Source organism: Prionailurus viverrinus, unplaced genomic scaffold (genome assembly GCF_022837055.1).
Source record: "Prionailurus viverrinus isolate Anna unplaced genomic scaffold, UM_Priviv_1.0 scaffold_49, whole genome shotgun sequence".
In the NCBI taxonomy this organism is placed as follows: Eukaryota; Metazoa; Chordata; class Mammalia; order Carnivora; family Felidae; genus Prionailurus; species Prionailurus viverrinus.
The window spans coordinates 572,554-691,707 of record NW_025927612.1 but is presented as its reverse complement, the minus strand read 5'-3'; the positions used below and the strand labels follow the sequence as shown (position 1 = coordinate 691,707).

General features: G+C 57.8%; 4 protein-coding genes across 9 annotated transcripts in view; 1 reads left to right on the top strand and 3 right to left on the bottom strand.

Moving 5' to 3' along the window:
* Window positions 1-19,035: 19,035 nt before the first annotated feature.
* Window positions 19,036-22,933, bottom strand: LOC125159387 (uncharacterized). Its single transcript, XM_047847729.1, has 7 exons — window positions 22,845-22,933; window positions 22,642-22,780; window positions 22,120-22,234; window positions 21,855-21,944; window positions 20,312-20,618; window positions 19,728-20,012; window positions 19,036-19,216 (listed from the first exon to the last, which is right to left on the bottom strand). Exons 1-7 carry the CDS (start codon window positions 22,931-22,933, stop codon window positions 19,207-19,209), a joined length of 1,035 nt encoding a protein of 344 aa, XP_047703685.1. The 3' UTR covers window positions 19,036-19,206.
* A 189-nt stretch (window positions 22,934-23,122) lies between these two features.
* Window positions 23,123-34,578, top strand: CCNQ (cyclin Q). 2 transcript variants are annotated; one of them, XM_047847640.1, is made up of 5 exons: window positions 23,123-23,374; window positions 26,295-26,478; window positions 28,075-28,207; window positions 30,509-30,736; window positions 34,030-34,578. In XM_047847640.1, the coding sequence occupies exons 1-5, from the start codon at window positions 23,257-23,259 to the stop codon at window positions 34,117-34,119; spliced, it is 753 nt and encodes a 250-aa protein (XP_047703596.1). In that variant the 5' UTR covers window positions 23,123-23,256; the 3' UTR covers window positions 34,120-34,578. The 2 variants fall into 2 exon arrangements, with proteins under 2 accessions (XP_047703596.1, XP_047703597.1); XM_047847641.1 differs by having other exon boundaries at window positions 23,124-23,374; window positions 34,090-34,578.
* Window positions 34,579-41,032: 6,454 nt separating this feature from the next.
* On the bottom strand, window positions 41,033-82,846 carry ATP2B3 (ATPase plasma membrane Ca2+ transporting 3). Of its 5 annotated transcripts, XM_047847501.1 has the most exons (21): window positions 82,639-82,846; window positions 77,525-77,722; window positions 77,161-77,418; window positions 76,779-76,904; window positions 76,025-76,171; window positions 73,043-73,084; window positions 71,474-71,638; window positions 70,895-71,109; window positions 70,049-70,291; window positions 69,479-69,720; window positions 66,787-67,021; window positions 64,448-64,627; window positions 64,225-64,312; window positions 63,468-63,574; window positions 62,163-62,354; window positions 60,520-60,733; window positions 59,124-59,335; window positions 57,987-58,094; window positions 56,560-56,742; window positions 51,899-51,985; window positions 41,033-41,353 (listed from the first exon to the last, which is right to left on the bottom strand). In XM_047847501.1, the coding sequence occupies exons 1-21, from the start codon at window positions 82,844-82,846 to the stop codon at window positions 41,033-41,035; spliced, it is 3,771 nt and encodes a 1,256-aa protein (XP_047703457.1). The 5 variants fall into 5 exon arrangements, with proteins under 5 accessions (XP_047703457.1, XP_047703458.1, XP_047703460.1 ...); XM_047847502.1 differs by lacking the exon at window positions 51,899-51,985; XM_047847504.1 differs by lacking the exons at window positions 51,899-51,985; window positions 73,043-73,084 and adding an exon at window positions 72,440-72,464 and having other exon boundaries at window positions 76,035-76,171.
* Window positions 82,847-107,620: 24,774 nt separating this feature from the next.
* The window catches only part of BGN (biglycan), a 14,608-nt gene continuing 3,074 nt past the window's right edge, over window positions 107,621-119,154 (bottom strand). Inside the window, exons 2-8 of the mRNA XM_047847639.1 lie at window positions 112,443-112,694; window positions 111,996-112,108; window positions 111,440-111,653; window positions 110,785-110,895; window positions 110,473-110,566; window positions 110,249-110,387; window positions 107,621-108,855 (exon numbers count right to left, since the gene is read on the bottom strand). Of these exons, the coding sequence (XP_047703595.1) occupies window positions 108,658-108,855; window positions 110,249-110,387; window positions 110,473-110,566; window positions 110,785-110,895; window positions 111,440-111,653; window positions 111,996-112,108; window positions 112,443-112,692 (1,119 nt within the window). The 5' untranslated portion in view covers window positions 112,693-112,694 and the 3' untranslated portion in view covers window positions 107,621-108,657. The remainder of the gene's footprint in view (window positions 108,856-110,248; window positions 110,388-110,472; window positions 110,567-110,784; window positions 110,896-111,439; window positions 111,654-111,995; window positions 112,109-112,442; window positions 112,695-119,154) is intronic.

Genomic DNA, 119,154 nt, shown 5'->3' with positions numbered 1-119,154 from the left:
ACACCTAAGTGCTGCTGAGTACAAGTAAGATTGTCTTGTAGTTCTTTGTCTCCTTGAGATATATCCCATTAGGCATGTACAGTTAAAATTCTGTGTTAAAAAATTTTTTTTTTACATTTATTATTTTTGAGAGACAGAGTGAGCAGGGGAGGGGCAGAGAGAGAAAGAGACACAGAATCTGAGGCAGGCTCCAGGCTCTGAGCTGTCAGCACAGAGCCCGACGCGGGGCTCGAACCCACGAACCATGAGATCATGACCTGAGCCGAAGTCGGACACTTAACCGACTGAGCCACCCAGGCACCCCAAAATTCCACGTTTTTGAGACACTCACAATACTTCTTGTTTTGCACAGCTAATGCCAAAACGGTTACATGGTTATGTTCACTTGTTTCTGACTCTTAGGGGTTGCTTTGGTTTCCTTTTTGATTTTCTTTTTAAAAAAAATTTTTTTTCAACGTTTATTTATTTTTGAGACAGAGAGAGACGGAGCATGAACGGGGGGGGGGGGGCAGAGAGAGAGGGAGACACAGAATCGGAAGCAGGCATCCAGGCTCTGAGCCATTGCCCAGAGCCCGACGCAGGGCTCGAACCCACAGACCGTGAGATCGTGACCCGAGCTGAAGTCGGCCCCTTAACCGACTGAGCCACCCAGGCGCCCCGCCTTTTTGATTTTCTTAATTATAGAAATGTTTTTCATGAACCAATATTTGTATATTTATATCCCCTGATCTCTTACACAGATATTATTGTATACTGTACTGTGCCTTGCTTTCGGATATAGCATTATACCCTGCAGACCTTTCAGGGGGTATACGGAGCTCTTCTGTATCCCTTTATCCAGCCACACGCTGCTCTAAGGGGCAGGCCTGGCAGAGCTGACTCAACTAGGCTTGAGTGATGGACATGACTGGTTTCCAGTCGTTTGTCATTCCTGAGAAGTCCCTACTCTTGACAGGTCTGTAAGTATCCCTCCCTGTCTCTCCCCTTCATTAGTTCAACACATGCAGAGTACTGGCCATATGCCAGACATGGGCCAGGCTCCCCGGATATGGTGATCATGGTGAGGACCGCTGGTTGCTTCCCCCACGTCTGTTTGCCTATCCTTCTCAGGCAACGGATTCATAGCCAGGCCCATGACTGCCTGGATAAACGTTATACTTCTGAGCCTCCTTTACAGCTGCTTGTAGCCGCATGGCTGGCCAGCTCTGGCCAGCGAAATTTAACTGGAAGTCTTGTATAGCACCTCCTGGGAAAGTCCTGTCAGAGATGCTGGTATTCTCTTGTTCACTCCTTCCTCTGTTCTCATCTTTGTTCTGGTGTGATGGTTGGAGCTCTAGCGGCCATCTTGGATCAAGACAGGGAAAGCCACACCCTAGAGATTAGTGAGTTGGAATGACCTGGAAGGACCTTTGAACCCTAATGATTTTGTGGAATATCCATCCTAGACCTGAGTGTTTTACCTCGGGATGTCGTAAATACACACGGCAAATAAATGTCTTCTTTTTCCTTTTTGGCTTTTTTTTTCAGTTTATTTACTTATTTTGAGAGAGAGAGAGAGAGAGAGAGAGAGAGCATGGGACTGGGGCAGGAAGAGAGGGAGAGAGAGAATCCCAAGCAGACTCTGCCCTGTCAGCACACAACCTGACATGGGGCTCGAACTCACAAACCGTGAGATCATGACCTCAGCTGGAGTCAGACACTTAACCTATGGAGCCACCCAGGTGCCCCTAAATGTCTTCTTTTTAAAAAAAATTTATTTATTTATTTTTAAGTAATCTCTACACCTACATGTGGCTTGAAATCCCAACCTTGAGATCAAGAGTCACATGCTTTACCGACTGAGCCAGCCAGTTCCCCCCAAATAAATGTCTTCTTTGGCTAAGCCGCCATTATAATGAGTTTTTTCTCATGTGTGTAGCTAAACCTAATCCTAACAGACAGATGAAAAAACAAAACAGATGTGGTCTCTGATATTACCTAGCAGGGGGACAGCCATCTATGGACACATCTAATAGGTAAGTGTGTAATTATTATTGCAAAGTATCTATGAAAGAATGCTGTTACAAGGCCACCCCTCAACAAAAAACTAAGACTGAGAGACAGATTTGTCTTAGATGGATGTATCCAGAATTTTGCAATCAGAAAACCAAAAAGGAAGCTGTTCTTATGTTAGCATGGGTGTAAGTTTTGTGACATTTCAAAAGATATGAGTTAATTTGTTTCCTTCAGTATTATAAACTAGGTACTCTGAATGACCATTCTGAAGAAAATAACCGAAATTGCTGAATAAAAGATTTAAAAATCATCCTCTTAAATGCACCAGTGAGATGGTGAAAAAGTTAGGAATCCCAGAGTCCAAAAATTAAGTCAAGACAGGCACCTAGAGAGGTAAATAGAACACGGAGGCCAACTTTCATCCTGAGGGCATTTGTGGACCCCGGTGACCTTAAGCTTCAGTTTTCATGGCCTCATGGATTGTGGGGACAGAATACAAAGCCCAAGTCTTGCAAAATCGGAAGCCTTCATGCACCTCCCCCCACTGCATGAAGGAGGGACATAAAAGGTTATGTCCTCGCTGGAAGGGTGAACTCGAGATACTGACCACCACTGCTTTATCCACCAGACCTAAAGGAGAGTGGCTTATTTCCAAACCTGGCATGAGAGGGAAGAGAAGAGATCTGCTGGGCACATGTGGATTTGCAGCTAGAATTAGAACACCTGGGTAGTCTGTAAACTCCCCACACTGAGACTTCAGTTTAAAATGGTTCTGGGTTGGAGGGACTCCAAAATATCACCAGAAGCCCATACAAATGCTCTTTGAAGGAATCCCCCTTCAATCTAGGTTTCAAGGCGTTCTCACTATGAACCTCTAAGAAATGAAAATATCCAGTTAGAGAACCTAAACACATGAATAAAAAAGGGAACAGAGCCCCCTGAGGGAGTTATAAAACAATAAAACCCCTAAAGACTTCAGATGATGGGATTATCAGACACAGAGGATAAAATAAGTATGTTTAATATGTTCAGAGAAATACAAGAAGAGATTGAAAACATAATAAAGGGAAGAATTCTATAAGAAACAACCAAATATATGTGAAAAAAGCAAATGATACTGCTAAAGGTGAAAAATAAAATAATCGAGTGTAAAAATTCAGTGAAGGACTTCCATTCCTGGTAATGAGAAATTAGTTAATTCATGCCTACCTCCTGATGGGGACAATTAGAAAAGCTGGAAAAATATAAAAATCACCTCCTTGAAGGCATCACAGAGAAGAAAGAGGATGTAGAATTTCCAGTCCATGATACAGAGAACAGGAACTGAAGAAGGTGAAGCCAGTGGTTGGAGCTAATTATCCTCTGAGGGTGTCTGCAGAGTCTAGAATGGGTGGGTTAGAGACCGCAGAGGGCTATCGATAGCTACATGTGGCTAGAAGGAGAGGCACTGGAATCTAAGAGATGTCAAAGAAATACTCTGGTGCATCTTCTTCATTTTAATTGGGACTCTGAAGCTGCTCCCAAGGAGTAAGGTGATCCAGAAATAGAAAGAGTCTCCTAGGATTAACTAGCTTTTTATCCTCTTAATCCCTGAAGCTGGATTAGGATGATCCTAGATTGCTCGCAGAAGCCACATTGTGTCCAGAAGCTTACAAAGCCAAGTGGAATCTTCTCTGGAGGAAGATAACATCATTCTCACCCTCAAGTTATTGGTACAAACATATTTTCAATTACAATGTTCAGCAAACAATAAAAACAAGTAGACATATGAAGAGAGAAGGCAATAGGAGTGAAAAACAACAGAAATAACAGACAATAGAAAAAGACCCACGGTGGCTCCCGACATTCGAATGATCAAATATAAACTTTAAAATAACTAAGTACACATTATACAAAGATATAAATGAGAATATTGATAATTATGGCAGAAGACTAAATCTATAGAAAAGAGCCATTTGAAAATCTAGAACTAAAAATGACCATAACCAAAATTAAGAAATGAATGGATAGGCATAATAGCAGTGTATGTGCAGCTGAAGAGAGTATCAGTGGACTGGAAGATAAATCGGAAGAAACTATCCAGAATGAAGCAGGGAGAGATGAAGGGATGGGAATTTTTTTTTAAAAAGGGGAAAGAGACAGAGGATACAGTAAAATCTAACATATGCATAATTAGAGTCCCAGAAGACAAGGAAAGAAAAAAATGGGACCTAAGCAATATTAAAAAACATGATGGTTGAGAATTTTCCAAATCTCAGATTAATCTCAGATTAAAGATGGCTTAGAAACTCCATGCAGAATAAATGAAGAGAAATGCCCAGCTAGGGATATCAGGGTAAAATAACCAAAAACCAAATTATTTAATTGTGAGATGTTGAAAGCTTTACATTTGAGATCAGGTACAAGATAAGGCTACTGGCTAACACCAGTTCTATTTGGTATTGTACTTGAGTCCCTGGCCAGTGCAACAAGGCAAGGCAAGGCAAGGCAAGGCAAGTAAAAAAAAAAAAAAAGATTTAGAAATAATTTGCAGATGGCATAATAGTTTATGTAAAAAATCCCCAAAACCTAAAGGTAAATTATTCAAATTATTAAGAAAACTTAGCACAGCTTCTGAATATAAAATAAATATATATCATTAACAGAGACATACTTTATGTTATGAAAGACAGTGAAAGAAAAAAACAATAAAAATATATTCTATGTTTATGGGTTGCAACACATAATTTTTTTCCTTTTAACTTTTTTAAACATAATTTTAAATTTATAAACAGTTTACAAGAATAATAGAAATAAATATAAAGGAACGTTTCCAACTTGATAAAAGACATGTATGAAAAACTGATAGATAACATTATACTTAATAGTGAAAGACTGAAAACTTTCTCCCTAAGAACGGAACAAGACAAAAGTGTCTGCTCTTATCACTTCCAGTTATCACTGTCCTGGACATGGTAGTCAGGGAAATTATGCAAGAAAAAGAAATAAAAGCTATCCAGATTGGAAAGGAAGAAGGAAAACTCTGTGTTAAAAAGGATGACATGATCTCATATGCAGAAAGTCCTAAGAAATCTGCTAAAAAATGATTAGAACTAATAAATGAGTTCAACAAGGTTGCAGGATATAAGGTCAATGTCCAGAATGGGAAGGCTGGTACAACAGTATATTGTTTAAGGGCATTAAAGAGGATCTAAATAAGTAGAGAGACATTCCATGTTCATGGATCAGAGTATTAATATTAAGATGGCAACACTTTCCAAATTGATTTAGATTCAATGTGATGCCGATCAAAATTCCAGCTGGTACTTTTGCAGAAATTGATAAGTCAATCTTAAAATTCACATGGAAATGCGAGGGATCCAGAATAGCCAAGACAATCTTGAAAAAATACTGTAATAGAACTGAGAGTCCAGAAATAAAACTTGACATTTGTGGTCAATTAATTTTTCAACAAAGGTGCCAAGATGATTCAATGGGAGAAAGAATGGTCTTTTCAACAAATGGTGCTAGGACAACTGGGTATCCACACACAAAAGAGTGAAGTTGGACCCCTACCTTACACCACACACAAAAAGTAACTCTAAATGGATCAGAAACCTACATGTCAGAGCTAAGACTATAAAACTCTTAGAAGAAAGTTAAGTGTAAATCTTCCTGACCTTGGATCAGGCAATAGTTTCTTAGATATGACACCAAAAGCTCAAGTGATAAAAGATAAACTAGATAAATCGCTGCAAATGATACTATCAAGAAAGTGAAAGGGCAATCGGCAGCATGAGGGAAAATACTTGGAAATCATATATCAGCTATGGGACTTGTATTTAGAATATATGAAGAACGCTTGGCAACTGCACAATAAAAAGATAAATGACCCAATTCTGAAAATGGGCAAAGAATTTGAACAGATATTTCTCCAAAGATATGCAAGTGGCTAATGAGCACATGAGAAGATGCTCAACATCACTAGTCATTAGGGAAATGCAAACCCAAATCATCATGAGATCCCACTCCACACCCACTGGAATGGCTGGAATCAAAAAGACAGACAAAACATATTAGTGAAGATGTAGACAAATTGAGATGCTCATACGTTGCTGGTGGTGCAGCTGCTTTGGAAAAGCTTGGCAGTTTCTCAACATGTTAAACACAGAGTTTCCACATGACCCAGCAATTTCATTCATAGGGATAGTCCCAACAGTGAATTGCACGGCATGTGAATTATATCCCAATATAAACTGCTAAAAACAGAATAGTGGATAGATTCCTTCTATACCCTTCACACAGATTTCCCAAATGTTGACATTTTATTGTGTTTGTTTCATTCCTGTCTCGGTATATCTACACCCTCACCCCCCAGTGCTCCCCTACATCAACATATTTACTTTCTGGATCTTTCAAATCAATTGAGACATTATGCTCCTGTGTCTCTAAAAACTTCAGTGTGTATTTCTTGAACACAAGGAACGTTCTCTTATTGAACCGCAGTACAGTTACCAAAATCAGGAAATTAACGTTGATACAATACTATAGCATACAGACCTCATGCAGAGTTTGCCAATTGTCCCAATAATGTCCTTTTTAGAAAAGGAGCCCTCTTTTTTAAAATTTATTTTTCATTTTAAATTTACATCCAAGTGAATTAGTATATAGTGCAATAATGATTTCAGGAGTAGGATCCTCTAGTTCCATGGCAAGATTTCATCCTTTTTGATTACTGAGTAATATTCCATTATATATATATATATATATATATATATATATATATATATATCTCACATCTTGTGGTATATGTATGGATATATGGATATATATGGATATATGAATACCCATTCATCAGTCGATGGACACTTGGGCTCTTTCCATACTGTGGCTATTGTCGATAGTGCTGCTATAAACATGGGGGTGGATGTGTCCCTTCAAAACAGCACACCTGTATCCCTTGGATAAATACCTAGTAGTGCCATTGCTGGGTCATAGGGTAGTTCTATTTTTAAGTTTTTGAGGAACCTCCACACTGTTTTCCAGAGCGGCTGCACCAGTTTGCATTCCCACCAGCAGTGCAAGAGGGTTCCCCTTTCTCTGCATCCAGAAAAGGAGCACCTCTGATCACGCCTTACATTCAGTCGTCATATTTCTTTAGTATCTGCTTTCAGTCTGGAGCGGCTCTTTGATCCTTGCGTTTTATGACATTGACATTTTTCAAGGGCACAGGGCAGTTATCTTGTAGCGTGTCCCTCTGTTTGGGTTTGTCTGATGTTTTCTTACCATTAGATTCAGGTTTTGTACTTTTGGTAGGAATGTCAGATCTGGAGGCACACAATGGCGGTTTGTTCCATTATTGGCGATGGTGTCTTTGATCACATGGTTCAAGTGATGTCTGCCAGGTTTCCCCACTATCAAGTTGCTATTATTTTCCTTTTGTGGAGAGACATTTTGAGACTATTTAAACATCCTGTTTCTCATCATACTTTCACCTACTACTTTTTTAATCCATTGATCATTTTGGCTTGAATCAATCGTTACTATCATGGTTGCCAAATGGAGATTTTCCAGTTCCATCATTCCCTCTACACTTATTATTTGGCTTTCTACTGTGAGGAAGAGCCTCGTTTCTCCCCGTTGACTTACTTATTTATATCAATGGAGAGTCATAGATTTCTTACCTTCTGGAAGAACAAGATGTTCTAAGCTCCTCCAGACTTTTCCTGTCCCCCATTCCTAGAACCAGCCATTTATCCTAGCATCCTAGTTCAATCTGACTGAATGACTAATTGCACCTAGAGACCTATTGGCAAATCACACACACACACACACACACACACACACACACACACACTATATATATATATATACACACACACACATTTATTAAAAACTGTACAGGTGCTTCTACATATATGTATGTACACCTCCACACATTTCTTTTAAAAATTTTTAACGTTTATTTATTTTTGAGACAGAGAGAGACAGAGCATGAATGGGGGACGGGCAGAGAGAGAGGGAGACACAGAATCGGAAGCAGGCTCCAGGCTCCGAGGTGTCAGCCCAGAGCCCGATGCGGGGCTTGAACTCACGGACCGCGAGATCGTGACCTGAGTCGAAGTCGGACGCTTAACCAACTGAGCCACCCAGGCGCCCCTGCCACACATTTCTATCATCATCCATCCATCTGTCCATCCATCCATCCATTTATCTTCACGAGTTCGTACTGACACCTCTAATTCCATGTTCTTTCTAGCCCTCTTCCCACTTGCTTATTTCTAACTTCTTTCTCTGTCACTGAGAAAGCTGACTCCCATCATCCACACTATATGTATGTATTTGTTCAACCCTAGAAGGCTCAGAAAACAGTCTCAGAATTGTAACCTCATGTCTCCACAAGAAAGGAAACTATTCTCTAGAGTTCAATATTTGTTTCTTTCTCTTTTTGTCTTTAGCTTGAGGACATATTGTCCAAGGACACCATTCAAAATTACCTGGGTTAGTTCTTTTCTTCCCCTTCAGGGTGGTCATGGTATTGTTTGATGTATGACTTCGTCCATTTGTGTTTCCCTTTTAGAAAATTCCCTGCAAACTTGTGATTTCATTTATTAGAGGTAATTCGACGTTCAGATGCTCTCTGTCTTCTAGTGATGCTGAGGCCATGGGTTCTGTGTGGTTGTATTTGTTCTTTTTTTTTTTTCCCATTGATTTTTGTTTGGAAGCTATGTTGAGAGTTTTGCCATTATCTTGGTTACTCAGAATTCTCCAAAACAATCGATGTTTTGAACATGCCAATTCTCTTCCATTTGATTTATACATTGGATTATTCTAAAGCTACTGCATTTGAGATGATGTGGTGTTGGCAAAACGATGGGCAAATCGACCGAAGGGACAGAATAGAGAATGTGGACGTGGACAAAGCGTGTGTAGAAACTCCATTTATGCCAAAGCTGGTGCTGCAGTTCGAGGGTGGGGGGGAAGGGGACGTTTTTGAGTATATAAAGCTGGGGCAATTGGTTATCTGTATGGCAAATAGAGTCTGACGACACGAGGTGTTGGCAAGCCTGGGGAGCCGCAAGAAAACTCGGATACTGCAGGTGGGCCTGGGCACTGGCGCGATCACTTGTCATTCCTCGGAAAAGGGGGAGCACACGTTTCCTGTGGCGCAGGGACTTCCCCCTGGATGTAATTACGAGAGAAACTTGTGCTGTTTGTACCGTCACAGGAGGCGGAGACAACCCCACTGCCCATCAGGCTCATGGCAGCTAGCTCATGAAGCCGACTAGGGGACTGAACTGCTGGAGGTTAAGAGTTAGTCCCCCAAGGGAACAGAATAGAATGCTCAGAGGACGGACCGATTCCAGCTCTCATGGAGCAGCACGGATGAGTGTTGGGAATCTCGAGCTCAGTGGGAAAGCGGGCTGCAGAAAAATACAATGAGCATGATTCCATCTACATAAAGTTCAAATCAGGCAAAACGAATCAGTGTGTTGTTTGGGGTTTTGCACACAAACATGGTGAAACCGGGGGAAAAAAAAGTACGGGGGCCGGTAAAGGCACAATTCAAGAAAGAGGTCACCTCTGAAACGGGGCGAGAGCAGTGGGGAGATGAGGAGGGGCACTCAAGGTCCTTCACAGGTAACGTCACCTTTCTTTTTCCAAGCTGGGTGCAGCGTACACAGACGTGCATGGTATTGTTCTTCACACTCACGCCTGTTCTGAAAATATTCTTTGTGTCTTCTCGGTACCTAAAAGAAACAGTTTTAAACACGGAGAGTTCTGCTGAATGACCTGTGGAGAGGCGCTGCGATCCAGTTGTGGCCGGGAACCTCGGAAGCAGCCCTCAGGCTCTGGTGCCTCGCTTCGGAACAGGGCCCGCTGCTCTGACCCCCAGGTCTCGGTCACGTCAGCCAGCCGGAGGCACTGGTCGGGTGGCACCCTGTGCTTAGTGCGCTGAAGTACTTCCTGCCTCAAATGGTCCCCACCTACAGATCGCCCCAGCCTCCCCTCTTGGGGGGGCCTCCTGCCTCCATCCTGTTTCCATAACCAGCACTCCCTCTCCGGACCCCACGAGCAGCCACCCTACCTGGGCCGGCCGAGGGGTCAAGCGCAAGGAACATTCCTGCTGCCCCCGCTGTGCAACCAGGCCCAGCACCCCCACTCTTGGAGGAGAGAAGACTCAAGGTTACCTCCGCCCACCGGATCCATTAGCCAGTTTGCCTAATGACTGGTTGGTCTCATTACTGGGTCACCTCCAAGCCCGAATTTGGAATTCAAATGAAAGAGTTTATTTTCACCTTTTATTCTAACAGTGACTCTGGCGTAATCAGTTCTCTAATGATCAATTTGCCTAATTAAAAAAAAATTAAGCATTTTGAAATCAATTCACCGAAGGCCCTTCTGTGTGCGTGCTGTGTTTCCAAGGATTGCTTCACAGCTGGGTTACGGGTACTCCGTCTCCTGGGTGCTCTTTTCCCCTTTCCTTCAAAAGGAGCCATGTCTAGCTGCCCTGGGGTCTCCAGGGCGCGGCGTTTCCTAGAGCTGCCCATCAGTCCTTGCACTTGGCATTGCCTCGCCCTGGCTGCGCCCTGGGGCGCTGGGCGCACAGCGGACGTGGGCGCTCACTGCAGCCACGCCACGCCACCAGTTTTGTCCCAGGAAGGGGCAAGTGGGACGGCCAGTGACTGCCCTGGGCTGCATGCTACGTGGCACTACATCAAATTCACAAAGAAAATGGGACCGGGAAACACAAAGTGTGCAAAATATGTTAATAAAATGTACTTATGCTTCGAACGAAACAGCCTTAGAAAAAGATCTTTATACCAAAAGGCAAAAAAGTCCTTGAAGTATTCCAGAGAGGACAAAATAGAAAGGGACAAATATGCCGGGTGTCGTCCTGGCTTCTCATGGCCTCTGCACCCAATGGCTCTGCTGTCACTGGCCCTTGACCCCAGACAGGTCACACCAGCCTCCTCCCGCGTAAAATGGGGCAAGAACAGTGTGTCCTTCAGAGGAGGAGTAGGCGAGTTAATCCAGTAACTGTTTGCTGTGGAGGGGCCTGGGGATCCACGTTAACTACTATAGAAACACGGATTAAAGCAAGCTGCACTGAGAGGAATGCTTTGTTTTCCTCCTTTGTTGTTGGTTTTAATCCTTAAAATGCCGAAAAGTTGGGAGCAAATAAGGCCCAGATGCAGGTGCGGGGCCCAGTTTGATGGGGGCCCTGAGCCCTGAGGCTGGGGGCAGGGTAGGGGCCTCTCCAGCTCCCAGGTAGCTTCCAGGGCACCCTACTTCCTCCCTGTGAGTCCTTCTGGTCCCTTCCCTCGGCCTGGAGAACTCCACCCAGACTTCTAGATCCTTCTTCTCCTTTAGTACCTCCCCTGGAAGTTCCCTTGAGCCCTCACCCCCTGTGAGCCTCCACCACCTTTGGGGGGCAAGGCCTCCTCTGCTGCCCACACAGAAGCTCTTAATGGTTTAGTCTGGGGAGAAGGACCCCTTGCTCTCTTGGAAGACCCACTTCTGGGCTGCCTTCCAAGCAGGAAGTTAGGTATGGGGAGCGCGGTCTAGGCTGGGCTTGTGAGTGGGGTGCCTGCGTCTGCCCTCTTCCCCCGTCTGCCCGTGGGGCTTTCTGGAGAAAGGAGGCTTCTCCGAAGAGCTGCCCGGTCGGGCCGGGAGGGACTGAGTGTGTGTGCTGGGAAGGAAAGTCTGAGGCACCCGTACCCCGGTTCCCCTTTACCCTGGCAGCAGGCAGCCTGGGCCCAGAGTGCTGAGATCGGAGTGCGGCCCAGGCGGCTGTCCTTGCAGGGGGCAGTCACCTGGGCTGGGGCCCAAAGACGGAAGGGCTTGCTGGCCTTAAAGGATCCTTAGCAAAGAGGGGCCTGAGCCCACCCCGGGAAAGGAGCGACCCCCTTGGCAGAAGCCACGGACGAAGATGGAACACCCTTCCCGCTTCGACCTTGGGCCCGGGGCGCAAGACCAGGCCTGCCCGCCTCAGCAGAGGCGGGCGGTGTTGGGAAGGGAGGGGAAGTCAGAGCACCCTGTCTCTATTCCGCTCCATTCCAGTCGTGGGGATGGGGAGGAGGAGTTTCGAATGGGATGCGAATCTGGGCTGAATTTTAATCGCTCAAAAGAGCCAGCAAAGTTCATCGTCAGGGGTGAGGGAGTGGGGGTCGGGAAGTGCCAGAACACGCCTGACTAGCGTCAACGAACCGTATCCTCAGTTACACCAGCACGAAAGGTCTGAAATGGTAGCTGGAGCCCCAGGAAGTGCCAGAGGGGCTGCAGGCCCAGGTATGATGCCTGTTTCCGGGCTCCGTCCTCTCCAGATGGGGCCAGCGGTGGGCCTTGGCTGGGGGCAGCGGCCTCTCCCAGAAGGCAGCCAGGACGGGGGTCTGGGGGCAGAGGGCAGCCCCCCAAAGGACTCTCCTTTCCACAAGCCAAGCCAGGTTGACTGGCAGCCCCAGACACATTTCTCATGACTGAGGCTATGGGGGCAGGGTGGGGAGACACTCAGTGTAGACCCCAAATCACTGGGCTGTGGTTTCAGGACGAACAGCAGGGCAGAGGTGAGAGGGTCCCTGAGTCAGCATAGGGGCAGCCTGTAGGTTTGGGGACCACAGGGGCTCACCACCTGGGCTGTGCAGGCCTACAGGGCATCCTTGGACTCTTGGAGAACAGACGTGGCTCAACAGGAGAGCTGCGGCCTCGGGGCCCCTGGCTCCGACCTGCTAGCAATGTCCTAAGGCTCCAAATGTCAGGCACAAAAGAGCCGGAGCTCAGAGTCTGTAGCGCTGTGCCCGCTGGGGACCCCCAAGACCTTCTTGTGTGGGTAGCATGGCCTAAGGGCTCTCCCGTCTTGCTCCGTTTCTCTGGCCAGAAGAGAAGAGGGCTTCCCCTGTCCCGGGAACCCACGACCGGTGGCCCAACCACCCGCACGTTCTGCCAAAGCATGTTTTAGCTTTCACATTCTTTGATTTTGTTTTTTCCTGTGTAGTCTCTCTTCAAGGCCTCCCGACCCGTGTGCTCGAGGAGCGCGTAACGCCCTGACATTTACTCTCTGGCTGCAGGATCTGTGGGACCAGGGTTTCTTTTTTTCCACCCGGCTCTCCTTTGGCCCCCGTCAGCTGCGCATTCCGGCGGCACCAGCATCCCGTTGCAGGAAATGGCTTCCACCAAGCTGTCTGCCTGGTAGCGGAGTGGAAACCATGGCAACAGGAAGCTGGGAGGATCTTCCCCTCACCCCGAAGAAAGGGCAGCCTATTTCTGGGACCTGAGCCCAGTTATTCACTAGTTCTGGATTTTGCCGTGAATTTCAATTCTGGAGAGCTGGCACCGAGGGTGCCGGGCCTGAGTTTGACGGGGCTGGAGAGGGGACGCGCTCCCCTCCTTTCTCTGAAGGCCCCAACCTTCCAGGCCGTGGGCGCCGCCACAACCCTCAATCTCTACCCCGGATTAGATCCCTTCTTCGGGCGGAACAGCGCAACGTCGGTGCTTTGTGGGCGACTGGGGTGGGACGGAAACCCGCTGGGCTCCCCCTTCGCTGACCTCTCTCTATTCTCAGAGCCCGCTTTCCGGTTTCCGGCCAAGGGGACCCTGTGAGCCACCTGGCACGGGGGGAGGACGCTCTGACTGACAGGGGGAGTGAGCGGAGTTCCTTCGGCCCAGAGACGAGCGCGCCGTCCAGGAGCGAGCACAGGGGCGCGCGCGTGCGCGCACCCGCACCCACGCCAGCGGCGCGGCTTTCGGTGTAGACTACTCTGCCCCCTAGTGGCAAGCTGCAGCGGGCACGCCGGGCTCGGAGGGGCGGGCGGCCACCTGCGCTCCCTGGGATTCCTTCCGGCCTTGATTTAGGAGGGGGGTCTTCGCAGACGAAGGAGACAGGAGACTGGCCCTCCAAAGCCGGGTCCACGGAGGAAAACCGCAGGCTGAGCTTGGGGCGGGAGAGGGGGAGGAGAGCATCCCGGGAGGGGATCATAGCCGGACCCTCCCCGGGCATTCTCCCCGCGGCCCACTCTCCTCTTGGGTGACCTCGGTCCCTCTCACGTCTGCCCAGGCCTTTCCCCCTGGGTTGCCCCAAACTGGGAGCAAGTCCTTGATGCTCCCCTCCCTCCTCCCCGACACCCAACTCCTCACCCATTCTGGGGGGTTTGTATCCCAAATAGCATTCATTCATTCATTCATTCATTCACTTTTAAACCTTTTCATTCTTTAGTTTTCATTTCAATATAGTCGTCATGCAATGTGACATTGGTTTCAGGTGTGCAGTATAGTGAGTGATTCAACATCTCCATATGTTATACTCTGCTCACCACAAGTGTAGCAACCATCTGTCACCGTACAACGACATAGCTTTTAAATAATTCACTCCTGCTAAGCATAATTGCGGCCCTGGTGACCCTTGCCCTCTGGTGTCACGCCCATGAAGATGTTACATTGCATGGCCAAGGGGACTTTGGAGATGTAATTAAGGCTAGTAACCAACTGACCCGGATATAGGAATGTTAGGCTAGATTATAGGCTGGGTCCAAGGTTGTCACAGGAGTCCTGACAAGCAGAATTTTCCAGCTGAGACCAGACGGGAGTAAGAAAGATTCAAAGATAATGAGAAGAATTCCAGCCCGCAGCCATGTGTCAGGGAAATGGTGACCTCAGTCCTACGGCCTCAAGCAACTAGGTTCTGCCAATGACCTGAATATACTTAGAAGCAGAATCTTCCAGGGCCTCCAGATAAGAGGCCGGCGCATGTGACATCATTGTTTTGTTTTTGGTTTGAAATTACAGGAAATTCCAAGACAGTACAGGGACGCGTCCCCCCCATGCTGACACCTGGCCCCTGACGTTACTCCCCGGCAGCTTCACACAGGGCCTCTGAGACCCTGGAGGTGGCCTTCACTCAGGACCGCCTGCTTTATCTTCTAGCTAGACCTGCCCCAGGGCAGTAACAATTTAAACGTTTCCTTCTGGCTTTCATTTAAAAACAAATACAGCTTTCTGGAGACATAATTTACATACCAACTCACCCATTTAAAGTAGACAATTCAGGGCACCTGGCTAGCTCAGTTGGTTAGGTGTTGCACTCGATTTCAGCTCAGATCAAGATCTCATTTAACCGAACCCGTGAGATCGAGCCCTGTCTCGGAGCCTGCTTGGGATTCTCTCTCTCCCTCTCTCTCTCTCTACCCCTCCCCTGCTCGCACACATTGCCTCTCGCTCTCAAAATAAATAATATAAATGGAATCATACAGTATGCGATCTTTTGTGTTTGGCTTCTTGGACTTTGTATAACGTTTTGAAAGTTCGTCCACGTTGTAGTACCTATTAATAGTTCATTACTTTTTATGACCCAATAATATTCCATTGTATGGAGAGACCACACTTTACTTATCCATTCATCAGTTGATGGACGCTTGGGTTGTTTTCACTTTTTAAGCGATCATGAATAAATCTGCTATAAGCATTCACGTATAAGATTTTGTGTGGCCATATGCTTTCATTTCTCTTGGGTATATACTTAGGAGTGAAATTGTCGTGCCATATGATAACTCTATATTTAACTTTTTGAGGAAATGCCAAACTTTTCCATAGTGGCTGCACCATTTTACATTCCCACCAGCAATGTGTGAGGGTTCCAATTCCTTCACATCCTTGACAACATTTGTTATTATGTCTTTTTAGTGATAGCTACCTCAGCAGGCAGGAAGTACTGTTTCGTGGTTCTGATTTGCATTTCCCTAATGTCTAGTGGTGCTGAGCATCTTTTCACAAACTCACGGCACACTGTATACGGTCTTCAGAGAAATGTCCATTCAGATCTTTTGCCCCCTTTTAATTGGGTTATTTGTGTTCTTATTATTGAGTTGTAATGGTTCTTTATATATTCCAGGTACAAGTCACTTTCTCGGTGGTGTGCTATGGATCACAGAACCGTTTAATTTTTTTTTTCTGTGCCTTCCAACCCAGCCAGTCTCAGAACAGAACTGTTTAGGGGCACCCGGGTCATTCGGTTGGTTGGCTGTCCAACTTCGGCTCGGGTCGTGATCTCACAGCTTCATCCAAGGTCACAAAGATTTATGCTTATGGTTTTTATAGTTTTTAAACTATAAAAGAGTATTATAGTTTTTAAACTATACAAGACTTTTATAGTTTTATAGTTTTGACTCTTACATTTAGGTTTATGATGCATTTTCAGTTAATTTTTGTATATGGTGTGAGATAGGGGATCCAATGTCATTCTTGTGCAGGCAGCTGTCTAGTTGTCCCAGTGCCATTTGTAGAAGAGGCTATTCTTATTTATGGGCTCTCAGTTCTACACAGACTGTTCTACACAGTCTTGAGGCCTGTAGCTTATTTTTTTTTTAAGTAGACTTCATGCCCAACACGGAGCCCAATGAGGGGCTAGAACCCATGACCCTGAGATCATGACCTGAGCCAAAATCAAGAGCCGGATGCTTAACCGACTGAGTCACCCAGGTGCCCCGACACAGTTATTGATTTTAAAAGTTACCATCAAGCTACAGGAATCACGGGGCACACCGAGGTGGCTCAGTCAGTGAAGTGTCCAACTCTCGATCTTGGCTCAGGTCTTGATCTCAGGGTTTGTGAGATTGAGCCCCACGTCAGGCTCTGTGCTGACAGCACAGGGCCTGCTTGGGATTCTCTCCCTCCCTCTCTCTCTCTGCCCCCAACCCTTGTCAAAAATAAATAAATAAACACTTAAAATCAGAAAGTGTGAATCCTCCAGGTTTGTTCCTTTTGAAGATTGTTTTAGCTCTTCAGGGTCCCTTGCATTCCCATGTGAATTTTAGGATTGGCTCATCAATTTCTGCACACACACACACACACACACACACACAGCCAGCTGGAATTTTGATAGGGATAGCGCTGAATTTGTAGATCAATGTGGAAACTATTGTCATTTTCATAATAGGTCTTTTGACCCATGAACTTGAGATGTCTTTTTATTTATTCAGATCTTGTTTGATATTGTTGTACAAGTCTTGCCCTTCTTTTGTTACCTTTATTCCTAGGTATTTTATTCTTTTTGATACCATGGTAAATAGAACCGTTAACTTCATTCTGGATTGTTTCTCGATAGTGTACCGAAATGCAGTTGGTTGGTATATATTGATGTAGAATTCTGCTGAACTTTTTTATTCAGTCTAATAGGTTGTTGTTTGGTTGGTTGGTTGGTTTTTGTGGATTCCCTCAGATTTTCTGTATACAAGATTGTATCATTCGTGAAGAGAGAGTTTTGTCTTTCCCTTTCCAGTCCAGAAGCACTTTGTTATCATTTCACTTGCTTGATTTCTCCCTAACATTGTAACTCTTCTAATAGTTGCCTCTATTGACTGCCTGCCATGAGGGTTTGACTTCCCTGCCCATTAAACAAATAGCAGAGACAAGATCTCTGACTGGCTTCACTTGTCCTTTTCTGAGTCCCTTTCTAGGTGTAAGGGAGTGGCGCACAAAGTGTGGACCCAAGGCAGTGGACACAGGTGTGCTTGCAGTGGCCCTGTCAAATGGATGTCCCTGGGCTCCCGAACCGAGTTGGCCGGTCACTGCCTCCCTTCACACGTTCCCTTCCACAGGGACCAGAACAAACATTGGACTGCCCCTAGCTGACCAAAGGTGGCTTCCTGTTTCAGGGTGATGTGTTCATTAACTAGGCTCATCCAATCAGATTCTCCCTCTGGACTTTGAGCCTGGACACAGAGTTGGTCAAATGATGGTGGACACGTGAGTGAAAATCTGCATTGTGCTGGCCCCACGGCCAAAGATATGGGAGTGAGGAAGCCAGGGGGAGAGTGAGGAAGGCAGCGGTTCTGGCCCCAAGCCTCAGTGGTCCCAACCACAGGAAAGGCTTTGTGGACAGTAACCCAGAGAGGGTCTGGTGGAAACACTGGGAGGGCTACGGTTAGAGACGTACAGGGCACGATGACACAGCACACAGGACAGAGGCGCTGGCAAGGATGGCAACACTGGTCAGGACCTCACTTTCCAACCTCAATGGGGCCCATTCGGGATAACAAGGAAGTACTGCTCCAGGAGCTCAAAGCGCCACATCTGGTATGGCATCCATGTGCTGGGTGACCTTGAGAAGCCACCTGACCTTCTTGGATCTGATTTCTTCATCTGCACCCTCTTCATCTGTTTTATTTCTCAGCGCCCTTGGACAAATTATGCCTCCTCAGGCCTTCTTCCCTCCGAGAACAGGGCACAAGGCGAGGAGTCTCTCAGCCTCCGGTAGTTCCAGGCATCCCTTGGCTTGGGGCCACATCGCTCTGGTCCCTGTCTCTGTTTTCAAGTGGCCTATGGGTTAAGGAGATCACCCATCAGATGGACTCGGGTCAAGATGTCTGTATGCATCGACTTTCAGTCTGGGTGGTGGGCCTCGGGTAAGCAGAATGACAGGCAGGATGTTTCCACCAGACCCAAGCTTTCCTCGTCAAGGGGCCTCGCCTCTCAGAGTCTTGGGTTTCAGAATTGATACCGTTAGCCCCATTTCTGGACTTTGAGGGCATGTGTTACACCTCTGGGTCTTCCCTGAACTCTCTGTCTTCCCCAGGGTCCCCGGACCTTTCTGTAGCACAGTGTCACCACCCTCGCTGCACCTGTCCTACTGCCCTCCCCTCGGCTTGTCAGCTTCTGCTGCGTGGGTCCGTGTGCTTGTCCACGCAGAGCCTTAGCTCTTCGAAAAACACCTTGTGGTCGCTCCACCAGCACAGCTTTGCCCTCTGATCCCCTTTGCTGGCCAGTCTTCAGCTCTCCCTTCTGAAACGCCTTCTCCCCATGGGAGGATTTTGTCCTTGGCGGCACAGCTATCCATGGTAATGTTTTTACACAACAGCTTTATTGAGATATAATTCACATACCATAAAATGCACCCATTTAAACTATACAATGCAATGGTTTTTAGTATATCCAGACTTGTGCCACCATCACCACAATCTAATTCCGGAATGTGTTTATCACTTCCCCAAAGAAGCCCTGTCCCTGTTAACAGTTACTTCCGTTGCTCCCCGAACACCCCTCCCCTCCTCCCCCAGCCCCTGGCAACCACGAATCTACTTTTCGTCTCTGGAGCTGTAGCAGCTATTTGTACATGTCTATTGCTGGAGTGGGTTTTCTAACCCTCATGCTGACTCTCCACACTTCTGGGGTCCAACTTGGTCACACGAGATCTCATGGGTGTTCAGAGCTGTTCAATCTTTCTCTCTGTAGAGCTGGTTTTTACTCAAAACTGTGAAAAAGGAAATAATCTCAGGTAGTAGATTAACCAAGAGCCATTATCCCCACAGTTTCCCCACTTGTAAGGAAACTTCCACCTTCTTTAGTAAAACTGAACCCTGACCTGCCAGGTAAATAGAGCTGTGTCCAGGCAGCTAATATGGCTTTGCAGGCTCCGAGAAGGGAGGGCCCCCGACCAGATTTTGGTTTGACAAAGGTTGCTTTGTGTGCAGCATGCGAGGTGGGGGAGGAGGGCAAGGCAACTGAAGGGAGACCCTGTCTGCTTCGTCCCAGCAGCAGGCCTGAGCCTGGCTCATGCAGGCACTCAGTCCGTGGGGGAGGGAGGCAGGGAGCCAGGAGAGTGGGGGCGATGAGTCCACAAGAGGAGAGTGTTTGGGGCAGGAAGAAGTGTGTTGTGGTCCCCCTTTAGAAACGGGATTGACCTCCCACCCCAAATTTGCCTTGGGCATGGAGACCGATGGCACCACACCCCCCAAGAGGTTCTGAAAAGGTTCCTTACTCACACACTGAGGCTTCCTGGGATCGCATGGCAGGTCCCCAAGGTGGTCAGAAGACGACGTGAGAGGACATGGAAAGGAGACCGGGCAGGGGGTGCGGGGGTGTCTCTGTCGTGTTTGGAGCTAGAGCAGGGGCGGGGGTTCCTGTGGGTGGTGCAAACTCCCCTCTGATGCCGAGGAAGGGAGCCTGGAGGCTTTGACATCAGCTTGCCCATGTGTGGGGCACAAGGGACAGGGAGGATGAGGCTTCGAAGCTGTCGGCTGTCACACTTTAAAGTAAGGAGCCAGACCCTGCATTATAGGGAGGTCACCTGCCACAGGTGTCGCTGGGAGGAGACAGCTTGGAAGTGGCACATGACCTTGGTGGGCCTAGGGTCTGAATGTGTCCCTCCTCCCAAACCCGCATGGTGAAACCGAATGGCCGAGGTGATGGTATTCGGAGGGGGGCCGCTGAGTAGCTCCCGAGGGCAGAGCCTCATGAGTGGAATCAGTACTCTTATAAAAGAAACCCCAGACGGTGGTTTGCCCCTCCTACCACGTGAGAACACTGTGAGAACTTGGCTTTCTGCAACCCGGAACAGGGTCCTCACCAGAAGCCAACTGTCCCGGCGCACTGGTCTTGGACTTCCCGCCTCCGGACACCCATGGCTTCCGAGTTGCGGAGCTGAGAAGGGCAGTAGGGAAGAGGGCAGCGGAAACCCGGAGGCGGACCCAGAGGGAGGCAGTTGGGCTCGCTGACGGCGAGCGATCGGAGGCCCGGGAGGTGTTGGAGGAGAGGGGGTGAGGTGGGCAAGAAGGGGTTACAGCGGAGCAACGTTCTCAGGTTCCAAAGACAGGTGACGGGACTGGACTTGGATGACGCTGCTCTCCAACCGACCGCTCCCAGGGTGAAGGCCACTGGGGAGGAGGTGGGCAGGGTCAGCACTTTGGAAACCATCCCCTGTGTTTGATGAAGACCACCCAGGCTTCCGGTGGCCTGGCCTGGGCACGGCCTCTCCCCTGCGCCCCCAGTGCGTCTCTCCCTTCTCTGCCCCACCCTTTGAGCCTCAGCCAGAGCCCTCCCTCCCTCATTAGGAGACGGCGCCATTGCCAAGGCAATTGGAGGAAGTGTTGGCAAATGTCACAGAATCCTTCTCTGTACAGGGTCTGGAGATAATCCCCGGGGCAAGGTCAGAGGATGGGTGGGTGGTGAGAGGGGGGAAGCCACACGTTCGGGGAGTGGTGACAGGTGACCGGGAAGGGAGGGCCGGCACCGTGGGTGTGGCTTGGTGGTGGGAGAGCCGAGCAGCCTGGAGGTTTGCTGGCTCCGACTGGTGGCTAGTGAATTATTCATTTGTCAACCACTGTGTCCAGGCTGCCTGCCAGGAGGGTGCCCTGTGACCCAGGGTTTTAAAAATTAATGTGTTCATTGAGTCATTCCCTTGACTCACATTCACAGGCACCTATTACTTGCTGAGCTGAGACTTCACACCACAAAAGGCCGGGGGGGGGGGGCGGGGGGAGGGAGAAGGAGGAGTTCCAGCCGAGCTGTTTAACTGACAAACACGGGGGATGAGGAGGTCACCTGCAGGCCTCCGGGCCCGGGGGCCAGAGGGCAGAGTGATAGGATTTGGGTGTGTGACGTGTATGCACCGTGCAGCCCTCCGTGTGCGCGCGGGGAGCGGGGCGTGCCTGATGCGTGTGCACGTTTGTGGGTGAGTGTGGGGGGTGTGTGTGCATGGTATGCCGCTTTCGGCTGCCATCTGCGTGGTCTGGGTTTCGGCCTCGGGTAGGGGACAGTCAGCAGTGACACGGTGCTCCAGGCATGACGGGGGTTAGCTGCACAGGGGGCTTGGGGCCCTGAGTCCCTCCACCCGCATGCGCACCGGCACCCGCGCACAAACACGCAGCGCACACAGGTACTCCGCCCAGGGGGCCCGCGCCTTGCCGCAGACAGCGAGAGCTGGGGACAGGGTAGGCGACGCGAGTCCCTCCCCTTGGCCGAACATTTTGAAGACCCTCAGGTGGCAGACTACCACCTCCGGGGAGCCGCACCAGGCTGTTGGCACGGACGGCAAAGTGGTGGGAGCCGAGAGCGGTTAGCTGAAGGGGCCCTGGGAGGTGGTAGGCAGGGCAGAGCCCGTTCCCGCTTACGTTTCGGGAAGCTCCCTCTGGCTGGTGGTTGGTATTGTGGACCGAAGAGTAGCCCCCTAAAAGACGTGCCCGTGTCGTGACCTCTGGAACCTGTGCACATGACCTTATTTGGTAATAGAGAAACGGGAGACACACAGACACACAGAGGAGAAGGCCAGGTGAGAACAGAGGCAGAGACCGAAGGGATGTGGCCACGAGCCAAGGAACACCTGGGGCCACCAGCAGCTGGAAGAGGAAAGATTTAAGTCCCTCCCTTTGGGGTCACCTGTGACAGCAGCCACAGGAAACAACCCCAGCTGGTGTGGAGAGAAGACTCGGGCCAGCTGCGGAAGGAGACGAGGCTGTCCCCGGCGCGTGAGGATCGGTGGAGTCCGGTCACCCTGGCGGAAGAGCTTGGGAGCAGTGGCTTTTTCCTCTCAAGGTTCTCAACTCTCTCAAATCATGGCAACCATCGGGCTGTATCAGAACCACCCAGATGGACTGAGTCGTTGGCTGCGGAGTCCCTTTGGTGCTGTATATCTGAGGCCCGATGCATGATTTCCTGCTTGTGGAAGGCACACAAAGGAAGTGTGACATGGCATTGTGAGTTGGGTGGTTCACAACGTTCATTCATTTGGTGAGCTCCTAACGTGTGCCAGGCTGGGAAGGTGAGCGGAAGCCAGACCTCTCAGGGATGCAGAGGAAGACCCCAGAGACAAAACCCCGTGATACAGTCACTCTTGGCACATTCCCCTCGGGGCTCATCTGCCTGTCTGGGGACTTTGGTAACGCGGGATTCAGCGTTTACGCACGCTGACACTGACTCACACGCTTTCTTCTGCTGGGAGCCGCCGGCGTCCCAGCGAAAGCACCCGTAAGCGCCCCTCGCCCCGGGGTTGGCAGACGCCGCCAGCTCTCCCAGGCCTAAACCCCGCTGGGCCAGCAGGCTGGAAGGACACCTTAGAGGGACCGCGGGGGCTTGCGGCTAAGATGCCTGGGGGTGCCCGTGACCTCGCGAAGTGGCCCAGCGGGTCCCGGGCTGCACCGGCACTAGGCGTGCGGCTCCCGGGGGCGGGACTTGAGGCTCTCGGGGGCGGCATACTGGGCTCCCAGGGGCGGGGCGTCAGCACTCTAGGGCGAGGCACGTGGTGTTCGGGGACAGGGCGGGCGCCAGCCAGCCTCCCGGCCGGCCCGGCCTGTGCGCCTGCGCCCGCGCCTGCGCGCGGCCTGACGGTCATTTCCACCCCCTCCCCGGGGGAGGGGGGGTTGCTGCCGGGGGACGGGCCGGGGCGGGCCAGGGCGGGGTGGCCGGGACGGGACGGGGCGGCCGCGCGGGTCGCGAAGACCCCCCGGACCCGGCCGCCGCGCGCGCGGGCCCCTTCTCCTTACGGCGGGGGGGTCTGGGGCCGCGGGGCGGGGCCTCATGGAGGCCTTTGGCCCCGACAGTGGCGGAGCAGGGGACAAGGCGCGGGGTGCCGAGGGGCGGCCGGCGCCCGAGGCCAGGGTGCACTTCCGAGTGACGCGGTTCATCATGGAGGCAGGTAACCGCGGCGGGGAGGCGGGCTTGGCGCCCCGGGAGGCCGCCGCGCGCAGAGGGGACGCGCACGACGCGGGGCTGGCGCGGCCGGCCTGCCCCGGGGGGAGAGGCCCGGCTCGGGGGCACAGGCCCCGGTGCGTCCGCGCCCCGCGTGCTAGGCTTTGAGCCGCGAGGCGGCCACGGTCACGGCCGTGTCTCGCCCGGGCGCGGGGGCCCAAGGAGAGGACGTGGAAAGGGGCCGGCCCCAGCCAGGAGGTGGCCGAGTCGGGGTGCCCGCGGCCGGGTGGCCTACCGTGCCTTCGGGCACGCCTGCCTGCCCGCGCGCTGGGTCGCATGGAGGCTTTTGGCGCGGCCCTTGGTGACGCTCCTGACGACCCTTGTCGCCGAGGTCGCGTCACACCGCGGACCCAGGGTGCGGCTGGCGTGTTGAGCCCCGCCAGGGTGTCCACACGGGTGTGGGGCGCCACTACTCCTAAAGGCGACACAATGAAGGGAAGGAGGTTCCTGTGGAAACATTGTTTCCGTCTCTGGCAACAGTATCTTGCTCCGCTGGCACACACTTTATTTCCGATCTTTGTTACTTCGTGTGCACTGTGCCGGGAAAGGGGTTTGGGGGAGTCGGCCGTCAAGTCAAGGTCAGCAGAGCCAGGGAAATGATGCAAGACAGTTAAGCCCAGTGATCTGTACATTTCATTTCGAGGAAGACGGGCCATGGACACCAGGGAAGCGGGCGGTGCTTTGAGCATTTGCCACAGAAAACAAGACGAGGAGGGGGGCGCCTGGGTGACTTGGTCGGTTAAGCATCTGACTTCAGCTCAGGCCATGGTCTCACACTTCCAAAGTTCGAGCCCCGCGTCCGGCTCTGTGCCGACAGCTCGGAGCCTGGAGCCTGGAGCCTGCTTCGGATTCGGTGTCTCCCTCTCTCTCTGCCCCTCCCCTGTTCACGCTCTGTCTCTTAATAATAAATAAACGTTGAAAACATTTTAAAAAATGTAAAAATTAGAACAAGACTTGGAGGATCATGTGCAGTGATACCACCTTATCTGACACCTCTAGGAGCGAGGGGTCCCCTGCAGGAACTGTCTATGTAACTGAAATTCAAATCTTGAACTGCTAAGAGCTCTTCGAGGTACCACTCTTAAAGGACTTCTTTATACAATGTGTTGCACATGCCCTAGCCCTCTGTGTGATGCTAAATACTAGTCCTGCAAAGATGTCCCCATCCTAATCCACAGGACCTGTGACTGTTACCTCAGGTAGCAAAGGACATTTGGAGGTGGGATTAAGCATCTTGATATGGGGCAACAGAGAGACAGAGCATGAACAGGGGAGGGTCTGAGACAGAGGGAGACACAGAATGCGAAGCAGGCTCCAGGCTCTGAGCGGTCAGCACAGAGCCGGACGCCGGGCTCAAACTCACGGACCGCGAGATCATGACCTGAGCCGAAGTCGGCCGCTTAACCGACTGAGCCACCCAGGCGCCCCACACCTGTCACATCCTTAACGAGAGAGGCCAAAGTGACAGGCCGAGAAGTCCATGTAACGATGGGAGCGTAGAAGATTGCAGACAGGTCTAGAAGGTGGAAACGGCAAGGAAACATTGTCTCCTGCAGGCTGTAGAAGGAACCCGCCCTGCTGACACCTGCAATTTAGCCCTCTAAGACTCACTTCAGACTTCTCACCACACCCAGTGAGAGAGAAACAATGTTTGAAGCCACTGACTTTGTGGTCATTGGTTGCAGTAGCCCCAGGAAACTCCTACACCTTGGCCGATACTGCACGTGATTGCCACCTTCTTTCAGTCTATTGGGAGTCATTTAACCTTCTCTTCTTAAAAAAAATTTTTTTTTTTACATTTTATTTATTTTTGATAGAGACAGAGCACAAATGGGGGAGGGGCAGAGAGAGCCGGAGACCCAGAATCAGAATCCGAAGCAGGCAGCAGGCTCTGAGCTGTCAGCACAGAGCCCGACATGGGACTCAAACTCACAAACCGCGAGATTGTGACCTGAGCCAAAGTTGGACACGCAACCGACTGAGCCATCCAGGCGCCCCTAACCTCTTCTTAACCTTGCTCATGGCGAATTTATATCATTGGTTCTGGGACCCAGTGCAGTGGTTACCTTAGGAGCCGTCCAGAGGCGGGGTGGGAGCTGGGCTTTAACCCCCAAATCAAACCAGCACGTGTTCCGGTGTTGGAGTTCCATTCCCTTTTCAGGGTGTCACTGTCCTTCCCCAGGAGGGGGGGGGTGCTGTCTGAGGTCACAGGTGTTGCTATTTTCCCTGCTCTGCCTGCAGTTGCCTTTGGCAATGACCCTGCTGGCTTTTCACCTTTTTTCACTTTCAGACAAGGAAACCAGGGCTGAGTAAAATCTTTAGTGGCAACACTGGGACTTTGTGGTAGAGGCCTTTTTCACCTGCTGTCATCTCGGCAGGATTTTTGTTGGGTGCGCCGTGGGGGTGACCTCTAGTTAAATGCTTGCTAAGGTAGCAGCGGACACACGGCCCAGTGTGGTCCCGGCCGCGATGCTGGCGATGTTGTGCGGAAGCTGATAGGCCCAAGTGCTAAGTGAGGACTAGTGTGAAGCCTTGCTTGTCCTTATATGGTCTTCAGTTCCGTAGCTTGGGTGTCTCGGTGGTGGTGGTGAGGGGGGCTTGGTGGAAGTGTGGGATCTGCATTTGAGCACTCCCCCCACCCCCCAGGGGCTTGTTAGCCCATTAGAATCTGAGAAGCCTGGCTCAGAACCCCTCGGGTCGAGGACCCAGCGGAAGACCCAGCAGCCACAGCCAGCTGGGCTCCAGGGCCTGGGGCTTGTCTGAGCGAGGGGTGTACACCCTCCGGGCCGACCCCGTGCCTGCCCGCTCACTTCGGCCCAGGGCGGGCGCTGGATCTGACTCCTCTCCTGCCTGCTTTCCCTTGGTAGGTGTCAAGCTAGGGATGCAGTCCATTGCCGTTGCCACTGCTTGCACCATTTACCATAAGTTCTTCTGCGAGATCAACCTGGACGCCTATGACCCCTACTTGGTCGCCATGTCTGCCCTTTACTTGGCCGGCAAAGTGGAGGAACAGCACCTGCGCACTCGTGACATCATCAACGTGTCCAACAGGTAATGGCTCCCGGGCGCAGGCATTTGAGAGGTGCCAGCTGTCGAGCTCAGAAGGAAGCCCCGGCCGGGGGCGGGGGGGTGGTCTTGAACCGGGGCAAGAAGCACTAGCAACAGAGGCAGGAATGAGCCCGTCAGAAAGCCATGGGGGTCAGTGGGAGAGAAAGCGAGGCCAGATGAAGGGAGGCGTCACAGGCCAAAGGAGTGCGGAGGACTTGGGTACGGCAGAGGCCCCGGCGTCACGGGCTGGGGGACATGCCTAGAGCACGGGGATCTTGGAGAGATGTATCAGAGAGGATTCACCTGGACTTTTGGACAGGATGGATCAAACCAGTTGTGTTGTGTGGACTGAGTCGGGCAATTACTTTATTGAGATGGTGTGAGAAACGGAGTCAGAGTTGCTGGCAAGCATCTCTTGTCCCCATGTGGGCGCGGTGCTCTGTGGGCGGCACCTCGGGGTGCAAGTAGCCCTGTTCCTATCGCAGAAGGACGTGGGGGTCCAGCCAGCCGGGCCGCACGGAGACCCAGGGGGCCCGGGAGGAAGCAACTTATGGAGAGTTACTGATAGCAGCATGGCATAACCTTTCTAGAAACTCATGATTAGAAAAGAAAACTGTTTTCTGCTGCTTCTCTTTTAATAAACAGGGAACAGAAAACGCACTCCTTACCCCCCAGGCACGACAGGCTCACAGCATACCGTTCAAGACGAAGAGCAGAACAGGCGAGGGAACCAAGGGAGGGCTGCCAGAGTCTACCTGTAATTGCCAGGTCCCCAGCAGGGAGGACTGGCAGAGGGGACATTGTGTGGATCGCTAATTAGACATGGCACCCGGTGGGGGCGGGGGGTGTTCTGTGGGGAGGTTGGACCGTGAGTGAAGAGCTAGGGAGGCTGAATCGTCGGCAGAGAATTTTGGTCCCTTGAGTGGGAATATGTACATGTTGGTGATCCTGCGTAGCTGGGACTGTCGTGGATGTATATGGTGCCAATAAGGACAGTAGGGTCCGGGAAACAAACAGCTGAAATACTTGGAGTCTTCTGCACGCAGCAGCCCCGTGATATGTTTACATGCCTTCCTTGGGCCCAGAGTAAGAGCTTCAGGTCCCTCCGGAGCAGGTGCAGAGAGGTCATCTTTACACTTGACCTCTTGCCGAGGGATTGGTACAGCCCATCAGGGCTAAAGCCAGAAGCGGGCTGCTTTTTGTCTGCTGGTTACTGTTCTGATACCGTATCCTAGACGTATAAACGAAGGATGACGTATAAAAACATAAGTAGGAGGGGCGCCTGGGTGGCTCAGTCAGTTAAGCGTCTGGCTTGCGCTCAGGACACGATCTCACGGATCGTGGGTTGGAGCCCCACAGCAGGCTGTGTGCCGACAGCTCAGAGCCTGGAGCCCGCTTCGGATTCTGCGTCTCCCTCTCTCTCTGCCCCTCTCCCACTCGCGCGCTCTCTATCTCTTACTCAAGAAAACAAAACAAAAGCAAAACATAAGTAGGCTGGGCCAAAGAACGCTGCAGTGTGTATCTGGATGTCACCTGACTTGAGGGGCTCCTCACGGAAACTTCCCTGGCTGCCATAAGCGTTGCTGTCTCTCCGTGCAGGTACTTTCACCCGGGCAGTGAACCCTTGGAGCTGGACTCCCGCTTCTGGGCCCTGCGGGACAGTATAGTGCAGTGTGAACTCCTCATGCTGAGAGTCCTGCGTTTCCAAGTCTCCTTCCAGCACCCACACAAGGTACATGCTGGGGAATTGGCAACTGTCTCCGGAGGCACGAGCTCATTTTTCTCTTTTGTCCTGAGACGGCACCCATTGAACCCTCAAGAACATGTCGGGTGTGCGAGGCAGAGCAGAGCCACCGCTGGGAACTGGGGGCCCCTGGCTGCACAAGGTGACTGGCTTGGTGGCCTCGCTTGTTCCGCTTTCGGGGTTCTCTCAGGCAGTTCCGATGTCGGCGTCTGCCTTTCTGCCTGCGTGGCCAAGGCCACAAGCCGAGATCCGTGTGATTCTCCAAAGCCCTGGCAGACCCCGTGACTCACATAGATGGTATGCTCAGTGGGCCACGGGGAAACGGGGCTGCTTTTGTGATCTCCCCGAGGCCCTGTCCCCGAGAGGTGCTGCTCAGCTGCAGAGCTCACATCCTGCTCAGCTGTGCTTACAAACCCACAAGACGAGCTGAGTCACAGAGTTGAGTGGCACACTTTTAATGGCTAGGAACCGGCAAGGCCCAGCAGGACTGTGAGACACCCTTCGGGTACTTGGATGTGGTGATACTTTGGGGTCCAGGCCCCGATGTGGGCAGCTTGGAAAGGTGGCCTGCAGGGACACATGTGGGGCAGTGGGGGGTTGGGACGGGGCTGTCGTGACCAGGATTTTGCCTCTTTTCTGATTGAAATTTTTTTGGGGCGCCCGGGTGGCTCAGTCAGTTAAGCTTCTGACTTCGGCTCAGGTCATGATCTTGCGGTTCATGAGTTCGAGTCCCGCATCGGGCTCTGTGTTGTCAGCACAGAGCCTGGAGCCTGCTTCCGATTCTGTCTCTCCCTCTCTCTGTCTCTCCCCCACTCATGCTCCGTCTCTCTCTCTCAAAGTAGATGCACGTTAAAAAAATAAATAAAAAACCCAACTGAAATTTGTATTGAGGTAATTGTAGATTTACAAGCAGTCGGAGGAAGTAACACAGAGAATCCTACTTGGGACAGAGACACTGTGGGACCCTGCAGTCGTTGCAACAGCCAGGGGTTCCCGGGGTTGTTGCTTCTTACTTGTACTGCACGGTGCCGCACCATTTCGTCACATTCTTGCCTTCATCTGTTCGCCAGCGCAGTTAAAATACAAAAGCACCCCATCACCCCGGGGATTCTTGTAATCTCCGCCCCCCCCCCCCCTTTCCAAACCGCCTTTCTAATCCCAGAAGCCGCTGGTGGAGATTTTGAAACAGTCGTGCTTTCAGTTGGTGGCATGATACACGGGAGAGGCAGCAGCCGCTCTGGCTCTGGGGGGGCACTCGTGGCACCAAGTCTGAGGATGAGCGGCCGCGGCCAAGGGGGTTGTCGGGCAGGGGAGCGGGGCTCAGCGTTACCCTGAGCCTAGCGGCCTTCCCCTTCCGTCGGGTTGGGACGGGGTGTAGGGCAGCAGTTGAGCCCCCTGTCCCATGGCGTGCAAGAGTCCCACGCCTGTGTGTTCACGCCTGTGGACTAGGCGGTTCAAGCAAAGCGGCTGTCTTCCCGAAGCGAGAGCTGACAGGCAGCGGGGCCGACAGGTCGTTGAGAGTTTACAGCCAAGGGCAGCACTACCAGGACACACAGTCACCAGTTTTAGTCCCCCTGAAAGCAGGCGTCCTGTCTCTGGGCAGTCCCCGGCCTCAGGCTGGGCGCACAGGCTGGCACGATGTTCGGACCGGAAGACGAGGGCGCTATTTCTGGCGCCGGTGTGGAGTTGGGCAGGGGGATGTGCCGAATGACCTCTGATGATGACGAGAGCAGGGCCCCGTGATGGAGATGCACTGTGGCAGGGGTGGCCATCGAGAGCGGCCCAGGCGGGTTCCGGGATCGGGGCCGCCAGTTGACGGTGGGTGGGCACACGGGGACCTGCTCAGCGGGGAGAGATGATTTGAGGCAGAGGGAGCAGGAAATGACCAGGCCATGAGGGAACCATGCTTGGCCTGTTCCCACATGGTAGGGGGTGGGGCACGGCAGGGCTGGCAGGGCTTGGGGGCCAGTGGAAGATACTGGGGCTTTTTTCATTCTTTTTTTTTTTTTTTGAAGTGGGCTTCACACCCAGTGTGGAGCCTCACATGGGGCTCGAACTCACAACCCTGAAGTCAAGACCTGAGCTGAGATCAAAAGTCACACGCTCAGCTGACTGAGCCATCCAGGCGCCCCCAGCGGGGCTTTTTCCTAAGTGACGCAGGGAGCCGTTGGAGGGCTTGAGCAGAGAGTGGCGGGTGGACGCAGGGGCCACAGCGCCTCGCAGTGGGGAGTCAGGCGGCTAGGGACTGGAGCCCTGAAGGCCAACCGGCTGACTGGTGTGTCTTTGCAGTACCTGCTCCACTACCTGGTTTCCCTCAAGAACTGGCTGAATCGTTACAGCTGGCAGCGGACCCCCATTTCCGTCACTGCCTGGGCCCTGCTGCGGGACAGCTACCATGGGGGGCTGTGCCTCCGGTTCCGGGCTCAGCACATAGCCGTGGCAGTGCTCCACCTGGCCCTGCAGGCCTACGGGGTCGAGGTGCCCGCCGAGGCCGAGGCCGAGAAGCCGTGGTGGCAGGTGAGGTGACTGCTGAGTGTTCTGCTTTCCTTCGCCTGAGGACTTTCAGGAGTGCCGGTACCCGGGTGCCTGTGTCTGCTTGTAGTGATTGTCCGTGAAGGGAGATGCATGCCACTGCGGGACATTGAAGCTCGAACATCGCCCGTCACAGTAGTCTAAGGCAGGAGGGGCTCTCCGCCTTGGCCCTGTGGACGTTGGGGGCTAGATCACTCTCTGTAGGTGCTGGGAGCATCCCCTGCCTCGGTCATGGCGACCAGAAGTGTCTCCGGACATCACCAAGTGTCCCTGGGTGGGGATGGCTGCCACTTGACGGCCACTTTGCTCAACCGAGCACTTTTATTGGACTGAGTGGGAGCTTACCGTAGATCAGGGCTTAATGTGCGTGGATTTGCATCAGGAGAAGTTACGGGGGGTCCTCTGAGAGGATGGACTGATGACAGACAGGTAGATAGATGACAGATGGGTGGAGGGCAGGGTGGGTGGCTAGAGGGCGGGTAAGGAGCCTGGTGCTTGGAAGATTCGTTGGCCTCCCCCAGACCTGCCGAATGCACAGTGCTGTTTGTACAGGGCGAGTCTGTGGGAAGGGCTGCCGCCCTCAAGGACTTCTGCAGCCCTATCGACTTTGGAGTTTGGAGATCATTTGCGGTTTGTCCTTTCCCATACTTGAAGCTTGCTGCTCCTTTGTCATAACCCCTCGTTGTGTGGCCTTGCCCTGTGGGAGGTCCTCTGCAAGCAGTATTTTCGATGACTGAAGGTTTCGTCCCCTGCAAAACCCCCAGTGGCCAGAAATCTAAAATGTGTCATCTGTTTCATGAACAGAGGGTGCCACCTGGGTGCCTTCCCGCGTGTGCTCCTGGCTGCCCCTCCCTTCCTGCCGCTCTTGGCTCCGATGATGTCTCTCCTTTCCTGATGCTCCTCCCCCAGCCTGCTTGCCCTCCCCGGACACCCAGCTGTTCCTGCTTTTTGTTCTATGTCCTTTATTGCCTGTGGAACTGCCCACCCCCCACCCAATCACACTGTCAGTACCTGGAGGTCAGGGATGTTGTCTGCTCTATCAGCTGCCCTATGACCAGGGCCTAGAGCTGGCACATAGCAGGTGCTCGTGCACCCTTGAGCACACTGGCACATAGTAGGTGTTTGTGCACGCTTGAACACACGCATGTGTCGTCCCGCTCTCGGGTGAGACATGCCTCCTCTGGCAGCATGGGGTTGAAGAGGCATCTTGCTCCATGCTGGGGCTTCTCGGGGGCTTCCAGATCATGTGACCGTGGTGTCCCTGCTCTGTTGGAATCGGGTGGTAGCACAAGGGGCTGCCACTTCCTGGCCCCGCTCACACAGGACGTTTGGTGGGCACGGCAGCCCGTCTCTGGGCTGCTTAGACCTGTGGTGCCATCGCTTGTTTCCCATCGTCTCGCTCGCCTCTGTTTGTGTCTTCCTTTCTTCTCGCCTTTCTTTTCGCTTGCTCCTGAATTCACTGGGTGCCACCTTGCTGCCTCTGGCTCCCGTGCATGGCCCTCACCAGCGAAAGGTGCCGGGCAGGATGGGGTGGCGCATCCCCGTTCACTCAGCTCTTTACCTGTTCTGGCTGGCTCTGGGCCACACGTGCCAGGAGCAGCCGAAGCTGCCCTTGGGGCTCGTGACATGCAAGGACCAGTTGCCTAATGATAAGCGGCTCCGGATGACACCCCCGCCTGCCCGGCCCCGGGACACTGAAGTCTGAGCTGGGAAACGCTTTTCCTCCTTGCAGTAACCGCCTGTCTGTGGTCACTTGTCTCCTGGGGGTGGGTCGGGACACTTGGACGAGCCTGATGTGCCTCTCCCCCAGCAGCCTGCCCGCACTGGCGTGTGACAGTGGCGAGGCGGGCCTTTGTGCCAAGCCGTGTCGGGCCGCTGGGTGGATGGGGCAGTGCCTCTCAAGCCGTAGCATGTTGTAGCAGGTGCAGGATTTCTGTCCTTGCTAAGGCTGAATTCTGTTCCATGCCGTGGACCGAGCACATTGTGTCTGTGCACTCCTCCGTGGATGGACACCTGGGCTGCTTCCAGCTTCTGGCCCTGGACTACTTTTTAATGGTGTTTCTCTGCTTGGGGTCTCCAGGAACACACATGTTTCTGAAGCATTGATTTTCTACCCAGAGTCTGGGGTGAGATGGCTAATCTCCGTGAGCCAGGGCTTGGGGATTTTCAGGTCACTGTTTCCTACCTGCAGTAGTGGCTTGTGGAGGGTCCTAGCTTTCTTTGGGGGCCGTAGAGGGGGTGGACTCGGGTCTAGTTTTGCCCTGGCTTGCCCCAAAATCTTAACCCTCCTGGCACTTTGGTTCCCCAAGCAGCAAGCCTTGTTTTGCCTTTTACTTTCCATATCATCACGGGTCCCCGAGAGCACCCTCGGGCTCGGTGCTGCACTAGTTGGGCCACGGAACTCAGCAGAGCCGTCCTATTCGTGGTTACGGCCGTTACAATGGCTGCTTACAGTGAGAGGATACAGGGGGGAGTCAGCAAGGACCAAAGGGGCGTACGGTGGGGTCCGGGACAGACCGGGGGCGGGCTTCCGGGTCCCTGGCCAGGGGGGTCGTGGGGCAGTGCGGTCCGACCCGCGGTGACCCGTGACAACGCGCACAGGATGCCGCCGCCAGGGAAGCTTCCCTGAGCGCCGGCGTCCGGGGACTTCAGTGGGGGTCGGTCCTGTGGGCCCGGGGCTCCTGCGTGGCTGACCTCAGATCCTCAGTCTCTGCCCCCCAGACGTGAAGCCAGGGCCCCACCAGGAATCACGCTGTCGGCGCAGACGGCCTGGCAGGGCCCTCAGGGAATCCGAGACCCTCTCATCAGGCAGGACGTGCCAGGGGCCTAGAGGTCCTTTCCCAGGGGCTGGGCAAGGGCCAGAACTTCCTTGGGAACATGCAGGGTTAGCCCCGAGCTGCACACTCCTCGTAGTTTGGGTGCCTGGGGATTCACTTTACACTTTGATGAGCTCTCGCTCACGGTCAGGAGGACGTCTGGCCCAGGTGCTCTGGCCTGCTAACCCCTGGAAATGGACTCCTGGCCCAGCTCGGTCATCAACTCCCTGTCCCATCTGGGCTGGGTGATCACCAAGGCCTCTTCCATCTGGAATGTTCTCTGCTTTGTGATCAGCCTTGGCAGGCTGGAAGTAAACTGGCTTTGCAGAGAGCCACCATTATTTGTAATAGCCAAGTCCCTGGGCTATCTCCCCTATGCAGTGTGATTCCGCGCTTACTGGAGGGTGCCTTCTCTGATGCAGAGGGAGTCTAATCAGAACCTGTTTTCCTTCTCCTTTCTAGGTGTTTAGTGACGACCTTACCAAGCCAATCATTGATAACATTGTGTCTGATCTCATTCAGATTTATACCATGGACACAGAGATCCCCTAAGGCCCTGGTCCAGGCCTGCCCAAAGAGAAGCCCGGGATGCTCGGCCGCCTGGGGACAGCGCCACCACATCGCCGTGACAGCTGGTCCCCAGAGGACCAGCTGCGAGGACTGGTTTTGTGCTTCTGGAGACAGGCTGGTGAAGGCGATGACATATGCTGCCACTTTGATTCTCATGCTTTGACTGTCCCTAGCAGCTGTGGTCCAGACGGTGACGGGAGCCATACGTCCTGCGGGCAGGCCGGGGCGGGCCAGGGGAAGGGCCCGCAAGGCGTCCCTGTCTGCTTTTGTCCTTTGAGAGGGCACCAAATGCAGTTGAGCTGTGACATCATTGGAAGGAAAATCAGAGAACAGATAAGACTGCACCCTTGGGGATTTTTTAAAAGCCAGATTTATAGAAAGGATGAATGTGTGACATAGATGGAATTCTATTTTGTATAATAAAAGATGATACAAGTCAAATGTGATGTCCTGTCATTGCCCTATGGCCTGTGCTGCTCTGGGCTTTTGATGGGTGCCACCCAGCCTCAGTTTCCCCTAAAATGCTCTCTCCGGGCGGAACTGCCCCTCGTGCACCTGCGGTGTTCTTGGGGGCAGGGGTATCCATCGCTTTCTGACGGCGTGATGGCCCAGCGTGTGCTCACGTCACGGTGGCGTGCCCTGAGGGAGTCCACGTGTCCTCGCTCCTCCACTGGAACATTCGCAGAGCCTGGCAGTCCCGCTCAGCGAGCGAGGCTTACTTTGGGAGAGTCTAGAGAATCTCAGAGCCATGGCTCCCTCCTGACCCACCCAGAAGGCCCTTTGTCCAAAAGAACTGCTTTGGGCCGCCCAGAGAAACAGAGCAGCCTAGGTTGTTCTCCGTGGGGATGCGCATTGGGCTCGACACACATTGGTGGGGCCGTCCTTCAACACATGATGGTGTGAGGGCCAGCGGAGCATGGGCTCTGGGGACTGGCTGCCACGCCCTCTGGTGCCCACAGTTGTGGGAACCCGCTGCGATGCCTGGGGTCGGCCAGGTGCCTCCGAGCGCTTGTCTCTGGTGGAGGAGACAGGGAGGGTTCACACACCGGTGACAAGTCAGGCAGCGAGGCTTGCGTGAGTTTACTAAGCAGCTGTGTTATTTGTCTTCAGGATGAGGGATCGGAGTAAATGTCCACGTTTCCACCAGGTGCTTTCCGTGTGTGTCTACCCAGCTCACCTGGGAGCTCTCCGAGGACAGGGTTGGTGCCCAGGCTCAGGGCATGGGGCTGGCTCTCTGAGCACGGGCGGGGGGGGGGGGGGTGGCGAGGGGCCAGCGGCAGGCCTCTGTGGGCAGCTTTGGCTCTCACTGGTCCTTTCTGTCTTCTGCTATTTAAAAAGCACCTTGTCTCTCTCGAGTCCTTCCCCCCCCACAAGCTGGGCCCAGGACCCCCTCACCCCCGTATCCCAGTCTTGCCTGTCCTGCATTGACCGGGCACTGCCCTTGGCCAACACTTACTGTTGATTGGAATGGAACTAGGTGATGGGTGTTTCACTGGCGGGTTCTCTGCCTTCTCTCCCCTGACAAGATCACTGGCACTTAGAGAAGCTTCGATGGCTTTGGAAATCTTTGGACCTCAGAGTTTAGCCTCCAGCGAGGCAGCTGGCTCCCCCACAATCGATGTGAGGTCAGTTTCTCAGAGACCAGAACCCCCTGCTCTGGATGGGAGGGCCAGGTGGAGGGGATGGTACATCTAAGAGAGCTCTCTCCATCTGCACCTGTTCCACTCTGTTTCCTCCCCACCCTCGGCCCCAGGACTTACCAGAAAGAAGGGAGGATAGTTGGATAAAGCTCTGTAGGGATTTGGTGAACATCCCCAGCCCTGGCTGGGAGCCGCTATGCTGAACGGGGAGAGCGTGGCTCCGTCGGGCTCTGGTCTGCTGTGGCTAATGGCAGGCTTTCTGGACAGTTTGTAGCTCTAGGTTTCCTTTTACGATGCCTGCATAGCCAGCAAGTTCCCGTCTGTGGGACTCAGTTTCCCACCTTGTACATTGAGCAGGTTGGCCCAAATGATCGGCGATTGCTGCTTACTACTTGAAAATTCCTGGACCTGCGTGTGTGCCTATCACGCTGCCCTGGCACTTGCTGGCTTGTGTGCTGGCCTCAGGGCCTGTGCTGTCCGTGCTCATCACTCAGGGGGCATCTGTGTTTTCCTGATGAAGGAAAGGGATTGGTCAGCAATAAGGTGTTGAGAGATTTTCCAGAACCCAAAACTTCCAGGAGCTTTTTAGTCCAGAGCATGTCTTTTATTTTAAGCCCAGTGGAGGACTCGAACTCAGGACCCCGAGATCAAGACCTGAGCTGACATCAAGAGTGAGATGCTTAAATCGGCTGAGCCCCCCAAGCGCCCCCCCGCCCCAGCATGTCTTAATTACTGTAACGTGATAAACGGCTGAGCCTTGCTTGGCCTGTCAAACCAGTGGGAGGAGGGGGGCAATCCAGGTCCTGTGAGGGACTTGGCCTGTCTCTTCTTTTCCAGCTGTGGTTGCATGAATGGTGTCCCCCAAAAGATGTGTTTGCGTCCTAACCCCTGGAACGTGAGGACCGGTCCTTATTTGGAAATAGGGTCTTTGTCAGTGTCAGATGAGATCCTGCGGGAGTAGGGTGGGCCTGAATCCCACGGTATCCTTATAAGAAGCTGAGAGCAGACACGGTGACAGACACGAGCAGGGAGCAGGCCATGTGACAACAGAGACCGCAGTGCTGTGCCTACTGGCCAAGGAAGGCCACGCACTGCCAGCAACACCAGAGGCTGGAAGAGACGAGGACGGAGCCTCCCCCTAGAACCTTCGGAGGGAGCGCCGCCCTGCCGACACCTTGCTCTCTGACCTCTGGCTGTGTGGGGAAACGGGGGCGGCTTTGTGGAGGGACGGCTGGCTACCGATTCTTTTCCACGGGAACCTGGGCCATATTTGATAGCAGGACTGGGCAAGAGTCTCCACGGACAGAAACAAACGGTTTTGGGGCAGCGCAACATCTGTCCGTGAGGTGCCAGCTCTCATGATAAGGCACTTGGCCCAAGCTAGACTCACTTCGCCTTGTGGTTCCAGATGGACTCCCACGTCAGTGAAGCAAGGGCTCTCCGCTATTTGTTTTTCTGCTGTTTTCTGGTGTTTGTCTCTTTGCCTTTTTTAGAAGTGTGGGCTCTGGTGGTTGGGAGGGAACTTAGAAGTCATTTTTGTCCTTTGTTGGCAGCTTCCCTGGAAAATGCACCCGCCGGCATTGCCAAGTTTAAAAGGGTGATGTGTGGAGTGGAGAAATAGAAGCACAGGGAGAGGAGACGTGGCAAGTTTTAGTCCCGAGCTGCCTTCGTGGCTCTGCTGGCAGAGCGGAGGGGTGGGTCACGGGGCACAGATGTCCTCCCAACAGGTGTTCAAAGACACGTAGTGAGCAAAGGAACAGATGGGGGAATGACCCACGGAGCAAGGGAAGTCTGTGATTGGAACCCATGTGCACTGCTGGTGGCGGAGGGGTCCTCAAAAAATGACACATAGCGTTACCATATGACCCAACCATCCCACTTTTGGGTGTAGCCCCAAGAGGATCGAAAGCGGGGACTCACAGGGTTGTTTGCACACCTGGGTTCACAGCGGCACGATTCACAGCAGGCGAAAGGTAAAAGCAACTCGAGTGTCCACTGACGGATGAGTGGATAAAGAAACTACGGTCTACGCGTTTGATGGAATGTTACCTGGCTTCAGAAAGGAAGGAAATTCTGACACAGGCTACAACACGCACGAACCCTGGGGACCCTGTGCTGCTCGAAATGAGCCCATCGCACACAGAAATTGTAGGATTCCAGTTCTGCGAGTTGCTTCGAGTAACTCTAAGACTCACGCAGATGTGAACTCACATTCACAGAGACAGAAAAGATGGTGGGTAGCAGGGGCTGGGGGAGCGGGGTGGGGAGTTAGTGTCTAATGGGAACAGAATTCAGTTTGGGGAGATGAAGATGTTCTAGAGATGGACGGTGGGGATGACTGCACAGCGGTGTGCAAGTACTCTATGCCACTGAACTGTTTGCCTAAAAACGGTTAGGATGGCGACTTTGACGTGGTATGTATTTTGCCGTAAGAAAAAAAGAAAAAAGACGGAGTCCGCGTGTGTCCCAGGCTCTCCTGTTTGGGTTGGTGTTCCCAGCCCTCGCCTTCCTTTGAGGACGCCGGCCTGGACGTCCAGGCCAGGCCCCTCTAGGTCAAGACAGTCAGAGGGTCACCACGCAGACCTCCCCTGGGAGCGCCTCTGACCCCATGGGGCAGGCGAGCCCTTGCTGGCTCCCTGAAGGATTGGGGAGGTGGCCGCACACCTGGTGGGGGGGGGGTGCTCTGCCTCCCCTGGAGCTCATCTCGGCCTGGCGAAGTGGATGCGGACGCCTCCTTTTCATTCCGGATGACAATTCCCGAAAAACTAACAAATTACACACGTTACCCAGACTGGGACTGTAGGAGGCTTTCATTTTTTTTTTTTTTAATACATGGAAATTTCGGACTATTCTTTAAATTAGGAAATTCAACTACAGACTTTAAGTTATGATGCATCTGGTCTTCCTCATTAAGATAGTTTTCGCTCATCTTTATAACAGGCAGATAAAAATGGAAAACGTATTTAATAACTGAACACAGTTGACCAAGCCATTCCGTATAATACGCTTTATAGAGACGGGCTTCCTGATGAGACAGGTGCCTCGGCCTGAAGACCGTACAGAAAGCAGAGCAACACTCCGAGGTCACGGCGCCCCTTTTCTGAACCCCACACCCGGGGGAAAGGCAACCTGGGGACTAAACAATCAACACGTACCGTAGGCAACTTTGTACAGCAGCAGTGAGGGTTTTTTGGACTCTATAGTGACCATTACTTCTACTGATGTGTCTATAACAGAGAATGAAAAGATTTCCAATTTTATTTCTAGTTTCAGAACACACAGACCCTCAACAGATTGAGTTGCCCTTTTTTTTGTTGTCGGTTAAACAAGGACATTAGGGAACAATTTACAAATGGGTAACATTCTCAATGTGCCCTTTGGAATAAAGGGATGGCTTTAAGTTATCTGTAGCTGGCATTTTCAGTGGGATTTTCTTTTCTAACCGAAATTCCTTTGCCCGAGATTTGACTACTCCCGCTCAGGGGTGACGCGGCATTCCTGTTAGTGGTGGGAATGGCGACCTCGGTGCTCACGGACACGGGTGGAGGTGAGACGAGTCCCCTGCCCGTGGGCCTGGGACAGGGCGCGTGCTGCGAGCCAGCCTTGCCAGCCACCCACACCGGCGGTTCCCATTCCTTCCTGCCTCCCTCTGCTCGCGGCTGGCCCTCGGCGGCTCAGCCCCAGGCCCAAGTGGTAGGCACATGCACCTGAACTGCCTCTCTGCAAAACACGAGACACGTGAACTCAGAAGGTAAAGGGACCTCTGCTTGTTCTGGTCAGTGCGCGTTCAGGGGGAAACTGAGGCTTGGCACGAGGCGTGCCCACACTGCAAGGAGAGGCTCCCGAGGGAACCGTCTGGGGAGCCCAGGCCCAGCTCTCCCACGTGCAGACGGGGTGCTCAGCCGGCATGGCGAGGCTGGCCTCCTCAGCCTTCCCCACCCGTGAGAGAGAGCGCCAGGTGTGATCGCAGCGACAGCGACGAGGTGCCATTGCTCCCAGGGGCTTCGCTGCCACATCTGCTTCCCCCACGTCACTGTAGGTGGCTGCCTTTGTGGGTCACAGTTGTCCTTCAAGGAGAAGATCCGGGTCGGAAGAGTGCTTTGGTGGGCGATGACCGAGAACTTGCTCCAGCCACTCGACAGACACCTCGGTACAACTTCTCGGTTGCAGTCATTTCAGCTCCTCTTGGGTTTTGATGGTACCTCTTCCTCTGCCGCTTTTTGCCTCACTCTTGCTGCTTGCCCCACCCCCCACCTCTGGCCCTGGCTCTCCTGGGGCTGCTCCAGGAATTCTGGGTTCTCCCAAGGCATCAGCGAGGCAGGGGGTGGTGCTTCATGCTGTTGACGTAGGGGTGCAGACAAAGAAAGCCCACCAGCCAGAATCCAGGACTTGGAGTTGAAACCAGTCGAAACCGAAAGCAAAAGTCCCCTTTCCAGCCCCTGGAGGGGATCTTTCTCATCAATACTTTGGTATTTTCCTTTTAAATAAAAAATTCCATTGCAAGGGTTTTGTTTTGTTTTGTTTTCCTCTATAGGCAGGGGTCTCAAAGTGCAACATCCTCGGGAACTGTGCAGGGAGGAAGGGCTGGGATGGAGAACGGAGGCTGGGCGGAAAGTGGGGGGCAGCGAGGGGGGGGCAAGCCACCAAAAAGATATTCTTGCAGTCTAGTTCCCTGAAAAAAAACCTGCCACAATAAATAATGAGATATCAAAATGAAAACACCCGATAAGAGGAATGGAAATTCATGCTGATAAATAGCTCCTTATTCTTTAAATATGCATCTGGTCATATAGGTACGTATATGTCTATACGCACGCTCGTATCTATGCACACGCACACACATACGGACTGCACATGTGTCCCGGGGAACGGGCGCTTGGTGGCGCTGGTACACCCGCAGGCAGCTCCCGGCGGTGGGCGGTCCGGGCTGGGCATCCTTCCAGGCCCTGCAGGGCTCTCCCTAGGGTGCCGCTGAGCTCCCAGCGAACGGGCTCCTGCCCCACCACACAGCCCAGACAGCGACCCGTCTGGCGGAGTTGTAGTGTCCGTTAAAAAAAAAATGCTTCGATAGAAAAAAGGGAAACACAGCTCTTGTCGCTCTCTAGTTTCTCCCTCTTCGTCTTCAGTCCCGGGTAGGAAGCCTTGGATGGATCGGCTTCCCACAAGCGCCGTCGGGGCACCATCCTCCTTGCAGGCCTGCGCCATCCCGCCCGAGTGCGCGTGTGTGTGGTGTGCGCGTGCCGAGAGCGGGTCCCCTAGAGGGACGTCTCCACGCTGTGGAGCGGGCTCCCAGGTCTGGAAGAAAACACTGACGAGGTAGCTGACTTGGTGCCGTGCGTGGTCAGGTAGATGCCGCTGTCTATGGCGTTGTTGTTCTGGTTGGGGGACGGGGGCGGGGGGGCCCGCAGGCGCTCCTCGTTCTCGTCCACGTCCGTGTCATCGATGAGTGGGATGTTGTGGGTGTAGTCATTGATCAGAAACTCGGGCGTCGCCATGAAGTTATGAATGGAGGTCTTGGATTCCGGTTTCTCCAGGCCTTCATAGAGCGAGCTACGGAACGCTTTCACCACCCGGATCTGGAGTGGAAGGTGCAAGGACAGGGGCGCGAGGGGGGAGCAGGAAGACAGGGAAGGGAGAAAGGATGGAAGGAAAGGAGGAGGGGAGGAAGGAAGGAGGGGAGGAAGGAAGGAAGGAGGGAAAGAAGGAGGGAAGGAAGGAGGGAGGGAAGGGGGGAGGGAAGGAGGGAAAGAAGCAGGGAAGGAAGGAGGGAAAGAAGGAGGGAAGGAAGGAGGGAAGGAAGGAAGGAAGGAAGGAAGGAGATAGTCAATGGCTGGCTAATGCTGGCAAATTCCACCCACACCAATAGCACAAGGTCACCGCTGACAAATAGCCATCCATTGGAATGGAACAACAGGCAGCTCTGTGTGGTTGCAGTAAGGGTGTTCGGGTTTGGGGCTATGTCTCATCAACTGATCCATATGCGGGACAAAGAGCGGTAGCTTTCTCTAGGCTCACCTGTGCACATATTTTGGAACTCACGAGTGGCAAATGCCTGGGAGTCTTAGCTGTTAACCCCCTTTCCCAGCTCCAGGAGCGGGCAGGACTGGCTTAGGTGGCCCCCGGGCCCTCTGCCAAATCTGAATTCCAACTTGGTAGAACAAAAAGATGATTCGAAAAAGGGAGAACGGTAGAGAGTGGACTCCCCACTTTCTCTTACCAGAAAGTCTCAAGAACTTTCTGGTAAGAGAAAGTCCCCAGCCTATGGTCACATTGCCAGCCTTCCTCAAATGGGTCACCCTCCCCAGCTTCTCTATAGATCTCTTCCTCTCTCCCGCCAGCTCTCGGAACTGTAACCCGCACGAACCGTGCCCGGACCTACGTGGCCATCAGTCTTCCTGCTGCTAAGCGCACTGGCTACTTTTGTGTCTCCATCTCGGGGCCACTCAACACAGCTGACTGCCCCGCTTCCTGGAAAGCCCTCCTGGTTTCCCTGACACTGCCACCGCGTGACCCTCCTCCTACCTCCCTGACTGCTCTGGCCCTGTCTCCTCCACTTCTCCTTCCTCTGTCCCATGGTGCCCGAGAGCCCCGGCCTGGCACCGGTCCTCCTCCCCTCCATTCAAACGCCCAGGCCCACCTCTTCGCCGGGGACTCATCTGGCTACGATCAGAGACTGTGGCCCCGGCGTCTCCTCAGAGCTCCAGGCGCGAGAGCCTGCCGGTCTCCCATCTGGAGGCATCCAAGACTGAAAATGGCCCCGCTTTGAATTTGCACCCACCAAGCCTATCCTGCTGGGAGGCCCTGACCCACCGAGATGGTTCCTCAAGCCTCCTTACAACCCTCCTGGCCTGTGGCTGATTGGGTGGTCATTTCCCTTCAAGGACTTCTGCCTGTGCGTCTCCTGCCCTTGTTCCTGGCTGCTCCACTGGCATTTGCAGACCTCAGATCAGCATAACTCCCCGCAGGGAAGCACATCCCACAATGCCCTGATCCCTGGCTACCGTGGCCCTCGGCCCCAGGTGGGCTCAGCCACCTCCTACAGGCTCGTGCTCCCAGAATTACCCCGTCGTCTCTTCAGTCCCACCTGCACTTAGATGCCTGCTCAAATATCCTCACAGAGCTGCTGCCTCTCTTTGTTCCCTCCCTGGCCCCCCACCCTGGGCTCCCTCTGGGTTCTAGAAGCCAGAGTCGACCTCTGTTGGGCAGAGGGAAGGCCTCTGCAGGGCCCCGCGTGAGCCAGCTGGCCTTGTGCTGAGATGGGAAAGCCAGCTCCTTCCTATGTGAGTGGCTGGACACAACATCGGTTGTAACATCATTTCCAGGTCAAAGGTTCCAGGATTTGGTTTTCTTGGCTTAGACGAGGTGTCGGCAAACTGGGGCCCAAGGGCTAACCCTGGCCCTCGGCTTGGGTTTATAAATACAATTTTACTGGCACACAACCACGCCCATTCATTTCTGCATGGTTCGTGGGGGTCTTCGAGATCATAGGACAGAGTTGGGTAGTGGCGACAGAGACCTGGCTTGCAAAGTAAAAATAATTACTCTAAGGTCCTATATAGGAGAAGTTTGCTGCCCCCTAGTTTAGACCATGAATCACACCGCTGACAATGAGTCTCCTTCAACCCTCCAGCGTCTGGAACCCAGGACTGTCACTGCTTGGCCAAGCACAATTTAAATCAATTTAAACCAGTTGAATCTCAGTCATTTGGGTGCAAAAATAATCAGCCAAAGAGCTCCGTAAAATTGGAATTTTCTAACTCCAGATCTTAAGTCTGGTTAGGATTTTCTTCGAATTTGGTGAAGTCACACCTTTTGGATTACAGATGGCCAACTATTTGCACTCAGTTCCTTAGTTCCCCCAGACTGGCTCCTGAGAAAGGGCTAACACAGAAATTGAGGTGAGCATCATTTGACGTTTTTAATGAAAAGAAATAGAATTCAGTTTTTGGAGTCACGGCAGATGTGGACTCATTATTTGGGCCTTTCCTGGTGCCAGAACTGTGGGAGAGCTACCGGGACGTTTATTGTGGCTACCTGGCGGTGGTGGAGAAAGGAGAGTAAGCTGGATCCCACTGCCCTTGACCCTGGGGGCCTTTGTGGTAAGTTTTCCTGCAATGATCTGATGACCTGGGCTACGCTCTTTCCTCTAGCTGAGCTCCTCCCCTCATTTGGATCTGGGTCAAGTGATCAGGCCAGAGCCCCGCTGAGACCCATCCCAGGTCTCCCTGCACCTGGCTGAACTCCATCGTCTTTGCCCAAAAAGGGCAGCCAGCCCTTCCCTCTTCAGCTTCTGCAGCTCTGGAACGTTCCTTCAGGGTGCTCCTCCCAGGTATAACCAGACTCACTTTCATGACTGTCTTGTCGCTAGCCTTGTTTGCGGCCTATCAACAGAGTGCGGCCTCGAGCAGTCACTCAATCACCAACAGGGGGTGCCAGGGCCGCTGGCCAAACTCACAGTTGGGGCTCTTGGGGCTCCTGGCCTCCCGAGTCTCTTCTGGCCTTCCTACAGGTCCCACTTCCCCGCATTCCCATCCTGGGCTGTTAACAAGTCACTGGTATTGGTGTTACGATGGGGTGTTTTCAGGCCACCCAACACTGAAGAACACAGTCACTTCCTGGGACACTGGTTTGGTGACAGCCAGCAGTGTCGAAGAGAGGCCTGCCCTAGAGACCCGAGGTCACCCACGGGGGCTTGACCACATCGCCACAGCCGACTTCAGGACTGCTCACCAAGAGCAACCACGGCTGAGCGGAAACGGTGCCCTTCCCCTCGGGCTGCCTCAGGCTACTCTCCCGACCTGGGACCGTCAGGTCGCCTCTCCATCTCTACCACTCCCAAGGGGACCTTGCCACCCTCAAGGCTGTCAGTGCCACCGACAGCCCACACGCTGCAGTGACACCATATCTCCCCTTTGAACCACCTCCGCCTATGGCTGCGGCCAACGTGCACCCCTTCCCAGCATGCACTGCTCCACCTCCCCTGGGATGGCCGAGGGCTCTACCGGACTGAAGGAGGCTCAGGAGGGCCCTCGGCCTTGGCCCCGTCAGCCCTGGTCTTCCGGTTCTAGTGCTGGGCTCCTTCGAAACCACAGAGGCACCTCGACCCCCGACCCCCGACCCCAGCGTCCTACAGCAGCATGCCCCATGGCCCCCAGTCCCCCAACCCCTTCACGGCGGAGGCCCCTCTACCTCCACTGCTGTTGCCACACCTGCAGGGCCCTGGGGGCCCCTTGGGACTCAAGCCCCCAAGGGCGGAGACTCCGACTGCCTGGTCTCTTGATCTCTCCCTGGCTCTTGCCTGTGTGGCTGCCATCCCCGGGGTGCCTTGCAGCCTCCCTCCTCTCCGACTATTGAGTCAGGCCCTGCCCTCCCAGCCTGGCTGGTGTCGGGACTCCGAGCATCACAGCAGGTGAAGGAGCTGCTCTGGGTCCACTCCTTGCAGTGTGGGAATTCACTGAACTGAACCCCCCGAAACTCCATTTGGCTGAGGGCTAATCTGAAAGTAAAAGACGTGAAAGCACTTTCCAGTAAACTTGACTCCTAGGGCTACAGCCAAGGTGCCTGGGAAGGCCGAGGAGGATCAGGTGGGGCTGGGGCTGGAGGGCTCTCCCGTACCTTCCTGTCTCACCCCAACCGAGACCCCGCCCCCCGCCAATTTCCTGACATCCGAGAGCCCGCTGGCTTGCTCCTGCACTGCCTGGGTACCCCGCCCTGGGCCCTGCACCCACTCATGGATGTTGCCTCCTCCCTCGACTAGCGTACTCATTTGTCTCTCTTAAAAGAGACCCTGTCTTGGCGCCGCGGTCCCCTCTAGATGCTGGCAATGGCCGCTTCTCGCCTCACCCCCTGCTCCCCAGGTTCCTCCCCAGCTGGGCACCCAGCACTCCCCATGCCACATCCCCGCTTCCTGGCTGGGTACGGGTGTGGAGGGTCTCCGTCCGCCCCCACCCCCCTCACATCTGGGGGCCCCAGGGCTCATCTTGGGACCTTTTCTCTTCATCTACACCAGCACACTTCCCAGGTGCTCGAATCTGCCGTGGCCCTAAGTTCCATCTGTCTTCTAATGAGTGCCGTGTCCCTATCTCCAGACTGTGGGCTCCGGCTGCTACTTTAGCTTCACCCGCCCCACGCCTCCTCCCTGGTCTTTCTGCCAGTGCCCTTGACCTCTACCGTCTATTCTCTGCATGGCAGCCCAAGCAATCTTTTCAAATAAGAGCCCGAACAAGTCACATCCTCCACTGGTCTAAACCCTTCTGTAGCCGCACCTCCTGCAAAGTCAGGGCCTGCCTCGGGCCGTTTTCTTTCTCATCCTTCTTTTCCAGCCTCAGCTTCTTGGCTTTTCCGTGAAGAACACTGGCACACCCCTGCCTCAGGGCCTGTGCACAAGCTCTTCCCCACTGAGCCTCAAGGCTCCCCCTCACCCTCCGTCTCCTTGCCGTAGCCCCCTGAAGACAGGGCTCCGTCTGATTCACGAGCTCCCCAGCTCCCAGCACCCAGCACAGCGCCTGCACCCAGCAAGGGCTCAGTGAGTGGGCAACCCTGCCGAAAGTCTTCTCCAGCAACGTTACACCTGCCCTTTCGCCTGCCTAGACTGTTCTGCCAGACTGTCCTGTGCTGGCTTTTTCTCTTTATTCAGAACCTGGCTCACACATACATCCTTCTAGAAGCTGTCCCGGACACTTAGCATAAGCTTACTTCTCTGTTCCTTGCTGTCCGCCGCCCGCCCCGACATGTGAGTGCTGGCCTGCCTTCACCTGAACCGTGAGCTCCACTAGTGGGGACAGGGCGGGTGATGGCCCAAACTCACAGCGCCACGCCAGCCACATAGAGCCAAAGCAGAAGGGATGCTTATGTCAGACTCTGCAACAGCACTATGCTACTGATGGATGCTTGGGGTGCGAGCAGAGGGGCTGAAGGTCAAGGCTGAAAGTGGGGCAAAGTGGATGGACTCCGCTTTTGTTTTGACCTTCAATCGCTCAAGTTTGCAATGCAGGTGGTGATGGGGGCAGAGTAGGGATGCGAACACTGGGAGGCAAGGGGAGGCCTGAGGGAGCACCCGCCCCATTAAAGAAATGCACAAAGGGAATGAAAAGAAAAGAAGAGAAGAGAAAAACAAAAGCAAAGGCTCCAGAACGATGATGACGACAGTAACAACAGAAACTGCGTTTGACAACCTTCTGGCCTTTTCTCCTCTGTGCTGTGGGACAAGCAGGCCCCAGATGGGGAGGGGTCCTCATGCTCTCCGCCCTCCACTTCTGTCTCACTGCTGCTCCTGCAAAGCCCTCCCGCCCACCCCCTGCCCGCCACATGCTTGATGGACTTGCCTGTCTCTGTGCCAGCCACTAATCCAGAACCTTCTGTGGGAGGGAGGGGACTTTCTGCTCTCCTGGCATTCAAGCTCTGGGTTTATGGCAAACTCTGAGCAGAGCAGCTGGGGAGAGCCAGGGGAACTGGTTTCCAAGTACTTTGGGGTTCCCAGGTCCCAAACCATCCCTGCAGGCATGAGGGTGAATCGTGACTTGAAAGCGACACAAAGAGGTGTGGGGCGACATACCCACAGTTGAAGAGGAAGGTTCCCTTTCCTCACCAAGGAATTAAGAAACTTGAACTCCAAAGCTGGCCCTCCCACTGATGGACCGGACCCCAAACCAAAGGCAGGGCTCTGTGTATGTGAGCAAGTCAGACATGCTAGCGGCTGGCAACTTTCGCGAAGGTCACCTCCCATCCTGTGTGCGTGTGTCTGTGCCCAGGACTGGGAGAGTCCAGACTCACGCTGCCGATGTCAACAAGCCGTGGCACTGAGGGGACCCGGGTACGGTGGGTCCCCGGCCTTTCGGGGGGTGGGCCTTGCCTCTCATCCTGGCCGTGGCCAGGTGCAGGGCCTCAAAGAAGTCTCTTGAGCTCCCTGGGCCCTAGCCCCCAGCCCTGGGAGTCGGCCTGGAAGTGCCCACTGGGGAGGGCCTAGGAGCAGGGGTCCTGGGGTCTGCCTTGGGCTGCGAGCTGGCTGGTACTGTATGAATTGCCTGGAAGGTCCTTCCCTGGGGTGGGGCCCATGCTTGCAGGAAGGGCTCGTGCAGGACAGGGTGATACCAGTCCTAGTGTGGAAACAACACTGTTAAATAGCTGAGAAGAAATGCCAGTCCACTGTCCCCAGAAACCCAAGGGGAGAGAGAGACTTGGCTTGAAATGGACGGACTGCCTGAGAAAGGAACAAACTCCAGCAGACGAAGCTGTGCTCGCTTTGCGGGGCTCCTTCCTCTATGGGGCTGGCTCGATTCCTCAGGCCCCAGAAGGGCATGTGCAAGGAAATCGTGGGGGCTTACCCGGCATCAGCATTGCCAAGTTGGATGCAAGGCTTTCAAGTTGCAAAGGCAATTAAAATAAAGCAACTGCTATGATCTCTTTCAGGCTAGGTTCATCCGAACTAAAGAGCCCTGAGGGAGCTCTTCAAGGCCACATGTGACCAAACTCACTGCCCGCCTCTGCGCCTTCCGCCTGGCTGGGTCAGGAGCCGTATCGTGAAGCACTGTAGCAATAAACGTTCGAGTATAGAGACCCAGTGCTGCTGCAGGGGACAGGCTTTGGAAAGTGTGGCTGGGGAGGTGGGGGGGGTGGCTAGGGTGTGTCCGTGTCTCCGCTCACACCTGGAGGCAGCCGTCTGGCACCCGGCTTGCTGCTGGGTAGTAAACGTGGGTGAACCCTATATACCATCTGGGGCCGTGGCTTGGACCCTCACACGCAGCCAGGGTGTGACACCGAGCCTCTGGCATTAGTGTGTGAGCGGGGAGGAGCTGGGGTGACCGCCATCCCAGCAGGGGATAGGATTTCCCTCCCGGCTGGTTTCCTTAAGACCTAAAGCGGTTATTAACTGATGCGCTTTCTGGAGCCACTCACGGGGGCTGGCCTCCAGCCCACGGCTGAGGTCCCGTGAAATGAGGTGGACGCCATGGAGGGCAGATGCCACACCCCAGGTTGAGAATGAGCATCGTGTGTGGCTCAGGGAGGGCGGCTGGGTGCGGGAAGCCTGGGGGGGCGGGGTCAGAGGTCGGCTAGAAGGTTGAGGGGGTGAGGCTGTGGGTGTGCTGAACTCCGAGGGTCTCTGCGTCTCTAACTCTCCCTGGTCACCCCTCTAGGGGCTCTCCTTTCCCTCTGGCCCCGGGGACATTCTCTGGCCGCCGCTGGCCTGGGTGCCATGTGCTGGGACCTGTGTCGGTGAGCGCCGTCACCTATCACTGTGGCCCTCGGGCTCTTTGTACACAACCCGCACTGGGCCTTCTAAGGCCCGGAGGGCCTCAGGTTCTCAGTGGAAGTGCTGTCAGACCAGAGGCCTTGCTCCAGCATGTGGGATAAGGGCCAGGCTGGCCGGGCGGTGGGTGATAGGAGATGTCCCATCGGAGCTGGGGTTCTGCTCAGGAAAACCCTGTAGCCTGCGGCCACAGCACCTTCTACAATGCTCGGCTAGGAGCTCTGCTGTGGTCTATGCCTCGCCTTCCTTCCGGTGAGTTCCAAGAGAGGGTGGGGACCTGCGTCTAGTCACTTTTTTCGCCGCTGCCACCACCGGGCCTTTCCCTGGTTTGCACAATGAGGGTGCTGGGATTAATGGTTTCTCTAGGCCTTCAGAGAGTTCCAAACCAATCTGCCACGCAGTGGTGATGGCAGGAGGTGGTGTTGGTTGGTGGCTTCCAGAAGCAGGCATGTCCCCTGGTGTTGCCTGGTCCTCCAACCAGCATTTTCCTCCACAGTGGGGTCCTTTCTGAGGTGCTGCTGCTCAACTGGGATGGGCTGGGACATTGGGATCCCCTTGCTATCACACCAGCACCCTCCTCAGACAGGCACTAGTTAGATGCCCCTGGAGTAGCTCAGGACCAGGGGGAGGGGTGGTGTCTTTCGCACTGTTCTTACCAGGCACTGCTGGGCTCCCAGAGGTGGGAAGACGGGGGTGACAGATGGCTGCAGAAGGAAGGAAGGTGCTAGGAAGAGGAGAGAAAGAGGCTCCCACCAGGGAGGAAGCCCAAGGAATCCAGAGGGAGCCAAGAGACAGCAGGCCTCGCCAGGATCCTGGAGGGGAGGCCCAGGCTGGCCCTGGAGCAGAACAAGGCCAGAGGTGTGGAGAAGGCCCGAGGGGCATGAGGAGTGGGGGCTGTGTCGGCTGCCTCCCCTGCCTCAAGTCAACAGACAGATGGACGGACAGACAGACAGAGAGGAAGTACAGACAGAGATGGCAAAGAAACACGTGGAAAAAAGTCACGGGTGAGGGAGGGACAGGGGCAGGTCAGTATGTGCCCCTTCGGCAGACCACGCCCCCTCTTGTCCCTTCATTTCCAGGAAGAACGTGCGCTGTCCTAGCCTTGCCCTAGCTGGTGCGCCCCGGGGAGGCTGAGTACCGTTTCTGTCCTCGGTTGACTGGAGGTAGCTGAGCCCCGTGCAGACTTGTCTGGGTGGACTGGTAGTGAGACCCTTCTGGGACAAGGCTGGAGCTTTCCAGCCTGTCTGTGATGGCTGTTGGCCAATGTCTGTGGCCCGGGTGGGGGGCCCAGTGAGTGTGCAAGGGAGCCGGAGGTGTGTGTGGCCTGTGGTTTGGGGGTGGGGTGTGTGCGTGCACGCACATGTACGTGCTGTTTCCGAAGGGGACCACGTGGTCCAGCGGGGTCTGGTGCGGCCCACATCCCTTCCTTAAAGGGAAGAGTGGCCTGAAACGACAGTTTGAGCAAGAGGAGGGATGCCCCCCCACTGGGGACCTCTCACCAGTTCCTAAAAAAAAAAAAAAAAAAAAAAGCAAAGAAAATGCAAAAAGAAAAAAAGAGAAAAGACAAGACAAAAGGCAAAAGGCAAAGAGAAGAAATCAAGCAAAAAGAAAAATGCCAGAGTCTGGTGAGGGAAAAAGGCACGGTTAACAGCTCCCGTCTGTGGGGAAGTGATGTGTTCACGGAGGTGAGAGTTGCCGGGTTTCACTGGAAGGAAAGGAAAGAGGTAGCATCGAACCATCCCAGCAGGGGCTCTGGGCCCATACTTGAAAGTTTACTGCTTGGTTTTTGAGATGAGTCTGTTACAAAAGCAGGTGGCCGTGGCCTGGAGCAGGGACGTTCCCTGCATTCTCTCTCATTAGGGAAACCATGGGGTGGTGGGTTCTAAGAGCTTTCCCTTCGTCTTTGTAAAAAGATACCAGCAAACACGGAAGTTTCTATCTCTTTACGACAGCCCCTGGGTTCTCTTGAAAACGTGTCTAGCATGGTGGGAACGTTTCACTGGAACATGTAGGAAGGAATCTACCTGTCCCGGCCTCTTGGAGGAAGGAGGAGAGAGAATGTGGACCAGACCACGTTAAGACCTTCCAATCCTGACGCCTGTTTGGAAAGAGCAAAGGTGCCTTGGGAACAAAAGGGACACGTGGCAGAGTGCGGGCTGGGGGTGTGAGGATGACTCCTGTTTGAGGAACCCCTCAGACACCTCGCATACGGGAAGCTCAGGGCCAAGGCCTACAGGGCAGGTAGCACCCGAGCAGAAGCAGTCGGCCACCACTGAGCCCACCTGGGGACACGTGACAGCGGCCTCCCGAAGCCCACCTCAGGTGCACTGCCTTTGGAAACCACCTCCAGGAGAGTTCTGGAAGCTGTCAGTTTAGTCCCAAGTAGGTGGGCCGGATTATTCTGTTGCGAACAGTGCCGGAAAGGCACTCGCCTCCCCCTGCGGCCCTGCGAGGCGGTCCCGAGCCTCCCTTTGGCGGCCCCGCAGAACACCGACCAAGGCCCCATCCTGCCACCGGACGCCACCCGAAGCGGCCCAAGTTCGTGAAGAACCATTGGCAGATGCAGACAAGTTCAAGAAAAGCAAACCAACGACAGGAGGAACGAACAGCGAACAACCAAACAGGGCAAAGAACAGAAGGTCCGGCAGGGCCATGGATTCAGTACATTTCATAAGAGGATATGGCTTTGGAGACACACACCGTCTGGGCGGAAAGGACTGGACGGGGAAAAAAGAGAAGGAAGAGTTGGGGAGGCTTTTGCTCCCCCAGAGATGCCATTTATGAGAGAAAAGGGGACTCAAGACTCACTCCCAGCGGCACTGGTGGGATTGGCAGCAGAGAGAATTACGTGAGTAGGGGTAGAAAGATTGGTTACGTCATGGAGCTGGCTGAGGACTGAAGACCGCCGGCGCACAGCACCCTGAAATGAACCGCTTCTCTTGAAGGTACTCACTACCTCCATCTGTGGGAGAGAAAATGAGATAAAGTTTGGCTTGCACTGCGGTCCCGGCTACCGCACGGGGGTGGGGTTGGGTGAGGGCAGGGGCCACACTGGGTACACGAATGGTGACAGGAGGCGGCATCTAGGCCGCCCCGCCCCCTTGGAGCTGACAGCGCTTCGGACGGGGCCGTGGTCACGTGGGCCAGCCTCCGTGTCCTCCACCGAGAGAGGGTTTGCTGAGCAAATGATTAGCACTCAGAAGACCGGGAGGGCGGGGGGGGGGGGGGGGGGGGGAGGGGGGGGCGCGCAGCAAGCCTTGGCAGAAAGAGCCACTCGCAGTCACCAGCCGCTCTTTGCGAGCCACTTGTCAACAAATACCTGGGTCTGGCAGTCCTTTGAGATCCCAGATCACTGGTTCTCCACCCCCTTTTCTGCCCCGATATACCTGAGGGGTAGGACTCGCTCCACTCCCCGCTCCCGTTAGGACAAGGCTCCCTGTGGCAGTGCTCGTGGTTGGTGCCGGGACGGGGCCTTCCCCGAATGCCCTTTGTTTACGTTGCTCTAAGCAACAGACGCCTACTGCTTCTCTGCCCTGCCCTGCCCTGCCCTGCCCGGAGGCTCAATCTCTTCAGAGTGATGGAGGCGGGCGCCCCTGGGGGAGCCTCCGTGAAAGGAAAGGATTTAAAATGCAGAAGCACTTGCTTTCTTTTATCAGACTCCTTTCTGCACAGCCACGGGCCGGCAGGAGGGAGAGCAAAGAGACTGGAGTGTCCCGGGAGCAGAGATGGCTTTTATTTGCAGCCCCCTCCCCCTTAGGCTTCTTAGGGGTCAAAAGGGATGTGGGTCTATGGGAAATGACAACCATGGGGTGAACTCACTAGGAGTCCTAGTGTCTTCTGACTTCCCGACCCCCATCTCTGACTGGCGAGCGGGCCTGGGGGTGACTCAGACCTGAGACCTGTGACTGAGCGGCCACAGTGAATGTTTCCCCATCCGGAGACCGTGTGCCTACGTTCTGGGAGGGCAAGCCAACGTGGCACACCTTTGGTTGCCCCTTTGGGAATGCCTTCCGGGGGTGGGGGTGGGGTGGGGAGATGGGTGTGTGTGCAGATCTTTAGCCTTAGAAGGTGGATCTGATTTCTGGAAAGTGCCATACAGTTCACTGGATGACGTGAGCGGCAAAGCAAATGTGTAGTCCTGGAGCCTGGAGCCCACTGGCTGCCTACTCGGGGCCCAGAGCAGGAGGCCCTGTGCCACACCCAAGCCCTGCGGTGGCTTTGTGGTGGCCCCTAGGCTCGGCAGGGAGTCTGACACGGGGCCAGGCTTCTGGGAAGAAGGCAGCTTGAGTGCTCGCACATGAAGATGTGCATCATTTCAAGCCCTACACGCGCGGTGGAAAAAGACTTTTGTCCCATACTCTGCCCCCGAGCTCCCTCCTCCCCCATGCCCCCCGCCCCCAACACACCCCGCTCGTGAGCAGGGCGACCTCACTGCCAGGGCTGAGACCCGTGCGTAACGCACACTGAGTGGCCACAGGGGGCTGGCACAGTGTGTCTAGTGTGCCCCGATGACCTGAAGGAAGATGGCCCGTGATGTGATGCACTCTTAACTGCAGCCAGGGCGATGAGGCAAGGAAAAGAAGTCTTTTCTGCCTCTGATTGGACCCCTCTCCTCACGGTGTCCGGATGGGATGACGGTGTCAATCAAAATACCTCACAATTGCCCCCCCTGCCCCCCAAAACCCAGTTGCTGCTGAAGCTTCTCGTTGGTTTATAATGGAATGTGAAATGGACCACGTCGTGAGTGCTTCGAGAAGCTCCGTGTTCTGGGTTTCAAGGACTCTTTTTGATGCCGGAATGACCCCCCTGTCTGGTGCAGTAATATGTTAGTATGGAATGGCGGTGAGAGCAGGTAGCAGGTTACAAAATGCCTTCACTTAGCAAAGCTGTGCTGGCCCCCAAACCCTGCAGCTCCGGTGTTTGCAAAATCCAGAAATCTAGGCACGTCTCCCCTGGCTGGGGGCACCTACACGCTGGGGCGCTTTATGTCTGTCCTTCAAGCAGGTATTGTGAATCAAAAAGAACAGATGCTCTTAAAAAGTTAGCTCAAGTAGCGGATTGGCTTAGCATTCTTGAGGAGGGTGGTGAATCGGATGTGACAAAGGGACGATCCTGTGGAGCAGTGAGGGGCTCTCTGGAAAGGACACGGAATATGCTAGGGGATGGGGGAGGGACGCTGTCACTGGGTGACCTTGGGCAAGTCCCTTCTCTCTGGGCGCCCCCCCCCCCCCCCCACATTGCATCATGTTTGAAGTAGGGACCTGACTGGCCAGTGTCTACTTGGGCAGTGACTCCCAGGCTCTGACTGAGGAGACCCACCCGACCGGCCAGGAAGCGGTGGCAGGACTCAGAGCCCACAGGCGCACGGAAGGCACAGACACACACCAGTCGGGCACCACTGAGCCCCCCCCCCCACCGCCCCCCGCCATGCTTCAGACTGGGCAGGGGCTGTCCCAGCTGCCAGAAGAACGGCCACCACCTCGGGCTCACGGGTGTCAGGCTCCAGGCTCCGCAGCGCACCTGGGGCCTAAGACATTCTTGCCTGGCCGCGCTGGCTTAGGGGCTTGGGGCGCAAAGGGGAATGAGCCACAGACCTGGACTCCTGCTTCTCCACTGGAGAAGCCCCTTGCATCCCTGGGGAGCTCCTTAAACCGGACTTATTTGGGGCCACCTCACCCAGCCCTACGATATCCCAAGCCCTGGGGGCAGCCCAGGAGTCTGCAGCTTTGGAAAGTTCCCTGGGGCATTCTGCTCCTCACTGATTCCAGTGCCCTGGACACGCGAGGGCCTACGGGGGTGGGAGAGAGTGGTGGTCTCTGGGCTGCTGCCGGATGAGGGGGGCCCCCGAGGGAACACAGCGGCAGCTGGGGAGGCCTGGGGCCCAGATCGTGGCCGGCATGGAGGCACAGCGAGTGCACATCTGGAAAAGCAGCAGGGGTTACAAGGGACACAGGGTGTGTGGGGTGATGCCAAGAGGCAGGGGCCTGAAGGCCATGGTCAGGACTCTGGACTTGACCCTTAAGACCAGAAGAGAGGCTACACTGGCCACGGCGGGGCAGGGGGCAAGCTAGCTGAATGAAGGTGGGAGCAGCGGGCAGGAGGCTGAGAGCTTGTGGCTGGAGCTGAGGCTGGGGCCTGCGGAAGAAAGAAGTAGGGGGCCCTGAGGCTGAGCCCCAGGAGACTTCTGGGGACCGTATGGGAATAGCAGGCAAGCTGTGTGTATGGGGAGCCTCAGGCCGGGGGCAGGGTAGGCACCGGCTGCCGAGGGCGCTTTGGGTGGGGTGCGTGAAAGATTCCTTGGGATGAGCTTGTGGTGATGTGTGACAGGCTGGAGGCAGACACAGGGCAGAGGTGTGGTCTGAAGCCATTCCCCAGGCCCAGGGGCCCGCGGCAGGAGTGCGGGGCCGGGCAGGGCTACGTGTAGGGTAGTGGCCTTCCCGTTGGTGGGACCCCCAGGAGGAGAAGCAGGGGGGCTGGGGGTCCTGGACAGCACATGGAGAGAAAGGTCAGAGGCGGGGCTTTGGGAAGCACGGGAAGGGCAGAGAGTGACAGGTGTCACTGGGGGCTAGGGAGGCAGCAGGGAGACTACTCCGGCAGATACTGGTGACTAGGCCGGGAGGATGGGGGGCAGGGGTGGCTGGACTGGGGACGTGCTTTCGAGGGGGCGGACCTGAACGGATGGGCCATGCTGCTGCGCCAGCTGTGCGGGGAGACAGGAAGAGCGTCTGGGAGCTGAGGGGCTGAAAGGAGGTTGGTTCAGGGACCGTGGTCTTGGCCAAGCCCACCGTGGACATCTTGGCTCAAGGTGTGGCATTCAGAGGCTACAGCTGAGGGCTTGACGCGGGACGGAGGGACAGCCCGGTTCCGGGCCCTGTAGGTCACACAGACCTTGGTGAGAACTGCGTCTGGGACCCTGCGGGCAGAGGCCAGGCTGCGATGCGATCACGAGTGTGAGGAAAGGATGCGGAGAGACAGAGTACAGAACATTCTGGCAAGAAGGCTAGCTGGCAAGGGTTGGGGCAAAGAGCATGGGGCTGCTCTGGCAGACGGGTCTCCTGAAGCCTTCGAAAGTGCCCATGGCTGAGTGGTCATTGTGACTATGTGACTTAGGGATGGAGATGAAGAGAAAGAAGCAACTCCGGGGCCAGAATCAGCTTCCATAGGGCCGCGATATAACCCAGTGCACGGTGAGCTCACCAAAGGCTGTTTGTAACGGGCATCTGTCTCCTCCCAACAACGTCACCTCCCTGTCACCAGGCTGCTTCCGGCAAATGAGGCAAGGCCCAGCGGCCGTGCAGACAGCGGGTGGCCTGCGCCCCCTCCACCCGACCCCAAGAGACAGCCGCTGATCACAACACACGTCTTTAGCTGACACCGGCACCCAGAGCGGGGGAGAGCCGCCTGGGCTCTGACGGAAGCGTCAGAGGTGGGCCGTGTCTGCAGCACCGCAGCCAGCAGGCACATCCGGGGATGGCCCTTGCTCGCCACCCTCTCAAGGCGGGATAGCCAGAGAAGCCAAGCGGCACGGCAGCTTACCTGCGTCTGAATCCGATTGAGGCCCCGGAACCAGAGGATCTGGCCTCTGCGGAGCTCCCGCTCGGCATGGTCGATCTCTTCCTCCCCCTCTGCCAGCTCCTCGTCGGTCATCTCATCCTTTCCCGGCCCGTGCCCCGCTTCCTTCAGGCACTTGAGCTGGCTGGTGGGGATGGTGGCGATGACCTGGGGGGCCAGAGGCGAGGGGTAGCAGGCGCAGGTGGCTGTCAGAGCACAGCTGGTCCTTTTGGGGTAGGAGCTCTGCTGGGGCTGGGGAGGGACCCACACCTCCCGCCTCCCTCTGACAGCTAGTGCATATGCCCCTTGCACTCCAGCGTCATGCACCACTGTTTCCTAAACACCCGTTCTCTGTGGGCAGACTGGGGGATGGGACGTCCTTTTCTGGTCCCCGAGGCTGCATGACCAGGAGCGGTCCCCGGGGAGCAGGGCGCGGGAGCTGTTGGGGCCAAGGAGCGTTTTCCAGCGAGGGGAGGTCTGGCCTTGGTGCCCCCCCCCACCCCGCTCCTGAGAGGGGACTGCTAGGCCCCTGGCACATCCTGCCTGACGAGGCGGTCTCAGTTTCCCCGAGGGCCCTGCCGGGCCATCTGCACCGACAGTGTGATTCCTGGTGCGGCCCCGGCTTCACGTCTGGGGGGCAGAGACTGAGGATCTGAGGTCAGCCACGCGGGAGCCCCGGGCCCACAGGACCGACCCCCACTGAAGTCCCCGGTGCTCAGGGAAGCTTCCGTGGAAGCTCACTCCCGGTCTCTCTCGGACCCTGCCCTACATATGCTTGATCTTGGACTTCCAGTTTCCTGAGATGTGACTAAGACGCAGGGCAAAGTGGGTCCTGCACCAATATTCTAGAACTGCAGAGCAATGCTTTCTGAAGCCTCTTGCGTGCCTGTGGCATGGGCTGCTTCTTCCTCACGTCATCATTGGGTGCCGGAAGCCTCCCTCTGTGCATGCCTTTAACCATCAAGGGCTACAGGTGTCTGACTTTCACGTTCTAGCATCTCAAAATATTTCTTCATTTTCCTTGACACTTTCTGCCCCTTGGAGGATTTAGCACGGTGTGGTCTAGCTTCACATCCGTGAGCGTTTTCCATGCCGCCCAGTTTTAGGGAACGATTTTGGGTTTCTATCATGGAAAGGGGAGTGCTGGGTGATTTTTGCCGGGGCTTTGTGACATCCCAGACGTGGCTCTTTGCCCTCTCTCTGCTGACAACTGTCGCCTGTGGCTGTGTACCTGAGCCGTGGCCTGGCCCGGGCCTGAGCCCTGCTGTGCTGCCCACCCTGAGCACACCGAACGCTTTCCTAAGCATGGGCTCTGAGGTGCCATGGCCTCCCCCACCCCCGCCCGGCATTGTGTCCGTCCCTGGAAACAGGGAAGGGTCGGGGCTGGGAAAGGTGACGAGGCAGACACTCACCTGTCCCCAGACCAGCTCCCCAACGCCAACGAACAGGCACCAGAGCCACTGCTCCGTGGACAGGGGGCAGCAGCTGAAGGGCTTTCCGCCGAACTGGACGATGACAATCTGCAGGGGTGGGATGGGAGGGAGGCAGGTCAGAGATGGGCCATTGGGTCCTCCCGGCAGATGGGGCTCTGGCCGTGGCTCAGCAGATGAGCCACATCTCCCGCTTCTGTAAACTTGATGCTTTACCGTGTGCCCTGCACGCCCGTGCTGGACATGCCTCATCCCGGGTGCCCCAGTGACATGCCCAGCCAACCTTGCCTGGGACTCCTGCTGCCTCACTGCCCCTTCCTAGGGAAGAACACTCCTCCTGGGGGTGAGCTGTTTAAATGCAGACCAAGCAATCCCGAGCCCAGGCCACCACCGCCTCCGATACCGTGCTGTCCTTTCTGCCCTAATTCCCCAGGCCAGGGCGCACACAAGCAGAGACGGCGCTACGCCCCCCTGAACCCTGAAATTATTCATAGTCATGAGTCCTCGGCCTGATCGCCTCACCCCAGTTTCTCCCCCAGAAACCACAGTAAAGGCTCCCCCTCTCCCTCTGTCTCTGACCGACCCAGGTGCTTCCCCAGGTGGACCCCTCATGGCGTGGCAGGCCCCCTCCTTTGATCCCTGTGAGGAGCAAACGATCCTGGCCTGTTGTCCTCACTATACGTCACACTTTCTATGAATACACCCTACTTTTAAAGGCTCAGACTCCCAAAGAGTTGACTGACCAGCCTGTCCACAGCATGGTGGCAGGCAGAGGCCTATGGTCAGCACTGGGGACAGAAAGTATCCCAAGGGAACCTTCTAGAGTTATGATAGTCCCCCGGCAAGGAATCTAGCGCTGGAAATGGGAGTGGAAGACGCAGAGGGAACTATGAGGAGGCTCGTTCTGAGGAAGGCCCTGGAAGGCTCTCTGGAAGCCAGCAGGGGAGTGCAGAGGGCCTGGGGTCACAAGGCATGCCGGTGGGGCCTGGGACAGCGGGAGGGGCGGAACTGGTTCTGGTTCTGTAAACGGGGATGGGGAGGCCGGTAGTGGGCATGGTCCCCTGCTCCTCGTCTGGTGCCAGTATATGGTCGCCCCCGCCCCCCCAACCCCCCGCCTACCTGAATTGCAAAGGTGCCCAGGACGATGGTACAGAAGATGGGGTTGCTGAAGATGCCGTGGAAGACGTTTCGTTCGCCGTGAATCTTGCGGGCGTTGATCTCGTTGAAAAGCTGCATCATGACGAAGGTGTTGAAGATGATGGTGTAGTGCTCTGACGGTGGAGAGTGCAGGGGTGCGTTCCTCCCGCTGTCGATGTCGAAGAAGAGCTCCCCTGCACGTGAGGGGGCACGTGAGGGGGGCGGAGCCCTGGGTGGAGGCAGCTCCCGGCCAGTGTCGCCTGAGGAGCTCCAGGGGGTCTGCGGCAGGGCCACAGGCAGCCCCACCCTGTGGTGACAGGGACCCGGAGGGAAAGTAACGGGTCTCTCCCCACAACACACGCTCACCCCTGGAGCAGAGGTCTGGCGCAGAAACCCCGGAAGAAGACACCGTGTGCCTGCCGGGTTGAGTGGGGCTGGGCACAGGGTGGGCCAGCCCTCCTCCGCCCTGTCCCTAAGACCGGGCGGCCAGGTGTAGACCGTCAGGCAGGCCATGAGAGAGAGGCTTCTGCTCCCGAGATATCAGAGAAAGGCCCCCCGAGAGGATCCCCAGTAGTGACATTGTGATCCCCACACACCGTCCCTCCTGCCCCTCAGCAAATACTGTCCTGCAAACTGAGCTTCCAATCTGCTCCCGGGAACGCGCCTGCGCCCTCAAGGCATGGGTTGGTGACATAACGGAGAGACGCCACAAGCAGACAAAGCAACAAACCCACCCCAAGGCAACTGCTGGACAGAGCCAGAGCCCAGCCGGCCCTGGATACCCAACCCACAGCGCCTCTTTCTCTCGTGCCCCCTTCTTCTGGCTTCCTGACAGTTACTCCTCTCTGCTCCTCCTCCTCTCCCTCCACCCCTCCTTCCTCCTCCTCCTCCTCCTCCTCCTCCTCCTCTTTCTCTTCCTTCCTCTTCCCTTTCCTTCCTCCTTCTCTCCCCCTTCGCCCTCCTTTCCTCTGCCCCTCAGGCCTCTTCTCTGTCTTCCACTCTCTGCCTCACCTCGACTGCTTCTCCCTCTCCTATCTCTCCTATCCCCTCCCTCTCCCTCCACCTGTCTTTCCTGGTCCCTCTCTTCCCACTGTCTGTGGCACAGTGCTCTGCTCGCCATGCCCTGGAGAAATGGCCATAGGGTGAGTGGATGGATGGGGGTGATCTGGGTCTCGGTGAAGGACAGCAGTTTCTCAGAGGCACAGGGGCCTATGACACCTGCACAGGGCACGCACACAGAGAGACAGCGGGGAGGTGAGCATGCAGGGGCCCGTGCTGGAAATTTGGTTCATGGGTGCTCATCTGTCCCTTCCACTGGCAAACAGGGCCCGAACCTGTGCGGCCAGCGGCAGGGCAGTGTGACCCGGGGCCAACCTACCAACGAACAGCAGCGTGAAGATGATGGTGAGCTGGTAGACCGCGTGGCCCAGGATGTTCTTCATCATGGTGCGGGAGATCAGGGGCTTGTCCCGGCCGTATGGTTTCCGTAGCAGCAGTGACTCAGTGGGTGGCTCTGTCGCCAGGGCCAGAGAGGCAAATGTGTCCATGATCAAATTCACCCACAACATCTGCACAGCTTTGAGAGGAGAGTCCTGTCGAGAGGAGGCAGTCACCCTAACATGGGGCCAGAAAGCCCAGTGGCCCACCACTCCAGTGGGAAGAAACTCAGCCTGGGGGCAACGTCACAGGGATTCGTTCTAGTGAAACGCGGCAGATCTGACCTTCCCATCAAAATCTAACATCTCCATCCCTGTGGGAAGGTTAGCAGTGGGTTTTCACTGGGCTTTCGGATTTCCTGCTCTGAAAATGCTGCCAGCCTCCCTTCTCTCACCTGGTGGCAGTGACCTAGAAGGTGTGGTCCAAATTGTCAGCAGGAGATTGACAACCTGTGTGTTATTCCAGACCGTGAAAGTGCTCGACTGGTGGGTACTCTCCTGACCTCCCAGAACTGACAGATCCATAGAGACAGAAAGCAGATGGGTGGGTGTCAGGAGCTGGGGGCACGGTGAGGGGGCAATGACTGCTTAGTGGGCACACAGGTGACAAGAAGGTTGTAGAATGAGTTAGAGGTGGTGGTTGGACAACATTGTTAATGCACCAAAGGCCACTGAATTGTGCACTTTCAAATGGTTACTGTGGTGCAGTTTATGTTATGTGGATTTTATCTCAATTAAAAAATCTTTCAAAGGGAGACAAGTTCTGGACACTCACTACTGGGGAGAACGAGACTATTGGAAGGGGGAAGAGGCTCCTGCGAAGGTTAAATATGGAGTTCCCATCTCAGCCCCCACTTCCAGTCCTAGATCCACACCTAAGAGAAATGAAGACGTAGGTCCACACACAGACTCGTACAGGTGTGCTCACAGCAGCGTCAGTCACAATCACCAGAAGGTGGAAATGACCCCAATGCCCACTGACAGAGGAAGGGACAAACAAAATGTGCTCTCTCCATATGACAGAGCAATATTCTGCCATCAAAAGGAAGAAAGTACCGATACTGGCTATAACATGGATGGACTCTGGAAACATCGTGCTGAATGAAAAGGTGCCAGACATGGAAGACCACATGTTATTTGATTCCCTTTATATGAAATGTCCAGAATAGGCAAGTCTGTAAGGACAGAGAGCAGATCCGTGGTTGCTGGGGAGTGGGGGAGGGGGTGGGGAGTGCCCGCTAATGGGCCCCGGGGTCTTCTCAGGGGCGATGAAAACATTCAGAAACTAGACACAGGCAGTGGTTGTGCACACTGTGCGTGTACTGATTGCCACTGAACCGTGTACTCTCAAATGGTGAAGTTTTTGGTATGTGACTTTTATCTCAAAAAAAAAAAAATCTGTGGCAAAGAACCCCCTGGCTCTTGCAACTCCTCGGATGGGGTTTCCGGGGCCTGCTCTCTGCACTAGGGTCCGGGTGCAGGAAGCAGGCCGGGCCTGGGAAACCAGTTGCCTCCTGCAGGCCCTGTGCCTTGTGGAAGGGAGAGCCCAGGGCCCTCCCTGGGCACAGCAGCCCCCAGTGCCCACCTGAGTAATGCAGGCCCCCGTGAAGGCCACGATCACGGCCACCACGTTGACTGTCAGCTGGAACTGCAGGAACTTGGAGATGCTGTCGTAGACGTTCCGGCCCCACATGACCGCCTTGACGATGCTGGTGAAGTTGTCATCGGTCAGGATGATGTCTGAGGCCTCCTTGGCCACATCAGTCCCCGCAATGCCCTGGGGGGCACACACACAGTGTCCACAGGCCCCTCTTCCCCAGCCCCCTTGACGACCCAGCCTACCCGGGCTTACTGTCTGGCTTCCCTTCCAAATGAGGCTCCCCGCCAGCTGCAGACAGATCTGGTTTCATCCAGTGCGACTTTGTACTAGGAGTGGGCAGGTTGTCTCATGGCCTGGTAAGGGCCTTTGCTCATAAACAGAGAGGGTGTTGCTACCATGGCCACCACCATGGCCTCACGTACGAGGCCCAGCTGCCACCACGTGACCACCAAGCGGTCTTCTGTCCGGTCTTAGCATGCCAGAGCGGCCTGCTGTATAAGGAGCTCCATGACTCCTGGGCGGGGATGCCTTCAGCAGAGCAGGGATGTGTCCTGCTGGCCCGTGGGGGTGTTTGCTGCTCACAGCCCCTGATGCAGGGACAGCTGCACACCCTGTCTGCCACCCTGAGGTCGGGCCCTGCGCAGCTCGGCTTGGCTCTCACAGTGCCCAGGGGCTGTGGCTCGGTGCCCTTCTCTGTCCGGGGCTCTGGGACGGACTGGCCCGTGCCCCTGGCGCCTGCCCACAGTGGGCTACCCTGAATGTGGCAGAGTGAAGGGGGCTCCTTCATGGCAGGCGGGGAAAGGGGCTCGCTCGCTTTGTGCCTTCGGTGACCAAGCGCATGCAGCTCGCTGCAGAATGCCGGGGCTGGCCACCCGGGTGGCGGGGTCAGGGTTTTATAGAAATAATGAGCTCCATACAAGTAACCAGAGAGAAACACAGAGGAAAAGCTCATCTGGGGACTCCAGTGATCGCCCCTGGGGCCGAGTTTCGCTTAGACTGCACTGGGGGTGGCTGAGGCGGGCGTACAGGTGGCAGGCCCCATGTCCCCCACCCCTGAGGCCCCACTGTCACCTCGGGCATCTCCACGCCAAATGCCTTTAAACAACTCACACCTGTATCCCCTGACCAGATGAGCCCTTGGAGGTCCCAGGGGCCAGGACGCGAGAGACAGACTTCATCACTCTGCAACCTGCCTTAACGCTAGCCCGCACCTTTCTGCACGAAGCCAATGTCCTTGAGACACAAGGCCCCGCCTGATGTGGTGAGCCAGGCCGGCACTGGGCGGCTTACCATGGCAAAGCCCACATCTGCCTTTTTGAGGGCTGGCCCGTCGTTGGTGCCGTCCCCGGTCACGGCCACCACCTGCCGCTGCTCGCCGGTGCTGCTGTCGATGATCCCTGGAATGCAGAGTGGGTCCTTGTCTGGGGGCTGTGGGGGCGGCTGGCTGACTCGGGAAACCCTTCAGGATCGCGACCGTGCCAACCACCCCCAATCCCCTGCCCTTTTGTCGCCTTCGGGGTCAAGTCCTTGTGCCTTGACCGGCAGCCCTGCTCCCCTCCTCCTGCCCTGGCCCATCCCCCAGTGAGATGACACAGGGTGGTGTGACTGGGTGGGAGGCAGGTGGTAAATTTGTCATCGGCCAACTATGAAGTGTCATCGGTCAAGCACTATGTGACTTGGAGAAATGTCTCCCCCTCCTGGGCCTTAGTTTCCCCATCTGTTACAATGAGAGGCCATTCTCTAGTGGTGTCTTCCATTCATGCTGCTAGCCAGGGAAGCAGAGTGAGCTCTGGTATGTCAGCCCTTCGAGGGCGTCTCCATCATTATCCCCATTTTCCTGAGGAGGAAACTGAAGTTTAGGGAGGGCCATGTCCAGCAGCAACACGTGTGCAGCCCGGGACCCCGCTTCCTAGGCAGGCCCTGGAGCTTGGCTTTGGGAGCCCCGGGGCAAGAGCACACGTGGGGACGATGGCCACACCCAGCCAGCATCATGGCACCTCAGGAAGGGGCACGGCAGGGGGCAGCAGGGGTGAGCGGGCTCCCTTACCTTTGACCAGAGTGTGCTTGTCGGTGGGAGACGATCGGGCGAGGACCCTCAGCTTGGGCCACACCTTGTCCAGACGCTCCTGTTCTATCTGGGAGGGGGAAGCACACAGACGCTGCAGAGCTTGGAGCGGGGTAGGGGGTACCGAGCAGAGGCGGGGGTGGGGGGGGGGAGAAACAGCCAGAGCCCCGGACTGAGGTGGGAGGGCAGCAGAGCCAGGAACTACCTCGCCTTTCTCGTTGCGGATCCGCCGGTTGAACTCCTTTCCCTCCAGGCACAAGAAGTCCTCCCCGGGCTGGATGATGCCACACTTGGCCGCGATGGCCCGGGCCGTGTTGATGTTGTCCCCGGTCACCATGCGGACTGTGATGCCGGCACGCTGGCATTTGCGGATAGCTTCAGGAACCTGGAAGAGACAAAAGGCATGGGTGCAGCCACCGAGGCGAGACACATCCGCGTCTGGGCTGAGCCCTGCCCTCCATCCGGCTCCGCGGCACCTCTCCTTCCTTCCCTCAGCACGACCCCCACCCCCACCCCCTGACCCCAGGTGCCTCCTTCATTGCGCTGGGCCCCGGGACCGGCGACGACTCGGACCCAGGCCCCGACACAAGTAAAGCTGGGAGAAGCCACTGGAAGCTTTTATGCTGTCGAGGGGCACCACTGGAGTCTTGTCTGGAAAGGTGACCATAGAAATCACCAGCTCCGTCAATCTCATTTTCCTCTGCAAACTGGAGGTCCAGAGCGGCCGAGCCAGGATCGGCCCTGGTTACCAGGCTGGCTGGCAGGGTGGCTGTATCACTTAGCTCTGGAAGAATGACAAAGAGACCTCTGTCCCCAGCTACCCTGCCAGACGGCAAGGCCAAGGGCAGGCCTGTTGCTTTGGGGCCCCGACTCAGGGCAGGCTTCTGGCCATCAGCTGGCTTGTGGCCAAGCCCTGGACACTTCTCACTTGTCCCCCTCCCCCCCACCCCCGCCGCCCACCGTTTTACAACATAGAACCAGAGGCATTTACAGCTCTAGGTTCTACATGATAAGGTATTTTCACTACTTGGAACCAGTAGACACGTGGCTGAGGTAGAAGGGTGGGGGCAGGCCGGTTATCGTGGAGTAGAAATGGTTGTGGCCAGGGTCCTGGGAGTCCAGGGACATTGCCCTCCTGGGTCTGTGAGATGTTCTGGCACCTGCCAGCCTAGGAGCAGCACTGAACACCAGCCGGGCGCCTTCGGCCTGGCAGGGGTGGGGGTGGAGCAGTGATCAGTTCCATTCAGAAGGGGGAGGCCATCAGGTCTATGCGAGCACAACGCAGCTTTATGATTCGGCTCTGCCGTGTAGACACAGGCCAATCATCCACGCCTCAGTTTCTCCCTGGCCTGATGAAGGGCAAGGCCCTGTGTCTCCGGGGGTGGCCCTGTCGCCCACAGCAGCATCTTCTCTCCCTGCTCTCCCAGGCTGCTGCTCCCCGTCCCCTCTGCTGCCATCCGCTTCCTCCCAGGCCAGCTTCCAGGTGTCCCCTTTCTGCACAGAGAGGCCCCGGTGTCCTCAGAATGCGGGGATACGCTGCTGCCGAGGGCCTGCGGTCGCTCTGTACACGTAGCGAGCATTGACTGTGGAATTGGCCGGTCTTAGGCGCCTGCTCCGGTATGTCAGTGAATACCTGTCTCCTGAAGAAAGGCCCAGAAGCCTGTCCTCCCTCGTCTCAGCAACGCGTGTGTTTTCAGGCTAATCAGCAGGATCAGGGTGGCCCTGCTTCTGACATGAGGTGGGTGCCACTGGAGAGGCCCTGGGAGGTGAGAGAGGGTCCCTCCCTGCCTCTGGCAACCCGCACCCCTGTGGCTTGCGCTCTTCCCTTGGGGCCTGCTCGCTCTCCCTGTCTCAAGGCTCTTCCATCTTTATGGACCGGCAACCCTCCCCTTTGCTTCTTCGCTCTACAGCCTGTTCGGCTTCTGCCCAGTTTCTCTGTTCCCTTTTCACAAAAGCTCTTGGTAAAGCCATCTACACATGCTGGCTCCTTGCCTGGCCCCTTCCTTCAAGTCTCTTTGCAGGCTCCTCCCACCTCCGTCCCAGCTGTCCACTCACCCTGCGACATCGCTCATATAAACATGCTTCTGGACTCTCTCTCCGGCCAGGACCTTCTGCTCTGAGTGCTCCACGCCTGCAGCTACCTGCCCACTTGACATCTCTGCAGGGATGTCCCGAACATCACTTGGCCCCAACCAAACCCGTGACCGGGAACAGCCCCCTGCCCCCCAAACCTGCGTCCTGTCGGACTCCTGGTACCGTGCCCCAGTGCCACCTCCGAACCAGAGCCCTGGGAGTGGTGCCTGACTCTCCCTCTCCCTCGCCGCTCCCTCCAGCCTGTCAGTCCTGCCGGGGAGGTCTGACCTGGAGGACCCTGGGGCCCTGCCCTTGCCCACCTTTCCTAACCTTTCTGGGCTCCAGCAGGAAGTAGTGTGAGAGCAGCGAAGGCACCAGAAGGGGGCCATGCCGTGGAGGCCGTACGGGAACCAGGGCTGCCCCTCCACCCATCCAACGACCCGGGCCGCTCCCGGACCAGAGGGTGGCTACCTCGGGCCGCACGGGGTCCTCGATGCCCACGACGGCTATGCAGGTGAGGTCGCCCACGACTTCGTTCTCATTGTCCCAGTCGGGCTCCTGAGCTGCGGAAAAGTCCCGGTAGGCAATACATATGGTGCGGAGGCCATCGCAAGCCATGGGCTCAATGATCTTCTTCACCATGTCGTCCCGGTCCCGAGGGCGGAAGCCGCGCAGCTCCCCGTTGCTGTTTAAGATGTTGGTGCACCTGGGGCGGGGACAGAACAACAGCGTTGGTGCCAGTGAAGCGAGGGCAGCCGGAGCAACAGAGAGTCTCGGCAGGCGTCGGTGTGAGCCCCGCATTCAGCGCGGCAGACAGGCTTGTACAAGGAGGGAGGCGTTCTGCCTCCTGGGGCCTAACGGTGTACCCTCCCCAACCACTCACATCCTTCCCAGAACCTCACAATGTGGCTTTATTTGGAAATAGGGTTGTTGCAAAGTCACGGCGAGGTCATACTGGTTTAGAGTGGGCCCTTAATCCAATGACTGGTGTCCTTATCAAAAGAGAAGAGAACACATGGAGACACAGACGCACACAAGGACAAGGCACCGTGAAGACAGAGGTGATACGTGTACAAGCCAAGGAGCCCCAAAGACTGCTGGCCATGGCCAGAAGCTGGAAGAGACGAGGAAGGACCCTCGCTGGAAGCTTCGAAGGGAGCGTGGCCCTGCCCACACCTTGATTTTGGACTTCCGGTCTCCAGAACTGTGAGAAAACAGATTTCTGTGTTTTTAAGCCATCAGATTTATGGTCCTCCGTTCTGGAAGCCCCAGGAGCTGGAAACTCATAGGCTGGTGTAGGCGAGGAGACCCTAGAGTGCAGGGCTCACCCCAGCTCTTCGTGGACTCTCTGGGGTACACTGCTCTGGCAATGCCATGGAGTGTGGCCGTGACAAAGAAGCAGGATTCAGGTGTGCAAGAAGAAGGAGCAAAGGAACCGAGGTCCCCAGAGGCAGGCATGGCGGAGGGGCGAATGGGAGCCCTGGACAGACTGGTGAAGGAGGAAAGGAGGAGCTGGCAGGGACTCTCGCCCTTTTGTGGAGTCACTCATGTAACTCTCGCAACACTCCCAGGAGGTATTTCTGTTGTCTCCACGTAGGGGAAACTGAGGCCGTGCCGGGGAGTGAGTCAATGTCCACACGGCCAGCAAAGAGGAGAGCCAGGAGTGGAGCCCAGCGCCCAACTACAGGAATGGGGCTTCTAGCCACGGTACCTGCCAGAGGCTGAGGAAGCACAGAAAGAGAGCTGGGGCCTCCAAACCCGGCCGCCACACCTCCTGGGATGCGGTAGGACAGCTTCAGGGGGGAAGTGGCCTTTGCACCCGGGGAGTATGTGCCTGGGCAGAGACTTGGGGGAGAACATTTATGTCTTAGAAGGTGGCCTTGGAATAAGTGAGGAGCCAGGTGGGCAGGGCAGAGCAGCTGGGGGGCTTGGGGGGGCACTTGGAGGCGGAGCTCCATGCTCCCCGCCCCACTCAGTTTTTATAACAGCTGTATTGAGATATCATTCACACACCACCCAACTTATCCATTTAAAATGTCCAATCCAGGGGCGCCTGGGTGGCTCAGTCGGTTGAGCGTCTGACTTCGGCTCAGGTCATGATCTAGCAGTTCGTGAGTTGGAGCCCTGCATCGGTTCTCTGCTGTCAGCATAGAGCCTGCTTGGGACGCTCGATCCCCCTCTCTTTCTGTCCCCCGCCCCACGCATGCGTGCTCTCTCTCTCAAAATAAATATTTAAAAAATATTAAAAAAATAAAATGTATAATTCAATGGCTTTTAGTCTAGTCGCAGTGTTGTGCCACCATCACCACAGTGCACTTTAGAACATTTCCATCACCTCTAAAAAAAGCCCTACATGAGGGACACAAGAAGTAAAGAGACGAACAGGATTTCATCAGTGAAAAACACATGTGCCTCCAAGAATGAATGAAGACAGTGAAAAGGCATTTGCCAATCAAGTATGTGCTAAAGATCTCTTACAGGACAACGACAAGACCACGAATAACTCAAATCAAAGACGAGCAAAGGACTTGAGTGGCTGTTTCTCCCAAGAAGGCACACAAATGGCCTGAAATTTGGCCATTTCGGGGCCGACATCCCTAGTCATCAGGGAAATGCCTCTGCTCGAGACAGTTGGGTGGTTCCTCAAAAAGTTAACCTGTGTTACGGCAGGACCCAGCCTTCCGCTCCCAGGTATGTCCGAGAGAACTGAGAGTACGAACCCCAAGGAACAGCTGTACGCCCCTGTTCACGGCAGCAAGGCTCACAGCAGCCCAAGGGCGGGGGACTGGCCGAAGGCCGAATGGATGAACCCTGACAGCGTTCTGCTCGGTAGAGGCAGCCTGACACACGGGCCACATACCGTACGATCCCGTTTATGTTAAATGTCCCTGATCGGCAAATCCATACAGAAAGGAGATGAGTGGCCATCAGGGGCTGGTTGGGGGTGCGGTGGGAGGGACTGTTGAATGGGGACAGGGTTGCCTTTGGGGGGCTGGTGACGAGAACGTTTTGTAATGCGCCACACCGGGACTATACTTGCTGTGTGTTTTCACGCGATTACAATGGCCACTTTTACGCTATGTCTATTTTACCACAACAGTAAACTCAGAAGCCTTGCACTCTGCAGCACCCAGCCCTAGGCTGCCTCCCATCGCCGGCTCACTTTTTCAGCAGGATCTCCGAGGCGCCCTTGCTGAAGAGGCGGAAGCCGCCGTCAGGCATGCGGATGACTGTGCTCATGGACTTGCGGACCGAGTTGAAGGTGTACACTTTGTAAAGCTTATCTTCCGGAATCTGCTCCCGCACAGGCTGGAAGTCCCGCTTCAGGTCCAGGACAAAGCCCAGCAGAGCACACTCTGTCTTGTTGCCCACTTGGCGTGGGAGAGCGCCTTCCTTCTCTGGAGGCTACGAGGCAAGGAGAACCAGCGTGGCACCGGGGGCCCAAGTGTCCCCTCCTTGCTGCCCCCAGGACCCCGGCCTGGCTGTGGCCACCATGTCTTTAGGGTGTGGTGGCAGGGAGCCGAGGAGGGCCTCCATGCGGACTCCAATGTGGGCAGGCTGCCCACCACTCACTGGGCTCAGAGGGGGTTTCCAGAACCTGCAGGTCCCGCCCAGAAGCCAGGGCAGGAGTCCAGAGGGGCCCTGGTGACCCCTGACGACGCCGCCTCTGGCCCGGCGCCCTGCCGTCATCCCACCCCGACCCGGCCCAGCCTGCCGCCCGCTCCCTGCTCACTAGTATTTTGGTGGTGTAGGCACTGTTGATGGAGATGGCGTGGACCAGGAGGTCGAGGATCTTGGGGGTCAGGGTGCTGGGGGCCGGAACCTCTTTGTAGTGGGTGTCCCCGAGGTAGGACTGGACCACGGTCATACGGTTGGTGGTGAGCGTGCCCGTCTTGTCTGAGCAGATGGCTGTGGCATTGCCCATGGTCTCGCAGGCGTCCAGGTGGCGGACCAGGTTGTTGTCCCTCATCATTTTCTGTAAAGGGCATAGATGAGGGCTTAGGTAGCCAGCTGTCCTTGGAAAGGTTGGCCCATGGGGTCGGGGAGCAAGAGGTCATCAGCCGGTCATGTGCACCTCGGCTCTGCCCAGCCAGCTTTCCATGTGGCACTAACAGCCCGGGGGGCCTCGGTCAGCTGGCACATACCCTCGCGGCCGGGCACGGCTTGGAGTGACGGCAGAGCGGGAGGACTCTCGTGAGACAGGCCAAGCGGTCGACTCGCGGCACTCCCTCTTCCCAGGGCTCCCTGGGGCCTCCCCCCTGCCCACGGCCCCCGCTCAGGTCATTGGCTGTCTCTGTGCTCCCCCCTCCTGACGCCATCTCCCCCCACTGTCTCCCGGTGTTCTCGGCCCTCTCCGGATCACCCTTTGCGCCTGCACCCGCTTCTGCAAGGGACAGCAGTGTCCTCAGACCTGCAGATGCTGGGTCTATCCTCCCGCCTGCCTGCCGTCCAGCTCATCCCAGCCGCCCCACTCTCCCCATGACCAATCCCAACTTGCTTAATGGCTTGGAACGCCAATTTCTGGGTCTGTATCCTAGTATGAAGGCATTCTCACGCGTACCGTGTTTATAATTATTACCTTGACAGAGTAGGCTAAGGAGATGGTGACGGCAAGAGGCAGGCCCTCCGGGACGGCCACAACCAGTACAGTGACACCGATGATGAAGAACTTCACAAAGTACTGCACGTAGACGGGCGTGCACTCCGCCAGCCACACCCGGCCGTCCACGACGAAGGTCTCAATCACAAAGTAGAGGACCAGGATGATGACGGTGATGGCAGACATCACCAGCCCTGCCCAGCCACGGAAGCCACAGAGGGTGGGTGCGGGAAGGGGAGTCGGCCGGGGCGAGGGAGGGAGAGAGCAAGAGCGAAGGAGTGGTAAGGGAGGCTGCGGACCTCGCCACGGCCAGCCAGGTCGGGGGAGGCACTCGGTCCCCAGCCTTGTGGACGGACGCTTGGAAGCCACGGTTTCCAAATGGGGGCCGGCCCGGCCCCTGCCGGCCACTGCCGGCCCCTTGTGGGGTCCCCTTGCTGCCTGGCCTGCGTCCCCTGGAACATCCCTTTCCCACTTGCCCTCCATGGCCCGACCTCAGGCCCAGGGGCCCAGTGTCCTCGCCCATTGGTGGCCCCTGGACCACGCATCCGCTGGCCCTACCTGCTTTCCCGATCTGCACGGCCAGTTTGGTGAGCTTGCCCTGCAGGACCGACTTCTCCTTCTTGGGCACGCTGGCTTTCTTCTTCTCCCGTTCCTCAGTCTCCCCACCCTCCGCACTCTTCAGGGGCTGCATTTCCATGGCAACTGCCCCGTCCTGCTTCTTGGCTGCGTACAGAGGAACCCCACAGCCAAACTTAGGGCCCAGGCGACAGCTACAAGGGGCTTTCACAGGGAAAGACGTGCCACACTATACGAGAGGAAACGGGGCTCAAGGGGTTTCTCTGCTTTCTGAGTGTGACCTAGCCCAGGGGCTGTCTCCTCTCCCTCCCGTCTCCCTGGCAGTTCAGGCCCTCCCGAGATGGGTGGGAGGCTCCGGTGCTGTCATGGTCAGCGCAGAGACGGTTGTCTCGGGGCTTCTCAGGGGAAAGGAGGACAGACACAAGCACGAGCAACTTTGGGCACACAGACAGGATGGCCAGCCCCATAATGCCCCAAATCTCAATACCTGACAGCAGAGGTCTGGGGCCCAGGGAACGTTCCAGAACCTTGAACTGAGTCAGTGGCCCACTGGTGTCCAAGCACCACCCCCCCTCAGGAGGCCTAGGAGCCCCTGTGTTCTTCTTCCCTGCTCCCTGCTTAGGCTGTCTATTCTCCCGTCAGCCTCTCGAGTGGGCGCATTGACTTCCATCAGAGCCCCGTCTCGCTGTGTGCCCCTCCTCAGCCCGCTCCCTGGCTGCAGGTGGCTCCTGCCGGAACTGGCCACCATGGGCGAGCCTCACACCTCTCTCTCCTCTAGCTGCCTCTTCGCCTTCTGTCTGGGACAGGTGGCGTCCTCGTGGCTCCCTCACTGGGTCCTGCTCTCTTCACACTGCTCCTGACCACAAGGCTTCTTGTCCCCAGGGGCCTCAGGCCAGAGCCCACGGCCTCAGTGATACTCAATGCCCCACCCAGCTGGGTCACTCTAGCCTTGCGCCCCACTGACTGGCACTCCCTGCCCCAGCCCGGGACCCTAGCCATCAGGCTGTCCCCCTGACCCAGATCCCTCCCAACCTCAGCTATCCTCTGAACTCTAGTTTGCTTGTCTGACCCTGTCTTGGTCCCTGGGCCCCTGGGCCCCACAATGCACTTGAGTCTTGCCCCTGGGTCCGTTTCTCTGCGTTCTGACCTTCCTGATGGCAAGGACCATGCTTTACACCTTTGGATTCCCTCCAAAGCCCCTCACCGCTGACAACCCTCATCCCAGCCACACGGCATCAGCACCTACCAGGCATTCGGGCCGAGAGGAGAGTGGGTGTTGGACCGGCACCCGGTCACCCTGCCTCAAAAGCCCAGAAGAAAGGCAGCTGGACCAGGAAACCCACAGGCCTGGTGTGGTCTTGGGTGAGTCACCCTCTCTGAGCCTCAGTTTCCTCACGGGTGATCTTTGCATACTTCTGGCAGGGTCTGCACAGGGGCCCCCCGCCCCACTCACCTGGTCTCTGGGTGTTGCTCCAGCAACTGACGCGGGCGGCCCCCCACCCTGTGCCGCACCCCTCCGCCACCCCACCCTGAGCACGGGGCGCGCATTACCTTTGGTCTGGCTACTCTCCATCGCCCCATCCTGCTGCTTGCCTACAACGGAAGAGGAATGACAGACACGAAGGCTTCAGAACATCCACGTGGCCCTGGCACACGCACACGCACACGCACACGCACACAGGACAGCGGGACACAGACAGCGAGGCCAGAGAGCGAGGTGCAAAGGGGCGGGGAGGAGGGCCCTGTGCTCCCCAGGCCTGCTCTGATGCCCTCTCTCCACCTCTCGGCCCACGAGAGCCACACTCTTGGCTTCCCAGATGAGGGCCCGGCCCTCCAGTGAACTCCCCGAGCCAGTCCTGGACGGCCCCTGGGTCATGTGTGCCCAGCAGTGGGGAAGGTCTCTGAAAAGGCTACCGCCACGGGGAGTGAGAGCCGCCAGGTGTCTGGTCCCAGGTCTGCCACGTTGAGCAGGGCCCCCCCAGTCGGGATATGTACCCCCCTCCACAGGAGTGGCATGAACCGTCTACCTAGGTGGTCCCTGACCCCTAGTGGCCTAGCGGTCAGCTTTCTGTGCAGCGCAGCCAGCAGTCAGCTCTGCAGAGTGTTTGGAGGGACAGAGAAGGGAGACTCTAGAAACTTGCTGGTCTTGAATGCCCACATGGGTGCCAGGCACCCGGCACTGGAGGGAGCAATGGTACACGGAATGGGCTGGGCCCCAGCTGGACCTGTGTGTCGGCGGCGGGGGTGGGGGGTGCATTCGTGAATGTGGTCTGCAACCACAAAGCCCGCAGCTGGGTGTTGGGGACCAGGGCAGTGACTGGCTTCCAAGACCAAGGTAAACGGCGCTGTGCTCTGGGTCGGGCTCTGTACCAGCCCCTCTGGCCTCATCTTCCCCAGGGCATCGCGGTGGGGCATCGGTTCAAAGAGCTCTCTTAGGGACCACACAAGTGCTAGCCCGGGATCTGGAAATGACTGACATGTGACAAGAGGGGTTTGTGTGCTGACCAATACCCAATAACTCATGTCACTGGGGATCCAGGAGCGCAGACAGGGTGCCAGGTGGCTTCTAGGCAGTGGGGTCTAGTCTGGGGGTCCCAGGGAGGAGAGAGAGGCCCCCTCCCGGCTGGGGTGGTATGCAGGTTGTCCCTCTGTCAGAGTGGGGAGGTTCAGAGGCGAAGGAGACTCCTGGGGGGAGAGGAGACACCTGTAGACACACGGTGACAATGCAGAAGGGCCCAGAGAGGCCTCTGGAGGAGGGAGAGATGTGCGGGATCAGCACTACAGGAAGAGGAAGACAGAAGCCCAGGGAGGGGAGGAGGGGAAGGAGAGCACCTCAAGTAGGAGGGTGACTAGGAGTCAAGGCCAAAAGGCAAGAAACAGGTTGAAGGGCAGCAGGTGGCCTGGGAGCATCGGGCTGAGAGACGGGGTTGAGAGGCAGCAGGGGTAGGGATGGGGGCCAGGGTGGGGCGCTGGCTTTGCCACCGCAGCAGCAGCCGGGCCTTGGGCTCACACCTTGGTGGGGAGTTGTGGGTGCTGCTGCCCCTGCCTGGAGCCTGGCCAGCTCTGCTCCCCTCCAGCCCCCTCCCCCCCCCCACCTCAGGATTCCCCTCTTCCAGGGAGCTGGCTGGCGGAGGTGCTCCCTCTGACCCCTCAGTAGCTCAGCCTAGGTCAGCTGAAGCAGAGTGAGGGGCAGACGAGCCAGAGCTGGGGAGGGGCCTGGGGGGACTGGTGGGGTTTTGTCAAGGTTGAAGAAGAGGGGCCCCAAACCAAGTCCTGCAGACCACCAACATCTCAGGGACAGGGCTGCAGGGGAGGAGAAGGCTTCCCTGGAGAGGGGGATGGGTACCCCAGCCCAGCCTGGAGGAGGCCCAGGGCCCACCCACCTGCCCACTTGCCTGCCTGCGGCCCCTCAGCTGTTCACGGTGGAGAGAAACTGCGCTGAGCCCCGCAGGGCCAGGATGCTTGGTGTGGCAAATGTGGATGAGGGTCTGCTAGTGCTGGCTGGCTGCTGGGAGATGGGGCCCACAGAAGCTTCTAGGCCACAGCAGGTCACCCACCTCCTCTCTCACTGTCTCCAGGAGCAGGGCAGCCTAGGGCTGGAGACACTGGCACATCCTTCCTTATGCTGGCCTGTCCCCTCGCCACTTGTTTGCCCGGTCTAGGTGCCCTGACTGACTGATGTAGGGCTGGTGACCGGCGCCCCTCTGTCTCACTTCCCCCTGGGGACCCTGGCTGCGGGCTTTCAGCACACGCTCTCTCCACATGTGTGCAGCTTCTTTGTACTCCGAGTGGACCCAAGCGAATGTTCTCGAAGGCACACATCTAGGAAACTCTGCTCCCCGCCTGGTTCGGGGGAGACCCAGGTTAGATCAAGGTGAGTCGTGACCTGGTGCGGGCCTGAAACAAAGAACTGAACGGGGTCCTGCCTGGTGGGATTGGGGCTCTGGGCGTGGGGTGGTGCTGAGGACAGCTCCATAGTTTTGTCAGCGCTGTTCTGAGGACTGGAAGAGACAGCGGCCATGCCTGGGGCTTGGGGCGGTGGCGAAAGGAGGCAGCGGGACGGCCGTGTGCCAGCTGGACTCTCACAAGACAGTTGTCCCCTGACACTGTTTTCCCCTGGGCCCCCACCCCATCCCAGCTTCCTCTGGCCTCGGACATCCTCTGGGGAGTCCAGTCCATTTCGATTGGGAGCCCTCTACCTCTGGCTGTATGACTCACATCTCCCTGGCTGCCATGTTGGTGGGGCCCTCGGCACCTCACCACGGGGCGTCAGCACACCCAAGAGCGGGCACAGGGTCCCCGGGGGCACTCTCCCAAGCCAAGGCGGCTGGCCTCTGTCCCTCCAACCCCGTTCCTCCCCAGGCAGGGCACTCCCCCCACCCTGGCACACACTTCCCAAAGCCTTTGGGCAAAGACGCCAGAAGCAGGTCCTCCAAAGGAATTGGAAGAGAAGGTACGGCCTCTCACCACTCAAGGCTGGCTCTCGCTGCAGCTGGAGCTGGAGTGGGGGATTAGGCCAGTGGTGCTGGGAACTGGATGTCACTATTTCCTTACCTTTCTTATCCTTCTTCTCCTCTTCCTCCCCACCAGCTCCAAGCAAGGTAAAGATGATTCCTGTCTGGGAGTTGACACCAACAGCAGTCACCACCATTCTTCCAGAACCTTCCATGACATGGGTACCTGGGAACACAGGGGGACCGAGACAGATTTGCATTGCTTGAGGGAGGCGTGGCTGAACACCTACAAGTTCTCCCCCAGGAATCCCAGAAGCACGAACTCGGTGTTTGGAGGCCCCTGGAGGCTATGTTGACCCTAATCCTAGAACGAAGCCTCATTCCTGGCTTGGAGGGGACCCGGAGGCGCACACATGAGCAGCTGCTTGCCCAGAAACACAAGGTGAGGTCTTCACAGGGTCCACCTGGGGCCTCCAGCCTCTCTGTCCTGTGTCACACTGCATTTGCCACCGGGATAAATGCTGGGCTAGGCCAAAATGTTCTAGGAGCTTTCCTCAGGATATTAGGGGCCCTTTGAGGCGGGGAGCACCCATTTCCTTCCCCAGTGGCTAGAGCGACCACCATCAGGCCTCCCACGGGCCACTCTGGCCTCTTGGGGGCAAAAACTTCAGACTCCCTAGCCAGAAGGGCGACTCAGGAGGCCTGCGATTGAGGGGGTGGCTGGGCCAGATGGCTTCCAAGGCTCTTTGGTGCCGAACTGGTCCAGAGGGCAGTGCCAGCCTGCATCTTGCCCCCGCCCCCCCCACAGCTTGGCCACTGCCCTGAGGCCTCACCTGAGAGCAGCATGGGGTCTTTGTCAGCTGATTTGCGCACGTGGTCCGACTCGCCTGTCAGGGAGCTCTCATCGATCTTGAGGTCATTGCCTTGGATGAGCACGCCATCAGCAGGTAGCAGGTCTCCTAAGGCCGGCCAGGCAGCCGGAACCACACGCTGTGGGTCCAGGTAGCCTTCTGCCCTGCTGCCTCCCGCCTGCCCCAGGAGAGGTCTCGAACCTAGGGGGTGGGGCCCTCTCCCTTCAGCTTCAGGCCTGCTTCCTGGGGCTCTGTCTCCAGCTTGAGCCCCCCCACGGCCCACTGCTGCCCCTGCCCCGCCTTGTCCCGCAGGTGAAGGCCCACGTACTGGGGGGTGGGGAAGGCCCTTGCCAGATGCACTCACCGTACTTGACCTGTGCGATGTCGCCCACCACCAGTGCAGCCACCGGAACCTGCAGCAGCTGGCCGTCCCGGATGACGGAGAACCTCTGTTCCTGTTCGATGCGGCTCTGCAGGCCCCGGAACTGCCTCTCCTTGCTCCAGTCATTGAAGGCCGTGACCAGCACCACGCAGGTGACTGACAACAGGATGGCGGCTCCCTCGATCCAGCCTGCCTCGGCCTCCCCTTCGTCTTCTGCTCCAGCTGACACGTTCCCGCATGCTGCACCCGAGGACAGCAGGGAAGGGTGGGGTGGCAGGAAAGTCACGCTGAGGCCCCTCGGCTCAGGTCCCATTCCTTCCCTCCTGCCGGGTCCTCCCCTGCTCACCTTCGCTCTCCTCTCCGGGCGGTGCATAGAATGAAAGGCCCAGGGAGACGATGGCGGCTACCTCCAGGATGATTAGCGTCACATCCTGCAGGGCCTCCCACACCAGTTGCAGGAAGGTCTTGGGCTGCTTGGGAGGGATGAAGTTCTGCCCATAGATCTGCCTGCGCTTTTCCAAGTCATTGGCATTGTTGGCCAGGCCTGTGTGGTGCAGGGATGGAGAGCGGGGACACAGAGCAAGAAGATGGGAAGGGCCAACAGCGTGAGGCCCTGCCCCTTTCTCCCCTGCTCGCCCAGAGTGCCTGTCTTGTTCTCTGGCCTGAAAGCCCCTGGAAGGCGGGAACTGCACCTGCCCCGTCCTCCAAGCCTTTCTGCAAACCCCGAGGACAGGTATGTGGGCGTGTGTGCCCTCCAGCTGCCTGGACAGCTCAGGCGTGCGACCGCGCGACTCGCAACAATGCGGAGCCCCTGGTATGAGGAAGGGTTCGGTCGTCCTCCCGATATGCTCGGGGAGGTCTATGGGCTACAGTGGGTCCCTTCAGAGGGCAGATGGGAAGGACGGTGATAATGGCCACCATGGGGTGGGGGTGGGCAGAGGGAACCCAGCTGGGCCAGGGATGGCCAAGTGTCACCTGGAGACAGGAGAAGAGAACAGCCCAGGCGTTCGTAGGAGTGCAGGGCTTGGTACAAGACTGGGATGGAGGGCACAGGTGTGGCAGCCTGCTGTCAGCCAGGCCCAGGGTAGCTGATCCCCTGTGGGCTGTGAGTGGGCCGAGGTGCTCGTACAATCCCTCCAGGGTCCAGAGGAGGAAACTGAGTCCAGGGAGGGAAAGGGCCCTGTGCCTGTGAGTCGGAGCTCTTGCTGGCAGCCCAGGACTCCTTTGCTGCCCTGTGCACCTGACCCTAGGTCAGGATGACGGGAGCCTCACAGATGCTAAGCCATCAACAGGGGGGCGTGGCCAAGCCATGTGCGTGGGACACAGAACCTGTGTCATCTGACGAGACCCGGGAGACAGTCGGCTCTGGCGGCCCCAAAGCATCGTCGGTTTTGCCCATACTGTTGAGCATGGGTGTGGCACCCGTGGCCCCAGGAGGTACGTAGGAACTGCCCCCGCCCCGAGCTCTCGTGGCCATCGTCCGGAGTCAGCTGCCTCCTTCCTAACGCTTTCCCTAGACCCCGCTGCAGTGCCAACCTCGAGTTCTGAGCTGGGGGTCACGGCGAAGTGCGGGGATGGGACGTGAGCTCCCTGCCTTGCCCACGCCCCCACCTATTGCCTCCTCTGGGGCCGCACACGTGGCACTTGGTGAATGTCTCTGAGGCTCTGGGATTGTCAGTGAGTGATTCATACTGATGCCACGGTGTCCCCAGGCCACCAGGCAGAGGATGAGGAGAGTGAAGGGTGAAGAAGCCGGTCTCAGTGGGGACCCCTTGTGGCCAGAGCAGGTGAAACATGTTGAAGGAGGGCTGAGAGGCTGAGAGGCCTGACCCGGACTTCTAGAGCCCTGGGAGGCCCCCGCCACATCGCAGGCACTCTAGTGTGTTGGGGCTGGGATGAAGGGCTCAGAATCAACATCCACCAAGGGGTGAGCTCCGGCTTTCGAGGCTGGGCCCTTACCTTACTTCTCATCCTTGGGACAGCCCACTTCCCACCCAGGCCCGCACCAAGCCCTCTGGGTCTCTGCCTCTACAGCATGAGTCCCCTCAGGCCCATGCCTGGAGCTACCAGAAGTCTCCATGTGGAACTGACATCCAGGCTACCTCCTCCCGAAGCCAGACATCCACTTGGCCACCCTCCCCAGAGGCGGGCCCACCGGACGCCGTCCCCTGGCCCCGCCCTCATCCCTCAGGATGCTGCTTCCTTCTAGGCCTGAACCCAAGGGTCCGGCTCCACACTGACACCTCGTGGGCAGACACTGGACTGCAGTTCCCGGGGGCAGGGAGCTACCGGCAGGGCAGATGGGGGGCGGGTTCCCCAGCTTATGGGGGTGATCTCAGCTGGCTTGGGAAGGCACATAGGACTTGATAGCAAGGAAGTGTTAAGTGGGGTGCAGAAAGAGTTGGGAGGAAGGAGGGTGGCTGTCCACTAGGCAGGGAAGGGGCCTGGGGAGGGGCAGGGTGGAGCCCACCAGAGGTGGAAGGCCTGACGAGAGCAAAAGCCCACAGCGGGCACAACCTGGGCACATCTCCGCACCCAGCGGGGCTGCGGCTGCCCCTGCCCTTCTCCCCAGGCCTCATGGTGCCTGGGCCCTGCCGGGGCTCCGGTTTCTGAAGGCTGCAACTTTCCACCTGGGTGTCTGGGACAAGCTCAGGACCTCAGCTCCTAGGGCCTGGGGTCCCAGCTGAGGGCCTGTGCCCCACTCCTAACTGAGGCCTGCGTCTTTAAGCTACAAGAGATATGAAAAGTGAGGTCAGTACTATGGAAGTGCTTGAACCCCTGCTCTCCCAGACACCCGGAATTTCCACTGCCCCTGCCTTGAGAAAGGGCACGGATCTGGAGACCCTCAAGAGAGAGCCCATGGGTCCCTGTGCCACCATAAGTCTGCATCCTGCCTGCCTCACCCCATATGCCAGATTGTCCCCAAGGGAAGCCAGGCCCTTGGGGCCCCCTCCCCAGGAGTGAGCTGGCTCCGTTCCTCCCCTCCCACTGTCAGCCTGTCCCTTGGCCTTGGGTTGCCCTTGATACTCTAGCAACGCTTCTCTCTCCCTTGCCCTGCACCAGCCCAAGACCATGGCCTTCCTGTTGGGCTTGGGGGTCCAGACAGCTGCTCAGGTACTCATGTAGGGGCCAGAAGGTAGCTGCAGCCCCTCTGGCTCCAAGCATGTGCCCAGTCGGCAGGCCCCCACAGCGGCCCAGGTCCAGGTGCTGGGGCAGGGGCCGGCTGGTTGGCTTGGACACAGATGAGTGTCCTGCCCAGAGCAGAGGCCAGATGCCATCAGAATTGGATTAGGACCACATCGTGCGGCTCTTGGATAATCTGCCCTCTCATTTCCATGACTGCTGCTGGTAAAGGCCAGACAGGGGAAGGGCTGGGGCCCAGGTCCCCCTGGTGGGCTTCCCACTGAGCTTGGCCCAAGACCCGGGTTCTCTGGCTTCTGGAATCCTCTTGGATAGCTACAAAGCCTGAGCCCATTGACGTGCTTATTGCCGAGAACAGACAAAATTCCCCCCCCCAGTACACCATGCACGTCCCCACGCCCCCCACCCTTCCCAAAGCACCCATCTGCCAGCACACCTTGCCAGGGGATTGATGTGGGGCCCAGGGTGCGGCTAAGCCGGCCCCTCCTAAAGCTCAGGCCATTGTGTCTGGGCAGGAGAGGGGACATGTGGGTGAACATTCCGGGGCCAAGTCGGCAGGTGTACTGGGGGCCAGGGCTCCTGGGCTTGGAGTGGGGAGGGGTAGTCCTCGTGCTGCTCATTCTTCAGGAGGCAGGTCAGGCCTGGCCGGCTCCCTCTGCTGCGGCCTGGCCACCCACCTGGGCACTTGCCCTTCTTCATGCCCGCCCCTCCACAGGCACTGGGCGAGCTCCAGAGCCGCTGTGGCAGAATCAGGCAGGTTCCCAGGGGCCTTGACATTTTAAATATTTAACAAGGCCTGACAGGCAGAGGAAAGAGCTGCCAGCTGAAGCCCATCTGCTTCCTTTTATCTGGAAGAGGCCAGAGCCCTTGTGGCTAAATGGCCCTCCACCCCAGCCTCCCCGCTAGCCCCAAATCCTGGGCGGGGGGGGGGGGCAAGGAGGAGGGAAGGAGAGAGATCCCTCTGGCCCCGAGCCAAGCCATCTGCCCTGATAACACAACACACCAGGCTGGGTCCCTTTAGAGCACAAAACAAGAGAGACCCAGGTGGCCCTGAGAAGGCCACTTAGGCTTGGAGTTCCTGACCTGGTTGGGTGGGCACCCTCTCACCCGGCCCTTGGGCCCATCTCCTCCCGGGTGGGCCTTCTCTACCCCCTGCTCCAGCCCATGTGCCATCCACAGACAGATAGGGCCAGGGAGCAACAGACAAGGGTGACGGCCAGAGCCCTGGGTGGACAAAGGTGTGACAGCTGAGATGGGAGCTGATGAGATAAATCAGGGCGGCTGAGAACAGGCCTGGCACTGGGCTGGGACAGCCCTAGCAGCCCTGCCAGGGAGGTGCCAGCTGGGCCAGAAAACACTCCAACTCCTGGAATCTGGGGCCAAGCCTGGGTCCTGGTGGTCCCGGCCTCCCAGCAGACCCAGCAGGCAGGACTGGGAAAGGCTGGTGCAGAGCAGGGCACAGTTTTGCCTCCAGTGCAGGGGGCAAGGGCTACAGGGCCGAGGCAGGGACCCAAGGTGGCGGTCAGGCCTCTGCCTCTGGAACCTTCTAGACAATGCTCCTCAGCCTTCCTCAAGGCTCCGGACAGCAGATCTCCTCAGATCTATGCTGCCTGAGGCTTGCACCTCTTTGGCAGGGGAGAATTCTACCGCTGAACCACCCAAGCACCAGACTTGCTTCTTTGCTTCTTTGGGACAGTCTGTGGCCAGTGGCACCTCCACTCAGCACTCTGTCCCCCCTTTCCAGAGAGAGCCCCCTGCAACCCAAGCCCGCAGAGGGCCGGCACCCTCGTTTTCCTGTGCCCCTTAACCGGACACGGGGCTGGGCACACGGCCTGGAGCATACACAGGGGCCCGGCCTTCCTCCTCCTCTGTCCCACCCTGTTGCCCTGTTGCCCAGAAGGCAGGGGCAGGGGCCCAGCCTGACACCGTGCCGTTCTCTTCCTTCCCTCCTCTTTTGCTTGATTTCTATTTAATCCAAAGAGGCGAGAGCAGGGAGCTGCTGCTGATGGAGGGGGTCAGGCCACGGCTCCCGGAGGACCCCAGGTTACCCAGAGGACAATCCCCCTCACCCCCCTACAGAGCATCTCCCGCTCGGTGGTGGCGGGGGTGGGATGGCTTCCTTGGGAGGGCACAGTCAGGGTCAAGAGTGCTTCCGGAAGCTGCTGCAGAAGCACCACCCGGCCCTCGGCCAGGCCCGCCCCGGGGGTACGGGACGTCTTCAGGATGGCCCTTGGAGACCGGGGGGAGTGTCCGGTGGCCCATGACCCTACATCCCTGGCGCACTCGCGGCCTGCGCTGGGGCTCTGCTGGGAGCCTTACCCTCTGTGGGCGAGGTCTTCAGCCTCCTGCAAAGCCCACTGACGTCCCCGTAGGCTTCCTGGACCTTCTGCAGCGCCTCAGCCCCTCGGAGCTCCATGAGGGAACGCAACTCAGCCAGTGTGCACCCAAAGCCGCCCGCATGGGGGGCCTCCCGCTGCTGCTGGGGCTTGGGGTGAAACTCGATGGAACTGTTGGCCATGTCGCCCATCCCGCCTGTCGTGCCGGGAGGACAGGGTGCCCGACCTCTTCACAGGTGCGGCCTCAGCTAGGGGCAGGCAGCCACCCGAGGTCCCAGTGCCTGGGTGAGGTGTAGTGGAGGGAGCTGCAGCGGGGAAGTGGCCGAGCACGGACACCTGGGGAGAGGTGAGAAGAAGCCAGGGGCGAAGTTGAGACAAGACTGAGGTCCACTCTCCCAGAACGTTCTCCGAAAATCGGCACTCAGTCTGAGCCATGACTTGCCGATTGCAAAATTCACCTCCTAGGTTGGGTCAGTGGCCCTCATGCCCTGCCAGGCCCAGCTGCCAGGCCATCCCCTAGTCCTGCCCAGCCCAAGTACCCAAGGCAGGAGGACTCGCCTAGGTGGGGAAGGAGGGAGCGTTCGTGTCTCCTGGAAGGGGTCTGCTGTTGCGATACGGAGACTCTGACTGCCTCCCAAATCCGTCTGGGAACCCACACCGAAGCAGAGGTGATGTCCTGGGGTTGATTACTGGCACGGGTGGGTGGGCTATCTGTGCCACAATTCTCTCATGTCCGTGCCCTACCTTGGGTGAAAGCTTGTCCCCTCCGTCATGCTCCCTGCTCTTGCCTGATTAACACTCGCCCGGCGTAGCAGACGTGCTATAAATCCCCTGCAGCGTCCTGGCACAGCCTCTGGGGCTCACGGTTTCAGGCTTGGGGCTGCGCGGGGGGTCCAGGGAGCAGGCCAGGCCATGGGTGGGGCCAGCCGGGAGCCAGGTCAAGACTTAGTGTGCAGGGTGTCTCTGCTGCCCCGAGGGCACCTGGGGGGTCTGGGGCAAGGAAGGGAGGTGGCCTGGGGGGAGGAGGTAAGGAGGGAGAGGGAGGGCAGGAGGGGAAAGGAGGGGATAAAAGGAGAAGAGGAGGGGTGGAGGAGAGGGAGCACAGGAGAAGGTGGAAAGCAGCCACAGGTCACTGGCGACTTCCCCATCAGCCCGCCCACAGCACGGTGCCGTCCCCTCCCCTCACACCCTTCTGCCCTCCAGGCGATGAATTGGGGGGCTGCCCACAACACACACACAGGCTGGGAGCATGAGTGCAAGCATCCCCAAAGGTCAAACTCCCAGGATTAAACTAGTGTCAGTGCACATGGCCTTGGCCTTCACAACAGCAAAGAGGCCTCCCGAGGGCATGGCTCAGTTGGGCCCAATCTTTTGCCTTTGGGGAAGCTGCAGGCTCCGAAGGATCCTCTTGGAAGCAAAACTTGGCTACCAATGCAGGTTCCTGATCTAGAACTGCCCATGGAAACACAGCCCAGAGCCTATGGCGCCTACTCTCAGGAGAGGTCCCACCTGTTACCCAGAGCCCAGGGGACACCAGAAGCAGGGGTGCACCACAACCCTCAGGGGACAAGACCGGCCCGAGGGGGTTCAGAACATGTGGGGGCCTTAGTTCCTCTGCACGCTTGACCCTACCGTGTCCAAAAAAGGCACATATACCTAGGGCAGTCCCACCCGGGAGGCCTGGGACCCAGGGAGGCACTTCAAAAAATGCCCATCGAAAGTGATCCCCATTTTATAAGTTTGGGCACCTAAGTGTTAATCCTCTAGACAGTTTCCACATGGAGCAGCTTTCGGTGCCGGAAGATGTGGGAACAAAATGGCAGACACGAGAACGTGCCGTCCTTTCCACTCCCACGCGTCTTCCCACTGCCCATCCTTCCACTTTGTCATCTACTACAGGCCTGCACTGGCCATCCGTGCTGGGGACACAGAGGTGACAGCACTGAGTGCATCCTTGTGCTCTCTGGCTTGGAAGTGAGTTCGCAGCAGGTGACAGAGTGATGGACAGAATGGTTTCCGCTGGGTGTAGGGGCAGGGAAGGCCTCTTGGCAGGGGCGCGTTTGCGAAAAGACCAGAACAAGGGGGAGGAGCGAGCCGTTCTTCTGGATGAAAGAGTGTTCTGATCCTAAGGAGAAGACAGGTAGTGGGACGGGTCAGTGGGGGAATGGGGCTGCGGATCCCACGGGGCCACAAGTGACATGGGCCATCACCGAGCAGACGGCTGCCGGGTGACGCCAGACTGGTGGGGCAGAAGCCCAGAGATGAGGGAGGGCTGCAGTCAGCTGCTAGGTCATTCGGCACGTGGGGGAGAGGGCGGAGGCAACGCGGGTGACCCTGAGCTCCCGGGAGCACCGGCACGCAGAGCTTCAAGCGAGCAAACCTTTCATTTCCATGGCACGTGGGGCTCCTTTGGGGGTGCTCTGCGAATGTGGCCCACGCACCTGGGTGGGAGCCGTAGGAATCACTGGCCCGTTCACCAGCGTGGGAAACAGAGGCTTGGCCACTGGGAGACCTGGCTGTCCCAACCTCAGGCCGTCTCAGGAGCCATCCGAGGCAGCGTTGGTGGCTTTTGACCTCTCCAGATGGCCTTGCCTGTCGCCCCCACCCCTGCCTTTGTCCTGCCAGATTCCTTCCCCAGTCCAGACTGTGGCTCAGGACAGCGCCCCTGCTGGGTGCCCCTTCTCCCCTCCTTTCTCTGACCCCGAGTGTCGCTGCCATGCGTCTCCCTTCCCACATACCAGGCAACTTGGGTGAAACTTGCAGGGCTGGGCTCTGTGTCCCCAGCCCCCTGGCCTGTTGGCTGCTGGACGGGAGGGACAGGGGCTGGTTCATGTGTGTGGGCATTGGCTTGCCATAGGCACAGAGCCCCGGCGAGTAGGTCCCGGGCACACTCGGCTGCTGAGAGAACACCCATCTATGGGCTGTGTGGGTCCCGGCAGGGGGTGGGGGGGAGTCAACTGTCCCTGAGCACAGCACCCTGGGTCGCCCTGTAGGCCCCTCCTCCCAGGCTGAGGGGAGTGGTGAGCACAAGGGAGGCTCTGACGCCCCTGGCAGGCAGGCCCCGGGCCTGCATCCCACACCTTTCACCTAGGCCCCTGGGGCTAGCTATGTGCCCGAATGGCCCCCACTGAGCTGTGTAGGGACTCCACGGGGGTTCTTTCTAAAAGCGAAGTCAGATGAATGATTTTGTTCCCTTGGAACCCTTTTATCTTCTCGGCACCTGTACCCACTCATAGAAGGCTCAGGTAGAAGGCGCCCGACCCCGCCCGTATGGCACTGGAGGGCTCCTGGGGATGACAGAGGAATGGCCCATAGTTGGGTGGGCTCTGAGGCAGGTGGTGGGAGACAGCAGCTCAGGCTGGTGGAGGTCACACCTTCACACGCCTGCTTCCACCGGAGGCGCCGGCCTCTCCCGCCTGCTCCCTGAAAACAGGGTTCACTGAAGGTGAGCCCTGTCCTTGCCTCCTGCTCCTTACTCGGCGCCCAGGCGTGGCCCTGCCCTCTGACTGAGCCCAGACAGCCACACAGGGTCCTTGAGCTGCTCCCAATCGGTGTGCTGTCATCACTGAGGCCTCCTGTGCCTGTGGTGACTCACGGTAAGGGAGCCGAGCAGGGAGGCGAGGCCTGACCTTCTGTGGGACACAGAGCGTGCCCGCCCTCACCACCGCCTCTCAGCTGGCCCTGCTGCTCCTCTGCACCTCAGCGTCCCCTGGCACCCCGCCTGCGGCTGTGGCCTGGTCCCTCTGCCTCATCCCCCACCGAGCAGGCCCCGTGTCCCCGCCTACCACGTCGCCTGTCTCCCTCCAGCTGGGCAGCCTGTCACCACCCGGCTCTGGGTCACCATTTTCCCCGGTGCAGGTGACCCCCCCCGCCCCCCTCAAGCAAAAAGCCAGCTCCTCTCCTGCTCCCGCCTGTGCCCCACGCCCGTCTACCCGCGTCAGCGCTCACCTGGCTGCCACGCACAGCCTCGCCAGCTCCAAGCACTCCATATGTGCCCCGCCCCGCACAGCCTGCTGTCCCCTCTCCGCCTGATGACCTCTGATGAATTTGAGTGGCAATTCAAGTGGAACATTCTCCAGAAAGTCTGTGCCAAAATTGATCGCTGCCGAGTCTCTAATCCACCGACCGCTCCTATGGCTCTCTGCTTTCTCTCCCACTCCCAGGGGTGAAAGCTTTTTGAGATATGTGGTTATTGAGTTGGCAGGAAGTTCACTGAATGGTCAGCCCTGGCTGGGGATGGGGGCCCGGAGGAGGGAGCGAACAGGGGCCTGGCTGGCCAAGGAAGAGTGGGGAGTCTTTTTTTTTGAGGGGCGGGGTGTGGATCGCCTTCCTGGAGAGCATGAGGGGGGCACAGGGATGCAGGGCAGGGATGCCTTGACCCCCAGCAGGCTACTCGCAGTGTGCCCAGGGCCTCCATGCAGCTCTGGGGGGGCTCCCTCAAGTCAAAGACTGTGCTCATGCTAACCTTCCTCATCTTCATTAACTCTGTAGGCCAGACAGGAGCCATCAGTTAAATCAAAGTCTGTCTTGAGTGACTGTTGGCTGCTGTAGAGACCAAATGGCATATACTGTTGTTTTTCTGGTTCTCTGTAAGCTTGGGCAATTGCCTCTCTCATTCTTAATAAGGATGGCAGCCATCACTGAAATGGCTGAGAACAGAAGTGACCAGGCCTATCAGTTCTACAGGCCTGACAGAGGCTTTCCGGCCTGGGCTGGCTGCCTAGAACGGCTTGTAGGCACTAAAAGTGCAGGCAATGTACCATCTTCCAGACCTTAATTGGCTTAATTGAATTGCAAACCTTCACAGGGACGGACTCACACCTTCTGATACTTGCTCTGTCGTGGCATAAGTTGGCCCGCGCAGTGCGATGACGAGAGTAGTGAGCTGTAGTGGGTCCCCGGGACCATCTCACCCTTGCTCTGGGACTTTCAACAGGCTGCTTGCTACCAGAGCACTGCAGGAGATCGCCCATGTTCACACCAGTCACCCAACCGTGTTCTGGACCCTTCCCTCCAGTGTGGCCTGACGCCCCCTGTCCGTAGGCCCACTGACTCAAGTCTGCCTAACCAAAAACCCAGGAGTCCTCGTCCCCTCTGCGCCGGCCCTTCCTGGCCACTTCTAATCAGGTTTGGGGGGATCTCCCAGCACCCTTGACTTAATCTGCCCAAATCCCCCATTTTGCTTCTTTGACCACCTCCCCTAAGGCCCGGGGCAGCCGACCACCCTCCAGGAAGGTAGGAGCTTTTTGAATGAGGTGGGAGCACCTCTGTTCCCAGGCTCTCTTCTCTCGGGCCCCTACTCCAGATGCTCTCCTCATTGGACCTCATAAACAAGGGGCAAGGACACATTTCTCCATTTCACAGATGCAGAAACTGAGGCTCAGGGAGGCTCAATGATCCCAGACCTCCTTGACCTGCCTTCCATGTTGCTCAGTCCCTACTCTGTGTGGGCTGCCCACCGTCGCCTTCACAGAGGGGACAGGAACAGAGGGTGAAACCCTACAAGTCAGAGGTCGCACTCATTTGTGGGCAGCGGCCACTGGACGTTACCACCAGTCCGTGCTTGCCGCGTGTGTCTGAGCGGGCATGTGTCCCCGGGCTGGTGAGAGGGCATTTGCTGCCAGGCACCGCTCCCCGCCCCCACCCCAGGATGGATGGAGGCTGGCCGGGAGCACCAACTAGAAGCCAGGAAGTCCCAGGTCCCTGCGTCACTCTCAAGTCACTGTGCCCTCAGCCCTGCGGTCAGTAAACTGGTGACAAGAATATTCCCCCTGCGCTTGCCGGAGGCAAGAATGGAGCAGAATCCGGCACAGCCAGGTCACGTCTGAGGCAGGGTCAGAGGGCAGGAGATGTGGGCCCGAGGGCCCACCCAGGCACATGCCCTCCACCACTGCCCCCCACGATGCACACTGCCTGTTGGCATCTCCCGACAGACCCACCGCCAGAAGAACCCATGGCTCAGCGGTGTGATTCACTGTGGGGATTCCTTGAGAAAACCGTCCCCTCTTCTCTCTGCCTCCAGGCACCTGGAGCCCAGGCCAGGCCCTACAGAACCCAGAGAGGAAGAGCGCGAGGGCCCCATATACCGGCCCAGGCCTCCCTCACACCTGCAGATGTGGGGCGTGGCCAGCCGAGAGCAGGTGGGGAGTGGGTGCAGGGGCCCTCCGGAAACCCCACTGGCAGAGCCCTGCCCTCTCCTGGGCCTGGTTTTAATCCCAGGCAGGTGAACATGTGGCTGGACAGCCCTCTGACCCTTGACTTCTCTCGAAACCCCCTCCTTTGCTGGGCCCTCTCTATTGCCCGGCCCCTGTCCCTCCCCTCTGCTCGGCACACCTTGGCTTGCCACCTGGTAGGAGAAAAGAGGGCTCCAAGGATGAAGCCTGCATTCAGCTGGGGAGGGAGGGAGCGGGCGTCGAGGGGGGAGCTGAGGCAGAGAACAGCCTCATTAATATTTCAGAGGCGCCGTCACTGCAGCTCCTGGGCCCTCACAGCTCCACCACTTGTGCTAGTGGGAGGAGGATGGGAAGAAAGAAGGAAATAAAACAGAGAAAACAGATTTAAAGGGACAGTCCCCCCTCCGTTCCTTCCTCCCCCTCGTTCCTGGTACAATCTGTGCACGCGCCAAGCAGCGCTCACAGCGAACAGCTTTGGGCAAAAACAATAACTCCATGGCCCCTCTCCCCAAACTGACGCACGAGGCCGTCCACAGGCACGTCTGCCCTTGCAGGGCTGCCCCCAGGGAGGGACAGTTGTGCTGCAACCAGGCCACTAGGGCCACCTCAGGGACCCGCTGGGGGCTGCCAGCAAGGGCAAAGGATGCTTCCCATCCAGCGCCTGGTCCAGGCTCAAAGGACTGTCTGAGACTAGCAGGAAGACAGATGCACGGACTTCAAGCATCGGGAGGTCCTTGCTGACTAGAGCCGGGTGAAGGAGGGTTCTGGAACCCAGAGAAACCCAAGTCTAGACTAGGTGGCAGGGACCTGGGGTTTACCTGGTGCAGCCCCTGCCTATGGGTGGGTGAACGTCTGTAGTACCCCTTGCTAATTGATGGCCCAGTGCTTTAATCTAGAGCAGCGCATGCCAGACCCGGAGGGCCCCCCTTTCCACCAAGGGGCTTTAAAAATGCACAGTCCCAGTCGCAGCTCCATAGTCAGAAGGGGGTGGCACTGGGACTCTGTAAAGCCCTCTGCCTGGGGATCCCAGGCCTCAGCCAGGTTTGATGCCACACGGCTGCCTGCCTTCAGGGGCTCCAGGGAGTATCCAGGATTGTCCAGTGAAAACAAGCCCCGGCAGACAACGTAAAAGAGTGCAGCTGCTACGGAAAACAGCGGCTCATCAAAAACACCATGTGTACGATCGCCACGCCTGGGCCTATACCTACGAAAGAATTGGAAGCAGGGTCTCTAAGAGATTGGCACACCCATGTTCCATGCCGCATGACTCCCAGTAGCTAGAAGCAACCCTAAGGACCCATCGAGGGACGAATGGATCAGCAAAATGTGGTCTGTCCACCAAATGCATCGTTATTCAGCTTTGGAAGGGAAGGGGAGGCAGACACCTGCTCCCACATTGATGAACCTCGGACACATGGCTGAGTGAAAGAGGCCAGACACGAAAGGACAGATACCGGAGGACTCCGCTCCTATGGGCTGCCCAGAGCAGTCGGATTCAGAGAGACAGGAAGCAGGATGGTGGGTGCGGGGCGGGGCTGGGGGAGGGGGAAGGGGAGTTAGCGTCCAACGGGGACAGAGTTTCAGTTTGGGAAGATGGCAACGTTCTGGCGAAGGACGGAGGGGAGAGTTGCACAGCAAAGTAAATATACTCAATGCCGCTGAGCTAGACACTTAAAAGAATAGTGAAGATGGCAAATTTGATGTTACGCGTTATTTCGCCACAATTGAAAAACCAAACGGGTCTTGCCACCCTTTTCGCGCTGTGTCCAGTGATCGCAGGAATCCCCCTGCCCCGACTGGCGACTGGCGGTGAGCCCATGGCTCTGCCCGTGGCAATTGTAACTTGCAGGAGCATCCCTTGTCTGAAATGGAAGCCTGAGCAGATCGTTCTGCACACACCCTACCCCCACCGTGTGGCCTCAGTGACCTTCGACAGCACCCGCACTCCGCACTCCTGGAGGATGTGTGGTCCCGCTCCCTACGTGTCGCCCACATGCTAGCATGCATTTCCTCAGAGGTGTTGACACCACCCTGCCCTCGGAAGGGACGAGAAGGGATGGCCAAAACACTTGGGGAAGGCCTGGCCTCCAGATCTGCATTCTGTTTATATAATATGGCTTTAGGAAGTGCTAAGAACCCCCAGGAGGTTGTGGCAGAGACTTGCTAGACATTCCCCGATTTCTGTTTCTCTTTTCCAATGTTGGATTTTAATTTTTAATCAGACATCTTGTCATCCAAGAAAATGACTACATTCCCCCAATTCCGGTACAGCTACATATGATCATGTGACTATGTCTTGGCCAATGGCATTCAAGCAAATGGGACAGGGACACACCTTACCCTTGGACTACACATGGAACAAAAGGGGGATAGGGCCAACTTCAGGGTTGTGTCCTTAAAGGGGATGAATGTCGCCATCTGCCTACTCCCCCCATGTCTCCCCGAAGTCTCTATGACCTAACAAAGGCCCACACTTCCATGTGCTCTCTGGGACATGCGATGACCCGGAGCTAGGCTCCCTCTTGCCTATGTATTGGGACGTGGTCCTAGAAGCCCTAGCCAAAGCAGAAGACAGAACCATGGGAGTACTGAAGAGAGACAGAATGGCAGTCTGGTCACAGGTAACCCTTCTCCATGCTTTACGGAGTTACCCATTTGCTTGGTGCCATGAGCCTCTAAGCCGCTAAGTGATTATCTCCACATCACTGCTGAGGCACAGAGAAACCGAAGAACTCACTGAAGGTCACACAGCCAGCAAGGAGCAGAGGCCAACGTGAACTCAAGTGGTCTGGCTCCAGAGAATTCTACATTGTCCCTCTGCCAAGTGACTGCCCAGGAAACCCTGGGAAAGCAATGAACACATGATTAAAACCAATTAAAAGAGTTCAACAAAGTGTCTAGACAGGCAATGTGTCCCCGTAAACCTCAGGACTTGGGACTGTAGCCTGGCTGTCTGAGTCGGCCCAAGTCCCTCAACCTCTCTGGGTGTCCATTTTTGAATCTGGGAAGTGGATCACTGTTCCTCCTTGCTGAGGACAGGGAGACACTGTGCCCGCATACCTAACAAGGTCGCCAGGGTACCTTCTTTCCTGGAGGGTTTCTTGGTGCCCGTCAGGTCTCCATCAGGAAGACGATGAAGGGAATGCCCCCTGTTGACTCATCTACCTGCCACACCCACCTGCCCTCCATCTGCCCTGAAGCCCTGAGTTCTCTCCGAGCCCATCTGGACCCCAGGAGTCATAGGTCAGAACCCGGCTCCACTAGTGAGACCAGAACATTCCACTTGGTCAGGGGCTGGCTGTATGCAATGCTCAGAGGCTTCCTCATTTCTGGGGCCATCCTCAAGCTGGCCAGGGCCGCGAATCTCTCCTGGAGAGTGCTAGGTCCTGTGGGGACAGCTGGCTCCCCAGGATGCTTCTGGAGGGAAGTCCACACTCCCATATGGGTGGCTCTCAGAGCACCAGGTGCCCTTGGGTCCCAGAGGGAAGTCGGAAGCCCCTTTCTGGCTGGGGCCTTGAAGTATCGTTGTGGGGGGTCACCACTCTCCCCTGGGGAAGGCAGTCATCTGTCTTCCTGCCAGAGAAGGCGAGAGCTGGAAAAGGAGAGTGCGAGAGAGCAGGAGAGGAGAGCTGATGGGCAGGAAGCATAATGACACTAATTATCCAATTACAGCGGGCTGCTCAGGAGAGAACTGCATTGCAGCAGGGAGCCTGAGCCAGCCGCCCCCTCCCCCCATACCCGTGGTCTGGCACACTCTGGCCCACGCCCCTCCTGCTTTATCCCATGAGCAGTTGGCGGGTAGTGAGGTCCTGGGCCTGCCCCGCAGAGGGCAGAGCGTGGCCTGGCGTGTGGTCTCAGGAGTAGCAGGCAGGAGGGGACCCAGAAACACCATGGCTGCCTCTGGGGCATTTCTCCAGCCCACAAAGGAGCAGAGAAAATACATCTGGGGTCTGGGAGGGAGCAGATCCCTGCCCTCCAGGCCTTCATAGAGAACACAGGGACAGAATGAGGAGTGCCGGATCCCAATCCTCCCCACAAGTCTCCCCAGCTCTGTCCGTGGTACTGGGCTGGCTGTCCCTGCCAGCTTCCAAACCCCAAAGGCAGCTGTAAGCCACTGCAAGCACCCAAGGCCTAGGCAAGTAACTAAGGAAACTATAGACAGCTGAAGGCCACGGGACACTGCAGGCCCAGGGTTGACTAGACAAGGAGACTGTCAGGAAACACAGGTGTCCCCTGGGGGTAGGGTCCATGCAGGCCCCATTGTGGATCCTGATGGGGAGAGGATCTGGTTTCTGGAAACAGGCTGAAGCCCTTGGGAACACTCACTGGGTCAAAGTCAGGGGCCAGGAGGACTGTTAAGGAAGGAGACTCACGTCCCCATGGCCAGTAAGAGTCCGGAAGATCAGGCCCCAGTGGGGGATGGGAGACTTGTGGGCAAACTCAGGCTAGAGGTTCAAGTCAGGTCCATAAAGCCAACTCAACGTGGAGAATGAACTGACCAAGACCATCACCACTTAGACACGGGTCACTCTGAGCACTGAGAAAAGACCTTGGCCTTGGCTTTTCCTTTGGCAGTGGAGTGGCAAGGGTGCTGGGTGGAGCAGAGAAGACATGTTCAGACTAAAGATGGGAGTTGAGCCCAGCTGGCCTTCTGTGACCCAGACACAAAGAACTGGCACACCAAAGTGTTCCCGCCACCTTTCCAGGTTGACTTTGGAGGCCTGCTGCCCAATACACTGATGGAGGAGACGGTGCCTTGGAGGCTGCAGTCGGGGGAGGGGCCTCTGCGAGGGCTCCAGGCTTGGGTCTAGCGGCCCTTAATGACCCCGGTCAGCCACCAGGGCAGGACCTGAGGCTCACCAGGGGCCTGGCTGCTATCTGAATCACACAGATCAAGCCCTGCCAGGTCCTGAAAGCCTATGTCTGGCGGAGGACAGGCACACAAATCCAGAAGAATTTCCCACAAATCCCTGAGAGGATGCCGCAAAGCTGTTGCAGGCCTGGGAGGTGCCGAGAGGGACCGAGGGCTGGTGTGAAGGCAGGAGGACCCGTCTCACGGTGGGACCGCTGGACGGTGACAACAAGGTGGGGTCTGAGTCTCCCCCTCGGCGCACCCCACACCACAGCCCATCGGCCAGGAGCCAGGGGCCGCGGGAAGGAGGGAACAGATGGGGTGGCGGCCGCCCTCGAGGGGCCCGTGCCCGTGCCCCACGCTCCGGTCCCGCTGCCGGCGCAGGGCCACTCAGGTATGAGCCTCCCTCTGACCGCGGGGGTCACCCCACCCAGGGGGCAGCACTCGCGGACCCCAGCAGCCCGAGGAGCCCAGACTGCCCTGTCCCTGGACCCAGTGCACCCCTCCCGCGCCTGTGGCTCCAAAGCAAGACGGGAAATTTGGCCCCGAGGTCTTCCAGGAAGAGCAGAGCTGAAGCCCGTTGAGGGGACGGGAGTCAGGGAAGGTCCCCTGGACCGGGCGGGGCGGGAGGAGGCACGAACGTGGCCCGGGAGGCACGTGCCCAGGCCGTTCGCCATCCTATGAGCCCAGGGCACCGAGCGCGTTCCATAGGGCTGGTCGACGTGACTGGGTCACGTCCCGGGCCGCCATCGAGGGGTCCCGGCGATCACCTCGTCAAGCCGAAGGTGTCTGCTCCCCGCGCCTCGACCCGCGTTCAGGGTTTGTGCCAAAACGGCAGCGCGCGGGGATTCCCAGGATGGGGACAGTGAAGGGACCCACGGTGTTCCCAGGCCAGTGAGGGGAAACCCTGACTGCGGTGGCTCTTTCCAATACTCCTTCCTCCGGGGCAAGCCAGAGACGCGACTCCCAAAGAAAAGCAAAAAGACCAAAGCCCCGTCGTCTGCGTCCCCGGCAGCCAGGGTGGGGGCGGCCCGCGGTGATCCCCACATCTCCCTGTCCCCTCCTGGGTTGCCAGCTTTGCTTCTCTGTTTCTTAATCAGGAGGCTCTGGTGCTCCTGGGCTGTCTGGCCATCTTCAGCTGTGAGCCTTTGCTTCTGATCACACTCTCCTGCCCACACCCGCCTCCCCCTGTGTATCTCTGTGAGGAAAATCCATGGCGTCTGTGGAAAGCAAGAGGTTTGTTTTGCTTTAAGATTGCTAAGGTGTGACTGCAGGTTAGGTATTAAAAGATAAAAGGCATGAGCCCACAGACGGGTCCACAGAATGGGACAGACAGCTCCAAAACAGACCCTCCCGCACGTCAGAATCCGTCTGGACTAAGGAGGCATCACACATCAGCTGGGTGACAAGTCATTTGATAAAAGAAACAGGGATGATGGGTTGGCCCTCAGGAAAACGGTGTACATTAGATCCTCGCCTCCTATTATTCCCCAAGACAGATTTCCTTTGGATTTGAACAAGGTTGGTAAACCATGGCCCAAGGGCCAAATCTGGCAGCCAAGTGTTTTTGTGAATAAAGTTTTATTGGCACAGGGCCACGCCCATTCATTTCTGTCCTGTCTGCATTCGGGACGGAGACTGTGTGGCCTGCCAAGGGGAAAATATTTACTATCTGACTCTTTTGGAAAAAGCTTGTCCACCCTCAAATGAAAGGGTTAAAAATCTTAAAAGTACAACTACACACACTCACACACACGTGCAGGGCAAACCCAGAAATGGATAGCTCTCAGGGTTTTGTCAGGGATTTTGTAAGCCCAGAAGCAGGGGAAGAAATCCCCCAAAAATGTGGCATAGAAAGTGTTCACCTGGTACAAGAAAAAATTCAAAGGCAAAGAGCAAAGAATTTTAAAAGTGACTTGGAACAAGTGTGCTACATTGTCGACATCCTTCACGTGGAAAGTTTATTCAAACCCACAGGGAAAATACCAGGTGAGGAAAAGACGCATCACTAGAAAAGAGAAATACAGTTAGTAAACCCGTGGAAAAATGCTCACTCTCAGGAGCCATGGAAGAAACAGATATCGAAGTAGATATTTTAGCCCCGGATATTTATGCCAGGTTGTTTGATTATAATACCCAAGGCTGGCAAGGCTTCATTGGGCCAGGCTTTCGGATGTACTGAAGAGCCCTTCTGGAGAACAATTTGGCAGAATGAGCTCCTGTCCGCAGAGCCTCAAGGATGACAGCAAAACGGATCCGACTGCCTGGATCTCCACAAATAGCCAAATAATTAAGCGAGTTATAATCTCTTGAGAGAATATTATTCAGCCATTAAACATTGTAATTACAGTCCTGAGGCCCTCCTGGATACATCCTGGGTGCTTGATACGTCGCCGTCGAATGGGCAAATGAGCACAGTTCGAGCTCTCTCTTGATTTTTGCAAGAAGCACTTACGGCTTTCAAAATCTTTAAAAAAAAATTAAACCATATCCATTTTGAAGAAATTCATTTAGGAAGGGATTATATTAATAAAGAAACTGCTTATGTAAAGTAAAAAATAGATTACACAATTGTGCCCATGGTATAATTACAGTAATGTGAAAATAAATAGCCTATGCAAGGAAAGCGGTGTGGCAACGAGTCCTATAAGATGGAAACACTGGCTTGCATTTTGGCGATAGGACCGAGGGGGGTTCCTACGTCTTCTACTTCTCTGGGCTTTATGAATCTTCTATAAACAGCATGCATGTTAAGAGCATTATTTTTAAATGGAGAGACACAAACGTTATTTTTTTTTTTGAAACCCAAGAGCCTCGCCCATCTGTGCGGAGCCGCCTGGGCCCCGCCGGCATGTTCCAGGTGAGCGAGCCTGAGCACACAGCAGGAGCCTCATCAGAATGGAGCGGGGCCGGCTCCAGATTTGCCCCAAGCTAGCGTGCCGGGGCTTCGTTTGTCGGGGCACCTGGGCCAGCCCTTGGCAATTGTGGACAAGGCCCCCAGACTCCCCAGACACCGCCCGGAGGTGTCCACACCCAGCCGGCCCGCTCCCTTTCAGGGGGCCAACGGGGGACGGGCAGGGGAGTGAGCTCGGGGTCTGGGTGAGGACTGGGGTCTGCCCTGCAGTGGCCCTGAAGTGGTGCTGCGTGACAGAACCTTCTGGAATGAAGGAAGTGCTCTCTATGTGCACTGTCTGATACAGTAGCCACTGGCCACGTGCGGCCACTGAGCACCTGAAACGTGGCTAGTGTAACTGAGAGGCCGAATTTTTAATTTTACTTCATTTCAATTGAATTCCCACCTGCGGCTAGTGGTTACTGCACTGGACGGCGAGGCTCTAGGCGGTGCCTCGAGATCGTAGCTGCGGGCAAGAGCCTCGCATTTGAGTGAAAAGGTCCCGTCTTACTGAGGGGCCCATCCGCAGAACCCAAAGCAGGCTCAGGACTACTTTAGATAAGGTGCTCCCCAGTAACACTGACCGGGCAGCCCTCTGGAAACCTGTTCCGGTCCCCAGAGGTGGGGGTCAGGAGAAACCTCCAGCCCTTTCTTCCCACCTGGGCCTTGCCACTTCACCCCCACAGCTCTGGCTTGGGTTCAGCCATGAGACCTCGGCCTCTTCCCCTTCCCAACCTTGGCAGTTCAGGATGCCCAGCCTTTACTGCTGGATCTGGGATCCTCTCTCCCTCCCTCCTGGTGACGTGTGGGCTCAGATCCCGCTCCCCAGGCTGTACCCCAGGCCACCTTCCAGCACCTCCCACCCAACAGAAGGTGCATAGGCAGGGGAGGGCTCTCCTGCCGGGCACCACTTGGCCTGGCTTCTGTCTGCTCAGGCGGGGCAGAGAAGCGAGGATCGGTGAGGAGCCGGAGCCTCGGCCGAAGAAGTGGCTTCCGGGAAATGACGGGGCGGGGGGGGGGGTTGTGGAGGAGACATCTGCACATTCCAGGTCTCTGCCTGCCCTCCCCAGCAAAGAGACAGCCGGAGCCTGGCTCCTGAGCCCATCTCACAGATGGCACTGGCGAGGCCCCGGGGCAGCGCGCCATCGGTTAGAGGTGAGCATCTGCTTTTGGTGCCACAGCCCAGGTCCCCGTCTGTCAGCTGCCACTGACACACACTGAGACTGCTCCTTCACAGAGGAAGTGCCCGCGACAATCAGCTCATGTGTACCACTGGTGGCCTGCCTTCCAATCTTGGTTTTGCCACCTGCTGGCTGCGTGACCTTGGGCGTGTTGCCTAACCCCTCTGGGCCTCAGTCTCCTCATCTGCAAAATGGGGACAGTAACAGCTCTTGCTTCACTGGTTGTGGTTTCGATGAAGCGAGGGGATGTGTGTGAAGCACTGAGAACGCTGTCTGGCGCAAAACGAGTGCCATCACTATTACCGTCATTACTGACATTACTGAATGTGCCTGTAACCTCTGCCGGAGACGGCAGCCCTCAGTTTAGAATTGGAAGGGAGTGCAATGCATAGCCCGCCTATGTGCTGACAACCTGATCTGTAAGGAGGAGGAGGAAGCCGGGCCTGGCTTTGCTGGCTTCAGGAGAACCAGCTGAAGCTCAGCTCTTGAAGCCCCCGGGGACCCAGGGCGCCCTCACCTTGGCCACTGGGAAGGCAAGGGGCCCCTCTCTATAAGCTACGCTGGGGGAGGCGGAGGGACCGAAGCTGACCCCAGCACCCTTGGCTGCCTTCCTGGGCTGGGAGAAGATGTGCTGGGGTGGAGAGGACTCACTGACTCGGAGCCTGGCCTCTCCCCACTCGCTCACAAATGATTCAACCTCCAAAGCTCCAGGCCTAGAGCAGGGAAGGTACTTGGCCAAGGTCACGAAGACCATCGGGCCCAGAGCTGGCACCAAAATGGAGCTCCTGCCTGGGCCAAGACACCTCCGACCAGCCTTCTGTGCCCCTCAGGGCCCTGCCGTAGCATTTCTGCTACCCGCTGTAGCTCTCTACCCAGAGTGCTCTTAGCCTCGGGGGCTTCCTTCCCCAAGGAATGGCTTTCCTTCTGGCTCTGCGCAAAGCCCCCTCCCACGCCACCCCGGTTCCATCTGCCTGTGTTACCCCTCCCCACCCGTCCCCCCCACACTTCTGTGCCAGAGCCGCCTGCCCCTTCGCTCAAACCACCTGGCAGCGCTGGGCAGGGACCAGGTTGATTTGATCAAGACTAGCTGTGTCCTTGGCCTTCCCTCTCCTCCAGGCCAACAGCAGGGACGATCGATGCCCCGGGACCGAAACCGCCCGGCCCCTTCCAATTGGCTCCCTGTCCAGGGGCCAGCTCCACCCTCAGACCCTCTGCCAGGCCAAGGCCTTGGCAGTCCCTCAGCCCTCTACTCTGCGGGCCGGTTCTGGTAGGGGTTCCCGGCTCCCTCCTCAGCAGCCACCTGGCCTTGCTTTCCTCAACTGTGAAAGGGGGAGATGCAAACAGTGGTGTTGACGGAGAGACTCAGCTGGGCGGGGGGGGCGGGGGGGGAGGGAGGGGGGAGTCCAGGAAGGTGCTTACAATGGTGCTGGGACACGTGGGAGGCACTCTGCCCCACCAGGCTGCTGGCAGCGTCCCCAGCCCTCCACCCAGCCAGTCAATGTAGGGCCAGGACCCCTCCCCGCTTGAGGCCTCAATTATCCCGACTGAAAAATGGGAACAAAGATCCCAGCCTTGCCTTCCTCACTGGGTGATTCTGCAGATTCAGTGAGGTCAAGGTCGTGAACGTGCCGCACCGAAACCTGTACCCACTCTGAGCCGGGCCTGTGCTGGGCACTCAAGAGATCCCTGCCTTAAAATGCCCACAGACCACTAAAGGGAGAGGGCAGTGGGGAGGGCACAGAGCTAGCGGGCAACGAGGGGGATGCCTTCCAGGCTGGCAGCCAGGGGAGGTTGGGATGGCCGGGGTCAAGGCTGGAGTCGACCCTTTGGCCGGCAGGGACCCACTTCAGGTCTGAAGGTCAGGAATGCCTAGGGGCCCCACTCAGCTACCTGGACCCGGGTTGTCAAGCTCCTAGTTGACGGATAGTGGCCCTGTCCTGTTTGGTGAGGGAGTGTCTCCACACCTTCCCCCAACCTCTCACCCACCCTCACTCCAAGGATCCCTACAAATCGGCCCTGGGCCATACCCCTGTCCTGCCTGCCACCCCTCGTCAGCCGGCCAGCTGCTAAGCTTGCAGGGACGGCAGAAGGAAAGAGACCGGGTCCTAGAGAGAGAACCTGACTGTCCGAGGCGGAGACCCAGGGCTCCCTCCTCTGGGAAATGCCATACCAGCCTCCAAATTCCAGAATCCTAAACCTAGAGAACGCTGAGGCTGGGAGAAGCCATCTGGCCAAGGTCACACAGGTGAGGAGGGGGTGGACAGCTTCGCGTGGAGGGATAGAAAAGGAGTTACCCAAGTGTGGCCAGGGAGGCTCGTTGTTGCACTGCCCGGACCCCGCGGCAGGGTCTGCAGGGCAGCCGTGTGGGCATGCGGGGGGCAGTGTGGGAACGTGTGAGGGTTTCTCAGCGTGTTGGGGGAAGATGACACAGTGTGAGGGCATGGGGGGGGAGGGGGTGTCAAGAGACTCGGGGAAGGTGCGTTCGGCGCAGCCTGGCTCTGGCCCAGGCCCGGGCGCCCAGACTGTGCCCGCCCAGGACCCCGCCCGCAGCCCCCGGCGGCCTTTTCTTCCCCCCCCACCCCCGCCCGCCCCGGGCGCAGATGCGCGTGCGCGCGGGATGCGGGGCGCGGGGTGCGGGGCGCTGCCCGCCGGCCCAGGGTCCCCGGGGTGACGCGAGGCGCGGCAAGGACACGCAGGCCGGACGCGGGGCGCAGGTGCCGTGGGCGGGGACCCGCGTCCCCCCACCTGCGGGCCGCGCCACCTGCCGGGCTGCCCGCCCCGCCCGCCCCTGCCTGCGCGCCCCGGGCACCACTTACCAGGTCCTGGGCACGGCCGACGCCGCGGCCTCGGCTCCAGCGGCTGCTGTCGCTGCAGGCGGACGCCCGGCGGGCAACGATCCGCTCCAAGGACGGAAAGGCCCGGGCACAGGGCGGCCTGGCCGGAGGCGCCGGGCGCGACCCTCCGCGGCAGGCGAGGGCTGCGGCCGAGTGCTCCCCACGCTCCGCACCGGCGGCGGCGGGCGACGCGGCGCGCTCGGCTCCAGCCGCAGCTCTGAGCGCGGAGGGAGGGAGGGAGGGAGGGAGGGAGGTAGAGAGCGCGGGGGGGGGGGGGGGGGAGGAGGAGAAGGGAGGAGGGAGCGGGCGCGGGGGGCGGCGCGCCGCGCGGGGGCCGCGGGGCTCCAGAGCCACACGCCCGGCGTGCGCCCTTCTGTCCCCTAGGATGCGCAGGGGTGCCTGCCCTTCCCGGCCAGCCAGTGCCCCCTGAGGGCGCTGGAAGGAGGGTGAGGGGCGGGCTGGCCTGGAAACCTGGGGGCCCTGGCACCTGGGAGCATAGAGAAAGAGCGATGAGCAGCGACTGGGGCACCCGCTGCCGCTTCCTCTCAAGACTCCTGCCCTCTGGGTCCTGTCCCTAACAGTCAAGTGGAGTGGGGAGCTGGGTTGCTGGTTCGTAGCCCTGGGGGTTCTTGGGCCCCTGTGGTGTCCCAGGGGTTTGTGATAACTCTTGAAACTGCCTGCTGTTGGGAGTCTGACAACTGAAAGCAGTTTTGAGAAGGAAGCTGGAGCTTATGACGGATTCTCAAAGTTGGTGACCCCAAAAGGTTATCACATAAACACAGTCACACAGGACACAGAGATACTGCACACCCTGGGTGGACACCCGGGGACAGATGCACAGGGACACAAACATCCCAGACATGAGTGGAGACAGACACACAACCCCGGTGCCTAGAAGACCCATATCCACAAACACACTCGGCCACACCCGTGGACAGAGAGCCGAGTGCGTGCCCACAGACGCTCAGCAGCCAGGCAGGAGCTGGCTGACCCATGCCACTTGTCTTCGGAGTCCCAAGCTTCCCAGTTCCAGGGACAGTGGGTGTCTCCAAACTCAGATGAGGCCTTTGCCACCATCTGTGACCATGAAGTAGAAGTGCAAGGGGGCTGACTCTGTAGGAGAGAGAAGTGACAGGCCCACAGTGACATCACCGTCCCAGAGCAGGCAGGGCTCAGAGCCCAAGAGTGTGTCAGGTAGAAGACATGTGGACACAGCCACAAATTCTTTCTTGCCTTGGACAAACAGGGCCCCGGGGTGTCCTCTATGCAAGGCCTGGACTGGGCGCTGGGGACGCAGCAGGGACCACAAAACAGGGGGCTGGCGGGCAGAGTGAAGGTGAGGTCACGGGTTGGGGTAAGGGCCCCTCGGGGAATATTGATAGGGGGACACGAAAGATGGTTCTGGGGGCTCAGGGAAGGCTTCTGTGAGGAGGTGCCACGGTGACAGACACCTAAAGGACAAAAGGGTCGGCCAGGGGACTGTCACACCTCCCCAAAGTCTGACCTGCCCGCAGGAAGCAGCTGCTCCCATGAAGAGCCCTTGAGACCTGGACCCTCTCAGTGTAGACGAAGGTCACGGGCACACTCAACGCCTGCTCTCTCACACACGCTGATGCGGGCTCACACGTGCTCACTCACACATGCTGACGCGGGCTCACACCCACTCCCACACACACGTTGACGCGGGTTTACACGCTCACTCACACACGCTGACACGGGTTCAACATGCTGTCTTACACACGCTGATGTGGACTCACACCCGCTCTCTCACACACGCTGACGAGAGCTCACACCCGCTCTCTCACACATGCTTACTTGCTCGCTCACACACATTCCTACCTGATACTTATGCACTTTTCCTGGGTGTCTGCTCTTGGAAAGCTAGCTGGCTGTCCCACGGAGGGCGGCGGGGGGGGGGGGGGTTGCACTAGCACACAGGGTCAGCTGTCGTCAACTCTGGCTCCCTTGGCCCCACAGCAGTCCCGGCGCCCGGCCTGCCTGACACGCTGTGCCGAGAATATGGAAGCTAAAAGCCAAAGCAAGTCCCTGATTTCCTGAGCGTCCATCGCGAGCTCAGTGCTGTCCTTGGAGCCCACACTCAAAGGGGCGCCACGCCCTACCTGGAGCCAACTGGGAAGCTGGGCGGGCCTTCGCCCTGGCCAGGGGATAGGGTGCCAGCCCACCCCCCGTGGCATCCGCACTAAGAAGTGGAGCCCTGAGCGGTTGGAGCGCCTCCCGAAAGCCTGTGGCCTCCTCTACCCCACGTATTCAAGCTGGGTTCCCTTCTTGGCCCCCCAGGGTATGGCGGGGTCCCTGGAGTGTGGCCCGGTGGCAAGTCCTTCTGTCCCAGGCCCCAGGCTCTAGAGCCAGGGGAGATGGGGCAGGCTGCTGGGCCCAGCCTTCCTCGGTGGCCCTTACGGGAGCCTCCTTCAGTTATCAGTCAGCCTCTTCACAGACGGGTGTCGGCAGCTATGGGACGACAGTGGGGAAGAAATGGGTGCTGAGGGGGAGCAGAGAGCCTTCCATGTGCAGGCTTGGGAGCAGCTGAAGAGAAGAGCTGAGACTCCCTTGGGACTGTGTCACTGCCTTCCTCCAGAGACCAGGGGACGTATTGATTGCCCCTGAGGCCGTGTCCATTTTACTGATGGCTGCTGCCCACGTGGGGGCATCAGCACCACCCGGCGAAGTCCATCCTGCTCCCAGAGCTCAGAGCTGGCTGCCTTGTTTGGACAGCTACACGGGCCCCCCTCTCCCTGTGCTATGCCCAGGCCACCTGTTTGCTGGGGTTGCCCTTGAACACTGAGGGGGAAGAAACAGGTTGAGGGGAGAAAATCAATAGCAGGGAACACCCAGCACCACCCCTTTGCCTCTTTCCCAGGGGTACATGCCTTTGTGATGAGGCCCACTGTGGTCACAGTCAGCTGGCCAAGGATCAAGGTATGTGGCCTGCAGGAGAGCTGAAGGCACTGAGCCACAGCCCCACGGGGTGTCATGAAAATCCCGTTTCTAGCAAATGGCAATCCCCAAACAGCTAATGAGCCAGGAGAGGGGGTGGCCCCCTTTCTGTGGTTCAAAATAGTTGGTCCCTCGCCTGTGGCCCTGAGGCCAAGAGAAAAGTCTCAGATCTGGGAGTGAGGGAGCCTGGGTACCAGGGAAGCTGTCCCAGGGTCACTGATGGCCCTTTGCTTGCTCATTGGCCAGCCCCTCTTGGCTTCTCTGTCTATAAAGAGGTGGGCAGGGAGAGCTTTCAAGAAACTTCTTTATATCAAGCCCTGCGTTCTGTACTGAGAGTGCTTGGGGGACAGCCCCAGGGAGGCCCACAGCCGGGGTTCGGCATGTACGTAGCAGGGGGATGTGTTTGGCTTAGTGGCACAGCCCTCCCTGCTTCCTTGCACCCTCCCCTGTTCGTTTTCAGCCCTACACCTCGTCCCCACTGTGCTCTTGGCCTGTCCTGCCCATCAGGAGCCTTGGGCCTTGGTCAGTTTCCCTCACTCTTATATTGTCAATGGATCCCTGTCATCTGTCTCCTCCTGGGACCATCTCAACGGCACTCTTGGCCCAAGAAACAAAGCCAAGAACCAGAGGCCCAGCCTCAGGCCCATCTCTCTCCAGCCTTCACACACGCACTGTGTGAGAGGAACCCACTCTCCCTCTTCCTACTGGCCACCCCCCTTGTCACCTGCCTCCACCTCACCGCTCCCCCCCCCCCACCATCTCCTCCACTGCCCGGATGCTTTCTCTCCCAGGTCCTAAGCCACCTGCCACCACGATCCTCCCCCTGGACCCAGCAGCTGCCACCCCTCCCCTGCCTGGTTTCTCTACTGCCACTTTTGCTGTGGCTGTCACAGCCATCTCTGGGGACAGCAATTCCTCAGCCCAGCGTTGAAGTGGGGGAACTTCTGGCTGGGTCCCAGGGCCCTCTCTTTTCGGAGTGTTCACTTTCTCCCTGGCTGACGTCACAGACTCTTCCTCCCCTACTCCTCCAAGGCCTTGGGGCCACCATCACGCTGGGACCTCCCGGGTCAGTGTTCACCTGCAGCCCCGGAACCAGAGTGGGACCTGATTTGGAAACAGGGACTTGGCGCATGTGCTTAAGGATCTTGACATGGAGAGATGATTCTGGAGTATCTGGGAGGGCCCTAAGTGCAGTGGCAAGTGTCCTTATAAGAGGGAGGCAGAAGGACATTTGACACACGCAGACACAGGGCAGGAAGCCATGTGAAGACAGAGGCAGAGACTGGAGTGGCAGTCACAAACCAAGGAATGACTGGAGCCGCCAGAAGCTGGGAGAGGCAGGAAGGATCCTCCCCTAGAGTTTTTGGAGGGAGCACGGCCCTGCTGACACCTTGATTTTGGACTTGTGGCCTCCAGAGCTGGGAGGGAGTCAATCTCCATTCGAAGCCACCTGCTCATGGTGCTTGGTTACAGCATCCCTGGGAAATTCATACCAGTCCCTGACCTGGCCCCCGAGAAAGTCCTGGGCCCCCCAGCACCCTGCCTGCAGCACACCTCCCTTTGGGCGTCTCAGGTGCTCAGCCTCAATAGACTGTGCCCCAGAGGTCTTGGACAGCCTGGGCTGAGTCTCATGCTCAGGAACAACTCAGGCCTGGTTGCGGCTGGGCGGCCTTTTGAGCACAAGCCCTCCCGCCAGCCTGCTCCAGCCTCGGGGGCTAGCTCAGACCCCGGGCACCCCGCCTCTGCCCTGGCAGCCTGTGTGCAGCAGGCCCTGGGCCCCGCGGGGCCGCGGTGGCCCCGGGCTCTCTAGGGCTGTGGTGGCTCCGGGCCACCCTGGTGAGGGCGCCCGGCCCCACGTGTCCAGAGTGAAGTTGGCTTTGCCTCTGCCTGCAGCCTCTGCCCTCCCAAGACTGGAGCTGGAGCCCATGGGGATGGGGCCTGGAGACCGCAGGGGGGACCGGAAGCGAATGAACACCACCCCTCCAAGTTCTCAAATCAGCCCCTCCACCGCCCCTTCAGGCCCTTCAAGGAGGGGTTGTCCTTCTGAGGTGCCCTGCCCCCATCCCCGGCCATGATCTACAGATGGACGCCTGGCTGGCTGCCCCTTCAACAAGCCCTAACTTGTCTAAAACCAAGCAGTGGATTCGGCTTAGGCTCCAGCTGGGCCGCACCACATCCAGAAGGCACCTGACCTGCTGTGAGCACTTGGAAATGTCCTGCAGCCCAGCCCCCTGTCCCTGGGTCCACTGCTTGGCAGCCGCTGCTTTCACAAGACGGCCCTCCCTGAGCAAGTTGCTGCCGGGACTTTTGTCGCCCCGTATGTGCATGGGCGAGTGTGCGTGTGTGTGCGAGTATGCACACGTGCCTGCCTCAGCTCACTCTCAGCCTTAGGCTTTCCCCCTGAGCTGCGCCCACACCCCCACGGCGCCTGGGGTGCTCTCTCCTGCAGGTTATGTTCCTTGCGGCCCCTTCCTCTTCCTCCAGGGGCCTCAGATGTGGGGGTCCCACACTCCCATCCTGCCCACTCCCTTCCTGTCGCCCCACGTTCAATCTGTCCCCAAGTCCAGGGCTGGAACCCGGCCGCTCCTCCGTCTTTCCTGCCACCTTTCTGGCATTGCTGGGTCTTTCTAACGGGGCGCCCCCGAGCCCATGCAGGTACTCACAGTTCAGGGTGCCCCCCCCAGCCCTCTGCGGTTTTGCCACCTGGGGCTCCCTGTGACCTTAGCCAGGTGCAGAGCTCCATGAGGAGGGCACTCTGCCTGGCATAACGTGTACATGGAACAGTACACGGGGGCTGGCAGCTGGTGCCTGGCACGGATCGCCTTGGGGTTGCCATGGGTTTGATTTTTAAGCCCGATCACTCTCACCTTTTGTATGACCATGGTCATCATCCTCCTCCAATAGTTTGCAACACACTGGACGGCACAGTGAGACTAAGTGATTCATCTCTGACCAACTGCTCTGGGTAGGGAACCCCATTTTCCAACCACAACTCACAAGCTCTTGTGGGGTGTGGCCCTGTTTGCCTCTCTGGGCTCCTGCCACAGGCCCAAGTGGTCCCCTGGGTGCCTCGACGCCTCTGGTGCGGGCAGAGTGTGGGTCCCGCCTGCAGGGCGCTGTCCCCTGCTCTGCCAGGTGACCCGCCATTCCCACCGGACTCCATGTTTCTGTCTCCTCCGGGCCCCAGTGCCGGCTGTCCCTCTTCTGGCCAGTGAGGGGACTTGACTGAGGCAGTGACTGGTGGACCCTGGCCAGTGCCCCTGCCCTGAGCCTGCCCAGCTCAGCAGAAATTGCCGTGGAGCATCACGGCTGTGATGCCGATGGTCTTCTGGGTTTGCCGTCTGAGGGCACATCGCTCCGGGGACCGTCTGTCTCATGCTGCCCTTTCTGGGGCAGTCCTGTATCCCCAGCTAGTAGGCTTCTTGGGCCATGTTCTGGGTCCTTTCTTGGCAGCCACTGACAGAATATGGCAACCTGGGCTTGGCTCTGCTGGCACACAGTGTGTCTGCCCTGAGGCCAGGCCAGGCCAGGCCAGCACAGGCGGCCTCGCACAACTTGCGGCCCTAGGAGGCCCGGCCTGCGTGGCAGTGCGCCCCCTGGTGCTGACTTGGATGCCGCACACAGCTTTGACAGCAGCCAGGATCTAACCTCATTCTGAGCCGGCAAATCCCATTAGGACAGGCATGCGGGGCCCCTAGGACTTCCAGGCTCCCCTCTCAGGGTGAGAGTCTCATCTGGGGCTCTTCGGCTGGCTGGTGCTTGGCAAATGCTCCACTCTGGGTGGGCAGATGCTCCCTCAGCCAGGCCTGCTTTAGGAGCCCAGGAGAAGGACAGCTGGGGCAATGGAAGTGCCTAGAAAGAAGTGGAAGGGGCCTTCTTGTCCAGTCTCAGACCTGGAGGTACTGGGGACTCTTGCCTGAGTGCAGGGAAAGCAAGAAAGAGGAAGCCCGAGGCTTAGAGTGGACACGAACAGGCAGAGCCTGGCCGCCAGCCGCAGCCGCACATCGTGCCCCTCCACCCCCACCCCCCGTCTGCTCAGTCCCCAATGCCACCCGAGAGCGGTGGCGCACACAGCCATAGTGCACAGTGTTTCTTTAATTGAAAGACAACAACCGACCTCAGAAGCAGCTCCTCCTCAAGCTGGGTGTGATTGCTTGAAACCCCCACCATACCAGGGGCCAGAAGGTGAAGGGAGGGGGGAACTAGCCATCGTGCGGGGCGGGAAAGGCCAAGGAAAATTGGCTGCCGACTCCAGCGGGATGCTGGGCCTTTTCTTGGGCCAGTGCTCCCCTTCGGACTGTGGACTGCGCGCAGGGTGCATCACCTCCACATGCTGGCCTCCTCCAGGACTGTCCAGACTCGGGGTGGGGGGGCAGAGTCTGGGCAGGGCAGGCTTGGGGGCAGCTGCCCTCTGCCCCCTGGCTTGCCTAGGTTGGGGCTGGGCAGAAGCCCAGCAAGACAGACACCAGACCCAGCTCAGTGATGTGAGCGAGGAGAGGGAGGATGAGAGAGACGGATGGAGACAGAGAGAGGGACAGAGAGAGACAGAGAAACAGACAGGAAGACACTGGTCTAGAGGCCAGTAGAGCAAGGAGGCTGGAGTAGATGGGCCGTGAACTTGCAGAAGGGCGGGGGGAGCATGGAAGGCCAGGGGTAGCAGGCCAGGCTAAGGAGGGTTGGAAGCTGGAAGTACATGAGAAGAAGGAATGCGTGCCAGGCGGGTGGGGTGGGCTGTTTCCTCCCTCTTAGCCCCTTCCCACCCCCTAGACCCAGGGACCGTCTTCCTTGGACCGGAGCCTTGGGTGACTTGATCTCAGGGTGAATGGGAAGAAAGATTTATGAGGGTGCTCTGAGTGGCTATGAAGTGGGGGGCAGGGGCAGCTCTGAAGCCAAGGCACACGTGACGGCGGCTGGGTCTTGTGCCCCATCTGCACGCCTGGGAGTCGGGATGAGGGCGTCAGGAGGCAGCGCGTTGGGGTCCAGGATCAAGGGCGGGGCCTGGGTTGGGTGCAGCTGGGCACTGGCTTCCCTCCCTCGCTCTGCGCTCCCCTTTGGGATGTCTGCTGCGCTCCCCAGAGACCCCGCCCAGGCCACCGCAGCGGCCGCTGCTGCCTCTACTTTTTGTAGTTGCCAAACTGGATGGCCAGGCGGTCGGTGACGCAGCGGAAAGTGGCTGGCTGCACCTCCCAGTAGGGCACAGGGTTATTGAAGAGGCTGATGCCGTTGTAGTACGCCCGCTTCACCCCGAAGCCCACGGGGCAGAAGTCGTTGACGCCCACCTTGGTGATGTTGTTGGTGTGCAGATAGACCACCTGAGGGCAGAGGGAGGTGGCTCAGGCCCAGTGCCGGTGGCCCAGTCACCCCTGACTACCCTCCGAACCTGTACCGGCCTGGGTGGGCCAAGTAGAGGGCAGACGACAGAGGGCTTGGGCCCTCCCTCTGGGCTGGGTCCCGCCTGGCCACCTCATGGGTGTGATTTAATCACAGCGCCTGCCCTTTGAGGTCCAGGATATGATTCTTCCATTGTTGGGAGGAGCAAAGCGAGGTTTGGGTATGGTGGTCACGAGGCTGTTGGATGGGATTAAGGCACTGGTATGTGACCACGGGCCAGGACGAAGGGCCCCGGTGTGGTGTGTGGTGGGTGGGAAGGGAGGGGCACGCGGGGGTCAAGGGATGGGACGTGGGTATCGATGCAGGAAAGGTGTCACCTTGGGCTCACAGAGGGTCCCTGGCCCTCCCTCTGGGCTCCCCGGGCTCCGGGCCTGCCCCCGGGGCAGCAGCCTCTCACTCCAGAGACCCATAGATATGACAGGAGAAGGAGCCTGCACGTGGCCCCCTCTTCCGTCCAGTGCGCAGGGGTACTTGCTCTTTAGCAGCTCTCAACTTCCCGAAGCCCCTCTCTAGGGGAGGGACAGAGGAAGCAAGAGAGACAGAGGGTAAGGAACCCCACGATGGGCTGGGGGGGGGGGGGGGGAGGTGCTCAGGCTGGAGCAGCGCTCTCTAGAGGCAGAGAGGACACCGGCCGCTAGAGGGCGCGCTGAGCCGGGCCTGGGCCTCGCCCCGGCAGCTTCCGGGCTGCTCCGCCCTCCCCCGCCCTCCCCGGATGCAGAGCTTGTCCCGACTTGGCTCTGACCGGACAGCCTGTAGAAATGGCAGGTCTCCTGGCTAGTGTGATTGGGGCCGAGGAAGAGACTGGAAGCCAAGCCAGGACCGGAGTGGTGGTGGTGGTGGTGGCGGGGGGGATCCTGAGAACCCCAGGCAAGACCCTGCACCCCCTCTTCAGCCTTCTTCCTGCCCCGAGCTGGACCTGTCCGTCTCACCACAAATCCCTGCACCTCCAGTGCGCACACTGTTCCCTGACCTCCCCGGCTCTGCCGTGCCTTTCTAGTGTCCCGCCCACCTAGGAGACGTTCAGCTGCAATGTCTAGCAGGCCGGCTCCTGCTCATCCCTCACACCCTCTCTCCACCCATGACCCGCCTTCCTTGCCAGCCCCGGGGGAGTCCCCGCTTGCCTTCCCTACTTCCTCAGCACAGCTCGCTGGCACTGAGGGAGGGATCCTTGTGATGGCTTCTTTCCAGATGCGGAGGCAGAGGCAGAGAGAGCAGGAGTAGCTGCCCAGACCACACAGCTGGCCGGCCGCACGGCAAGGTCCCGCGCCACTCTGTGTTACAGCCCCTGGCATGGGGGCTCCCCCCAGCTCTCACCTGGAGGAGCTTGAGGTCCGGAAGGCCAGAAGGCACCCTGGACAGCTTGTTATTGTCCAAGTGCAGCTCCCGCAGGGTGGGCAGAAAACTTAGGCTCCCATTCTCGATCATGCGGATCTGGTTGTGGCCCAGGCCCAACCTGCGAAGGGCACATGACATGTACTGAAACGCTGGGGGAGAAAAGAGCAGTGGGGCAGGGCACCCCACGTGGACCCGCAGCCCACCTGTACAGCTTGGAGTAGCGGAGCAGGTCCTCCAGCTCGATGGCCTGGATTTTGTTGTGGTCCAGATGGAGTTCGTTCAGGGTCTCGGGGAGGTCTGCCAGGAAAAGAGGGTGCTCTGAGTTGAATGCGGGAGGGGAGGCCATGTGTGCGGGCTGGGTCTGTATGTGGGGGGGGGGGCGCAGATGGGAACAGAGGGCTACCAAAGCCCTCCCTGAGTTGACTGGTGGCTCCAGATGTCCCCGGATTCCCCCATCTGTGCCCATCTGTGCCATGGAGGCTGGACAGCATGGGGGAAAAGGTCTGTCTTCCTACCTTTGGGGATGCCCGTGAGCTTGGCCTCAGAGATGCGCAGGTAGTTGAGCTTCAGGCCATCGAAGGCTCCAGGCTCAAAGCCACTGTTCTCCAGTGGGTTCCCGCCCATCTCTAGGAGAGACGCCCCCCACTCAGCCCTGACGCCAGAGCCGGGTGGCTGCGCGCACAGCCCCAGGTCCTGACTTGGGCTGGCCTGATGGGTCCTGCTCCCCCATCTACCCCTGAAAGCAGCTCCAGTGATTTACTGGGATAATTGCAAACTCCTGGCTGTTCAAGACCATCAGCTCCCAAGGGCGTTGGCCCAGGCATTGGCCTCAGGGGGTAAGGGGAGCAGGAGGAAAAGGAGGGGAGCCAGAGATCAAGGTGGGGCTCCACCGCAGCCCACTCAGCTCCTCTGGCCTGGCCTCTGGTGGCCCCTGGCTGGCTGGCTGGCTGCACTAGCCCTTTCCCTTCCCTCCCTCTACGGTCCCCGGGTCTCTCTTCATCTCGCCTTGGCAGCTCTGGGGCGTGTCCCCAGATGAGCCTCCAGAGTGTCCTGTGAGGCCCACCAGGCTTGTCCATGGCACCCAGCCCCTCCGGCTGCAAGAGGCCCCTCTCCCTGAGCCTTTCCTGCTGGCCACAGGGTGACAACTGACACAGGCCGTGCCACACTCACCGATGCAGTTCATGTTGCGCAGCCCGCTAAACACGCCCTTTGGCACCTTGCGGATGCGGTTGTCATGGATGCGGAGCTCCACCAGGGAGCTGGGCAGGTTGGGAGGGATCTCCACCAGGTGGTTCTTGGAGATATAGAGCTTCTGCAGCTTCCGCAGGGGGCTGAAGGCCTTCTCGTGGATCTTGGAGATCTTGTTGTTCACCAGGACAAGAGCCTGGGGCAGGGGGGCGTGGGAAGTAAAGGCACAAGCTCCCCGCCCTGCCCTCACCTCTTCCTCCCTCCCTTGCCGCCCGAGCTGGTGATCGGTGGGGCTGCCAGTGAGGCCTCGAAGCGGAGCGATTCTGCCCCGTGCTTACGGCTGCAGACATCCGCACATGTGACCCGTGACCTGGGGCGCTCCCACCAAGCCCGCCTCCAGACTTCTCGCAGGACTCTGTGGGTCCCCAGTCCCCTCTCGCACCCGACACATACGTGTGCACACCCACAAGCACCCAACTCCTCAGCTGCACACTGCCCACCTCCTCGCAGCGCCTCAGAAGGGCCAGGGTGGGCTTACGTAAAGGTGCTGGAGGCCCTTGAAGTCATCCTTGCGGAGCTCGGAGATGTCATTGTTCTGCAGGTCCAGAAGCGTTGTGTCGGGGGAGATCTCCTTGGGCACAGACTTCAGACCTGGGGGCCGGGGCCGTGGTCATCAGCGTGAGCCCCAGCCCCAGCCCCAGCCCCAGAACAGCTCAGAGCACGGGGACACGGGCACCCACGGACACCCACACAAGGCCTCCACCGTAGACCAGGGCCCTCCTCACTCCCTGCTCTTTTGCAAACGAACAGCTGGACAGCGTTCCGCGCTGAAACCAGGAGTCCCCAGACCCTGTGTGGGGTCACCCCATCCCCGACCCCACCCTTTCACGCCCATCCCACGGGACACACACGTGTCTCCTTGGTAGGGCGCTCAGGCCGGGCCTGCGCCTTCATGCACCCGTCCCACCCTGGGCCCGGGACTGACCCAGGTCGGAGCACTGAACGACCCGCAGGTGGCAGTGGCAGCCAAAAGGACACATGGCGCTGAAGGTGGGCGTGAGGGAGTCCAGGTCCGGGACACCTGAAGTCGTCTCGGCACCTGAAGCCTCTTCATCATTCAGCATGGGCAGCCCGTCGTCCAGGGTGAAGTCCCAGAAGCCCTTCTGCTCAAACGGCAGGGCCTGGCTCAGGGCCAGCAGGGATGCGAGGAGCCACAGGGGCCACATGGTGGGCATGCCTGGGAGGCCGGGGTGAGGAGGGGCTGTCAGGAGGGCCCAGCCACCACTGGTCCCTGCCCTCGGGGCCCCCTCCTGGCAAACCTCCAAATACCAGGGGCTGAGCTTTTGCATGTGATGGCACCACGTTCGCCATCCCTCACTGCGGACGGCCAGACCCCAGGGTGGGAGTGGCAGGGAAGGAGGCGGCAGAGGGACAGGGTGCAGGCAGGCAGGAGACACCTCCCTCTGCTCCCCTCTGATTGCAGGTAGGCCTGGGGGGTTCATGGGCAGTGCATCGCCTTGCCAGTTAGCGAGTCTGCAGCACTAACCCCCTCCTCTGCTGTCTTCCACGCACCACTGAGTCAGCTGGCAGCCTGCCGGGGGGAGGGGGGGGTGGTGGGTGGTTCCGGGAGGCTAGTGGAGGGAGTAGAGGAGGCAGAGAGGGAAGGGCAACCATTTGCCCCCTACAGGCTTTGAAGACTTTGGATTTGAATGTACTACTGTGGCCACGGCCAATCCCACATGCTCAGGGCAATGTGGGCGCAGTCGGGATGGAGTTAGACCACCATGAGTCACTTCCTTTCCTGCCTCAGCTCCCCCTTGCAGCACGTCCACATTTTTCAAAGAAAGTCAAGAGGCCAAGAGGCCAGGCTGGGCACGCTGGGCTGACACCTGGGCTAGCCCTGGAGGCTGTGTGGAGAAAGAGAGGAGCGTCCTCCCTGGCAGGGGCGAAACCGCTGAGGTGGAGGGGGTGCGGCCCCCCCCATTGCTCCCCGGGGCCCCAGCACCCTCTCCTGGCCCACAAGACTTCCCCTGGCTTGGCCTGCAGAGCCCCAGGGCTCCCACATCTGCTCCTGCCTTCCTTCTGCCTGTGGCCCAGCCCCCTGGAGAGGCCACCAGAGGGGAGCAGGCTGACGCTGGGTGGCAGGCAGGATCAGGCTTGTCTGAAGGCTCCCCCAGGCCAGGCAGCGGGGTGGGCATGAGGGGGAGGCTGCCCTCTGCCCGAACCTGCCCCCAGGTGCCCATATTTACCCCCCTCCTCCCCTCTCCCATCCAGAAGTTCCTGTACAGGAAAAGGCCGGGGCCCCTGCCTCTCCCGCCGTCCTCACCAATTCGGATTTCCCGGGAAAGTCCCAGCCGGGCTCATTTGCCCCATTCGTGAAACAGGCATGTGTGCCTGCCCTGCTTCCCTCCCAGGCTCGGGTGACTGAGGCTGCCCTGGGCGCATCTGTGGGCAGTGAGCCTGGCTGGCTTCCAGGGGCTTCCTGTAGCCCCCATTGGGCCCCACCCCCAGGAGTCCCTCCTCACTTCGGGCCCGCTTTGGATGGGGGAGGGGCTGTCAGGGGCTTCAGTGGGTCTGGGTGACCCCTAAGCCCAACTGCTGGCTGCAAATGTGGAAGGAGTCCTCGGGGAGTGTAGCCGGCATCCTCTAGGCCGGCACCTTGTGCGCAGTGTGGCCCTGGCCGCCGCTTCCCTGGGCCAGCCCGGGCCCCTGCAGGCTCCCCTGGGCTCCTCCCACCGGCAGGCCAGGGGCCACCTCCAGGTCTGGGCACAACTGCTCTGAGCCTCGGCTTTCTATCCATCCCAGCCTCGCCAACCCCTTCCACACTCCTCAGGCCAGCCCCGAGTGGGTCATAGAGCGTGCCCTGGCTCCCGCCATCCCCGAGGACAGAGTGGGAGAGGAGCGTGCCGCCTTTCTGGCTGCCAGGGCTGCGGTGTGCTTTTCAGGCACAGGTCACAGACCCAGGACGTGGTTCAGTGGACTCAGCTGGAGAGTCAGCCCCGGAGCACCCGCAGCAGGTCCCAACAGCCCTCCTGAGGGCTGGCCCCCAGTGATGAGCTCAGAGAAGCTGCCTGCCTGTCCCAGGTCACACAGCAGAGTGAGGATCCCCCATGTCGGGAGAGGACCCCGTCTCCCTGGCTCCTTTGGGCCTCAAGATCCCACGATCATGCCCCAGGTCCTGCCAGCCCTGGGCTGGCCGAGCAGGACTCAGGGGAGTCCCCAGAGGGTCATGGGGCCGAGTAGGGAGAAGGCCCTGTGCTTGCCTACCTGGACGGTGTGTCCCTCCTTCTTCCCCTGATTCTGCAACCTCCGGGACACAGCAGGGTAGGCCGAGGCCTCGAGTGCCTGCTGCCGCTGCTTGGGGCCCTTGTCTGGGAGCCAGTGGATGCCCAGGGCTGGGAGGAGGGGGAGTGGTAGGAGAGAACAGGAAGGGGAGAACGGAGGCAGGAGAGCAAGATGGAATGGGAGAGAGGGAGGAGACTGTTCCCCTCTTGCCCGGCACCCCTGCCAAAGCTGCTACCTCACGGGGGGATGAGTCAGGGCTGGAACGCCCAGTGGGAACCTTGGAAGGCTTTGGGATCCACGGTCCACCTGGACAGGTGGGGGTGGCTGGGGTGGTCGGGCCGGGTCCAGGGGCGGCTGTGAGGCAAAGTGGGCAGAAACAGGCCTCTTCTGGCCTGTGGGGGCTGAGAAGGGCTGGGGGGTCTCCCCAGGGAGCCTCTGTCCTCCCGTGGCTGCCCCCCGCCCCCAGGGTAGAGGACGGGCAGATGCTGGGAAGGCCCACCGGGGTGGGACTGGCCACCCAGGCTCCAAGTGGGCTCGTAGGACCCATCCTGGGGCAATGGGGACTCTAGAGGAGATGAATCAGCTCAAACCGGCCGTGCTTGACATGGCTGCATCTGGGGGCCACAGAGAGGCCAAGGGAGGGGCCCTGGGCTCCAGCGCAGGCTCACTCTTGGGGGGGAGGGACCGAGGCCGAGGGTTTGGAGGTCCCACAGCAGGGCCCCGCGATAGAGGCAGAGGATGAGGTTTGGCCGGTTCTCCCCCTCCCCCACTCTTGGCCCGGCCCAGGCAGTGGACAGGCCGGCAGGGTGGGGGCTGGGCAGGCTTCCCAGCAGAGCCTCATTTCCACTCCCGGAGCTGGCACAAGACTCGGCGGGTAGAACTGCACGGGGAGCAGGGGGCCGGCCGGCCGGTGAACCCGAGGGGGTGTCTCCAAGGACTTTGGGGAGGGCCTTGAGCCCCATCGCGGTGTGCTTGGAGCTCGCCGGACCCCGCCCCTCAGGGCCAAGGAAAGAAGTGGTAATGGTGGTGAGGCCTCCGGCCCGGTGCCCACAGGTGTGAGCAAGGGAAAAGGCCGGGCTTCCCAGAGGCTGTGCCGCCAAACCAATAGGGCCTTCCTTGTCTAGCCCTCCGAAAGCCAGCACAGTCCTCGGAGCGCGACCGTTCCAGGTCAGCGCCAAACAAGACGCGTTGGCGGCCTCTGAGAACATGGGGGTGCCGTGCCAGGCATTCAGGCCAGGCCAAGGGCGGCGGGAGCAGGACTTAAGGTCTGGCATGCCCTGGGAGCTTGCTTGCAGATGCATGGCCCGCAGCTGCCAAGTCGTAGACGCCGGGCACTGTCCCGAGGCCTCAGCCCGGGGTGTCTGGCCCCACCGAGCAACCCGACCTGAACTCCGGCGTGCGTGCCACCGTCTCCCTAGCCCTGTCCCATCCCTAGGACTACGTGGATGGGGACGGGTGGGAGGGAGACGGGCTGAGCAGAGGGTACCCTCCCCCCTCCCCCCCCACCGCCCCTCTCCGTCCACCAAAGCCCTCAGGGCCCAGCTTCAAACAACAGGCCAGGGGCAGGGGCGCTGTCCACAACTGTATTGCACAGGTGGGCACGGTGCGCAGGCTGACGCCCAGCTGCCCTTCGCTGCCGTTCCAGACCCCAGCCTGCCACCCCCGACAGCATCTCATCTACACTTGGGTGCCAGCTATGGGTCTGCCAAAGCCTGCACGTGCACACGTATGCAGGGGTGACTGCGTGAGCGGCTGGTGGCTGGAGAGGGGAGGGGCGGGCCCTGAGCCCCACCCCATCTGTGTCCGCACCCCGGGCCACGCTGGGACCTCCGCTATCGCCCCCGCATGCCCTCTAGGCTACAGCGCGAGCTGCTCCTTCCTGCCATGGCCCCGGCACTGCTGGTGTGACTGGACAGAGCTGGGTCCTGTGCTCTGTCAGCCTTCAGGTACGGATTTGACCTGGATGTGGGGGTTGGAGACCCCAGGGAGCCAGCCGGGAGCCAACCTATTGGCTGTGTGCAGAGTGCTGGTACCGGGGAGGTGGTGGGGTGGCCAGTGCCAGCTAGGCCGGACCTCTCTCCCCACAGCATCCAGGAGAGCCATCCACCCCTCTCCCACCCTGCCAGGAAACCTCTGGAAAACAGGAGAGTCAAACTGTTGGCCAGGAGTCAGGCAGCAGATGACCCAAGCCAGCTGGGGATCCTGAGTTTCCTGGTCCTTTCACACCTGGGCTGTGTGTCCTTCCTCCTTCTCCCACTCACAAGGAATCCTGAGCCCCTGCTCACCACATTCCAGAATCTTCGGGGAAGAGGGAGGATGTTATTACCTGCCAGAGGCCGGGCAGGGGACTCAAATGATTTCTTAACGGCCCTCCCAATGACCAAAAGAAGAAAGCGAGGCTTGAATAGGTAAACGGAGGCTCAGACTTTGCCCCACACTCTTGCCCAAGGCTACACGATAAGGAAATGGTGGAACTGGGACTCCACTCTCTGCCTACCTGCGCCTGTGTCTGGCCCCACCCTCTGTCATTGCAGACTTTGCCACAGGTCCCAAAGCCACAAGACCCTATATTCTTTGTGCTGTGGAGGGGTGGGGGGGCAGACCAGCCTCTGGGGCCCTGGGAAAGACTCCTTGGCAGCTCCCTCACCTAGGCTGGGAGGTGATGCCATTGGAAAGCAGGGCCCTGCTCTGTGGGTCCTTTGCCCCCTTGCTTGCATCATGAATCCTCTGGCCCCAACACACCCACCAGGCCAATCGCAACCTTGCTGTTTGTGCTGGCTACGGGCCTGCAGGGATGTCACACGGAAAAGGCATCAAGCCCCCTGGTCACCAGACCAGGGAACTGCCCCGGAGCATTTTAGGTCCTAGCAGGCCCCAGACCCCACAGCGAGATGTTCTCAGCCCGGCTCCCAGAGCATGGCGCCCCGCCTGCCTTGCTCCCCACCTGAGCCAGGCCAAGACAAGGGGGTTTGGCCCCACTTTCTGGGTAGGAGAGTGGCCAGGCACCTGCGAGTGAGGCCCTTGCCTTCCTGGGCCCGGGGTTTCCTGCATCCCCTTCCCTGCATCAGGTTCCCTGCTCTCTTCCAGGGGCTCTGGCCCCTCAGAGCCCCTCACAGGGCTCCCCCAGTGCATGCCTACTTGTAGCCAGGCGGCCTCTAAGGTCCTGGCGGACTGTAATCAAGGGTAGGCAGGGACTCAGACTGCAAGAAGGTGAACCTCACATTTGCCTCTGGTCTCCTAGGACAGGGCCGCCAGAACCAGCCTCTCTCTGCCCTCTGCCCCTCTCCTTGAAGTCGCACGTCTGTTCCTCAAATTCCCGATCCAGCGGCCACCTCAGCCTCTGACTGCTGTGTCCCCCTTGGCCATCTGACCCTCAAGGGGCAGGTGGTGGGGGGGAAACTGCAGGTCAGCCCCAGGTGTTTGCAGAGTTTGGCTCTCCCATGCCATGGACTGGGAGAGCTGGGTGCAAGGAAGCTGGGTAGAGAGCCCTGCCCCTTAAAACTTCAAGATGTGTTACCACAGGGAGGAGGCAGGTGAGTCATCCGAGTGATGCTGCAGGCTAGTAGGCCCCCGGGGAGAAAGCCCCCTCTGCAGCCACCCCACAACTGCCCCGACCCAGAGCAGATCGAGGTAGGGGGAGCCAAATGGGGTGGGTGTGAGGCTGCTTCCAGGAGCCTTGAGTCCCAGAGGGAGTGAAGGAGGCCCCGGGGGACCCTGGGGCTGTGGGCCCAGGTTGGGGGGATGGATCACAGCCACCCACCCCCTAGACGAAGTGGCTGAGGAGGCCCCACGCCCACAGGGACCTTCCCGCAGGGGCCACTGGGAAATGGGCTCTGGAAGATGGAAGGGCCTGACCAGGGGGCTGGCCAGCTAGCCTCAATGGGCCTCAGGCCCGGGGGGACAGGACTGAGCAGACAGGACCAGCCGAGCCCCCTCTGCCTGCTCCCTACTGGCTCCCTCTAAGGTGGGATTTACAGAAGGCGTTCTGTGGGTGACCAAGGTGTGGGTCCCAGTGTCTCGGCAGAAGACGACAGGAGGGAGGGGAGGGGCACTGACTGCCCCAGGTGCCAGCTGACAGGAGGGGGCAGAGCTGCCAGGACCCCGCCTTTGGCGGGAGCCTTTGCTTACCCCCCTCCCCCCCTCCCCGGCTCATAGGAGGATGCCCTGGGAGAGCGACCATCATCCCCAGCCCCTCAATTTGAGCGAATCCCTGGGCAGGTATGTCCCCTCCCACCAGTGGGGCCCACGGGTGTGGAAGGAGGCAGCTCTGGGCAGAGAACAAGCTCTGTCACTCTTGGGTGACAGATGGGAAGGGTGTGGTGGGTGGGGATGTGAAGACTTCTCTCACAATTAGGGGTGTTGGAAGGTGTGCAAGGAAGGTGAGGGAAGGGCCCTGGGGTCATGCAGGACAA

What these genes read in the sequence shown, in the direction of transcription:
- LOC125159387 (XM_047847729.1), bottom strand. Translation starts at nt 22,933, where the DNA reads ATGCCGCCCCCGAGAGCCTCAAGTCCCGCCCCCGGGAGCCGCACGCCT. An exon ending in CCGCTGGGCCACTTCGCGAG is followed by an intron (nt 22,781 to 22,844) that starts GTCACGGGCACC and finishes GTGTCCTTCCAG; the next exon opens with CCTGCTGGCCCAGCGGGGTT. An exon ending in CAGAGGGAGCTTCCCGAAAC is followed by an intron (nt 20,619 to 21,854) that starts GTAAGCGGGAAC and finishes CCTCCTCCCCAG; the next exon opens with TGGCCTTCACCCTGGGAGCG.
- CCNQ (XM_047847640.1), top strand. Translation starts at nt 23,257, where the DNA reads ATGGAGGCCTTTGGCCCCGACAGTGGCGGAGCAGGGGACAAGGCGCGG. An exon ending in ATCATCAACGTGTCCAACAG is followed by an intron (nt 26,479 to 28,074) that starts GTAATGGCTCCC and finishes CTCTCCGTGCAG; the next exon opens with GTACTTTCACCCGGGCAGTG. An exon ending in CCTTCCAGCACCCACACAAG is followed by an intron (nt 28,208 to 30,508) that starts GTACATGCTGGG and finishes GTGTCTTTGCAG; the next exon opens with TACCTGCTCCACTACCTGGT.
- ATP2B3 (XM_047847501.1), bottom strand. Translation starts at nt 82,846, where the DNA reads ATGGGCGACATGGCCAACAGTTCCATCGAGTTTCACCCCAAGCCCCAG. An exon ending in GCCCGGAGAGGAGAGCGAAG is followed by an intron (nt 77,419 to 77,524) that starts GTGAGCAGGGGA and finishes CCTCGGGTGCAG; the next exon opens with CATGCGGGAACGTGTCAGCT. An exon ending in GGGAGCTGGTCTGGGGACAG is followed by an intron (nt 56,743 to 57,986) that starts GTGAGTGTCTGC and finishes CTGGCCCCCCAG; the next exon opens with GTCATCGCCACCATCCCCAC.